Source organism: Haliotis rubra, unplaced genomic scaffold, assembly GCF_003918875.1.
Source record: "Haliotis rubra isolate DU_JTF1 unplaced genomic scaffold, ASM391887v1 Scf58, whole genome shotgun sequence".
In the NCBI taxonomy this organism is placed as follows: Eukaryota; Metazoa; Mollusca; class Gastropoda; order Lepetellida; family Haliotidae; genus Haliotis; species Haliotis rubra.
Window position 1 is genome coordinate 1666091 of NW_025767279.1, and position 144179 is coordinate 1810269.

At 40.5% G+C, this 144179-nt stretch overlaps 2 protein-coding genes and 2 long non-coding RNA genes across 9 annotated transcripts; 1 reads left to right on the forward strand and 3 right to left on the reverse strand.

The window, feature by feature from the left end:
* Window positions 1-22500: 22500 nt before the first annotated feature.
* LOC124254714 (serine/threonine-protein kinase TBK1-like) lies at window positions 22501-96272 on the forward strand. Of its 4 annotated transcripts, XM_046688564.1 has the most exons (19): window positions 22501-22640; window positions 44565-44738; window positions 50601-50726; window positions 53660-53789; window positions 54224-54314; window positions 65631-65721; window positions 66156-66313; window positions 71320-71430; window positions 73359-73538; window positions 74757-74968; window positions 75275-75425; window positions 76428-76629; window positions 83565-83677; window positions 85318-85437; window positions 85881-85982; window positions 86191-86287; window positions 87176-87432; window positions 93423-93494; window positions 95443-96272. In XM_046688564.1, exons 2-19 carry the CDS (start codon window positions 44616-44618, stop codon window positions 95513-95515), a joined length of 2409 nt encoding a protein of 802 aa, XP_046544520.1. In that variant the 5' UTR covers window positions 22501-22640; window positions 44565-44615; the 3' UTR covers window positions 95516-96272. The 4 variants fall into 4 exon arrangements, with proteins under 4 accessions (XP_046544520.1, XP_046544518.1, XP_046544519.1 ...); XM_046688562.1 differs by lacking the exons at window positions 22501-22640; window positions 44565-44738; window positions 50601-50726; window positions 53660-53789; window positions 54224-54314 and adding an exon at window positions 62589-62624; XM_046688563.1 differs by lacking the exons at window positions 22501-22640; window positions 44565-44738; window positions 50601-50726; window positions 53660-53789; window positions 54224-54314 and adding an exon at window positions 63102-63159.
* On the reverse strand, window positions 32570-50572 carry LOC124254719. Of its 3 annotated transcripts, XR_006892529.1 has the most exons (4): window positions 49441-50572; window positions 48900-48943; window positions 39669-39708; window positions 32570-32957 (listed from the first exon to the last, which is right to left on the reverse strand). It is a non-coding gene; the product is annotated as an uncharacterized LOC124254719 (long non-coding RNA). The 3 variants fall into 3 exon arrangements; XR_006892530.1 differs by lacking the exon at window positions 39669-39708 and having other exon boundaries at window positions 49441-50559; XR_006892528.1 differs by lacking the exons at window positions 32570-32957; window positions 39669-39708 and adding an exon at window positions 47862-48713 and having other exon boundaries at window positions 49441-50558.
* Window positions 96273-116256: 19984 nt separating the features above from the next.
* LOC124254715 lies at window positions 116257-132298 on the reverse strand. The gene is made up of 10 exons (XM_046688565.1): window positions 132218-132298; window positions 124330-124427; window positions 123724-123881; window positions 122964-123099; window positions 122244-122451; window positions 121390-121475; window positions 120690-120758; window positions 119164-119259; window positions 117419-117515; window positions 116257-116377 (listed from the first exon to the last, which is right to left on the reverse strand). The coding sequence occupies exons 1-10, from the start codon at window positions 132296-132298 to the stop codon at window positions 116312-116314; spliced, it is 1095 nt and encodes a 364-aa protein (XP_046544521.1). The 3' UTR covers window positions 116257-116311.
* Window positions 132299-135057: 2759 nt separating this feature from the next.
* On the reverse strand, window positions 135058-135341 carry LOC124254716. The gene is made up of 2 exons (XR_006892526.1): window positions 135269-135341; window positions 135058-135130 (listed from the first exon to the last, which is right to left on the reverse strand). It is a non-coding gene; the product is annotated as an uncharacterized LOC124254716 (long non-coding RNA).
* Window positions 135342-144179: the final 8838 nt, after the last annotated feature.

Genomic DNA, 144179 nt, shown 5'->3' on the forward strand with positions numbered 1-144179 from the left:
TATTTCAGTCTCTGCTCACATAAAATACATATATAAATATATTTATAAAATATAGCATATAAGTGAGCCACCCTTTAAGGGTTATGAGAGACTAATGTATTAATACATACATGTTATATGTGCACACTTCCTCGTTCGGGTCACGATCCGTGCTGCAGTGTTTTGGACCCGTTGGAGTTTCGCAAACTGTTCCTGGGTTAGATTTCCCAACAAGCTATTTGCATAATCAAGTCTTGTCAATACAAGTGTTCTTGCTAGCATATGTGCCATATCAGTAGAGAGAAGATCTCTTATGGAACCAATATTCCTATATGTAACCAATATGTATCGAAACGTCTCATGCACTCATGAAATAAAGAAGCTGTTATCCATCAAGTTTGTCTATCATGTTATAGCTGTTGATGACACTGTTATCTTCTCTAAATATAACGTCACTATAGAAGTCAATGGGAAAATATTTGGTTTGTGTAACCAAAGGTCGTTATTATTTAATCCTGAGTCTGTTGTTTGCGAGTACCCGCTAATGGGAGATGACTTAAATTACTTCTATACACGTGCATTTATAATGAAAAAGAGTGGTCTCAATAATTTAGTTAACCATCAACGTCACTTTTGAGAGGTCATGTATATGATATAGCATCGACAGTACCTCTCTTCTGTAATTGATGGATGATGAACCACGTTATTCCATTTATCAGTGTTCCAACCATATAAAACCCCAACTAAATGACCGATGTTTGACTTTGCAAGCAAGAATGCCCGCTGTCGGGTGTGATGACTCGCCAGTACTGACAATCTGATTCAATACGATGTCTCTTACAATCAGCATAGGTTGCTTGGGGTCATCAAGTTCCTCTTATCACCAGCCCCCCTTCCCCCAATAACGCAATAAAGTAATAACGTTTGTAACGCGTAGTGGGGCGGTGAGGTAGCCTAGTGGTTAAAGCTTCTCTCGTCCCGCCGAAGACCCGGGTTCGATTCCCCACATGGGTACAATGTGTGAAACCAGTTCCAGGTGTCCCAGGTGTCCCCCCAACGTGATATTACTGGCATATTGCTAAAAGTGGCACCCTCCCTCTCACTCACTCACTCACTGTAACGAGTAGTAAATTATGTTCATTGGGCTTAGGCTTTCAAAGTTGTTCATGGAGTATGTAGAAATTGCTATAGGCGTTATCTCGGTTATAGCGATAACTGTTACTGTGTCAGAAGAACATATAACCCTTCTTTGGAAAGCCGAAAACAGACACAATATTGGGTACATATAGACAGCGAACACCTTTTATTTTCTCATTACAAAACAGATTCGTAAGTTTTGATTGTTTGGCTAGTGTATGTACATAAAAGAATACAATTATTTACTGAATACTGTTTCTTGATCTTCCAAACGCGCGATCGTGTAGTTGTCAAACAATCTATTATAATCGATGTGTCCAGGTTCATTGTTTTCATGTGTATTAAGTAACAGTGATTATGATGCATATCAGCTGTACAGTAAACTACGGTTATACCGAACTCAAAGGGGCCACTATTTTTTAGTTCGTTATAACAGTAGTTCGTTGTAAGCATTTTGACTTTAATGTACAGCAAGTGATCAGGATAAATAAAATAGTTCGTTATACCCAACAGTTCTTTATATCCGTCAGTTCGTTATATCCGTCAGTTCGTTATACCCGTCATGGCTAACACTGCTTTCGTGAGGCCAGTTCAGCAAAGAAAGGATAGGGTGTATCGTGGACTGGACTTCGATACTGGAAATTATTCTGACGAAGAGTTACATACGAAACTGTAACTATGCACTTCATAGGAACTAAAATACATGTTGTACAAGAACATGATGCCTACGTTTCATCTTTTACACTTGTGTAAAGGTTTATATATGTTTTACTACACTAAATGTGTGAATTTCTTCTGTAAATATTATTCAAACAAACACTTTCAAAGAATCAAACACCTACACCCTTTACCCTCGTATGATATGATATTGAACAAGACTAAATGTAGATAATTAAATTAGTTTCATGAAAAAAAATCCGAATGATTACATTATGATACTGAAAGGGTAATGGCGGGATATGGTGATTGTGGATGTAGAGAATACTACACTCGGTCTCATTACATACGAATTATACGAAACGAGTGTCCTTCCTATGGTATCTGACCGAGCGAATACCATCCACTATTATTTTCAGACAAAGCTCAAGTGCTGAAAATGACCTTTCAAAATAGGCTTCATCGAAAATGTCGCCATTTTTGACACAGTACGAAATCGCGATTCACAGCGTTATTTGCTGTAAGTTTTGAAATGTGAAAATCGGATAATTACTGGGAGTATTGAATTTCAAAAGTAACATATTCATGATCACCGATATCAGTTTTACATGAAATTGCTAATTATAATTCTGAAACGTTGCCGATGAATCTAGAATCGGTTGGGATGTTTTCGAAAATGCACTTACACGAACGCCGTAGAGCGCTTTCCGCCATATTGGATAGTGTTTACAAAATCACGTTTCGCGAAGGCCGGTATTGAGACGCCTATTACATCACGTATATTTCATATTCAGCTTCGAAAAATGCATCACTGAATTCCCCATACATTTTAGAATCAAATTGCAACTGGTCTGTGTCACCAATACCAACTGTCTAGATAAAATGAGACGAAACATATTGGGTGTGAAAACGAACGCTGTGCTGGAAAGACTGTGCTTGTCAGAAATGTAAACAAACACAAATTCCGATTTTACACTGCGTAGCATTTTCTGAAATTGTTCAACATTCATCCGTCTATTCATTGCTTGCAATGGCTCAATACCTTTGGAATATGTATTGAAAGAGTATCGTAGCAAGCAATAGGAAATTATAAATAGATACAATGCAATGATTTGATAATTCATAAGAAATTGTCAAAGTTTCCGTGCAGCGTGACGCCATGATAACGACAACGGTAATTATGTGCATTTCTGGCTTTTTCTCTTACTTATAGTGAAAACGATAAAAACATATAACAATACACAGATAGTCAGAATCATTCTGATTACTTACATCTCATATTTATGTACAAACGATCCCTGAATCAATGGAAGGGTCCTCGCAAAATCCTGTGTAACCTTGTCAGCAAAGCTGCCATTTTGTAAGAAGTCGGTCAGCGGCAGTGATGTCATACGTCAACATTGTTCTACATATTAGGCAATTTCTTTGAAGTGAAGGTCGGTTGAACAAGAGTAAACACAATCGCCCAATCCTTCCGATTACACTGTCAGTAGTATGGTGTATATTTTGCGTATAGTTCAGATACTTTGTCATGAAACTGACTTCAGTATCTACATTTAGCCTTGTTCAATATCATATCATACGTGCATATAGGGTTTACGGTGTTTTATTCTTTGAAAGTTTTTGATTGTTTGAATCATATTTACATAAGAAATTGACATATTTAGTGCAATACACCATATTCTAAACCTTTACACAAGTGTCAGAAGATCAAACGTAGCCATAACTGCAACTACTTTAGTTCCTATGATGTACAATATTCAATTTATTTGGACTAATATTGCAATTTCATATGAACAGGATAATGAACGGTGATTTAATTCAACCTTATATGTAAAACTGATAATATTAATGAAAATGATTTATATATGGTATGAAATGTATATGCACACATATTTAAAGGAATTGTCTTGTTCATTGCATAATGTTGTGTCCTTTTATAGACAAAAGAATGATGCATATTGATCAGCCAGGTGCGCGTTTGTTGGAAACGTTTTATGATTCTCTATCATTGTTTTCAATAATATAATCAATTCATATTCGATTAAATAATATTGTGATGACAGGATATCAAACTCTAACTACATTTATAGGAAAATTGTTGAAAAATATATATACCATCTCATGTGTTAATTCGGACAAATCTTACATCCATATTCTAATATATAGTTCCATATATAAAAAACTATCTTACATAGCTACATAATCATAAACAAACAAAATTCTTATCCCAAACAAAATAGTCGGGTGTTCTGAAATATTATTTTTATTTACGTTAAATTGGTGCCAAACAGGTGCGCGTGTTGTTCACAATAAGAAACGCTGTCAAACCGTCTAAATGTTGATATATTCAGGACACTATTTAAATGGAAAAATCAGTCATTTTATGTTTTGTCTAAAGAGTGTTAAATTCTGACGTAGAAGCCGAGATCTTTTATACAATTAATGGAAATTAGGTGAGATATATACTAATCAGCATACCAATGTCGTCTTTTTCCGACGTCGCAAAATGCATAAAACAAGCAATGACGTCAACTAAAATGTTGTATTATTTTCAGCAATTTCATTACATTTGAAGATATGGCTAGTATTCTGGTAATAACGATGCAAAATTAGTCAAATTACATCTACACAAACAGGAGAATATGGGAATCTAAGGAGTAACTTATGTATCGGATAGGGCCATCCAAATCGCTATTACGTGCTTTCACATGTAATACGTTGTCATTTTTCTTGTAAATTGTGAAACTACCAAACTGCATCCGCTCACATTGGGGAACTTTGAATTGGAATAGTTTGGTTCACCATGAACATAAAATAACGAAAATATAGCGTCCGTATCCACAACAAATTCTCTCCAAGTCATCTGAGTAACATTGACCAGTGTTACGCATAACGGAGTTATGCCCCCTTATCATTATACGTGTATGACCTATCTGTCGTCGTTTGACGTCATAGAAGAAAATCCATTTTTGACATTTATTGCGAGTCATTTTTAATGTTGAGCGTATAACGTTATGCAAAAGTACATAAACCCAATTCATATACACTTATGTCGTTCAGATATCAGGCTGAATTTTTTTCGCTCACACATTCCGTAAAGATGCCAAAATAAAAAATTCGTAGCACAGTGCTTTTATCGGTGCGCGATAAATAGCGGAAAAATTTACTGTTTTTTAACGCATAACAAACTTTGGACAACATTTAGCAGTGTCTATTTCTCAAACCGCCAAGGTAGTTGCACTTATGTTTATACCAACGGATAGGAAATTTAATATTCTACATTTCTGTGTAATTTCCGTACGTAGATCCAGGACCACGCGAGCGCAATTCTCGCACAACGTTCACTTTTCAAACCGTATGAAAATGTGCGCCTGAAAAAAAAGTCGGCATCAAGGGGGTTAAGAAAGAGAAGAAGCGGCCAGAAATGCCGATTATTACCGTTGTCGTTCTGCGTGATTTTGCGTCAGTCATGGCGTCACGCTGCACAGAAACTTGACAGTTTCGTATAAACACATCACATTCCTGTATTGCATCTGTTTTTAATTTCCTATTTCTTGCTACTATGCTCTTTCCATGCAAATGGGTGTCTGAAAATTTGAGAAAATGCTACACAGTATACAGTCTGAAATTTTCTTTGTTTACATTTCAAACAGGTGTTGTCTTTCGAGCACAGCATTTGTTTCCACCTCCAATATCTTTCGTTACAGTTTATCTAGACACTTGGTATTGGTGACAAAGACCAGTTGTAATTAGATTCTAAAATGTATGAGGAATTCAGTAGGGCTGGGACGAGTAGGAAAAAAGGAGATCGAGTACCCGCATGTACTTACCCGAATCGGAATCGAGTACCCGGAAATGTACGAAATACATTCGGGTCAACCTCTGAATATTCAATCACGATTTGACAGAGACTATTATAGAAAGCTTGAAAAAGTGGTAATAAGACATTAAAACTGACCTCAAGCTATTTAATTTACGTCTGTTTAACCAATATAAGAGTAAAACCATTACTTACACTCCTCGTTATAACAACGAACGTTTCGTTCCTGCTGCTAATGTAACTTAACTACTCACTGCTCATGCACAGATAAATTACAGTCATTAAAACTATGTTCTATTAATCGGACAATACCAATGATGTAAAACCCCGTGAATTTCTGGGTTAGAATATCGATCTCAGTAACCCATGCTTGTCGTAAGAGGCGACTAACGGGATCGGGTGGTCAGACTCGCTGACTTGGTTGACACATGTCATCGGTTCCCAATTGCACACATCGATGCTCATGTTGTTGATCACTGGATTGTCTCGTTCAGATTCGATTATTTACAGACCGCCGCCATATAGCTGGAATATTGCTAAGTGCGGCGTAAAACTAAACTCACTCACTCACTCAATGATGTAAATGTGTGTTACGTCAAAAAACGAAAAAGACAAGCTATTGTCTGCCCTTGTCATTACAGAGCTCTCTCCCCTTTCCGGGTACCCGATTCCTAGAAATAGGACTCGATTGCAGCTGTACCCGACCCGGATTCCAGTACCGTAGTACCCGTCCCAGCCTTAGAATTCAGTGATGCATTTGTCGCCGCTGAATATGAAATATATGTGATGTAATTGGCGTCTCAATACCGGCCTTCGCGAAGCGTTGTGAGTTATGAGTGATATGCAGGCCTACTTCGTAGTCACTTTGATTAAATTTTATATTTGAATATCGAAACCCTTTTTGTCACAGCGAACACAACACTATCTCTTGTCATTTTACACGATAATGTTTGGAATTTTTAACTTAGTTTATAACAATATCTGAATGCTTATGTTATACACTGATGTATTTTATATAAGGAATACAATGGCACAATAGTATTTCTCTGCCGAATCGTTGCAGCGTTCTATAATACACTTATGAAATATAATACATGTTTTCCGTTCTTGAAGAAATTGAAAAGAACTATCTATGCATTTTCTATAGTCACTTGTGAATTGAACTAAATGGAGGTTCATCTGATCAATGAGTATCGAGGAAATTATGTTCATCTACTACAGCGTTCTATAATACACTTATGAAATATGATACATGTTTTCCGACCTTGAAGTCATTAAAAAGAATTATGCATTTTCTGCAGTCACTTGTGAATTGAACTAAATGAAGGTTCATCTGATTAATGAGTATCGAGGAAATTATGTTCATCTATAACTTAGACGCAGCTTCATGTTTTTCAAGACATCTTTCCGGAATATGCGTCTGTGAAGGCGTTCAGATAATGACGATATTGCACAGTTTTATTCATGAGATTCCTGTCAACAGTAAGGTCGAATAATAGATCGATTAAATTCAGCAGTGTTGGCCCTGGGGTCTATAGTACAATTACAGTTTGATTACTTGCACGTGGTGCTAGTAACATATTAAGTTTCTATTGGCATTGAATGCATATTTCAGATAAAAGCTATTGGTATTATTGTCACAACATCTATATTGTTTGATGTTAAAAGATTTGGCAATGTGTGTTCATACATTACAATTTTTGAAAGAGTTGGCAAATAATTAATATATGATATTGATAGCATCTTAAAGACTTGGCCATACAGTCATGACAATATAAGGAGTGAAAAGTGAGCGATAGGTCTTGTGGGAATTCAAAGATTCATTAAGACTGTAGCCGTCTAAGCGTAACTCCTGTGTGTAATATTTGTAAATATTCTATCCACTGAAAACATGCTTCTACTATTAATATTACATGTATTTTCATGGATTCATCATATTTTATCTATAGCTGTGCTATAGCTTCTCATTAAAATGTCTTTTCTCTTGTCGGAATTGAAGTAAGTCCCACACAGAGCTGGGATCATATGTCTTTGAAATATATATGCAAACGTCTGGAACCTTGTGTTCCAATACAAGCGTTCGTAGCGCTACGACATTCGCATGTCTATGATAAACTATAGAGTTGGTCTCAACCACTGACTGGAGTACATTCTCATGGTCAGCAGAGAAATTTCGACTTCTCTTTTTCCTTGGGGTGCAAGCGACATTTCGCGATTCCATTTTTTAATAATCCGGAAGTAAACAGAAAACGGAATTGTGGGATATATGGAAGCTAACCAGTGACGTTAACCACACTATTAAACTTTGACGGCGACGTTAGCTAACGGCATAACTAACCATGTTTTGAACAACGCATATTTAACGTTCGGTTACATAACGGCCGGTTAAGGATTTAACCGGCGGTTAAGATAACCGAGTATTGAACAACCGGGCCCTGAGCGTTTTAAATGGCAGCCTATACCGGCTCCTAGCTTTGTCGAACGTTAGCGCGCGCAAAGGGAGCCGGGAACCAGCTTAGTCTGCCCCCATTTGTAACTACTCGCCTCTTTCCGTGACCTACAAGAAGACTCGTACCTCTACCGTACGCCATAATTGCCAAAAATCGTGGCAAACCAATCAAATCGCACGTAGTAAAACGCATTCCGAAGCATGAAAATGGCGGCACATTTGAACTTTGAAACTTCGCTAAACTATGCAAAGCACAATTTAAACATTGAGCCAAAGGGTCAGAAACTTTAAACCCTGAAACATATTTACAAAGGGAATGACTGTATTGCTGTTTTGCCCACGGGATGTAGCATATTCTATGAGCCATGTTTGGAAATTTGTAATAGTAGACTATTTTCATCTCCATGCCCGTTTGCGCTTTGACAGAGCCCAGTCGTAAACATGGCCACGAGAGGGTTACGAGACGCCATCCGGCTTGCCGGAATGACACGAGTAGTTACGAATGCGTCTGCCCCCTTGATAACCGACGTCACGATGCATGTCAGTTGTCATCGCCTCGTACAGCCTCCTACGTTATACTACTCCGTAGCACCCCTTTCTTGGTTTGCAGTTGCTTCACCTTTCTAACATCACTGGTGGAAACTTTGCGTATATGTTTTTCGATGCATATAATGTCTCAGTTCGACTCACAATTAAACAGCGATACGGCAACGTTCGCAATGTTTACATTCCCACAATGCATATAAGTTGTAGAATGAATGAATTCACGTGATTGTTATGAATGAAACAGTAGTTCCGTCACAACGTGACCTAATTGAGAGGTCATCGGTTATCCAATCAAATGGTTAGAATCTCAGGTCAAGACGTTACGACACAGGTCAAAGCGATTCGACACTCGTGCGACGTACGAGATTAGTATGCAACTATCCATACGTTGACCACGTTGGTAATAAATTAACTTAACGAAACAGAACAGAACGAAATCTGAAATATTAATTCTTGAAACATGAAGTATACCCCAGCGCAGCACTATGGAGACTCTTACGAATTTCCTAATTATTTTTAGCAGACACGGATCTGTTCTTTTATAAAAAAAAGCCCACTGTTTTAAAGCCATAACATTACAGTTTTATTTTCGAGTTCCAAACTATGCTACATTATATATATTTGACCTTTATGCTAGAAACCGGGGTCAAAGTCTACCCGGACATGCATGTCACTCACAATGGTCGCTTAACAGTAAGTCGGTGTTAGCCGTCAACGTTCACGATACACATGTATTCGCTTCCAATCGCCATCATTTCCACTGACAACCAAATGGCTTTGAATTAACTAAAACCAACACAGCTGACATGCCTGAAGAACATGAATGGTCATACCAATGTGTTGTGTAGATCATTGCTTGTTTTTGACCTTTGGGATACTGACCCCGTTCCACAAAGCGTTTGTAAGTCGATGTTAATAAGTGTGGGAGTTTCAATCACCTTAGCAATGCCGTTGAGTGAGTGAGTTTAGTTTTACGCCGCACTCAGCAATATTCCAGCTATATGGCGGCGGTCTGTAACTAATCGAGTCTGGACCAGACAATCCACTGATCAACAACATGAGCATCGATCTACGCAACTGGGAACCGATGACATGTGTCAATCAAGTCAGCGAGCCTGACCACCCGATCCCGTTAGTCGCCTCTTACGACAAGCATGATGGGTTACTGAAGGCCAATTCTAACCCGGACCTTCACGGAGCTGTAGGGTAGCATAGTAGTTGAACGTTCGCTCGTCAGGCCGAAGAACCAGGTTCGTGAAGTGTGAAGCCCATTTCTGATGTCCCCTGCTGTGATATTGCTGGAATGTTGCCACAAGCGGCGTAAAACTAAACTCGCTCACTCACGTTACGATCGCTTTCTCTGAAGAGGCCATTGTCAGACTAGTAAGTGTATTCAGTTTTACGCCGCTTTTAGAAATATTCCAGCAATATCACGGCGGGGGACACCAGAAATGGGTTTCACACATTGTACCCATGTGGGGAATCGAACCCGTGGGGAATGGAACAAGCGAACGCTTTAACCATTAGGCTACCCCACCGCCCCCATGTCACACTAAGATCCGATTTCATTAGTGCATTTTAGTTATACTCGGTATGGTCCCGTGCTTTGGTCGTTATCAAATGGATGTGTACATGACCTGACGCGTGATGTAAGTTACTATTTTCTGTTGAGTCTTGTATGTATGTGCACTGAAGTTATGGACATGCTTAATTACTTTCATGTCCCTTAGTTTAATGTGTTGGTAAAATAGATACTTGACTGATAAGTGTGTATATATTCATGTCTATGCACAATGTACGTTGTTCTATCTAAGAGATAATCATTATAACAGATAATAACAGTAATTAGAAAATATGAACTATATTCCTGAATCAATACAATACATACAGGCAATGTTTTGGTATCCAATCGTGAGTATGTTCAACATGGGATTGTTGACGGCTGAGGGGATACGCCCCCCGACCTGGGCGCTTTGTTTTCAGACCGCTTTGTCCCATATACCGTAGTGCCTCCAAAACGGGCCTCTGTAATAGGGACATTTGTTCATGATAAAATTTAGTTTTTATCGTAGATTGACAAACCATAATCAAGTGAATGTTATCGCAGTCAATAATATTCAAGTTTTATCATGGCTTGTTGTCGATACCACTAGTGATGAATACCAGAGCCTGAAGACCAGTGCAACAAGCCCAAGGATATATTTACTATATCATCTATACCTTGTAACAAACGATCCCTCTTTCAAAGATACCATCGGAAACCTAACTACTACTACTACTACTACTACTACTATTACTACTACTACTACTACTACTACTACTACTACCTTCTTATCACTTGTGGTGTTTTTCTGTCAACGTTTCCGCGATGTTGCCACTGAGTGATGAGAATAGTGTTGGTTTATGGAGCTAAAAGCATCTAGCACGCTGACAATCAAGCATAAAATCATAATGAAATTAAACATTGTACGAAAAGAACTATACGTAAGCGTCTACACAGAATCTCTAAATTAAAATGGCAGGATAAATAAATAAATACATTAACGAACGAACGAACGAACAATTAAAAAATAAATACATAAGGAATAAATAAATAAATAAAACAAATGAATAAATAAATATATAAATGAACAATACAAATGATGCCACAAAGCACCAAAGTGCAACTGGACTATAAGTAGTACTATACGATATTTTGCTATTATCCTCATGGAAATACGCAACCTATCGAAAAGCGCACGTACAATCTCCAAGTCATCATTTCTCCATTCCTGACAATGCATTGTCTAAGTATTGTGTGGTATAATACCAATTTATACAATACAAAATGCGTTGTTATCAGTATGCGACACATCTATATTATCACCTCTGAATAATCGGCCCGTTGATCAGTGATGACTGATAGCCACGGATTCATGACTGCGTTGATCGCTTCGGCCATGTTGATGTCCTTTCTAAAGTCGAGGTACATGTAAATTTGTTACTACGTGCTGTCACTGTGGCTGTCTCAACAGTCCTTAACAATCTCTCATCTGATAACGGCATGTTTATGTTGATTTTGCATGCGTAGTACCAAAGTTCTTTCTGCATGTTACAAACTGCGTTTTACGCTAAGCAGAAATATGATTCAAGTATGCACTGATATATACATTGGAATCAGGAAAACTATATATTGTAAAGTGAAGCTAATTCATAAATACATGACGTCTTATGTTAATACAGTTGTCCGTCCATGTTAACTAACAACAGAGAAAAGTCAGCTATACGTGTTTGTTATTGGTTACGTTCAAATAGTAAGGGGTGCAATCAGGCTATCTCCAACCCAGGTGGCTGTGTATATGTCAACTAAAATGTGACTGTGGTGACTTCCACATTTGTGAAACAGGCAGATCAGAAGCTACATGTGTGAAAGAACACAAAACTTCAGTCGACATATCAGATCTGAAATATGCACTGATAGATTGTCGGATGCTGGTTGTAGGGCCAGACATGCTTACTTTGAACACCTGGTGTCATATGCTATTTTGCCTTTACTGCTTCTTGGATGATCGAGCTTATTCTTTGGTCCTGATATACGCTTACAGTTTTTATCCTAAAACTTGTCCTAATTCCCTTAGGGGCAGTGGGGTAGCCTAGTGGTTTAAAGCGTTCGCTCGTCACGCCGAAGACCCGGGTTCGATTCCCCACATGGGTACAATGTGTGAAGCCCATTTCTGGTGTCCCCCGCCGTGATATAGCTGGAATATTGTTAAAAGCGGCGTAAAACTGAACTCACTCACTCACTAATTCCCTTAGCCTGGAGAACAACAGAACATGCACGTCGTGTCTTAATGCGCAAACACAAAGAATGCATTTTCTGATCCACTTTAATGATTACGTAAATTCAAACCCATGCACAGACACGTACCTCCAGGTGGATCTGAGACGACACATATCTGGGTACTAACGATCGTGATAGGTTAAATGTGGACTAGTTCTACTCTCAATGATCGGGCTTGTAGGTGAAGGGTCAGAATGGGGTGTCATGTCTGCGCACGCACAAACGTTCGCTTTAATCCGGAGTCTTCCAGCTGTAAGCTACATATGTCAGTTTGACCTTTCCAAATAGCTTTGTTAAGCAACAAACAAGTATTAAGAAATTTGCTTCATTTAGAACTTTAGCATTGCAGAAAGGGATGGTCGGAAGAGAAAATAATGCTGCATGCTGTTCGTTAAGATAACCGTTAAAGATAGACGCTGTGATATTTTCCTACATGAAATGAGACTGAACAAAGATATGACCTACATTACAGTTCAAGGACAAGCGTCTCCGGTCGGTTTGTAAACATTAAAGGAGAACGCTACAAAAATGCTTTCAGCACAGGTTCGGGGACAATAACAATGTCGTCGAGGGACTCCCGCTCACGAGCACTTCTAATAAAACGTACATTTTCCCCAAGCCAGAAGACCTGTCAGGTGAAATAGTACACTAAAGAATGATTGGTTGGTTGGCTGGTTTGTTGTTTAACCTCGCACTCAGTATCCCAGTTAAATGGTGGGGTATGTAGTTAATTGAGTCTCGAACAGACAATCCAGTGATCAACAGCATGAGCTTCGATCTACGCATTTGGGATACGATGACATGTGTCAACCAAGTCGGTCAGCCTGACCACCCGATCCCGTTAGTCGCCTCTTACGACAAGCATGGGTTACTGAAGATCAATTCTGATCCGGATCTTCACGGATACTCAATGAATGAAAGACTGGATGAACAGAAGTATCCGTCCATCTTGGAAACACTGGGCAATTCGACTTTCGGGTTTTCTGATATGTTTGTCCTGAAAGCGGTTCTTCTGCTCGACCAGGATCATTTTTATGTCCTTCCAGTTCTTATGTCAAACAGAGACTCGCTCTACTATTCGGTGCGGGTCTGTAGCCTGAGATTTGTTTACTTCCGGGCATATGTCCTGACTTCGTGCGCGAATGGACGGCAAAAATATTGAAAGCTTTAAATGGGAATGAAATCACCAGGTTAGTGATAGGCAGGTACTTTACAGAGGTCAACTGAGTATAAATTGTGCAGTTTATTCAATGGTCAAAGCTATGGAAGCGTTTTTCAGACCGAAACCGAGCCGAGCCGGGCCGCCATTTTGTTTCGATTTACTGACACACCTTTCTTATATCTTATATATATATAAGTCATACTTATAAATATATCAGAGCCGGGCGCCTATGCAATATTAATGTCATCTCACATCAACAACGGGGTTGATCAGAGTTACCTCCCTTTTTACCTGTATCCTCGTCTAGCTTCTGCTTCTGTCTTCCTAATGATATTACATGTAGCCTACTCCATTATTCACTCCTTGAATGGGATTTGCTTTCATCTCACATTTCTACAAATAGCACGTCCAATGTATCGCGCAGAAAAAGTCTACATACTCTATCCACCACTGCCCCCGTGTTTACCATGAACTGCGATGCCACTGCGCATGTGTGAAGAGCAGCTTCCGGCATAGGCACCCGGCTCTGATATATCTATAAGTATGACTTATAAGGGATTGACTCGTGCCCAATACACAGAGTTATATGTTGCGCTTCTCATAAAGCCAATAAGTTAAATCATATATACATATATATATATATATGTACTACTGTACGCTCGGTATTCTCATCACTTTCTTTATATATATATATATATATATATATATATATATATATACACATGCAGGATTGCTTGACCAATAGGCTCCGTGCTTTATTATACCGATGGAAATTTGGTTTGATCCTTACATTCTCAGCTTAGTTGAAAATTCTACCTGGGTCAAAAAACTGAAATAACAAAAACGATATTGTAACATAATATCAGGTACGCTACTTTTTGTTGTATCTGCTGTTTGCATAATAATCCTAGCAATCTGTATTGTATCTTTTAAGATTTTACAAGTCATGGTGAGATTATCTAAGCTCAACCAATGCTCTGCCGCCTTGTATCTTGATGTCATAAGTATGAATTATATTAATTTTACAGGTGCTGGTTGTTCCTTTTTGTAGAGTATCCAACAGAAAAGAGTACATGAATTCCAGGCGGTGAAACGAGAAAAAAAAATCATCTAAGACTTTTCAGGCAAGGAATTTCGAACCATTCAGTAACATTGACAATATCCCGAACTGTTTGATACCGTTATGAGCACGGAAATCATGTAGTCTCACTCACAGTCCCTGAACAAACCGAAAACACATTAACCTATTCAGACAATGACCTACTTTTAAGCCGATACGAATTTTCTCGTGTGAAAGTGAAAAGACACACTACAAACAACTATGGTTACACTGAATTCCAATTCCTTGTTTCAGAAGAACATGGTATTTACAAATGAGTTTTAATTTTAAACTTTAATAACATCGTATTTCTATATTTTATGGCGCGGTGTAGGCAGCATGACCTTAACTAAGACGTCACAGACTGCCCCTGATTTATGAGGTCGTAAAATGATTCACAATTCATCTGGCTCACTGGTTACACCTGTTATGTGTTTTTTTGCGCTTGTATTTTTGTAACGCACAATGTCATTGATATAATATCAAGTCCGTACCAGACCGCCAAACTTTTCTAGCGGCCGAGCCTCGTTTTGAGATTTCCACGATTTCCAGATTTCAGTATGTCAGAGGAGGCTGTACGACAGAGCACGCTGTACGACGTGTTTGCAAGGATTAGAAGGAGCGTAGTGTTGCAATATACAAGTGGTTAGATGTATCAAATAATACTGATTAATATTTATGTATCCAGTTGAGTGAATTGGTCTCAATATTCTGGACTGGTTATTGTACTAAGTTGCGCAATAGGACGGAACCCAGTCAGCAGGAAACGAGACTGTTGTGTAATCAATGTTTTGACTTGTCATTCCAAGAGGGAATTCTACCCCTTTGCTCCTCGTCATTAGTTTCATGAGTCTGTACATACTAGGGTTGTAGACTCATCATTCTGGGGCACTGAACATTGATATCGGAATACATCAGGAGGTTTTCTAGACATCCCCTCGTCGTGTAATGGAGATATGTTTTCTGACAATGGGGTTACGAAACCAAAACAAACAGTTGCAATGTATTGTTCACATTTTAAGGTATAATCTCAAATATAGAGGGTGGTCTGGGTTGTGTTCGTGTAGGGGTAGTCCGCTGTGGGATTTCTGGGGCAAAACTGGCCCCAGAATACCACCATTGTCGTACCAGACACAGGATGTGGTCTTGGTGATTGTCAACGAACCTGGCAAGGTCGATCGTGGCACATAATCGTCCCATTGGGCTATTACTGATTTGGACTATTTTAGTTATAAATGTATGGAGTAGAGTTGTAAGTCGTTAGCAGTATGGCAGCCTATTGAATGTGCATTACAATCGGTATACAGATCTTAGAAGGAAGTATTACTTTACACAGTCTGTATTCCCGGGAAATATCAGGAGAATGGGTATTACTGAATGGCTGCCCTGCTGAAAACCAGTGATACACCACGTGTTCGGGAAAGGGGTAAGCATCCAAAGTCCAGGCCACAACAAATCTTTGTTAAGTAACTCTGTATTATGAAAGGAAGTGTTCGCGAAACGGATGCGCATGATTATCGTGTACTTCCGCTTTAGCCCGGTAGGAGTGACAGTAGGGGTCGCTAAATATCTGAACATATAGTCTCAGTATATCTTTCACTGGATAGTATGTGATTAGATCAGAAACACAAACAAGCGTGTTCCTTGTCGCATACCTTTGGCGCGTTTTGGGTTCACACATGTTTGGAGTCGTGATTAACAGAGGGTTTAAATTTGGGGAAATCCGTAGCACCTATGCACTCTAGAAATATTTCCAAAGATAAACGTATGTCCTGGGAAACACGCGTAGCCTGAATATGAAACTGAAAGTAACGAATACTTCCTCGAAATCTCCATTACGAACAACTTATCATGTGGTGTAATGAACATTTACAAGAACATGTACAGACAGTCACAGATTTGAACAGGAAAGTGAGTCTGTGTTTAATTACAATTTCTCATAGTTAATTTCAGTGTCGCCAATCAGGATTAACATTAACGTCAATCACTCTGTTCTTTTTTAAAATATGAGGCTTTCTTCACATAATCTATTTTTCTGAATAATCTGTGCAATTCTCTAAGGTCACTGTATTAACAATATGTGTCTTGATTGCACATATGTATTTTACAGCAACTTAGAATTTAAATATTACTTATTCAGCTATTCAATCAATTTCTAAATTTTCCTCATGTGCCAAATACTCAAGTAAACCTATGGGTTATATATGTTGCCTCCAACCAACAGGACAATTTGGATGCAACCAACAGGACAATTTCCGTGAAATATATGTTTCTCATTCTGCGTTTCTTTTGCTGATAGCTTATGTTTTCTCGCTAGTCTGTAGGGTGAAATCGCAAACACGATAGGCAAAACACAATGCTAGGGCTCGTAACTACTGTACTGTGAACAGCGTAACCCATGAATTATCGCTCCTGTTAATTTCTGTCACTACTGGTGGAAATGTATTATTCAATGTTAAACAAACAAGTGTATCATGAACAGTCACTGAATGTATTTGTGGTGATGCTTGATGTGTCTGTGTGTGTCATGACTGATTGAGTCATTCCATGGAATTTTACCAGAGCTGTGATGAGCGAGGAGATACACAAAACGCAAGGTATGTGTTAAACATCATGTTGACTAATGACTTGGAAAGCATTTAATCAACAAAAGGTTCATGACACATATTTGTCTCATTGAAACGGTTTCATGGTCAAGTTTAGATAATTATGAAACTACCCGTCTTAGTTTAGAATATTGATCTTCATGCTTGCCGTAAGAGGCGACTAACTGGTCAGGCTCGCTGACTTGGTTGACACATGTCATCGGTTCCGAATTGCAATGATCGATGCTCATGCTGTTGATCACTGGAATGTCTGATCCAGTCTCGATTATTTACAGACCGCCGCCATAAAGCTGGAATATTGCTGAGTGCGGCGTAAAACTAAACTCACTCACTTATTATGAAACAATGCATACACTTCCATTCCATTTCATTAAATTGATTACGAATGTATCCCTCTTCGATATTGTAATTGATACAGTCCGTGTTTTAAACGTTTGGCCCAACAGCAACAAGTTAATGCTAATATCACATAAGATCTGTACTGATTGATTGACATGTGAACAGTCCAATGGAGCATTAGTTGATTTCAGTACGATTAAGGAGCTCCGACGATTTTAGATATTCTTCGGTACAAAACAAGGTTATTGCTGAGTCATAGTATCTATGATATTGCATTATGACCCATAAGTTGCGTCAGTTTGACTTGACAAAATGGACGTCCACAATGACAAGAGAAATCATGCCTCGATGTGAATTAACACTGTTTCCATGTCATCCGTTCACGTTATCGATTTGATGGAGATGGAGTTTCTGTCCTTTAATACAATGATGAAGGAAGCGCCTGGTGCGCATGCATATGATGATTCAAGTTCAATGTACCGTGGAGCGGTTTTTATACAGAATGTGAACTGAATCGAGGCAATTGTGGAGAATAAGGGAAGGGAAATTTAAATCCCTATGACAGAGGAAGGGAATGATATCGGGTTGTATACCGGTTCAGTTGAGGGAGAATATGTGTATAACTATGCTGATGTTTGATGTTCATTGAGATGAATCGTTTTTGTCTGGACCAGATTTCGAATCGCTGCGTGACGTTCATGCGTAGTTTATGCAATTTCAGACTCTATATAAATATAGAAATGGAAATAGAGAACAATATATTATCAAATACAGAAACTAGGAACAGGTTTTAAATGATTGCCTTACCCAAATATTTAAACGCTTCGCGCACAAATACAAAACAAACCTGATGACAAAGCGAGTTATTTTGTTTAGGACCACCTGACATAAATGGAATTTTTTTCTGTGGCACTCTAATTTCACTGACTGCATCAGCAGAAGTGATAATCAAAGTACCATCTCGTCACCAACGACTGTGCTGCGGTCGTTCACGGGATGGATTGTACTGACAACAGGTTGGCCTTCTTTATTGCCTCCATACGTTTGTTGTTCATAACGTCGTCATATGAGCGAAATATTCTCAAGCACGACGTTAACCCCAATTTCACCTCACCTTGTTGTTCATGCTGCAGTATTCCAGTTACACGACAACCTTCTGTAAAGAACCAAATCTGGACCAGACAATCCAGTGACTGACATTCACATCGATCTAGTCAACTTGCTTGTGATAACATTAATCTATCAAGTAAAGTTTCAGGAGCTTTTTCAAGACAATGGCTTTCTGCAGATACTAGCGCCTTACGTAAACCTTGAAGGCCTATCAATGTGTCCTAGGAATTTCTGACATTACTTCTACATCATTGCCGTTCATGAGATTTGTAATATGTAGAGGGTAATGTCCGAGTAAGTCTCCATTCCTTAAAAATAATGATGATAAGTAATGGCCATTATTTTTAAGGAATGGAGAGTTACGAGGATATTACCCTACTTAAATTACATTCAAAGTATTGGGAATATTTCTGTTATCAAAATTAAATGTCAAAATGACAAAATGAAGGCTTTAATTTGAAACTGGTACACATCGCTCCATTCCTGAAAAGTAATGGAGCGAGCAGACAATGGAATGACGTAACAAATGTAATTTAACTGGAGATATTCACTAGACAAGAACGGAATGTCCATGCAGTCAACACAGATTTTTTGCCTGGGTTGTTTTATGGAACGAGGAAGAAAATTACAAGGATGAAGGAAGGTTTTGTGGGTAGAATTAAGTGTAAAGACATTTGCTCTACGTTTCCTCCAACCGAAGACTTTTTTGTGTGTTTTAGGCGACTGTCGTTATGCTAGATAATTCACCTTTCACGTGGGGATTTCCTGAGGCTGATTTTCACTCTTACAGACTTGTTATTTGTGTGGAACAATTATCGATACTGAATCACAATTTTAGCCTGAAGTAGCGGACGCGTGTATGTGTGCATGCGTGTGTGTGTGATTCAAAGCTAATTGTGTACAAGAGAGATCATGTCACTTACATTTAACTTTCACTGAAAAGGGATATATTTTCGTAACCATGTCCTGATTTCTAAATGAAATTTGGTCACATTGACACCGCCCTGTCTATGGATATATTACTTCCGCTTTCTCTGTACATAACACACTCGATAGTCACTCAAAGTTACTCATAATAAACCACGTTTATAAAGTACATGACTATAACGAACTTATTGATATCACGATCTTCGTTTTGCTCCCAGCCACTTGTATAATTATATATTTTAGTCTCAAGGTGTACAAAGAACTCCAGTTATATATAGAATTAAAATTGATGATAAGTAATGGCCATTTGCTTGAAAAGCATAGCAACTGGCAAGGAGGTATCGAGTTTATGGTATACTGAGAGAAAGAAATAACGGATCACAGGAAAACTCAAGCGTTCCTTTATTATTTTCCAGTTTCCATCACCACAGCGCTATTCAAAGCTGGAAAATATTAAAAGAGCGCTTGAATTTTCCTGTGAACCTATTTATTTCTCTCAATATATTTCGGTGAATTGGCATTATAGAATCGACATTTATCCAGGGCTAGTAAAAGCAGCAACGATATAGAAATGCAGTAGACCTGAACAAGTCAGAACACAAGACCTCAACTTGAAGAAGGAAGTACATGAAGTACACATAAATCTATCTCCTGCCAAGTTCAAAAATACATTACTTCCTTGTGTTGTGCGCACAGCACAAGTGTGCTTCTAGTTTGGACATGCAAGGAAATGTTGTACACGAACATTTGTTTCTGCCATTAATGCATTTCTTTTTAATGAGCATCAACGTAAACATATAACGCACTGACTGTTTAATTATTTGTTGTTCAACACCGCACTCAGCAATGTTTAGCCAAATGACGGAGATCTGTAAATAATCGAGTCTGAACCAGACAATCCAGTGAATAATATCATGAGCATCGATTAAACGAAGTGTACAAAGTTCGGTACAAACATGATATTTATGAATATAGATAATGTTTAATAAATATAATATATTACAGTAATTATATTACTGTAGAAATATCATAAACGTTAGGGTTATATAGCGCAGGGCAATCACCTATTTCGAGTAAAGCACACAGATAAGCACGTGGTTCAGTCGTGACACAGGTGAGATAGGTCGAAGCCAGGTAAATAGGACACGAGTCTTTGTCAACGAATGTCATTTATTTATGATGTCATTTTACGATGCGTTTCCGATAGGATAACTCAATGTCTTTTTTAAAGTTGTCAAGTGTAAAATTGTAACGAATGTTGTAATGACATATTTATTTACCTTCTCAGTAACTGAGTTGAGTTTATTTTTACGTCGCATCGGGATTATTTCAGCCATGTAGCGACGAGACCATGTTTGTATTTATACACGTTTTACGTATTAAGTATAGATGGGTTTCTAAAAAACATAATTCATTCGTTACATTATTATTTACAAACAGAAAAGGTAATAGCGCCAGATTTAAGAACATTCAATCCATCGTTCACATAACACAGGGTCACAACAGGGATCGCAGATTAGCATGTTCCCAGGTAACATGGGTGTGATCAGCTGAACTGTCAACAGACTCTATCGGCGTGGATCGTTGTTGATCATATCTGTCGCTTGTCTGGGTAATCCAGGATCGAATACTAATTCATTACAGGCTGTCTTTTCGGAATGACTATGAGCGTGGTTTTAACAATAAAAAATACTGAACGTACGGTACATAATAATTATTTTCGTCGAGTCTGAGGGGTTTGTAGATTTTCCAAGGCGTTTCTTACCGTCTACTTTCAAATCCTTCATGTATATCCACAGCTCTTCTGCAAATGTTTCAATTTATGAATATGCCGATATACAACAGATATATCTGGGAATAGACCACCAATCAGGAAACAGCACTTCTCACGATTATGTTTCTAGCTTTGTAACTACCACCCACGCGCACGTGGGTTTCACGTATGTCATCGGCGCATGCTTCTCTTAAAAGGTACTCTTGGCTTTCGTTCAGTCTTGAAATTGCTGGAATACTGTTCATAGCGGCGGTAAAGCTTACACATCCAGACTATTCGAACTGGGTTTTTTTATGCATGTATGCCAAACAATATTGTTACGGTGGTTTTAAAACGAGGTTGAATTGGTCCAAGTCGCTTATATATTTGTGGTACAATTCAACAAGAAATTATCTAGTGGCCAGGCTGTATGTGCATCGCCAGTCGCTACTTTTGCTTTGAAGGCAATGGTTTACCTGGTCCTAGCTTGATTTACTTACAGACATCCTGATGGTCAGCTTTAATATGGCCGAATATTTACACTCACGTTACTACAAATGACAATTTGCATAACATGGACCAGGGGATGACAGAGTGAGTGAGTGTGGTTTTACGCCGCTTTAAGCAATATCACGGCGGGGGACACCAGACAATTAATGTGCTTCACACAGTGTACCCATGTGGGGAATTGAACCAGGGTCCTCGACTTGACGGGCGAACGTTGTAACCACTAGGCTATCCCACCGACCTTGGATGATAGCTGGAAAGCACATAGGTAAATCCGGCAACTCTCAGAGCTCATGAAAATCTCATGCAGACTGGGCCGGTGGGGTAGCCTAATGGTTAAAGCGTTGGCTCGTCACGCTGAAGACCCGGGTTCGAATCCCCATATGGGCACAATGTGTGAAGCCCATTTCTGGTGTCCCCCGCAGTGATGTTGCTGGAATATTGCTAAAAGCGGCGTAAAACTAAACTCAGTCAGTCAGTCTCATGCAAACTTGAATTCAGGGCATTCAGATCAGCCTAGGGAGATACGATTGCTTTGCACAGGGCGGTAAACACAAGCGGAAATTGTCTGGGTCGTATTTATAAAGCTTGCTGGGGAAAGCCAGGCTTCTGCACGAACACCCAACTATCGACATACAAAATTGATATTTTCTGTGAAACAATGGCTGCCACGAGCCAGTATATTATGGATACTTTACTGGCATGCTACGGGACCGTTACCTAATGGTAGGTATTTGTGTATTAATACACAGTTTATCAATCTTATTACGCAGGCTTGTGTCTCTCTCCTCCCTCTTTTCTAGGTAAGGCCGTATATCTATTTATAGACCTTTTTCGAGGAAAACCAGCAGAAGCTCAGAAACGCAGGCTTTGTGTGTGATGTTGTGATGGCATACAAAATGTGAACTCATATTTAGCTATTGTGTCACTCTCATTGCAAACAGGCAGTCAACATACAGCCGTTTTACATCGATCGTTGAGTGAGTGTGTCTGTCGCGAATCACCTGGAGCTCGCCATTAAAGTATATAGGTTACTAGTATTATGTAGGTCGTCTCTCCCGGAGCAACACTGACTCATGTATGCAGGTTATCTGATATTCAACTGAGGCGTAGTAGGCTGTTACTGGGGATTCCCGGTTCAGTTGCGAGGGTATTCGGAATTCGGCTGTGTCGGGCACATATGTTATCTTCTTTGATGGGTATTTTAGAAGTAGAGTTGATGAAGAATAATGACAAATATTATGGATATACAACTTCTTTTATCCTAGTTTCGACATAGGTTCTAATGTCGTTGTCAAGCAAGTGACATATATATATTATCGTACTTTTTATACAGATTACACATTTTAAAATGGGATGGTGTAATTAATGTACGTAAAATCTGGGTGGAGCAATTAGACGTACTGGGGTGTGAACAATTGAATGGGAATCAGGGGTGTTGTCAGTCTGAGGGTGCAAACCTATATCTGATGCAGGACCGCATAGTGAGGCAGAGGGTGACAATTAGATTGGATTCAGGACTGCATAGTGAAGCAGAGGGTGACAATTAGATTGGATTCAGGACTGCATAGTGAGGCAGAGGGTGACAATGAGATTGGATTCAGGACTACATAGTGAGGCAGAGGGTGACAATTAGATTGGATTCGGGACTGCATAGTGAGGCAGAGGGTGACAATTAGATTGGATTCAGGACTGCATAGTGAGGCAGAGGGTGACAATTAGATTGGATTCAGGACTGCATAGTGAGGCAGAGGGTGACAATTAGATTGGATTCAGGACTACATAGTGAGGCAGAGGGTGGCAATTAGATTGGATTCAGGACTGCATAGTGAAGCAGAGGGTGACAATTAGATTGGATTCAGGACTGCATAGTGAGGCAGAGGGTGACAATTAGATTGGATTCGGGACTGCATAGTGAGGCAGAGGGTGACAATTAGATTGGATTCAGGACTGCATAGTGAGGCAGAGGGTGACAATTAGAATGGATTCAGGACTACATAGTGAGGCAGAGGGTGGCAATTAGATTGGATTCAGGACTACATAGTGAGGCAGAGGGTGACAATTAGATTGGATTCAGGACTACATAGTGAGGCAGAGCGTGACAATTAGATTGGATGCACGACTGCATAGTGAGGCAGAGGGTGACAATTAGATTGGATGCAGGACTGCATAGTGAGGCAGAGGGTGACAATTAGATTGGATTCAGGACTGCATAGTGAGGCAGAGGGTGACAATTAGATTGGATTCAGGACTACATAGTGAGGCAGAGGGTGACAATTAGATTGGATTCGGGACTGCATAGTGAGGCAGAGGGTGGCAATTAGATTCGATTCAGGACTACATAGTGAGGCAGAGGGTGACAATTAGAATGGATTCAGGACTGCATAGTGAGGCAGAGGGTGGCAATTAGATTGGATTCAGGACTGCATAGTGAGGCAGAGGGTGGCAATTAGATTGGATTCAGGACTGCATAGTGAGGCAGAGGGTGGCTATTAGATTGGATTCAGGACTACATAGTGAGGCAGAGGGTGACAATTAGAATGGATTCAGGACTGCATAGTGAGGCAGAGGGTGGCAATTAGATTGGATTCAGGACTACATAGTGAGGGAGAGGGTGACAATTAGAATGGATTCAGGACTGCATAGTGAGGCAGAGGGTGACAATTAGATTAGATTCAGGACTACATAGTGAGGCAGAGGGTGACAATTAGAATGGATTCAGGACTACATAGTGAGGCAGAGGGTGGCAATTAGATTGGATTCAGGACTACATAGTGAGGCAGAGGGTGACAATTAGATTTGATTCAGGACTACATAGTGAGGCAGAGGGTGGCAATTATAATGGATTCAGGACTACATAGTGAGGCAGAGGGTGACAATTAGAATGGATTCAGGACTGCATAGTGAGGCAGAGGGTGACAATTAGATTAGATTCAGGACTACATAGTGAGGCAGAGGGTGACAATTAGAATGGATTCAGGACTACATAGTGAGGCAGAGGGTGACAATTAGAATGGATTCAGGACTGCATAGTGAGGCAGAGGGTGGCAATTAGAATGGATTCAGGACTACACAGTGAGGCAGAGGGTGACAATTAGATTGGATTCAGGACTACATAGTGAGGCAGAGGGTGACAATTAGATTGGATTCAGGACTGCCCAGTGAGACAGGGGGAAGAAAGACACCTTTTTTCTAAAGAGCCGAAATTTGCAATACTGACCGAGGACATTTTCTTTCATTACCTAATAAAACCTGTGTCCTGACAAGCATAGATCAGATGTGTTGCTTGGGGTGACGGTTATCTCTGGTGAAATCATATTAAAAAGGCTGATCAATCGGCCGCGCGTACTATCATGTTCTTTAACATAAGCTGTGGCCATTGCTTGACTTAACTTGAAGTCAGTGGTTGCTTGATCTTTTCAGAAAGAATGAAATTGAAATTGTATCCTACACCCACATGCCACATTTGAACTAGTCAGATGTTCCTCTGAGATAACTGGGTTCGATTCCCCAATTGGGTACAATTGTTGCTGGAATATTTCTTAAAGCGGCGTGAAACTGAACTCACTCACTCCTCTGAGATAATCCTTGTAGTCAGTAGCTATGCCGATTGTTAGAATTCAGGCATAAGTTTGCAATTACAGAGTGAGTTCACTTAAAATTACGCGGCTTCAGCAACATTCCACCAATATCACGGCGGGGGATACCAGAAAAGGGCTCTGTGCATTGTACCCATGTAGGGAATGCTTTATCCACTAGGCTACCCCACCGTCCCACATGGTAGGTCAGTAAGCTGTCAACTTGCGTCGTCAGATATCCGCCGTTGTATAACAGTACAGATAACGTTTCTGTTGGTAAGATTTTTAGTCCACTTCATGATCACTTACATGAGAGACACGTTATGTACAGGGTCCTTTATAATTGTACCCAGGGGCTTCCTTGGGGATTTATCACTTACCTGTTGATGGATCCTCAAAGTGGTGTCTTTTGGAAGATGAACTCCATGTGCATTTGAATCTAAAATATAGCACCTTCCATCGTGACGTTAACCTTGTTATTCACCATATTCGACGAAGCAGCCGTATAATACCCACATATGTTGCGTCACAAGTATTAGCTTTTGGTTGTTTTACGCCGCACTCAGCAATACTCAAGCTATATGGCGGGGTCTGTTGATAATCGAGTCTGGAGCTCGACAATCCAGTGATCAACAGCATGAGCATCAATCTACGCAATTGGGATACAATGGCATCTGTCAACCAAGACCACCCGATAGCGTTGGTCGCGCCTTAAGACAATCATGGATTCCTGAAGACCAATTCTTACCTAGATTTTCATTACTCACAAGTATGGGTGTTGAATATACTGTACACATCCACGCACTTTGATACAAGAAATCAATCAGTTGGGTATAACGCCGTTCTCACGTGGTCGAGTTATATTAATTCATTTATATAGAGCATTGTATCCATCTGACAAGTTGTTCACTGGGCGCTGTAATCACAATCTGATTATTATTACCCCTGATAGCCCAAGCTGCCTGTGAGGCGCTAGAAGGTTATAGTCGGCGTAGTCTCCAAATGCCTACAGTGACAAATGCCTACAGTGTAGAATAAACAAAGTAATGCACCAGTGATTTCAAGCAGCAGTATCTTCTCCCCATTACATAAATGGAACATTCCAACAGACAAGGTGGACAAATGCCTACACAATGAAAAAATGCTCGGGGTTTTCATATATTTGTGAAATGGAACAATAATTGAATTCATATCGAAATTTCAGACATGCTTCTCGATGGTGATATTGACGCACTATTTCTCACTGAGACGTGGTTACGTCAGCAAGGTGATGACGCTGTGATAGCCGACATGACTCCAGGAGGTTTCACATTGAAACATGTCTCTCGATCAGGCAGAGGTGGGGGCGTGGCTATCATCTATAGGTCATCTCTCGTTGTCGACATAGTACACCCTAAGGATTCCTATGTATCATTCGAGCATATAGACGTAACCATAGCAGCTTTCAACAAGACAGTTAGGATAGTATGTCTCTATCGACCACCGCCATCATCTAAAAACAAACTCTCACATTTTGACTTTCATGAAGACCTTTCTCGGCTTTTTGCAGCATATCCACGGAGGCACACCTTGTTTATTGGTGACTTCAACATTCATGTTGACAATGTAACTAGGTCTGACGTAAGGAAAGTACTTTCTCTGCTGAAGGCTCATTCTTTGAAACAACATGTTACGACCCCTACTCACAAATCAGGCCATATTCTTGACTAGGTGGTGACGTCAGAGGATGAAGATGCATTGATCAATAGTGTCAGCGTTGAAGATAAACTGGTGTCAGATCACTCAATGATCAAGATGTCACTCAATGTGCAGAGACCTGGGAATAATAAGATCACGAAGACCTGTCGCGTTCTCTAAAAGATAGATAAGATCGAATTCTGTGGTGACCTGTTAATATCTGACCTCATAGCACACCCTGAGTCAAATGTTGAAAGCTTGACTCGTCAGTATAACACTGTTCTTCGGGATTTACTCGACAAACATGCTCCTATTAAGGAAAGAACTTTCATTCAGCGTTCCGATTGTCCTTGGTACAACGACTCATCACACCAAGTGTGTACGAAGACGTGCTGAGCGAAAATGGCGGAAATCTCGTTTAGAAGTAGATCGTCAAATTTATAAAGCTGCGAGGAATATGGTCTGTAAAGTTATTCGGGAATCCAAACGTCTTTATTGCAAACAACAGATTTTAGACTCTACCTGCAAACCAAAAACCTTGCACAAGTTCCTGGGCTCGCTAATGGGCAAAAAGGAGACTGTTGTACTTCCTCAAGGAAAGAATCCATCTGAGTTGGCTCATCTCTTTAACTCATTTTTCAAGAACAAGATTGAAGACGTCAGGAAGTTGCTTCAGAATTTTACTGAAGGGGACATTCTTTTACCATACTCCGATTTCCAGGGAACCAATCTCCTCCAGTTCCAAGCCTTTACTTAGCAGGAAGTAAGATCTTTCGTCATGTCGTCCAACAAGACCACCTGTCTCAACGATCCTATACCAACTTCTTTTCTGATTGAGCACCTAAATCTGCTTCTGCCGACATTAACGGAAATCATCAACAAGAGTCTGTCATCTGGGATCTTTCCACATATGCTAAAAGACGCTGTTATCATGCCACTAGTTAAAAATGCAAAACTTGACAAAAATGACTTTAAAAACTACCGCCCCGTTTCTAATCTGACTTTTCTCTCCAAACTTATCGAGAGAGCAGCTACCAAGAGGTTGATGGATCACTTGTCAAGCAACAGCATCTTAGACGAGTACCAATCGGCTTACCGTCCACACCACTCTACCGAAACTCTCCTTCTAAGAGTGGTAAATGACCTAAGATGCCTGGTTGATAGAGGTGACGTGGCAATTCTGACACTCTTAGATCTGAGTGCGGCATTTGACACTGTGGACCACAAGATTCTTCTCCATACTCTTGAACATCACTCTGGAATCGGCGGACAAGCACTGGCCTGGTTCTCTTCATTCCCTGTCTGCTAGACACCAGTCAGTCACAGTGTCGGGCAGCATCTCACAGAAGATTACTCTGTCATGTGGAGTTCCACAGGAAACTGTTCTAAGCCCAGTGCCCTTCCTGATTTACATCAACCAACTCTCTCTGATCAGTGACAAATTTTTAATACCTCTCTTTTCCTATGCAGATGACAACCAACTCCTGACAAAGTTCAGACCAAATAATGCCCAATCAGTGTTGAAAGAGATTGAGAATTGTACTCTGGAAATCAAGACATGGATGACGGGCAGAAAACTAAAACTGAATGACACTAAAACAGAGGTTCTCCTTGTTGGGAAACCAAAGAGCTTGGAGAAATTTAACATCGATAGTGTGAAGATTGGTTCAGCTAACATCACACCGTCAGCTTTGATAAAAGATCTTGGTGCTTATATTGATTCGGGCCTGTCTCTAGATTCGCATGTGGATAAGTTGTGTCATACCTGCAATTACCACCTCAGACTCATTGGGACGATTAGGAAGCACATCACAATGGAAAGTGCCCACGCTCTTGTGAGATGCCTTGTAACATCCAGATTGGATTACTGTAATAGCCTTCTATACGGACTCACCAACGGTCATCTCAATCAACTACAAAAAAGTCCAAAATACAGCAGCACGTATTATATCCCTTACCACTAAACGAGACCATATCACCCCTGTACTCTCATCATTACACTGGCTTCCAATCAAGTTCCGGATTGACTTCAAACTTCTTTGCATTGTGTATAAATGTTTGCATAATCAAGCTCCTTCATATCTCTCTGAACTTCTCACTGTGTACTCCCCTACCAGAACTCTCAGATCTCAAGACCAATGTCTTCTCTCCGTTCCCAAAGTTCTCCTTTCTTCTTTTGGCAAGAGGTCTTTCCAGTACGCTGGTCCTACTCTGTGGAATTCTCTCCCTCTCCACATAAAGCAGTCATGCACATTGGAAACTTTCAAAATTAAGTTGAAGACTTTCTTTTTTTCCAAAGCCTATCCCTAAAATCAATCTTTCTGTCATCAATTTCAATGTATACTTATTTTGCTATTTTATCCTCTGTATGCATTGTATGTATGCTTTTATGTAGCGCCTTGAGCATGTATCAGTGGGTGGAAAATGGCGCTAAAATATCCATTATTATTATTATTATTATTTTACATAGCGTATCACTGCTGCTCACCTAAAACAACATACGCCTGTATAGGCATTTGCCACTGTAGGCATTAAGAGACCTAACCTTATAGTCGCATGACTTATCTCACCGGGTACCCATTTTCTGCTGTGAGCTAGTAGTGGCGCAGGAGGCGTTTACCTGTTTGCTGAAACCCACTGTTACGGTGCTGACAAACTGGAAACACGGCGTACCGGGATTCGAACTCCCAATTACAGAATTCTGGCGTGCCCCGTGAAACGGATTATGGCCTTTATTTTATAGACATGATCAAAGCAATTTTCCAAGGAAACCCTAGTATTGGAGTGTGTGTATGTTTGTGGTGAGTGTACAGGGAGTGTCTGGGAGTGTGTTGAGAAGGACGTCCACATACGCTCTCTTTGTTAGCACGGAGGAAGAGTACTTCCGACATTTAAAATACCTGACATACAGTAATACTACCTGCATGTGTCAAGTTTTGGTGCAAACATATCATTGCAGAATCTGACAGTCCAGAGCTCCAGATAAGATTTAGCTCATGTGAGTACTGTACCCACTGTATGTTTTTGGAGTGGGTATTATGAATGTTGAGTGGGTATTTCTTTTTCTGTTACCCACTGCTTTCAAATATGTGCGTATTTCAGTCATTTTACTCACCTAAGTATGCCATTGAGTAAGTTTACTAAGCAGGTATGTTCTGCCTTATGTCATACCGTCTATAAGCCGAATTTTGAGGACCAAAAAAGCAGTCTGTAGAAGGGGGTCGTCTTATCCATGGGTTACGCTTTCGTCAAACTTTTTTCCAGGGGTAAGAAAACAACATCGTATCACTTCGCGTGAACAAACAACAGAAGACAACTTTGTCAGTAGAGACGTCAAATTTGCAATTAAACATCACTAGACAAGATTATTTACCTTTTAAGTTCTAAGTTGTTTTTGCTGGGCATTGTATTATTTGCAGGTATTAAGATTACCGTGTGTATCTGAGCCGGAAATAGCAATAAGCTGTGCACATGTTTCCCGGCGAACAAGTTCAAACATGCACAATAATATAACGGGACGAATTCTGACGCAGTCGTCAGTAAAATATAACACAGAATATTATTATTTAACCCAAAGAAATATATCCTAGCGTTGTGTAATTTTAATTACAGTTCTTGCTCTATGAATTAATTTAGATTACGATTACCGTGTGTATTTGAGCCGGAAATAGCAATCAGCAGCGAACAAGTTCAAACATGCACAATAATATAACGGGACGAATTCTGACGCAGTCGTCAGTAAAATATAATACAGAATACTATTATTTAACCCAAAGAAATATATCCTAGCATTGTGTAATTTTAATTACAGTTTTTGCTCTATAAATTAATTTAGATTACGATTACCGTGTGTATTTGAGCCGGAAATAGCAATCAGCAGCGAACAAGTTCAAACATGCACAATAATATAACGGGACGAATTCTGACGCAGTCATCAGTAAAATATAATACAGAATACTATTATTTAACCCAAAGAAATATAACCTAGCATTGTGTAATTTTAATTACAGTTTTTATGTAAAATATATATAATCAACACTAAAGTTATACGGACCCTCATGAACGTGGTAAGCAGAAGTTGTACGCACATGGAATGGGGTAAAATACGGAAGCCATTTAAATTCACACATTTTTACCGATGTTACTGTAAACTAGCAGTCAATGGAAAACGAGGCGGTAATCAAAACCAACTTTAATATAATGGAAATGATTTCATAAAAATCATCCTATACTGACAGTACAACATTTGTCCTATACTATCAGTACAACTTGATAGCAATCGATGTCTGTTTCATTACGCGAGCGATTTTTATAAATATATTCCGTACGCATTTGTTTTAAACTTTCTGCGTATCTATCATTTTAAATGCGTAATTGGTACGCAACAATTATTTTTCAATGCGTAATTCTATGCGTATTTTAGCCGGATACGCAGCTTATCTGGGCCTCTGACTGATACGCAGAAAGTGTATTTATCATTTTAAATGCGTAATTGATACGCAACAATTATTTTTCAATGCGTAATTCTATGCGTTTTTTACCCGGATACGCAGCTTATTTAGGCCTCTGGGGCCAGATCATTGATATAAATACCGGTTTTCACAGATCAGAAACGTCTCTGGATATGTGTCTATGAGTACATGTTTTACCTTTAGTGTGTCTGGAGTGTAAGTTACCAGAGAAACAAAAAAGGTACTTTTAAGGTTTTTACTTATCTTCAAAATAGATGGAAACAAGTATTTTACATCTGTTTTCAGTCAAATATTGTATGTGATATTTTCTATCTCTTAAGACCGTGCAATGTTAATTTCATATTGGAGATAAGAAAGATTTATGGATGTCAACTTCATTATTGTAACACGACGCTTCAGAGCGTATGCTTGCTCCGAAACGTCACCTGATGAAGGAGCAAGCATACGCTCCGAAACGTCGTGTTACTCACAATAAAGAAGTTGACATCCATAAATCTTGCTTTTCTTATGCATTCCACTTGTAAATGCTCTTCAAAGACTTGATATTAGAGATACGTTCTGAACATGTATAAAGACTATTTATTTATACAAAGACTAACGTTAATATGAATTATGTGCATGTTATAATTATTTTCAGTAAGATCAAACGTTATTTAAGGAATACAGTTTTTTACTTAAAAGTCGGTCTTTCTCACCACTGACAGTTTGTACAATTCTTTTGAACACCAGGGAAAGTTCCATGGATATACAATTTCTTTATTATTAATATGAATGACGTTTCGGTGTAGCTACAACCGAAACGTCGCTTATATAAGAAGTTACACTTGTTCTCTTTCTCTTTCTTTGTGTCACGTATTTTTTCTGTTGTGCCTTCATACATGTCTGTCGACGTATGTGGCTGATACTTTACGAGTGAATAAGTGTGAGACATTGTTATGGACACAGTTTATTGTTTACTTGCAAACGGTACATGTAGGCCATCGGCCCAAGGGACATATACATATCACTGGTCCACACAGGCGCGATATTTACTCGCGCATAGTTCAAACATTGCAACACGTTTCGTTATTTCGACATTAGCATTGGACAATAAGAGCTTAAACTTATGAATCGTAGGGTTTTCAAAATACTTGTACTTGCCGTTTTCTAAGATTATATAGTGTTATATACAAGTACATACATTCGATATTACAGCTGTTACAGAGTTTACAATCACATATATTTCCAGGAATATTATGATACCTTCCTGGGTCTGTGTACGAGGATTGAAAACGTTGTTAAGGCGTGGTGGTTACCAGAGAGATGTGGCTCGAAACCTAAAAATGAACGTTCCTATAATCATAAAAGCACCGCAATTTTCAAGAAAGAAAAGAACATGAATATTTCCTTACGTAGTATTTTGTGATTTGTTACTTTCCTTCTGATCACACGGATATTTTTGCGAATGAGCTTCACATTTTTCCTCAAACGCCGGCAATGGTCACCTGTCCTGGTTTAGGGACAAAGGAAAATATTTAAAATTCTCTTAACGGCCCAAATTCTCCGAATCTACCCCAAACGCGATCTCGGTTTACTGGGATTAAACCCAAGTTCAAAGTACAAGAAGTTATAGTAATCAGCCACCATATTTAAAATGTAATCCAAAACACAGCATGCGTTATATCGGCGACGTACATAGACTGTATTACGTTAGATGAACGGGCGTCATTTACTGGTGGAGAGCGTCGACATCGATTGGTTGGCCCTGGTTGCGGGTATATATAGCTGGGACACGCCAGTCGACTGTCTCTTCAGTAGTATCGCGCACAACGTTTCCGAGTAAGTCCAAACCGCATACATTCAGTCCGGGTCACTGTGACATTAAAGTCTTTTCATCTCATTCACATAGTGTAATGTATGAGAGCCCTACAATGTGTAACGCGTGTAACATGATTCAGCAAGCGCCACGTGTTATACGCAGATCCGGGGACACTTGAACTGCATTGGCTTGATCATGCGCAGATTATTTTATTAACCTTGAAGGGTTGGTTTAGAAGTTCACATATTTCTCTCCTAACAAGGCATATATATACATGTGACGTATATACTCAAACTCTGAATTTGTGATTCGGCGATATCGTATAGGACATAGTTCTATACACATTCCTTTATACTGAAAGGAAAGGATCCACCACATTACATCCCTCGCCATAGAACCATTACTATCAAACAGATTCTACTTGAATGTATTGCTTTTTATAATATTAGACAACGTTTTTTATGATGATGTTCCTACTTTACGTTAATTTTTTATAAATGTTTCTAACCACTTGATTTTAGCGTATTAAATAAAAGTAATCAAACTGTATGTAAAAATATAGAATTTTAAAATCAGAGATGTGTTTATTACTTTGAATGTGGTATAGGACTGGTATGTTAGTAATTTTCAACATCACTTTTATTTTGTTCAGCTTATTGTGTAAAATATAACATTTTCACGCCGCGAATAGCTGTAGAATTGCTGATGCGGTGTTAAGCTATATTCACTCACTCCTAAACTCAGACTCTCCTAACATGGTATATACCTGTGACTTTTATACTCAGGCTCTCTTAACAAGGCGTATACAGGTGAGTTAAAATCCAAATGGCCAGAATACATGTTTTAAGACTCTGGTGATATCGCTATAGTAACGAATACCTTTCTGCATTTAGATTTTAAGCATTATTTGAGAGATGATATTGATATTGATGCTATGAAACCCTGCATAATGACTACTTGTATAATTCAAACCAACGGGTTAGATTTTCAACACTGGCTAAGTGTACAATATCGTAGTTCTAATATACATCTCTTCATGACTCTGCTTAGGTACAACGTTATACTAACGAGATATAAATGGCGTTTTCTACTCAAGCATTAAATGTTCACATTTGCGGTGGTAATGTACTTCTGTTAGGAAATATCACTATTTAGTCATACGTTTAAAAAACAGAATTATTATGCCAGGTAACGAATTCAAAATCTTCAGACATTCACTCAGAGCCATTAATGGTTAACATTTATAAGTATAAATATTTGTGATTAGACGACCGTCCAAATAATACATAATATATCCAACTGGGTCATTCAGTGCATGTGTTTAGTTAATCTACAGTTTATCACATACTCAAACTGACGACAATGACAATGCAGTAATATGTGTAGTACGGTAATTCTATGCCTAGGCTTGTCTAATCAAGGGTACAGTCTAAGAGGCTCATTTCTAGGTAGATTTTGACTTCACACAACCAACACACGTCTCTGTAGTCATAATGGTTACAACTAATGACCATTGTATTATTCTCAGAGAGATTAATTTTCATTATATCATCACTTTCCGTCTAATTATTATTATTTAGAGTGAGTATGGTTTTATGCCGCTTTTAGCAATACTCTAGCAATATCACGGCTTCACATATTATTATTTAGAAGTTACGATTTGAACGATTAATCATTTGCTTGTGCAAGTCTTGGTCTGTGCTAATGTGATCAGAAAGACAGAAAATTAGCAATATCGTTTTTTCACAAAGAGATATTAATAGTCATAACCTGTTGATTACACGGAGTATATATGTATCATTCGTGATTGGACAATCGTGGTCAGAAACATATGTACACACTCAAATGGCTAAATACAAATTTCGTTCCTAATTATACTTAACAAAAAGACACTCCCGTGGTGGAACTAATGTAGCTCGTTAATATTTCTCCTAAAATAAAACAACCCCCGCCTCCTACCCCATCCCACGTCTTATCAGCACAGCTGGCATTTATATACTAAATAGTGGCAAGCATGTTGCATCATACGGATGTAGAAGGAAGACATGGAGTGCATATGCAGGTTGGTTTACACTATGTTTTCACTCAAATGATTAACCAGATTATATGATTTGTTCTTTTTGTTATATATGTGCTATACATTGTGTTAAACTCCCTATTATTGAATGTTTCAATGAAAGTATGAGTTTGGTTTGACGCCACTTTTTAGCAATATTCCAGCAACATCACGACAGGGGACACCAGAAATCTGCGTCACACGCTGTACCCATGTGGGGAATCGAACCCGGGTCTTCCTCGTAACGAGCGGACGCTTTAACCTGTAGCTAGTTTCCCCACCGCCCCGGTTTCACGGAACGAGAGCAGTATGTTTGGGAACTTTCTAATCAGTCCGCTTTATTGTGTTTTCTACTACATAACAGTCAACAAAGTGAAATGTGGGTTTTGAAGTTGAAGTAAGGAATATACTAGTATGTTATATTTTTATATTATCGTGGCTTCAGATTTCAAGACGTACCATATGTTTGGAGTAAACATGAGTATGATCCGTCCGTTGTTGCCACGTGCGTTAGACATGCGTACAAGGAAGGGGAATTCCCCATTGTCGTCGCGACACATACGGCATATGGACTGTCGTAAACAGTAAACGCACTCAAACACACTCACACACACACACACACACACACACACACCTAGTTTAGGATGAATAATATAGTGAGAAAATAGTATTTCAACCAAAAAACACATCCACGATCACAGATGATCTGTTTAATGACAGACACGCAGGCATATGCTGGAATCAACGTACAAATCTCAGCCCGTGCTAACCCAAGCGCTAACCGGTAAAGGAAGTCCTGTGTAATATGAGTTCTGACGTAAACTGGCATTACACAAATCCCTGAACTCCATATATAAACCCAATGGCAGTCTTGTTTTCCCAAACCCGCCTCCATCTGAAACGAAATACCCCTGACAAGAACTGCGGATATGTTTTGATATTAAAACTGAAACTAGTCACAATCATAAAAGACCAACTCTTTTTTCCGGAACACTTGTATACTTAATTAATACTATAAAAGACATCATGTGACGGTGATATTAAGCCGGTTTATTCAGATTCAGCTGATTTAGTCATGCATTCAAACCCTGTCACAATGTGGCTGAGATATTGCCCACGTGATTAAACCTTTTCACTGACCATGATTAACATACACGTGACTGCTTTACCTGAGATACTGATACCATGACTGTGTATTCCAGGACTTATATGTGCCTACAATATGTCATTATGAGCCGTTTTCAATTTGTATCGTTTGTTTTAGTTACATCCCAATTTTTAAACAATTAAAACCACTTGCTCCGAATTCCTTCGGCTACACATGTACAAAGACTGTTCAAGTACAGTACAACCAGAAATTATTGAGAATTTAAGATTGTGATTATTTTAATTTATTTCACTCATTAATCACGTATTAAATGTGAACATAACTCCAGATTCAAAGACAGGTGAACAGTTAGTATTTTGTCAAGTCACCATGGGCAGCAATGCAGGCTTCAACGCGGCGGGGCATACTACTGATCAAAGAAGTTAGAAAGTCGTGGTCCATGCTGTCCTAATATCGGACCTCCTCTTCTTTCATTTCAGCAATATTTGTCAGATTTCTCTTATTGACACTTTCCTTCCCAAACATTTTCTATTGGATTCAGGTCAGGGCTATAGCTTGGCCAATCAAATAATGTCATATTTATGGTCCGAAACCAGTCCCGTGAATGCTTTGAACGATGTTTTGGGTCGTTGTCCTGCTGGAAAATCAAAACATTTCCATAGAACACGTGAGCAGATGGAAGTAAATGTCCCTCGAGAATATCTGTATACCGCTCACTGTTCATATTCCCTTCAAATACACAGAGGGGCGTTGCCCCTAACACAAATATGCCACCCCACACGTTAAATTTCGGACTGTACTTTGGGCGCTGATACAAAGGTTTTTCAGTTTGTTTGGTCCAGAATTTCAGTGTATTAGGAAACAGCCACACAGAACTTTCATCTGAGAAAATCACATTATCCCAGTGAAAATTTCTATGCTGTTAGCACCAGTTCAACCTTCGCTACTTTTGTTCAGGTTTCATGATCGGTGATGGAATTCCTCGACTTTTCTGCCAACCCATTGCATGCAGCTCAGTTCTAATTGTCTCCTTACAGACAGCCACAGTTCCTCTATCAATCATATCCAGCCTTACGTTTTATCAACTCTTCGTTTGTTTTTAGAAGCCCTCTCTCTCACACAGGCCAGTCTTTAAGATTAAATGTCAGTAACTTGTAATTTCTTACAAAATACACGAAGGTTTATTAATACATGTTTCAAACATGTATCGAAGAACCAATTATCACTTTTTTTTATTAATACATTGGGACAACTGTTCCAATTAAATGACACGAGATTTATCTCCCTTTATTTATTTGGCGACCGGAAGTAAAGGCAATAACTGGTTTTAAGCTGGGCCCCGTCTAAGCTGGGCCCCGTCTCGCATATCGCAATATACGAGCCGGTACAGGCCAAAGAGACGATGGCTGAGAAGGCCTACGAAAAGCCAACATTGACAATGTTATGTCATTTTCCATTGGTTGCTATTTTTAGACGGCCGCGCTGTCCTTCATCGGAAGACGTCCAAAACACATTTTGTATCGTTTTCAAAAATCGGTCATGCAGGCGCTTGAAAGACCTTTGAAAATATAAATTGTTCATATTTTCTGGAAACTTCTTTTTCAAAATCTTACTTTCTGTTATTGTACATATTTGATATCAATATTCACGAAAAATAATAGTAAACGTAAATATTCGTTTTATTTGCGTGAAAAGACCGTCGCTTTTTTAAATGCACACCCAAAGATTTTATAATAAGCTTGTCAGAAAACTGTGAGCGAATAAAATCATCTCTGATGTATGAACGACACAAATATGCAGGTAATTTATACATGTGGACATCGGTCGAGGCACGCATACAAATTAAATCTCGTATTGCAAATATTCTAAACTTTCCTCGCGGATGACGTTAGAAAGGTATGTGTGTCTTAGAGTGGGTAGGTGTGCCAACACTGGCACAAAATCAGTAGTAAGGCGGAAAATGAATTTATAATATTTTGTGGCGGTATATAAGTATTGAATTATTCACTTAGAAAATGCTGAATGTGTCCTGAAGACACTTTAGTACAGCAACAAGAAAACTTTTGAGGCGATGCATCAACACCGCGGCGAACTCTTTGTTCATCAATTTTCACCAAATGGCAAATATTAAATCAACATGGGTAGGCTTTTTAAGCCAATATGGTCTTGTCATCAATACAAAGTGGTTATATGAAATTGAGCAATATAGATAAGGTGTGAAAACGAAGGCGCAGCAAACTCTACTTGTTTTATAATGTAAACAAATCATCACAATTCAGATCTTATACTGTGTACTTAATAGATTTATGAACGTTTGATAATTAGTTGGTTTGAACATGCTAGCTTTGCCGAACGTTAGCGCGCGCAAAGGGTGCCGGGAACCAGCTTATAACTGGTTTCAGTCTTTCACAGCGAATGTTGACACCAATGATAGTCAGGTGCACAGTACATGTACGTCATAATACGAGCCAAGCAAGCCTTGAGAAGAACCCAAGGTTTGAATATTACAGAAAAAATAATTTATAGATAATTGATTCGTATACAGAGACACCCATGGAACTGTCGAGGTGACAGCAATAATTGAAAACTCAGCAGCAACTCCTTTGAAAACAGCTGTTGAAAGAGCAGGGGTGGTCGGTCAGTCTAGATTGGAAACGAAAGTCTCCATACTATCGTTTTAATTGCCTAAAAATGTATGAGTTGTAAACACGCGTGTTACTATTTTAGGGAGGGAATCCCCTTCGAGTCACAGGTCACGTGAATCAAAATGGCGCCGCTCGTTTGTGAGCGACCGACAGATGTTTGATGGCTTGTAAATATTTATTTTTAGATATTTTGATATTGAAAATAGGGCGCACGTGTAGGTATAAGTACAAGTACAAAGAAGTCATTCATATAAGTTTTTCGTGCGCAAAAATCGTAACGAGTGCGCGAATGGAGGTGCTGCATAGCGTTCATGTCAGTGAACGCTATGTATCTTAGTTAGTAACCCCCGGGTTTTTTGATCATTCTAATTTATAAATTCTATGCCAAAGAATAGATGTTTTTTTTAATAGAAAGCCTACCCTAAACCTTGATGAGTGTGTCCCATCAGGGCCACGATTTCTGAAAAAAAGGAACAAACAATAAGATAATTAACTTAATGAATAAGTTTAATTATGACTTCTAAGATTCATGAAGGGTTGTTGGATCAGAAAGGGTATCTGAGTCAGTAACGTAAGCCCATGTCACAGTGTTATTTCTGTTTGTCACTTGCACAGTTTCAATTTGGCAGTCAGTTCCTAGTAATAGCCATTATTTATTGCAGAGACCATATAATAAACAGAGACCATATGGTTACAGTACCAATATGGTCTCTGTTTATTGCCACACACACACACACATGAACGGTCCCTTAATTAGATATTCACCTTCTTTGAGTGGCATTTTAGAAGTTGGGAAGTACAATATAGAACACACTTTATGGATAACAACTTCTTTTTATTCGTGAGTGCGACGTTTCGATACAGATTCTTGTACCGTTGTCAAGCATAATAGCTGATTTTGGGGTATGCGATCATGTTGGTTCATAGAAATGGGGACAACACTTTGTTAGATCTGCTGATTCAGCAAAAAGTCCTGTTATATATGGCCTTACATCATGTCTGTGAATACATTACTGGCAGCTTGGTCAGCATTTTAGGGTTAGATAAAAGTGTTGGCATAGATTTGTCAAGGCATATACTGGAAGGAACACGTTGACTTTGTATGTATTTAGTAACAAGAAAGGATAGACAATATATTACTGTTATCAGAATCTTTTATTATTTATAAAAAAATATATTTACAGGTTTAAATCTTTAAAGTGTTTCTTTAATCTTATTTTTATTTTAAGAACCAGTGAACTCTTCCAAGTAGAATGATTTCCCCACTTGTATAAATTTGTATGTGAGGTTAACACAACAGACGATTGTTTCATTGGGGTTTTTTATTTCACAATACTACTCTTTTTGGAAAAAAAATGACATTTATGAATTAAATCTTAGGAAACTTTGGGGGAAGTATTAACATATAAGCAGATAACAAACAATCATTAACAATTGTCTGGTTTATTGTTGATCACCCTATTACACTTGAGTGTAAGTTGCTGGGTGTGGTTGTTATGACACATTTCATGGTTAGCCAGCACTCAGCACAGTGATCGTTGTGGTAATGGTAAGGATTCTTCTGACTTTTCAGTTTGAAATAATTAATTGTTTTCTAACAATACTTACACATTATTTTACTGTTTGATGTCTTGTTTACTTTCTGTTAGTACAGCAGTACTCGGTAATGATATTGATCATACTGACTGGCCTGTTACCAATGGTAGTCATGTTATTGTTTGGATGTTTTGTGAGTTCAAATGTATTGATTCAGCCTGTACTTTGGGGTTATAATGATAGTTACTGTGATCATGTGGTTATGTTATTCATTTAAGCTGAATTCTTTTAAAGTTGTTTGGTTTCATTCTGAGACATGATCAATGAAAATTATTTTGTTGTGTGATTACACAATGCCATGTAGAAAGCGGTCAAATGTAACATATATTATATTTGGGATTACATTTCCTTAGTAAAGTGGGGCGGTGGGGTAGCCTAGTGGTTAAAGCGTTCGCTCCTCACACCGAAGACCCGGGTTCGATTTCCCACATGGGTACAATGTGTGATTGTGAAGCCCATTTCTGGTGTCCCTTCCATGATATTGCTGGAATATTGCTAAAAACGGTGTAAAACTAAAACTCACTCACTCTTAGTAAAGTACCGATTCTAGTACTTTTGGGGTTGAGTCCCATCCAGGATTCGAACCCACACCCTTAGAGTCAGGGTTAGGCAGCTGACTTTGTGTGCTGGCGATTAGCTGCCTGACTCTGAGGGTGTGGGTTCGAATCCTGAATGGACTCAACCCAAAAAGTAGTAGAATCGGTACTTTACTTAGAAAATGTAATACCAAATATAACATATGTTATGTTTGATTTTGTTATGCCATTCCCTGTACAGTAGACTGACATCTAGTCTATGAAATGAACACATTTTACAGAAAAAATGCTTAATAAATAATCAGGGATTTGGGAAATGCAGGGGCCATGGGCCATTTTGCACATTAGAATAAAAAATGGCCCACCAAATTTCGAAGTTTACTATTGATACAAGGGCATTGGCCCATTCTAAATTCAGAAAATGGCTAATAATCCTGAAAATGGCCCATTGTCAAAGTTTTCTATCCCAATCCCTGAATAATAATAAAAAAATATAATGAAAAGGATTCCCAGAGACTTTCTTCATTTTTCTGAAACTGTGGTAAGCAAGACTTGCATCATATTCTAGACTTGCATTGGTTTTCTTGGGTATATTTGTTTCAGGGACTGTAAGAGAGACTAGCTGTAGAGTAATTGTCAGTGGTTCTTCATGTTCTGTTTTATAAACAAGTCTTTTACCAGGGCTCGAAAAATTCAAAAATCTGCGCTCGCCTGGCGAGTAATATGAACTGTCCTCTCGTCCTTCTAAAATTGTACTTGCCCTATAGATCATGCATCACAATGAATATAATTTAAATTATTTAATTTCAAACTGCTTGCTTGGAATAAAACTACAATAAACATTACTTACTTTGTCTTCTGTACAAAATCTTTGACAAAATTGAATTCGTTCACCATTTAAGATAGCTGAACTTCAAGGAAAAAGAAAACTGTTACTTTTGGGTCAGAAAACGTACTTGCCCGAAACAAATTTTACTCGTCAATACGAGCGGACAAGTGGAATTTTCGAGCCCTGCTTTTAACTTTTGACATGGTTATCGATATCATTCTTCACGCATGACCCACTCACGTCATACCGGGACAAATGTCGACTCCTGCCCCTCTGGATTTCATATTGGCGTATGAATGTTCAGAATGTACTTCACACATGAAGGATAATTATTTCAGTTTAATTCTAACAGTATTTAACATGACTCAGAAATTGCTACATTTAGAAAATTTTAACCCATTTTATACAATAATGATGATGATTTGTTGAAAACACATTCTGATGTAATTAGTACAGGGCTACTGATAAGGGGCGTACGGGCATAATGTACGCCTCAAAATCCGTGCGTATCGTGCAAATGGAAATCTATTTTGGATAAATACTTGTCAAGTTTTTGCGAAACACGATTTGACACATGAGGAAACCCCGACAGTAGGAATCACTTGCATTGCCATGCAACGATATGCGTCACTATTTTTCGATTGGCTAAAAACTACACTGTTCCTATTTATATCGGATCTGACATTCGCGCATCACACGGTCGCTCAGTTATTTCTCACGCGTCTTCAAATACAAATTCATGGTTGGAAATAGTGATTGATGAATCGTCCAGACAAACCACATCACCAACTCGCTCACAAAAAAACATGTCAGTACTCCTTCAAAATTCTCAGTACACCTCCACTTGCAGTATGATGTGTAAGTACACTCGCACCCCGAAAATTTATCTGGAGCCCTGTAGTACCAGCTGTTCACCTTATATTTGTACACATGTACATTTCTAAATATGGTTTAAGAATAACAAATGGGATATTTTTCAGGGATTGGCAATTAAAATTAAAATTTATTTCAACTGTAGTGAGTCTTAAAATAGATACACAAAAAATGGCTTTAAAATATATCTCAGACTGAAATAGTTGTGGGGAATAATATCAAGGTGTAGAATACGTGGTGTCTACCAGTTGTCTGAACTTTCATGTAACCTTGCTGCCATACCCCTGGTGGAAGTTTAAAATGAATACGCTGAAAAAGACGTGAAGGTCCCCAGAAACATCGGACTAAAACCTCACCAGTGAAGTGTAATCCAAGCACAGTGTTTAAGTTTTAAAGTTGATTAGTTATACACAAATATATTCTTTTTATTCTTGTAGCTATTTACAATTTTACATTACCTAAAAATGTCAGATAGCACAAATAAAATCTCCAAAGCAAGCCTGCAAGATCGTCAGAGAAAACATGCCCTGTCCTTATTAAAAACTTCAGTTTATATAAGAGAATATGTTATCATTCTGCAAGTTCTTGATTTTACTTGTTATGGTAATGACAATCGGTTATAGGACTGCGCGGTATTACCGCTATACCGCAATACGCTTTTCAAACGATACATATTGCAATATGTTTATGAGAATCGGTATTCTGATAAAGAATTTTGACCAGTTTTGTTATGTCTCCATGTTTTATGATAAAATCTATGCAGACATTCATTTACTACTGAAGTTACACTTTTCAATTAAACTGAAAAACCAGCAAGCTGGTAAAAATTTATCAACAGGGCCAGTTTCCTGCATGACTATGGATCTGCCTGGCTCTTGTGCCGTTGACATCTTTGGTACTGAGGGGGCATAGGTACATTCAGTTTTTGCAGTCCTTATGAGCAATGTTTTAGTGTCTCTTATTCTTAAGATGACATTCAATGATTCTCTCTCAATACATCCAGAGTCTGTGCGTTCATGTAAAACAGGTCAAACATGTGTTACCCAAACCTATGATGATATGATGACCATTTTATGCTTCATAAGTCATCATTGTCGTCATCATCATCATCATCATAATCAACCTATGATGACCTATGATGGTATCATGACCATTTTATTACTATAACCTCTTACTACAGATTATATATCGGGTGCTAGGGTAACAAAGTGGTTAAAGCGTTCGCCTGTCACACCGAAGACCCGGGTTCTATTCCCCACATGGGTACCATGTGTGGAGTCCATTTCTGGTGTCTCCGCCATGCTAAAATTGGCGTAAAACTAAACTCACTCTCACTCATTTCTACAGGGTATGGGGTACTTATTATGCAACATAACCGGTATTAGTTTTGGAGTTTAAAAAGCATGATCAGCATGTTAGGTAATAGTGGAGAATAAAGAACAATATGTTTGTGTTTTTTAAGTTTACGTTTCTATGTTGCAGGTTTGGATAACAAGAACCACACCTTAATATCAATGAAGATTATAACATTCCATGTCGGTTCCAAACTTCCCAGTACAGAAGGGGCAATTACAGAGCTCTGACCGGGTCACATGGAACACGGCCGATAGCCTTGGAAGAGGGGCGACAGCAGTTGTCTACCTTGGCCGTGAAAAGGTAAAAAAAAAGTTTTGTATGGGACTATCCCTCTTTGAATGTCAATAAATGCATGTGAACACACAAGGAAGCCGCGGTGGTTAAGGGGATTAGACGGCTGACTCTGAGAGTGTGGGTTGGGATCTGTACTTTACTGAGAAAGTGGGGGGTGGTAAGGTAGCCGAGTGGTTGAATTGTTAACTCGTCAAGCCAAAGACCTGGGCTCGATTCCCCACATGGGTATGATGCATGAAGCCCATTTCTGGTGTCCCCCACCATGATATTGCTGATTAGTGTTGCTTCCAATTTTGTGAAGAGAAAAAAAAACATTGTTAGCTATGCTTTATTCATTTCTGTACACTAAGTTATAAAATGATCAACCTTAAAGTTGGTTTTGATATGATTTCCATACCACTACTATGTGTATTGGCTATTGTTGCTGTAATTCCATGAGTAATTCTCAAAAAGCCATTCACAATTCAAGTGTTGAACAATTTTCAGTTCGCATACTTGTATATGGTGCCTTGATTTGTCATTGTCCGACAAACTTGATAAATATCGAGTTAAAACATTTAGTTCTTTCAGATTTTCTTTGATCTCCATATTAACTGTCACTAGTGGTATCTTAAAGGTTTAAACCTGCTGAAATATTTATATTTAGCATTCATACAGTTTACTTGGTGCAAGTCGTGACATTCACATTGTTACTAAAGCAGGACAATTGATCCAGTTCCTAAACACCCACTATTGTAAGTCCACCCACTTTAGTCACGCAGGTCCTTGTCAGCATTGTGAAAATGTGACTCACTAATGCAGGAAATACACTCCTTATCACTAAGTATTATTAAATCCCACCCTTCTATCAATAATAATCTTCCAATGAAAGTACCCAAACAGTAAATAAGTTGATCACTTAGTATTATTAAAAACCTACCCTTCCTTCCATAATAATCTTCCAATGAAAGTACCCAAACAGTAAATAAGTTGATCACTAAGTATTATTAAAAACCTACCCTTCCTTCCATAATAATCTTCCAATGAAAGTACCCAAACAGTAAATAAGTTGATCACTAAGTATTATTAAATCCCACCCTTCCTTCCATAATAATCTTCCAATGAAAGTACCCAAACAGTAAATAAGTTGATCACTAAGTATTATTAAATCCCACCCTTCTATCCATAATAATCTTCCAATGAAAGTACCCAAACAGTAAATAAGTTGATCACTAAGTATTATTAAATCCCACCCTTCTATCCATAATAATCTTCCAATGAAAGTACCCAAACAGTAAATAAGTTGATCACTAAGTATTATTAAATCCCACCCTTTATCAATGTGCTCTTTAATGGCATTTAGAAGTGATACATCAATGTGTCTTTAATGGCATTTAGAAGTGATACACGTAAGGAAGAGAGTTTTTATAAATATCAACTTGACATCCATAAATCTCTCTTCCTTATCCATATGTTGATCAATAATCAGAAATGAGAGATTATTATGCTATCAAAGTAGAACTATATTGTTTGGCAAAGCTACCACCTATTTGTGTACTGAATAGGAAATGGATTTCATGAGTTTCCAATCAACATTTTTCAATTCTAAATAAGCTATTCAGTATCATATATCATACTTAACAACTTGCTGTGTCATATCTCCCAGGAAAAAGGAGTGAACTTACCCAGGATCTCTAGATAACCTTTTTGCATGGTGTCTGTTATAAATAGGTACTACTGATCTTCAGTGGGTACTCAAATTTTCCAATAACCACCCTTTTTTTTTATATGTGGGTATTTTCTATGTCAGTAATTTTCAAAATGTGTTAAAAGGTTAACTATTGCCAATTGTTTGTACTTTAAACATTAATATTGTCATTGTTTAAAGAGAAATATAAAAAAATGTGAAGTTTAAATGCCCTATTGAAATTGTTAAGGTGTGGGGTATTTACATCACTGTAAACCTTACATGTTTGTTGATCCATAACTATAGTTACTCAGCAATGCTCTTTGACTATCACAGCCCTTGCATGTTATGAATGACAACGAAAATCAGTGGCTATGACTACTGCATGGCAGAATAGCCGAGATAATGTGTGTTGCACAACAGTGAAATGGATTTTCCAGGGCGACATGTACTGCGTCACTGGAATGTTGTGGACTGTTATATGAACCTGATAAGTTCAAGGGTGAAACATTGATTTATGTCACCAAGATATGGTGTAAAATCTGCTTATTCGGTTACTTATTCCTTGTAATGTGGTATTTCTTAGATATAGGACTTGTTTGACAGGGAGTAAATGGATTTTATTTGGTCTTGATATCACATTGTGAGTGGGTAGTTCATGGCTCAGATTTTAAGGTGTGGTGTTTGACTCACAAAATATGCCACGTGGCAACTTCAGCTGTTATCACCGCCTACAGGAAATGTGGAGGAGTAATATTTTTGTCCATCAGCTCATGTAGTATCGCAAGCTCAGAAGAAGGCATTCACAGATTATATCAACAGGTTATATCATGCAGACATACTTAGGTTGAAAAAACTTACATGTATCGGCAAGATTATCAGACATGGTAGACTGTCGCTTAGCATGCTGGGTGTTCTTTGTCGTCATTAGTTATTTTTAACTCTGATGTTGATCTCAAAATACACTTAAGCATATGTGCCCCCTCCGAGTCCTGTTTGTTTGTATGTTGTTGTTGCTGGCTACGTGGCAGGGGCAACTTGCAAATAAATCGAGTATTGCATAGACAAATCAGTACCGTGAACAAGGATACATCGGGGTACAACAAAGTCAGCGAGCTTGACCACTTGATCCCAGTGTTCACGAATTGTGTTTCAAAGTAACAGGACATTGGGTCCTGTAAGTTTCAGATGTCTGTCTGACCCATTGAAAATTCACAGGACCCATAGAATAAAATTAAACACACATTTCAGATTTAACATTTCTTATAATTGGCATTGAAATTATAAACAAACATAAGATTTATAAACAGCAAACAAGTGACACATGTCACATATAACAACTTCAGTCAAAATTCATTGTGAAATATACAGTCAGACACTGGGGCTGGCGGGTTGTAGACTACTGTCAGACCGTTCGCAAATCTGCCAGATTTGTCAGAGGGTCAGATGCTATTCGTGAACACTGTGATCCTGTTGGTCAGATTCCCTGTCACCATAATCATGTGGCTTTGAACACAGTTAAGTGGGTAGTTAAGTTCTTGAAATACTTGAAAATGAATAAAATGCACAGATTACGAAGGGAAGTAATATTATTGATTGAAAACAATGGAAAAGGAAAAATGTCTTGATCAAGTTGATATTTTATATTTACACTTAATTATCACTCTGGATTAGAATATCAGAATAATTTGTTTGTTTACTTGTTGTTGAACTCTGCACTCAACAATATTCCACCCATATGGCAGCAGTTTGTAAATAATTGAGTCTGGACCAGACAATCCAGTGATCAACATCATGTGCACTTGGCCACCCTATCCACATTAGTCGTCTGTTATGACAAGCATGGGTTGCTGAAGACCAATTCTAACCTGGATCTTCACGGGTAGAATATCAGAATTAAGCAATCACTATGTAGATTGCTAAGGGCACACTAAATCCGATATCCATTGGGTCAAACAGACTAATTATTTTTTTTGTCCTAGAACCTTTTCTGGCAAAATTACAGGAACAAAGTTCATTTCTCTTTGACTCTTTTTTATGATCCCACTTTTTGTCAATGGATGGACCAATACAGACGATGTCTTCCAATCGCTGGAATGAAAACTCAGTTTATAATGTTCTTACGTATCTTCTATCAATTTGAAGAAATGCCAATTCTTACTTATTACAGGATTCTCCTAGTCACTAAAGTCATTTTCGGAGGATGACACTTGACCCAGGGACCATTGCAAATTTCCATAAAAATTCTCAAATTGGAATTAAGAATGTCCTTTCATGCTGATGGCTTCATTTTTTGGCTTTGCGTTCACTGAAAACTGTACCAATAGAGAGAAAACAGGCTATTAATTTCCATTATCATGACTAATATGATTGGAATAGGAACTCTCTATGTTTGTTTTTTTATACGTGAGTTACTTGCCTTTGCTGTCTCTGACATACATTGTGTAATGTTTATCAATAACTCAATGATTATGTCACCTACACAAAGATGTGAATCTTACCTTAGTATGGTGATGTAATCCAATGTGTTCACAGTCCTGTTTATCTGGAACCAAATTTACACTTGACAGGAGTTTATTTGTTTGCATTAAAAACCGTAAATATTTTTCTCTTAGAAAGTAGTATTTCTTATCCATTTGGTTAAATACATTAACAACGTTAACCATAAATAAGACAACATGCATTATCAGTTACTAAGGTAGAGCTTACTTGTAATTTCTGTGTAATTTGACTACAAGCTGAAGATATTCACCTTGTGACAAGTGTTTTTGTTTGCCTTTGCACGTTCAACTCGAAAACAAATTTCACTAAATCTTGAAAGCTTTGACCTAGACTATATGGATGAAATAGTGTTCATCTCAGTACACGTCATTCAGCTTCCTGAAGGGAAATGAATGAATGAAATACCCTTTGACATGATCGATGACCTACATTTACACAAAGCGTGGAAGTGCAGTATCAGCATATTGAGTCTAAGTTATTCAAGTACCCTTCAAGTTTTACTTAAAAGTTGCATCAGATAAAACAACAAGATACACTTACTTTTGCCATGTTGCATGCTCTGGAAAGGTGATAAACATGGCTTTGAGCGAATCACATTTCCTGTCACATGATCTGTGACCTGCTATATCCAATGTCGTCCTTTCCTACACGTTGCCGTCTTCCATCCTATCTTGCTTCTAGCATGATTCACTTAAAGTAGGTTTTTCAACTGCATGTTTGTTTTAGAAACTATGTCCCCTTCTTGCCTCTGCGGTGAATACATTGTGAACATATCAGTGTTCTTCTTGAATAGTTTGAAAATAGTCGTCAGTAGCCTGGGTCATGTGAGTGGATATTTATAGCATTGTTTGTCAGAGCCCGATTTAGACATTAGTAATGACTGTCGAATGTGGATATATAAACTGCACGAAACGATTACATGAGTTACAAAACAAGGACATAAAGGATGCATCTGTATTATCTGTGTTGTGCTATTTAACATGCATTATTTGATACAACACACAAACAAATTATTTGATAAATGATAAGAATATTTATACTGGTAGAGTCAGTTAAACATAGCCAGTGACTTAATAATCAAAATGAGCTGACATGACAAACTACAGATGATGTATTCTGGAACTGTTTCACTTTCAAAGACCCATGTTTGTTTTCCAAACCCAACAAACATACTAGAATATGTACTTTACTAAGAAAGTGTAATCCCAAATATAACATATGTTAGATTTCCAGTGCATATCAGTGCATATTGCTATACATCGTGATTACTGGAGTGTACTGGGGTCACACAAACTCTCTGCTGCATATAATTCTAATTTGTAAAAATAATAATAGCAATACAAAAAATAGTAATATTTTAGAACAAAAATTGGAATTGAATCTTTTAGTAGTTTTAGTGAACAAAGCTTTTCTGTTCAGTATGATTTAAGCTTTTGGACGTTTGCAATCACTAATACGTAATAATAGTAGTAATACAAATAATAATAATACATCAAAACAAAAACTGGATTTGAATCTTACATTATTTTATGTGAATAAAGTTGTTTTTCCTTGTTAAGTACCGTTAGGATTTTAGCTTTTGGAATTTCGCTGTCTGATCATAATGACTGGTTGAATACATGATGTGAATGTATACTCCCATCTATCATGTGACTATGTGACACTTTTTTTTCTAGTTTCAATTGATCTATTTGTTTCAGACAAATGGCAATGTTGTGGCTGTTAAGGTTTTTCATGAGCATGTTTCAATGGTTGCGGGAGAGCTTGACCTCCTCCGAAGGCTCAAGCATGAAAACATCATCCCCCTGCTCTACGTTGAACATGAGGTATGTTGAGATCAGAACAGACTTGTCATGTTTTCTTTCATATGGTTCAAATCTCTTACCTCAAACTACATCCATGCATCCGTGCGTGGTCCACGGTGCATCCGTCACATACATACATACATACATACATACATACATACATACATACATACATACATACATACATACATACATACATACATACATACATACATACATACATACATACATACATACATACATACATACATAATACATGCATACATACACACACACACACACACACACATACATAATACATACATACACTGAAATGCCATGTTAAAGAAGAATGTTTTGAGTTTAGATTTGAATGTTTGCTCGGATCTTGTGTCAAGTGGGAGACTTGTTCCAGAGAAGGGGTCTTGCATGTACAAAGGAACGGTCACCAAACATTTTTGTACGAGAGGAGGGTACAACTAGGAGAGACTTGTCACATGAGCACAGTGTCCTACGTGGGTGGTATCTGGTCAGCAGACTGCTGAAGTAATCTGGTGCTTTGTTATGGAGGGACAGGAACACCAGTACAAGTATCTTGTACTGTATCCGGTAGTGCACTGGCAGCCAGTGTAGGTCCTGCAGGACTGGCAGTTTGTGGTCGAATTTCCTCATCCTGCTGACAACTATGGCTGCGGTGTTCTGCACTTGTTGCAGTTTCTGGATCAGGTAGTTGGGAAACACGAAGAGGAGGGAGTTGCAGATGGCTGCATGCTGGTCGAGGTACCACCTTATTATTGATCAGGTTGTTGGGAAGCCCGAAGAGGAGGGAGTTGCTGATGGCTGCATGCTGGTCGAGGTACCACCTTATTATTGATCAGGTTGTTGGGAAGCCCGAAGAGGAGGGAGTTGCTGATGGCTGCATGCTGGTCGAGGTACCACCTTATTATTGATCAGGTTGTTGGGAAGCCCGAAGAGGAGGGAGTTGCTGATGGCTGCATGCTGGTCGAGGTACCACCTTATTATTGATCAGGTTGTTGGGAAGCCGAAGAGGAGGGGGAGTTGCTGATGGCTGCATGCTGGTCGAGGTACCACCTTATTATTGATCAGGTAGTTGGGAAACCGAAGAGGAGGGGGAGTTGCTGATGGCTGCATGCTGGTCGAGGTACCACCTTATTATTGATCAGGTTGTTGGGAAGCCGAAGAGGAGGAGGGAGTTGCTGATGGCTGCATGCTGGTCGAGTACCACCTTATTATTGATCAGGTTGTTGGGAAGCCGAAGAGGAGGGAGTTGCAGATGGCTGCATGCTGGTCGAGGTACCACCTTATTATTGATCAGGTTGTTGGGAAGCCGAAGAGGAGGAGTTGCTGATGGCTGCATGCTGGTCGAGGTACCACCTTATTATTGATCAGGTTGTTGGGAAGCCCGAAGAGGAGGGGAGTTGCAGATGGCTGCATGCTGGTCGAGGTACCACCTTATTATTGATCAGGTTGTTGGGAAGCCGAAGAGGAGGCTGAGTTGCTGGTGGCTGCATGCTGGTCACCGAGCTGGTAGGTACACCTTATTATTGATCAGGTAGTTGGGACACCCGAAGAGGAGGAGTTGCTGATGGCCACCTTATTATTGATCAGGTTGTTGGGAAGCCCGAAGAGGAGGGAGTTGCTGATGGCTGCATGCTGGTCGAGGTACCACCTTATTATTGATCAGGTTGTTGGGAAGCCCGAAGAGGAGGGAGTTGCTGATGGCTGCATGCTGGTCGAGGTACCGTCTTATTAGCCCAATATTTCTGATGTGGAAATAGTCTCGTCTGCAGATGGTATTAACATGAGACTCAAGACTAAGACTGCTGTCAAAGATCACGCCCAAGTTGAAAGCTTCTTTGCTGATTGGAATTTCACAGTGTGCAATGTGAAAAGATGGAAGATGGTACCGTAGATGTAGATGTTTTGGGCTGATGATCATCAGTTCAGTCTTATCATCATTTAGTTTGAGGAAATGCGATGTCATCCATGCCTTGATGTGTTCAACACAGTCTTGGATTTGTTGAAAAGCATTGATTGCTGAAATCTGTTCCATAGGCTTGAAGGTGAGATAGAGCTGTGTGTCGTCTGCGTATAGGTGGAAGCCAAGCTTGTACTGTCTCGCTATGTCACCGAGCATACATATTGTATGTTGACTTGTAGGGGACAGAACTAAACCCCCAGCAGCCCAAGTTCGTCAAAAGGGGGCTTACTTAGGAGCAGCAGTTAGGAGACCCAGCTCAGTTGCTTTTGTGACATCTTACACTGATGGGGGACCGCCTCCGTGGTATAGTGGTTAGAGCGTCCGCCCGGAGAGCTAAAGGTCGCGGGTTCGATCCCTGACCGCGTCATACCAAAAGACGTTAAAATATGGTACTTGTTGGTCCCTGCCTGGCACTCGGCATTAATGGGTGCAACAAGGACTGTGGGGCTCAGAGTCAGTATAATGTGTCTGAGTAGGGTATTCATGCTTCAATGTGGCCTGGTATCTCAGTGGGCTAGCACTATAAAACCAGCTTCAGTCTGGGCTAGTACAAGCAGCCACACATACACATACATACGCATGCACGTCGTTATATGAGCGAAATGTTCTCAAGCACGACATTAAACCCAATTTTACCTCACTCTGATGGGGCGGTGGGGTAGCCTAGTGGTTAAGGCGTTCACTCGTCACACTGAAGGCCTGGGTTCGATTCCCCACATGGGTACAATGTGTGAAGCTCATTTCTGGTGTCCCCCGCCGTGATATTGCTGGAATATTGCTAAAAGCAGCGTAAAACCCAACTCACTCACTCACTCTTACACTGATCGTTGCTGTGAGCCACTGGTTTGAGTTGTGATGAATGTTTATAAGCCACTGTAGAACTAGGACAACATGATGTTGCTGGAATATTGCTACAAGTGGTGTAAAACCATTCTCACTCATTCACTTGTTTTCCACAATGTTGTCATTCCAGCTCAGCACAAGACGGGTTGTACTTGTCATGCAGTACTGTGAAGGAGGAAGCTTGTATCACATGCTCGACCAGCCACAGTATGTCCACGGATTACCAGAAGAAGAATACCTCCTTGTTCTCAAACATGTCGGTAAGGGCAGACCCATTTAATCAGTTTATGATCAAGTTTCCAATAGGTAATCACTCATGAAGTCTATGATTGATTGTTATAATATGACAAAAGTTTATTGAATGTCTTTGAATAATGAAATTGGACAAGGTAATTGGAAAGGAAGAGTTGCATGATGTTGATAAGTGACAATGCTTCATGGCCTGTTGCATTGAATTGTTGCATCAAATTGTTGCAGTCTTTTACAGCTGTTGCAGATTTTTTTGTGACATATATTGATAAATAAATATCCAACTTAACAATATAAGAAAAGCAAGATTTATGGATGTCAACTTCTTTATTGTGAATAACAACGTTTCGGAGTGCATGCTTGCTCCTTCACACAAAAACGTTGTGCTTTTCACAATTAAGTATTCTTAGCCATAATAAGTATACATTGTAATGTTGTTTTTCAGCAAGTGGCATGGAATATCTCCGACAACGAGGCATCATACATCGCGACCTCAAACCAGGGAACATTATGCGCTATATTACTGAAGAGGGCAGGTAGGAATCTCTCAAATGAGGCACATACAGTCTTGTGTTTGAAAGTATGCACATCAAGGAGTTTTCGTCATAGCCCTAAAGTAGGGTGGTGGAGATATGGAATATCTCCGACAATGAGGCATCATACATCGCGACCTCAAACCAGGGAACATTATGCGCTATATTACTGAAGAGGGCAGGTAGGAATCTCTCATATGAGGCACATACAGTCTTGTGTTTGAAAGTATGCACATCAAGGAGTTTTCGTCATAGCCCTAAAGTAGGGTGGTGGAGATATGGAATATCTCCGACAATGAGCATCATACATGTGACCTCAAACCAGGGAACATTATGGCTATATTACTGAAGAGGGCAGGTAGGAATCTCTCATATGAGGCACATACAGTCTTGTGTTTGAAAGTATGCACATCAAGGAGTTTTAAGTCATAGCCCTAAAAGTAGGGTGGGTGGAGATATGGAATATCTCCGACAATGAGCATCATACATCGCGACCTCAAACCAGGGAACATTATGCGCTATATTACTGAAGAGGGCAGGTAGGAATCTCTCATATGAGGCACATACAGTCTTGTGTTTGAAAGTATGCACATCAAGGAGTTTTATATAGCCCTAAAAAGTAGGGTGGTGGAGATATGGAATATCTCCGACAATGAGCATCATACATCGCGACCTCAAACCAGGGAACATTATGCTATATTACTGAAGAGGGCAGGTAGGAATCTCTCATATGAGGCACATACAGTCTTGTGTTTGAAAGTATGCACATCAAGGAGTTTTCGTCATAGCCCTAAAGTAGGGTGGTGGAACAACGAGGCATCATACATCACGACCTCAAACCAGGGAACATTATGCTATATTACTGAAGAGGGCAGGTAGGAATCTCTCATATGAGGCACATACAGTCTTGTGTTTGAAAGTATGCACATCAAGGAGTTTTAGATCATAGCCCTAAAGTAGGGTGGTGGAGATATGGAATATCTCCGACAATGAGCATCATACATCGCGACCTCAAACCAGGGAACATTATGCGCTATATTACTGAAGAGGGCAGGTAGGAATCTCTCATATGAGGCACATACAGTCTTGTGTTTGAAAGTATGCACATCAAGGAGTTTTAAGTCATAGCCCTAAAGTAGGGTGGTGGAGATATGGAATATCTCCGACAATGAGCATCATACATCGCGACCTCAAACCAGGGAACATTATCGCTATATTACTGAAGAGGGCAGGTAGGAATCTCTCATATGAGTCACATACAGTCTTGTGTTTGAAAGTATGCACATCAAGGAGTTTTCGTCATAGCCCTAAAGTAGGGTGGTGGAGATATGGAATATCTCCGACAATGAGCATCATACATCGCGACCTCAAACCAGGGAACATTATGCGCTATATTACTGAAGAGGGCAGGTAGGAATCTCTCATATGAGGCACATACAGTCTTGTGTTTGAAAGTATGCACATCAAGGAGTTTTAGTCGTCATAGCCCTAAAGTAGGGTGTGGAGATATGGAATATCTCCGACAACGAGGCATCATACATCACGACCTCAAACCAGGGAACATTATGCGCTATATTACTGAAGAGGGCAGGTAGGAATCTCTCATATGAGGCACATACAGTCTTGTGTTTGAAAGTATGCACATCAAGGAGTTTTCGTCATAGCCCTAAAGTAGGGTGTGGAGATATGGAATATCTCCAACAACGAGGCATCATACATCACGACCTCAAACCAGGGAACATTATGCGCTATATTACTGAAGAGGGCAGGTAGGAATCTCTCATATGAGGCACATACAGTCTTGTGTTTGAAAGTATGCACATCAAGGAGTTTTAAGTCATAGCCCTAAAGTAGGGTGTGGAGATATGGAATATCTCCGACAACGAGCATCATACATCGCGACCTCAAACCAGGGAACATTATGCGCTATATTACTGAAGAGGGCAGGTAGGAATCTCTCATATGAGGCACATACAGTCTTGTGTTTGAAAGTATGCACATCAAGGAGTTTTCGTCATAGCCCTAAAGTAGGGTGGTGGAACAACGAGGCATCATACATCACGACCTCAAACCAGGGAACATTATGCGCTATATTACTGAAGAGGGCAGGTAGGAATCTCTCATATGAGGCACATACAGTCTTGTGTTTGAAAGTATGCACATCAAGGAGTTTTCGTCATAGCCCTAAAGTAGGGTGGTGGAGATATGGAATATCTCCGACAATGAGGCATCATACATCGCGACCTCAAACCAGGGAACATTATGCGCTATATTACTGAAGAGGGCAGGTAGGAATCTCTCATATGAGGCACATACAGTCTTGTGTTTGAAAGTATGCACATCAAGGAGTTTTAAGTCATAGCCCTAAAGTAGGGTGGTGGAGATATGGAATATCTCCGACAATGAGCATCATACATCGCGACCTCAAACCAGGGAACTAGGGTAGTGGTGGAGATATGGAATATCTCCGACAATGAGCATCATACATCACCTTACCTCAAACCAGGGAACATTATGCGCTATATTACTGAAGAGGGCAGGTAGGAATCTCATATGAGGCACATACAGTCTTGTGTTTGAAAGTATGCACATCAAGGAGTTTTCGCTCATAGCCCTAAAGTAGGGTGGTGGAGATATGGAATATCTCCAACAATGAAGCATCATACATCACGACCTCAAACCAGGGAACATTATGCGCTATATTACTGAAGAGGGCAGGTAGGAATCTCTCATATGAGGCACATACAGTCTTGTGTTTGAAAGTATGCACATCAAGGAGTTTTCGTCATAGCCCTAAAGTAGGGTGGTGGAGATATGGAATATCTCCGACAATGAGGCATCATACATCAGCGACCTCAAACCAGGGAACATTATGCGCTATATTACTGAAGAGGGCAGGTAGGAATCTCTCATATGAGAGGCACATACAGTCTTGTGTTTGAAAGTATGCACATCAAGGGAGTTTTCGTCCATAGCCCTAAAGTAGGGTGGTGGAGATATGGAATATCTCCGACAATGAGGCATCATACATCGACCTCAAACCAGGAACATTATGCTATATTACTGAAGAGGGCAGGTAGGAATCTCTCATATGAGGCACATACAGTCTTGTGTTTGAAAGTATGCACATCAAGGAGTTTTCGTCATAGCCCTAAAGTAGGGTGGTGGAGATATGGAATATCTCCGACAATGAGGCATCATACATCACGACCTCAAACCAGGGAACATTATGCTTATATTACTGAAGAGGGGGCAGGTAGGAATCTCTCATATGAGGCACATACAGTCTTGTGTTTGAAAGTATGCACATCAAGGAGTTTTAAGTCATAGCCCTAAAGTAGGGTGTGGAGATATGGAATATCTCCGACAACGAGCATCATACATCACGACCTCAAACCAGGAACATTATGCGCTATATTACTGAAGAGGGCAGGTAGGAATCTCTCATATGAGGCACATACAGTCTTGTGTTTGAAAGTATGCACATCAAGGAGTTTTAAGTCATAGCCCTAAAGTAGGGTGGTGGAGATATGGAATATCTCCGACAATGAGGCATCATACATCGCGGACCTCAAACCAGGGAACATTATGCGCTATATTACTGAAGAGGGCAGGTAGGAATCTCTCATATGAGGCACATACAGTCTTGTGTTTGAAAGTATGCACATCAAGGAGTTTTCGTCATAGCCCTAAAGTAGGGTGGTGGAGATATGGAATATCTCCGACAATGAGGCATCATACATCGCGACCTCAAACCAGGGAACATTATCGCGCTATATTACTGAAGAGGGCAGGTAGGAATCTCTCATATGAGGCACATACAGTCTTGTGTTTGAAAGTATGCACATCAAGGAGTTTTCGTCATAGCCCTAAAGTAGGGTGGTGGAGATATGGAATATCTCCGACAATGAGAGGCATCATACATCACGACCTCAAACCAGGGAACATTATGCTATATATTACTGAAGAGGGCAGGTAGGAATCTCTCATATGAGGCACATACAGTCTTGTGTTTGAAAGTATGCACATCAAGGAGTTTTCGTCATAGCCCTAAAGTAGGGTGGTGGAGATATGGAATATCTCCGACAATGAGGCATCATACATCACGACCTCAAACCAGGGAACATTATGCGCTATATTACTGAAGAGGGCAGGTAGGAATCTCTCATATGAGGCACATACAGTCTTGTGTTTGAAAGTATGCACATCAAGGAGTTTTAAGTCATAGCCCTAAAGTAGGGTGGTGGAGATATGGAATATCTCCGACAATGAGCATCATACATCATCGCGACCTCAAACCAGGGAACATTATGCGCTATATTACTGAAGAGGGCAGGTAGGAATCTCTCATATGAGGCACATACAGTCTTGTGTTTGAAAGTATGCACATCAAGGAGTTTTAAGTCATAGCCCTAAAAGTAGGGTGGTGGAGATATGGAATATCTCCGACAATGAGCATCATACATCGCGACCTCAAACCAGGGAACATTATGCGCTATATTACTGAAGAGGGCAGGTAGGAATCTCTCATATGAGGCACATACAGTCTTGTGTTTGAAAGTATGCACATCAAGGAGTTTTCGTCATAGCCCTAAAGTAGGGTGGTGGAGATATGGAATATCTCCGACAATGAGCATCATACATCAGCGACCTCAAACCAGGGAACATTATGCGCTATATTACTGAAGAGGGCAGGTAGGAATCTCTCATATGAGGCACATACAGTCTTGTGTTTGAAAGTATGCACATCAAGGAGTTTTCGTCATAGCCCTAAAGTAGGGTGGTGGAGATATGGAATATCTCCGACAATGAGGCATCATACATCGCGACCTCAAACCAGGGAACATTATGCGCTATATTACTGAAGAGGGCAGGTAGGAATCTCTCATATGAGGCACATACAGTCTTGTGTTTGAAAGTATGCACATCAAGGAGTTTTCGTCATAGCCCTAAAGTAGGGTGGTGGAGATATGGAATATCTCCGACAATGAGGCATCATACATCGCGACCTCAAACCAGGGAACATTATGCGCTATATTACTGAAGAGGGCAGGTAGGAATCTCTCATATGAGGCACATACAGTCTTGTGTTTGAAAGTATGCACATCAAGGAGTTTTCGTCATAGCCCTAAAGTAGGGTGGTGGAACAACGAGGCATCATACATCACGACCTCAAACCAGGGAACATTATGCGCTATATTACTGAAGAGGGCAGGTAGGAATCTCTCATATGAGGCACATACAGTCTTGTGTTTGAAAGTATGCACATCAAGGAGTTTTCGTCATAGCCCTAAAGTAGGGTGGTGGAGATATGGAATATCTCCGACAATGAGGCATCATACATCGCGACCTCAAACCAGGGAACATTATGCTACTATATTACTGAAGAGGGCAGGTAGGAATCTCTCATATGAGGCACATACAGTCTTGTGTTTGAAAGTATGCACATCAAGGAGTTTTAAGTCATAGCCCTAAAGTAGGGTGGTGGAGATATGGAATATCTCCGACAATGAGGCATCATACATCGCGCGACCTCAAACCAGGGAACATTATGCTATATTACTGAAGAGGGCAGGTAGGAATCTCTCATATGAGTCACATACAGTCTTGTGTTTGAAAGTATGCACATCAAGGAGTTTTCGTCATAGCCCTAAAGTAGGGTGGTGGAGATATGGAATATCTCCGACAATGAGGCATCATACATCGCGACCTCAAACCAGGGAACATTATGCGCTATATTACTGAAAGATATGGAATATCTCCGACAATGAGGCATCATACATCACTGACCTCAAACCAGGGAACATTATGCGCTATATTACTGAAGAGGGCAGGTAGGAATCTCTCATATGAGGCACATACAGTCTTGTGTTTGAAAGTATGCACATCAAGGAGTTTTCGTCATAGCCCTAAAGTAGGGTGTGGAGATATGGAATATCTCCGACAACGAGGCATCATACATCACGACCTCAAACCAGGGAACATTATGCGCTATATTACTGAAGAGGGCAGGTAGGAATCTCTCATATGAGGCACATACAGTCTTGTGTTTGAAAGTATGCACATCAAGGAGTTTTCGTCATAGCCCTAAAGTAGGGTGTGGAGATATGGAATATCTCCAACAACGAGGCATCATACATCACGACCTCAAACCAGGGAACATTATGCTATATTACTGAAGAGGGCAGGTAGGAATCTCTCATATGAGGCACATACAGTCTTGTGTTTGAAAGTATGCACATCAAGGAGTTTTCGTCCATAGCCCTAAAGTAGGGTGTGGAGATATGGAATATCTCCGACAACGAGGCATCATACATCGCGACCTCAAACCAGGGAACATTATGCTATATTACTGAAGAGGGCAGGTAGGAATCTCTCATATATGAGGCACATACAGTCTTGTGTTTGAAAGTATGCACATCAAGGAGTTTTCGTCATAGCCCTAAAGTAGGGTGGTGGAACAACGAGGCATCATACATCACGACCTCAAACCAGGGAACATTATGCGCTATATTACTGAAGAGGGCAGGTAGGAATCTCTCATATGAGGCACATACAGTCTTGTGTTTGAAAGTATGCACATCAAGGAGTTTTCGTCCATAGCCCTAAAGTAGGGTGGTGGAGATATGGAATATCTCCGACAATGAGCATCATACATCGCGACCTCAAACCAGGGAACATTATGCGCTATATTACTGAAGAGGGCAGGTAGGAATCTCTCATATGAGGCACATACAGTCTTGTGTTTGAAAGTATGCACATCAAGGAGTTTTCGTCATAGCCCTAAAGTAGGGTGGTGGAGATATGGAATATCTCCGACAATGAGGCATCATACATCGCGACCTCAAACCAGGGAACATTATGCGCTATATTACTGAAGAGGGCAGGTAGGAATCTCTCATATGAGTCACATACAGTCTTGTGTTTGAAAGTATGCACATCAAGGAGTTTTCGTCATAGCCCTAAAGTAGGGTGGTGGAGATATGGAATATCTCCGACAATGAGCATCATACATCATGACCTCAAACCAGGGAACATTATGCTATATTACTGAAGAGGGCAGGTAGGAATCTCTCATATGAGGCACATACAGTCTTGTGTTTGAAAGTATGCACATCAAGGAGTTTTCGTCATAGCCCTAAAGTAGGGTGTGGAGATATGGAATATCTCCGACAACGAGGCATCATACATCACGACCTCAAACCAGGGAACATTATGCGCTATATTACTGAAGAGGGCAGGTAGGAATCTCTCATATGAGGCACATACAGTCTTGTGTTTGAAAGTATGCACATCAAGGAGTTTTCGTCATAGCCCTAAAGTAGGGTGTGGAGATATGGAATATCTCCAACAACGAGGCATCATACATCACGACCTCAAACCAGGGAACATTATGCGCTATATTACTGAAGAGGGCAGGTAGGAATCTCTCATATGAGGCACATACAGTCTTGTGTTTGAAAGTATGCACATCAAGGAGTTTTCGTCATAGCCCTAAAGTAGGGTGTGGAGATATGGAATATCTCCGACAACGAGGCATCATACATCGCGACCTCAAACCAGGGAACATTATGCGCGATATTACTGAAGAGGGCAGGTAGGAATCTCTCATATGAGGCACATACAGTCTTGTGTTTGAAAGTATGCACATCAAGGAGTTTTCGTCATAGCCCTAAAGTAGGGTGGTGGAGATAAGGAATATCTCCGACAACGAGGCATCATACATCACGACCTCAAACCAGGGAACATTATGCGCTATATTACTGAAGAGGGCAGGTAGGAATCTCTCAAATGAGGCACATAAAGACTTGTGTTTGAAAGTATGCACATCAAGGAGTTTTCGTCATAGCCCTAAAGTAGGGTGGTGGAGATATGGAATATCTCCGACAATGAGGCATCATACATCGCGACCTCAAACCAGGGAACATTATGCGCTATATTACTGAAGAGGGCAGGTAGGAATCTCTCATATGAGGCACATACAGTCTTGTGTTTGAAAGTATGCACATCAAGGAGTTTTCGTCATAGCCCTAAAGTAGGGTGGTGGAGATATGGAATATCTCCGACAATGAGGCATCATACATCGCGACCTCAAACCAGGGAACATTATGCGCTATATTACTGAAGAGGGCAGGTAGGAATCTCTCATATGAGTCACATACAGTCTTGTGTTTGAAAGTATGCACATCAAGGAGTTTTCGTCATAGCCCTAAAGTAGGGTGGTGGAGATATGGAATATCTCCGACAATGAGGCATCATACATCGCGACCTCAAACCAGGGAACATTATGCGCTATATTACTGAAGAGGGCAGGTAGGAATCTCTCATATGAGTCACATACAGTCTTGTGTTTGAAAGTATGCACATCAAGGAGTTTTCGTCATAGCCCTAAAGTAGGGTGTGGAGATATGGAATATCTCCGACAACGAGGCATCATACATCACGACCTCAAACCAGGGAACATTATGCTATATTACTGAAGAGGGCAGGTAGGAATCTCTCATATGAGGCACATACAGTCTTGTGTTTGAAAGTATGCACATCAAGGAGTTTTCGTCATAGCCCTAAAAGTAGGGTGTGGAGATATGGAATATCTCCAACAACGAGGCATCATACATCACACGACCTCAAACCAGGGAACATTATGCGCTATATTACTGAAGAGGGCAGGTAGGAATCTCTCATATGAGGCACATACAGTCTTGTGTTTGAAAGTATGCACATCAAGGAGTTTTCGTCATAGCCCTAAAGTAGGGTGTGGAGATATGGAATATCTCCGACAACGAGGCATCATACATCGCGACCACAAACCAGGGAACATTATGCGCGATATTACTGAAGAGGGCAGGTAGGAATCTCTCATATGAGGCACATACAGTCTTGTGTTTGAAAGTATGCACATCAAGGAGTTTTCGTCATAGCCCTAAAGTAGGGTGGTGGAGATAAGGAATATCTCCGACAACGAGGCATCATACATCACGACCTCAAACCAGGGAACATTATGCGCTATATTACTGAAGAGGGCAGGTAGGAATCTCTCAAATGAGGCACATAAAGACTTGTGTTTGAAAGTATGCACATCAAGGAGTTTTCGTCATAGCCCTAAAGTAGGGTGGTGGAGATATGGAATATCTCCGACAACGAGGCATCATACATCACGACCTCAAACCAGGGAACATTATGCGCTATATTACTGAAGAGGGCAGGTAGGAATCTCTCATATGAGGCACATACAGTCTTGTGTTTGAAAGTATGCACATCAAGGAGTTTTCGTCATAGCCCTAAAGTAGGGTGTGGAGATATGGAATATCTCCGACAATGAGGCATCATACATCGCGACCTCAAACCAGGGAACATTATGCGCTATATTACTGAAGAGGGCAGGTAGGAATCTCTCATATGAGGCACATAAAGACTTGTGTTTGAAAGTATGCACATCAAGGAGTTTTCGTCATAGCCCTAAAGTAGGGTGGTGGAGATATGGAATATCTCCGACAACGAGGCATCATACATCGCGACCTCAAACCAGGGAACATTATGCGCGATATTACTGAAGAGGGCAGGTAGGAATCTCTCATATGAGGCACATACAGTCTTGTGTTTGAAAGTATGCACATCAAGGAGTTTTCGTCATAGCCCTAAAGTAGGGTGGTGGAGATATGGAAGCTTGTATCACATGCTCGACCAGCCACAGTATGTCCACGGATTACCAGAAGAAGAATACCTCCTTGTTCTCAAACATGTCGGTAAGGGCAGACCCATTTAATCAGTTTATGATCAAGTTTCCAATAGGTAATCACTCATGAAGTCTATGATTGATTGTTATAATATGACAAAAGTTTATTGAATGTCTTTGAATAATGAAATTGGACAAGGTAATTGGTGGTGGGGTAGCCTAAAGTACTGTCGGAAATGCTAGAAAAATGCGTTTTTGCCCATATATCTTTATAAAGGTGATAAATTAGCTATGTTGTCAATACATCAACTTGCCTATAGTGTACCTAATTTTTATTTTAATCGATTTAACATTCCCATGCATTTAAAGGGCAGTTTACAGGAGAGAATTTGATACCAAAACAACAACTTAAGATTTTTTCAGAGTTCAACAACAGAAATCTGAAATAATCTTTAAATTTATGCTAATAATACAGGTGGTGTAAAAATATGAATCAACGTTTTTCTTAAACAAATAAATGTTGAATGTTTGTGCTACTTTACTTAATTATCGTTTCTTTATTGGAGAAATATTAATATAAATGTTAACTCTTGATAAATAAGTTTCCCGTCAGGCATGCACATCTTTATCACAGCGTGTACTATAGCCAACTATTTGCAGTCGATTGTTGCAAAGGTTTATAAGTTTTTTTGTGCTTGAAAAAGACAGAGGTAAACCTTTCATTAGTTTAGAAAGGGTTTATTACAGAACTTGTAGAGCTGTTGGTATGTCTTACCAACAAGTTAACAATATTGTAAACAAATCAGACAAGTCAGGGACCGTCTCAAAAGCAAAACCGTTACGTACAACCATCCTTGACAACTTTGACAAGGGAGTACTTAGACGGGCGGTATACAAACTTTAGGAGAATAATAATATATATATATATATTCAAAAGAAGCTACACCAGTGTGTCGATACCGTGCATGCTGATGACGTATTTTGGTATTTTCATCAGTAAAAACACATTTTAGGGCATGTCTCAAAATTTATTCCCTCGGTCTACATTAGGTAGATGTTTCTTAAAGTGTTATTTGTTATTTAAGTAACTGTAATACCTCTGAATTTTAAATATAAGTCAAAAAGCATTTTCTAGCATTTCCAACAGTACTTTAGTGGTTAAAGCATTCACTCATCTCTCCGAAGACCTGGGTTCAATTTCACACATGGGTACAATGGTACCAGCTCATTTCTGGTGTCCTCCGCCATGAGATTGCTGGAATATTGCTAAAAGCGGCCTAAAACTAAACTCACTCACCCATAGCCCTAAAGACAACAGTTAATGATTTCATGGCTCCATGGGATTCAGTTACTGCTCACTATTATATACATTAGGAATAAATATATGTCAGTGTCCCATTCATACTGACAATTCCAACCTTGAATCGCTCTCTCTCCCGCAGTCTACTCTGCTGGTTGAGGACAGTTTGCGACCACTTGTGTATATCACGGTTGTGTGTATGTTTTTGTTGACCAACTAAATACCAATTCTTTGTATGTCTTTCTGTCAATAATATATTTGATTGTGTACTTTCAGTATTTTTGACTTGACAGTTAATTAAACCCTGATCTTGTACATAAAAAGTTTTATTTCTGATTTGTAGCTCCATCTACAAGTTGACAGATTTTGGGGCAGCTCGAGAACTCCATGAAGAAGAAAATTTCACAAGTCTCTATGGAACCGAGGAATATCTCGTAAGTTTATGCTGATTGCCATCAATTTCTATTGAGACTGTTATATGTTCCTTCTTAAAATAACATCATGATCCTATGGGGACCCTTGTTGAAATAGGTTGTGGAGGAGCTATCTTTTTACCCAGTATGCCACAGTTATTACTGAAAATACCATGATCAGATACAGGTTAGAATTGATCTTCAGTTACCCATGCTTGTCACAAGAGGCGACTAACGGGATCGGGAGGCCAGTCTTGCTGACTTGGTTGGTACATGCCATTGTCTCCCAATTGAGTAGATCGATGCTCTTGTTGTTGATCACTGGATTGTCTGGTCCAGACTCGATTATGTACAGACCACCACCTTATAGGTGGGATATCGCTGACTGCGGCGTTAAACAACAAACAAACAAACAAACAAAACAATGATAATGATGAGTGTGTGATTTTTTTCAGCATCCTGGCATGTATGAAAGGGCTGTGCTGCGACTACCAACTGGACAAAGATTTGATGCTACAGTTGACCTGTGGAGTCTTGGGGTCACATTTTACCATGTGGCCACTGGGGATCTCCCGTTTAAGCCATATGGTGGCCGCAGCAACAGAACTAAAATGTGAGCACTATCAAATCTACCCAAATTAGCTTCAAACAGGAGCAGACCCGTGAAGATCCGGGGTAGAATAGGTCTTCAGCAACCCATGCTTGCCACAAAAGGCGACTATGCTTGTTGTAAGAGGCGACTATGCTTGTTGTAAGAGGCGAATAACAGGTTCAGGTGGTCAGGCTCACTGACTTGGTTGACACATGTCATCGGTTCCCAATTGCGCAGATCGATGCTCATGCTGTTGATCACTGGATTGTCTGGTCCAGACTCGATTATTTACAGACTGCAGCCTTATAGCTGGAATATTGCTGAGTGCGGCGTAAAACTAAACTCACTCACTCACTCAAACAGGAGCTGTTTCTGTCCCCAAAGGTTCATTTGCTTCATACTTTTGGCTAAATATATGCCCTATAGAGCTTGATCACCTTACAAGCTAACTGCAAACTGATGTGGGCTGTGGGGTAGCCTAGTGGTTTAAGCGTCATGCTGAAGGCATGAGTAGCCTCCCTTTGCCTTTTGGTGCCCTTTTCTGTCACATGACTGGCCATGTTTGTCACTCTCTCATTCTTCGCCCTTGAGGACGGTTGTGAGAGCACCTGGGTCCCTATACGGCACATATCCTTTTATATTTTCGGACGTTACATCAAAATTATTGCTGTATACGTTTTTTAGGATTATATTCTATATTACGGTTTGAATTTTTTTCTAAATTTCCGTTGTTTGACATGTGTTTTCTTCATGTTAGAGACGACATATTATGCATCATCACTGCACATTGTTCGGATTCTGGTGACAACATCTTCATTACATCTTACCGGAAGATTGATGAGACAAGCTTCAAGCCATGATTCCAGAATCGATCATCGCTCCGCTTCCATGTCGGACATGGCAAGGGTCCCTAGATCCACGTACCTACAACGTAGGACATGATTGCAGTAGATGGCTAGTAATCTCCTAATCGGAGTTGGAACCAAAACACGATCTTCAATTTCTGGGAATATGGCTCATCACACCACAGAATCACACAGTCGTCCCAGAGGATCATTTGGTCAAGATACAACATATGATATCTCAAGCAATGCTCTCTCCATTGACACTACGTGCTTGGCAAAACATGCTTGGTCTACTCACCTCAGCTCAAGACATGACTCACAGAGGGAGACTACAGCTGCGCCCACTACAAATATTGGTGAACGCCCATCTCGACAGTCTGGATCCGCTGATACTATCGGACAGCCTGAAACCATACCTCCTATGGTGGACTCGGAAGTCGAATGTCTGAAGAGGAACCTTTTTATTAGAGCCGGCCTGCAGCACTCATCTCTACATGGATGCATCGCTTCAAGGATGGGGTGCTCACCTCGACAACGAAGTGGCAGCAGGGAAGTGGTCGAGTCAGGATCAGAGTCTGCACATCAACATGCTAGAGATGAAAGCAGTAATCAACGCCTTACTACACTGGTCCAGCGTACTAAGGAACGCACGGCTTATGATCCATACGGACAACTCCACAGTAGCATTCTACATCAACAAGCAAGGATCAACAAGATCAACCAATCTTCTAGATCTCAGCTTTCATCTGTTCAGCATCGTCGACGACCTGAACATCTACATAAAGGCATGCCACATTCCAGGGGCCAAGAATGTCATAGCAGATGCCTTATCTCGTCCAACACAACCATCCCCTAGGGAATGGATGTTACATCCAGAAGCATTTCGATGCATCATACAGACGATAAGATCTCCGGTGATAGACCTGTTTGCAATGAAGTACAACAAACCACTACCCACATTCGTCTCTTCGATTCCCGATCCGCAAGCATGGGCGACAGATGCTTTAAGCATCTCTTGGGAAGGACTAAACGCCTACACGTTTCCACCCCCAGCTCTACTACAACAGATGTTGCAGAAAATCAAACAGACGAAGATGCTGCAACTGATTTTGGTCGCGCCCTATTGGCCAGCGAGGGTATGGTTTCCCGTCCTCATGCAAGAATTCGGAAGTCCAACCCGAAACTACCAGAGTGGTCGAACCTGTTTGTCCATCCACACACCAAGCAAGCTCACGGGAATCCCACAGTGTTCCAGTTACACGCATGGAGCGTATCAAGGCTTGCTTGAAGAAAAGAGGGTATTCCACCAGAGCAGCGAAAGCAGTGAACACTAGCTCTACGCAGAACAACCCGCAACTTGTATGATGACAAGTGCCAGAGATTTGAGCGGTATGCATCGAGGAAATGCTTAACGGCGGTGAAAGCAACCCATCCTCATGTGGCGGAATACTTATGTCATCTACAACAGACGAGACATTTAAAAGGTTCAACACTCTCTACATACCTAGCGGCCCTCAGCACGGTTATCACCATGAAGACGACCAAGGTACCAGAGATGCTGGCACTACTACGCTCGTTCTAGTTGGAAGACGAACAAAGAAAATTCAAGGCTCCTGCTTGGGATCTCAACGTAGCCTTGCAGCATCTCACCAGTTATGCCTACGAGCCTCTAGAACGGACATCCTTCGAGTTTTTAATGCAGAAAACTCTGTTCCTGATCGCCTTGGCAACAGCAGCACGGATGTCGGAGATACATGCTCTGGACTTCAAACGAACACGATTAGAGTCAAGTCATCGTGACATCGTACATCTTGAACTGAGATGGGATTTCATAGCAAAGAACCCGCTGTCCGGTCAACCTGACAGACAGTTCCACATCCCAGCACTCTCTACAGTCCTTGGGCCACAGGTTATGCAGGATCTATCCTTATGCCCCGTCAGAGCAATAAGAGTCTACCTACAAAGGACTAAGACGAGGATACGAAAATTCAAGCGCGCCTTTACCTCCCCTTATCTACAGAGACACCTACAGAGGTCTCACGGACAACGATATCGATTTGGATGAGAGCCGTCATCTTAAGGGCCTACAAAGCAGCAGGACTTGAGCCTCCACGAGCCTCCAACCCTCACGAAGTCAGGGCTCTGGCATCAACACTCGCTCTGCATGGGAATTGCTCCATCTCTACGATAATGGAGGGCTGCTTTTGGAAGTCAGAGAAGGTGTTTACCAACCACTACCTCAGAGACATCGCCACCGAGGGCGTCTCCGGCATTCACCAATTTGGGCCTCTTGTTGTAGCACAACAATTGACGGTTCCACAAAGGCGCTGAGATGAATCTCACCCTTTTATCACGTGACTTGTGAAAGCCAACACTACGGAGAGCAAGAGCTTAAGTCCATGCGCATCCCTAGGACAGACTAGCATGAGTGATAGACCCTGTATATGTAAGGACTTACTCGTACATGAAGAAGGGTCGCTTCTCAACTTGATGCGAGCATCAAGAGATGGAGTTGCAATAAATCCACACATAATGTCAGGAGAAGTTCCGGACGAAATCTGACAAGTTGTGGTCCCCCCAGACTCATCAGAGGAAGCTGGAAGAAAAAGGATCAGCACAAGTGCCATCATAAGTTCCTATGGGGGGTATGCAGGACGTAAATCAACAACCAGTGAATCCAGAAAGTGGCCTGACCCACCACCATTTCTGACAGATTCTAACAAGCAAATAGCATGAGTCAGGATAAGGAAAAATATGTAATTTTCTGACTAAAATTGATATTGTATACTTATGTCAGCCCTTCCAACCTCCCCTCATGGCACTCTGGATTTCCCTGTAAATCCGGGTGTTGGCCTCACGTACGGAGAGAGTGACAAACATGGCCGGTCATGTGAAAGAAAAGGGCGCCAAAAGGCAAAGGGAGGCTACTGGTGGGTGAGTGAGAATTTTACGTCCGCTTTTTTGAAGGGAACATCAAAAGGGATTTAAGTGTTCCACTATCATTGGCAAGGAGAAGGCGACAAGCAAATAGCATGAGTCAGGATAAGTATAAAATATGAATTTTAGTCAGAAAATTACATATTGTTACATTCCCAGAATTGTTATCTTATCACTGTTGTTGTTTCACATGTTCATACATGGCATCTATAAATTCCCACCTTTCATATGTATCACTTCTAAATGCTGTTCAAACACTATATCACATGTTTTTGTTGATGAGTGTGAGAAATTCTGTCACTTATAAACAAATGGCAGATGTGCCAGGCTATACATCAATGCAGAATTGAGAAAATAAGACCTTGGATCATGATGATAGTTTGAATGGGCTATACCATGTATGTTGTGCTTTTGTTGCACTGAGGGCGGTGGGGTAGCCTAGTGGTTAAAGCGTTGGCTCGTCACGCCGAAGACCCGGGTTCGAATCCCCACATGGGTACAATGTGTGGAGCCCATTTCTGGTGTCCCCCTCCGTGATGTTGCTGGAATATTGCTAAAAGCGGCGTAAAACCAAACTCAGTCAGTCAGTCAGTCAGTCAGTTGTTGCACTGACTTAAATCAAGATCTTGTTGTTATTATTGATCGTCTGAATATGAGGACATGCTCTGTTACCATTATTATAGCTAAAATGGATAGAATTTTTAATACAATAAAAAACAAACAACGGTATCGGTTTTGAAGCAATTACTGCTAACAACAAACGAAAGAGGTTACTTACCCACTTTTTACAAACATGGAAACATCATAAATCAAAACAGATGACGTAACTATTGAGCGTGACGACCTTAACCCTTTCCCATACTACCAGCCGGCATTTTTTTCAGTGCTCAACAACGTTAGAGTTCCAGTCGATGCATGTTGTAATTTATGGTACAATTGTTAAGGTTGGCACTGGCAAGAATGTGCATAATTGCACCAGAACTGGAAACAGGTACATGTAAAGAATGTGCGTCAGAAATATTATCAATATTGAACCCAAGTAGGGCATGCTGAGCTCCTTATGACATCACCTTACGACGGGCTTGATAATGGCCCGTCGTCAAGCAATCCAGGGGAATTATCAAGTTACAGTGGCCCGCTCATTTCTGATAACATGCCAGCGTTTTAATGATAATTCTATCCATTTTAGCTACAATCACCAGTGTGTCATGAGCATTGTGTCACATTCATCTTCTCCAATTTCAGGTTTGAAATTGTTTCTCAAAAAGCCAGTGGAGTTATTTCTGGTGTTCAAAACTTTGATCAAGGCCCTATCAACTGGAGTTACGAGCTGCCCCCGACGAGCCCACTGTCAAGGTATATACTATTAGACAAAGCATATGACGATATAGAGGATCTCCATTCTTGTGTTTTTACTGAGTATTTAGTTTTTCCAAGATAGGAAAATAAATAAAATAACATGTATATGTATTAACAGAGGAGAAAGTAGATATTAATGTGTTTTTATCCATTTCTAATCCGTAGCAACATTGTCATGAGAGCAGCAAGATGATTATCTTTATTATGCAAATATATCATAGCAAAGAACATTGCAGGACTGCTTTCAGTCGCATATACTATAATCAGTACATGTGTTTGAAATGTAAACAATATACTTCTCATGTGATGTATAATTTCAGTTTTAGTGTCTGAAACGTGGCTGTTTTGCATGATACTGGTGGAAGGTTGAACTTTACACCCACATTGTTAAAGATCTCTCAGTACATGCCAAGGCCCTGAGGACACGGTGATCTTAACTCTCATACTTTAATATAGGGTTATGGCAGTCACAGTGCTAAGATCACTTTCAAGTTGTGCAGACAGACAATCCTTAATACGAAAATATATGAGATGTTAACACTGATTATTGTGGAATTATCGGACCTTGCTATGATCACAGATCATTGGTCCTTATGATTTAGATTGTGTTTATGGACCACAAGATGATCACAGATTATTGGTCCTTATGTCTGCTTTGTTGTGGGATCCATGTGTTTGGGATTGGTTGTTGGACTGTTGCTTCAATTCATTGCATTTTTGGGCGACAATATGATCTCAGATCTTTCATCTTGTAGCTGATATCTTCTGTTGAGGGTGAGCTATGTGTTAGACATTTGCTTGATGAGGTTTGATTTGGTATTGTGGGTAGTTCACTTTGTGATTTGATGGCATTTCATTCTGTTGATTTCTCTTGGTGAGTTGATGGGAGTTGTATTGGTGGTTTCTCCTGGTGAGTTGATGGGGGATGTGTTGGTGGTTTCTCCTGTTGAGTTGATGGGGGTTGTGTTGGTGGTTTCTCCTGGTGAGTTGATGGGGGATGTGTTGGTGGTTTCTCCTGGTGAGTTGATGGGGGATGTGTTGGTGGTTTCTCCTGGTGAGTTGATGGGGGTTGTGTTGGTGGTTTCTCTTGGTGAGTTGATGGGGGTTGTGTTGGTGGTTTCTCCTGGTGAGTTGATGGGGGTTGTATTGGTGGTTTCTCCTGGTGAGTTGATGGGGGATGTGTTGGTGGTTTCTCCTGTGAGTTGATGGGGGTTGTGTTGGTGGTTTCTCCTGGTGAGTTGATGGGGGTTGTATTGGTGGTTTCTCCTGTTGAGTTGATGGGGGTTGTGTTGATTCAGTTGGTGGTTTCTCCTGGTGAGTTGATGGGGGTTGTGTTAGTTCAGTTGGTGGTTTCTCCTGGTGAGTTGATGGGGGTTGTGTTGGTGGTTTCTCCTGGTGAGTGGAGGTTGTGTTGGTTCAGTTGGTGGTTTCTCCTGGTGAGTTGATGGGGGTTGTGTTGGTTCAGTTGGTGGTTTCTCCTGGTGAGTTGATGGGGGTTGTGTTGGTGGTTTCTCCTGGTGAGTGGAGGTTGTGTTGGTTCAGTTGGTGGTTTCTCCTGGTGAGTTGATGGGGGTTGTGTTGGTTCAGTTGGTGGTTTCTCCTGTTGAGTTGATGGGGGTTGTGTTGATTCAGTTGGTGGTTTCTCTTGAGTTGATGGGGGTTGTGTTGGTGGTTTCACCTGGTGAGTTGATTGGGGTTGTGTTGGTTCAGTTGGTGGTTTCTCTTGAGTTGATGGGGGTTGTGGTGGTTGATTCTCCTGGTGAGTTGGCATGTTGCCGTTGTCCATTCATAGTTTTATATATATGGCAAATAATATTCTTTGGTGACAGTATGCTTGTTCATTTCAAGACAACATTTGTTCGGACAGAGGTTGTCTTCAATGATTAACAAACTCACTAACCCAGTATTTTGTCAATATGTTTCAGTGGATTGAAAAAACTCGTCGTTCCCCTTCTAGCTGGTCTGATGGAAACGGATGATGCTAGAGTCATATCCTATGATGCCTTTTTCAATGCAGTTCATAGAATTAGTAACAAACTCACCTTCTCCATATTTCATACTTCATCATGTACTCACCTCAAACTATACCTGGACAAGACTGACAGGTGAGTTTCTTGACTTTAAACATAGTTCTAGTTCTTAGGCACTGCCTCAGTAGTACAAACCATTTGCACTTATGCCAGTGAGTTTCAGACATACACAATCAACTTGAGAATAAATTCACTGTTGATCAGGTAAGACAGTCATTGATGTCTGATGCAATCAGACAAGTGTCCAGTGTGTCATATATACAGCCCGGTCGGTACGCGGCGGATGGCTCCTTATAGAGCCAACAAATGAACATCAACCGAACTGACTACAGTTTGCCTACAGGCATTGTCTGGCCTCAAATAGCAATGAGGGAATATCTTACATGGGTTCAAATGAATGAGATATTTTAAAGTGAGACAATACCAATATCGACAAAGTGTGTTAGAATAAGGACACATACACAAGAATCTCACAAGTTCAATAGCTGTCGCAGTCTTTAGAATGTCACTGTTACTGCTACTGTAAATAAGCATGGAAGTTCCTTTTCTAATAAAAAAATACAATTAAAACTTAAGTAAATTCATTATTAATAAAAAATGCGCTTACATCTTCATTGTGTCAAGTTAAGCACAGAGGAAGTAAAACCTGTGGCTATTTTGCCAATTGTAAGATAATAATATCCTTGCACCTGTTTCTTTGATATTTTTGAGCGTTGTGTAATTTGAAAGTTCATACCAGCTAATTTGTAGTGATGTTCATGATTTTGTCACTGGTTTGCTGGCTCAGACAATTATTTACAGGTTGCAATATAATTGCTGCAATATTGCTGACAGCAGTATCATTTCTTTAATCAAAATATTTAATTTGGATTATTTAGCTTTAATTTATAGTAACATTGGTGCAATTGTAATATGATGAAAGGATAAACTTGGTTTATGTTGATCTTGAAGAGTAACTAAGACAAAGTTATGATGTGTTCAACAGCTGCATCAGACAAAAGACAATGATGTGAAAATGAAGTCCTTAACTCTCAAGGTGCGGTGGGGTAGCCCAGTGGTTAAAGTGTTCGCCGAAGACCCGGGTTCGAATCCCCACATGGGTACAATGAGTGAAGCCCATTTCTGGTGTCCCCTGCCATGATGTTGCTGGAATATTGCTAAAAGCGGCGTAAAACCAAACTCAGTCAGTCAGTCCAGTTCTCGTGTACCCCACCATGATATTGCTGGAAAATTGCTAAAAGCGGTGTAAAACTAAACTCTTTTCACTCACTCGCTTATTCCTCAACTTTTCAGCTATTCAACACTGAGAGAGCATATAGCTTCCCTCACAGAGATCCCTGCAACAGAGCAGCTGTTGTTACTGAATGGGAAGCTCCTGGAAGAGATCATCGACCCTACAGCCAACATGGACTCATACCCCCTCCATGTTTTACAAGCTACAATATTCCTTTACCATTGTGACATGAAATCTCAGGAAAAAGAAAAACTGCACCACCCTATCATACGTAAGAGTTCATCGTTTTTCTCACAGTGTGAAAATGTTGTTTTAGAGTAAATGATTATATAAATGATGTTGTGTTTTGTTTTTGTAGCAGAGCATGGAGTCATCCCACAGATGACATCCTTACCTTGTCAGCTTGCTGACGGGATTAACCTCTTTGGTCATGTGGACAAGGTGTCCGGCTTTGAATCCGATGGTCTCTGGTTCAAATCCCAGAACGGGGCTCAAAAATTTATGGCTGCTACATTTTGTATGTCAACAGGTGTAGACATATCATCTGTATTGTTTTGTTTTTTTCGTCTCCTTTTAGCACAGGTCGCTGATTTTGCCAATTTCATTGAAATGGAGAAAGACATGCGTCTTGCACACAGCTGCTGTGCAAGAGCCCATCTCATCAAGCGGTACACGACAGAGACTGTGCAGACACAGGAGATGCTAGTAGAAGCTGAGCTGTGCCTCAGGTAGATTACATTCGGTGTCATTACTGGTTTAATTCACTCATGAGCCATTACTGAGTCCAGAACAGTAGGGCCCAAAGGACGGACCTATGCTAGTTTCCAGTACCGGTGGGGTAAAGCGTTTGCTCATCATGCAAAAGGTCTGGGTTCGATTTCCCACATTTGTACAATGTGTGAAGCACATTTCTGGTGTCCTCTGCCCTTGTATTGCTGGAATATTGCTAAACTCAATCTCTCACTCGAGTCATTTCTGCTTTATTGAAGACTACCATCATGGAATGTTTTGTTGCCTTCAGGATGGATGGATGAAAGGATGGAGGTATGAAGGATGGATGAAAGGAAGGATGGATGGATGGATGAAGAATGCATGGAATATGGATGGGATGGATGAATGGATGGATGAAAGATGAAAGGATGGGTTGATGGAAGGATGGATGAAATATGGATGGATGAAAGGATGGATGATATATGGATGGGATGGATGGATGAAAGGAAGGATGGGATGGATGAAATATGGATGGATGGATTTAAGGATGGATGAATGAAAGGATGGATGATGAAGGAAGGATGGATGGAAGGAAGGATGGATGGATGAAAGGGTGGATGATGGATGGATGAATGAAAGGATTGAATGAAGGATGAAAGGATTGATGGATGAAGGATTGATGGATGGGTGAAAGGATTGATGGATGAAAGGATGGATGGAGAAAGGATGGATGGAGAATGGATGAAAGGATGGATGGAGAAAGGATGGATGGATGGATGAAAGGATGTATGGATGGATGAAAGGATGGAAGGTGAGCGTATATCAGTATGTGTGATTAGGTTATTCATCATTGTAATAAGGACCCACATAGGGACTGTTCATAATTTATGGCTAGGGGGGGGTAATATCTTGAGTAAACAACTGAAGGACCGAAATGCTATGAATAAGTTGGGGATGCTGGGCGTCAGTGGAATTGATCACAGTACACTGACACATAATTACTATTCTTATTCCTTCAGACTATACCTCCAGTTCAGATTAAAATGTTCTGGAGAAAGGTTCCTGACAATGTCTCAGCTTCTATCCGAGTCAAAGAAGAGGTTTGAGACTTTCTACTCCATGCTGGAAATGATCAGGATGCTTCTGAATGTGATGAAGTACCCAGGCACAGCGCTGGATGATCTCCTCAAAGACAGGACACTGCTCACAGTGCATGCCAAGGTAACTGTTCCCCAACAGGTAACAGATCTCCTAGCGTAGCTTTGTTCTTTCTTAGTTGTTGGTCATAGGATAGTCGTTATGAAATGTTTGTTGCATATAATGTTTCCTTATCCTGACTCATGCTAATTTTGCTAATTATGCTTGTCTCCTTCCTCTTGCGAATGATAGTGAAACACTTGAAATCCCTTGAAGTTCCCTTTAAAAAAGCGGACATAAAATCACTCACCCAGAGTAGCGTCCCTTTCCTTCCTTCAGCGCCCAAATGATCACATGACCGGCCATATTTGTCACTCTCTCCTTCTTCGCCCATTAGGACGGTTGTGAGAGCACCTGGGTCCCTATACAGCACATCCTTTTTAATTTTCGGACCTTACATCAAAATTATTGCTGTATACGTTTTTTAGGATTATATTCTACATTACGGATTGAAATTTGATCTAAATTTCCGTTGTTTGACATGTGTTTTCTTCATGTTAGAGACGACGTATTATGCAACATCGCTGCACATTGTTCAGATTCTGGTGACAACATCTTCATTACATCTTACCGGAAGATTGATGAGACAAGCTTCAAGCCATGATTCCAGAATCGATCATCTCTCCGCTTCCATGACGGACATGGCAAGGGCTTCATGGCAAGGGCTTCGTGTTTTCTTCATGTTTACAATTGATGAAAACTTGTATTCATTGTAGGTACCGAGTGTCTGCGGCTGACCCTCATTTATTATGTCCTAATTGCACTGTTTCATGTTCTTTCAGCTCTCGCTGTGAGTGTTGTGTACATTCAAATTCTGTTGAATTTAATAATTCCCTTTTTTTCCATCCATAGACGTGCTAAGGACTGGGTACGTAGGTATTTATTCGAGTGATTACGCTGATAACCGTGTGTTAACCACTGCTGCAGATATTCATAATGCTAGTGAATTGCTGAACATATCTCAGGAGCAGGTCGATGTAGCAGAGGTGATCACCGGAGGCCATAGGTGATCATCGTCTACTGAGCTGACCTCATCGCAGATGAAGAAGGCCAAATCTTCATCTTCGCAGAAGAAGAAGGCTGCTACCATGAAGACTTCAGCGAAGTCTAAGATCAGCTACACAGAAGATGAGGTCTTTCTCAGCCTAGATTGTTCCTCCGGAAGAAGCAGATGTTTAGGATGATCCACCCATCATCATACCTGAAGTCACCATTGTCAGTAAGAAGACGAAGTCTGCTTCTACAGCTACATCGGCATTGGTATCAGCGCAGAATTTGACAGAAGATCTACTATCAACGCAGACATAGGGTACCAGAGATAGCAGCAGCGTCAACTCGTCATGAGTGCAGCGAGCCTCAGATGACATCTCTTCAGTATCAGATGCATCATCCCTGCAGCAGTCTCTTCAGACAACGCAGAACTTCAACCCGGGACTGTTCATGTAACAGTTTACAGACCAGATGATGTCGATGATGGAACGTCGCTTCGCTCAAGAGGAGGCTGATATGAAGACCGCTACAACGTCTACTAGCCTGCGTGAAGGCTCTACAGTCTCCCCACCACATCTGGATGAAGAGGGAAGCCTGCGCGAAGGCTCTTGGACACGACGATCCTCCCCATCTGAAGTAGACGCCCCAGAGAGTGCTGCTAAGAAGTCTTCATGCAGGAAGGAATTGAGGCGTTCTCCCGAACCCTACAGACGTCGCAGATATGAGTCGTCATCTCCATCGGACTCTGACGACCATCAAGAGCCTGCGCAAAGGCACTTCTACTGAGGGGAAGTTACGTCCAGGAACCCCACCTTCGCCTAGAGTCAAGATCGCATCGGGATCGATCGCAGATCATCCCAAGAGAGATATCTCAAGACTCCAGGAGGAATACACGGTCACACCGGGACCGATTACCTGCACGCAGCGAGACTCACGTCATGGATCTTCAGATAGGGAAATGTCCAACTGCACCGTCTGAAGTTAGAGGGCTGGAGAACTCTACTAACATCAGCTCAGCATAGCAGACCCCTCCGATGACAGACGGCCTGCACGAAGGAATATTAGCTATACAAGCTCTCTCGGATGGAGGCCTGAACGAACGGTTATGTTCATGAAGATCTTTACTGTCAGAAGTATCAGCAGTTTGAAGCCTGGAGGATTCAACAAACGCCAGTTTAGCGATAGCAGTCCACGATGGAGCCTCCACGCAGTTTCAGCGTCTCAGCAGGAAGGATTCTAACACAGAAGTAGATCCAGTCGTTCTCCAGGTGCGCGCAGGCACTTACGGGGAGGATTATAATCAGAGTCAGCATGTCCCGCCGTTCAACGATAGCAGATTTCCCCTACATCATACGATGCCCTTCATGATACATCAGGGTTTGTGATTACAAGATCATCATTGCATCCCGTAATAGATCTTCAAGATGGAAGATAAGAAGATAACGCAACTGGTCACTACAACTAGATGATGGCTATGACACAACTTTACAGAACATCTGTATAAGATGACGACTGCAGTGAAGATTATAAAGTTGAAGTGAATACAGTCACAACAGACAGGAACAGTCTGCTTACATCGGTACTATGCGGTGAAGTTTCCGCGTGCTTCCACTCAGCCATCAAGACACGTGTTCACTTGTGTAACTCCGGCACAAGCCGAACAAGCAGGTTACGGACAAGGCCGAGTGTTGACAAAGAAATCAACGACTGCACAAGATTTTACGAGGATCATTTACCTGCAACACCGGTGACGTCACAGTCACGTGTCAGGAAGTCGTCTACAGTTGTAAACAACTCTTTCAACGTGGGAAAGGCTCCATTTACAGTCCAGTTAGCAGGGTACAGCGTGGTTCGACTGTCATCACGGGACAGGCATGAGATGATTTCTGCTTGCAGCAGCCGGTCGGCTATAAATAGACTTCACATCGATGGCAGTCCCAGTACATCAATGATTTTTGCTGATCTAGAGACGACATATATGCATCATCGCTGCACATTGTTCAGATTTTGGTGACAACATCTTCATTACATAGTACCGGAAGATTGATGAGACAAGCTTCAAGCCATGATTCCAGAATCGATCATCTCTCCGCTTCCATGACGGACATGGCAAGGGCTCCTAGATCCACGTACCTACAACGTAGGACATGATTGCAGTAGATGGCTAGTAATCTCCTAATCGGAGTTGGAACCAAAACAGGATCTTCAATTTCTGGGAATATGGCTCATCACATCACAGAATCACACAGTCGTCCCAGAGGATCGTTGGATCAAGATACAACATATGATATCTCAAGCAATGCTCTCTCCGTTGACACTACGTGCTTGGCAAAACATGCTTGGTCTATTCACCTCAGCTCAAGACATGACTCGCAGAGGGAGACTACAGCTGCACCCACTACAAATGTTGGTGAACGGCCATCTCGACAGTCTGGATTCGCTGATACTACCGGACAGCCTGAAATCATACCTCCTATGCGGAAGTCGAATGTTTGCGGAGGAACCTTTTTGTCAGAGCCGGTTTGCAACACTCATCTCTACGTAGATGCATCGCTACAAGGATGGGGTGCCCACCTGGACAACGAAGTGGCAGCAGGGAAGTGGTCAAATCAACATCAACTTGTTGGAGATGAAAGCAGTGATCAACGCTTTACAACACTGGTCCAGTGTACTAAAGAACGCAAGACTCAGGGTCCACACGGACAACTCCATAGTGGCATTCTACATCAACAAGGATCAACAAGATCAAAAAGTCAGCTCTCTCCTGTTCAGCATTGTCGACGACCTGAACATCAACATGAAGGCATGCCACATTCCAGGAGCAAGGAATGTCATAGCAGACGCCCTATCCCGTCCACTACAACCATCTCTGACGGAGTGGATGTTACACCCAGAAGCGTTCCGGCTCGTCAACAGACAATAGGATCTCCACTGTTAGACCTGTTTGCAACAAAGTTCAACAAGCAACTACCAACATTCGTCACTCCGATTCCGGATCCTCAGGCATGGGTAACAGACGCTTTAAGCATTTCATGTGAAGGACTAAACGCTTATGCGTTTCCACCTCCAGCACTACTACCACAAGTAATACAGAAAATCAACCAGACGACAATGCTGCAACTGATTTTGGTCACGCCCTATTTGCCAGCGAGGGTATGGTTTCCCGTCCTCATACAAGAACTCTGAAGTCCAACCCTGAAACTACCAGAGTGGTCGAACCTGCTCGTCCATCCACACACCAAGCAAGCTCACGGGAATCAGGCATTGTTCCAGCTACACACGTGGAGCGTATCAAAGCTTGCCTGAAGACTAGAGGGTACTCCGCCAGAGCAGCGAAAGCAGTAACACCAGCTCTATGCAGATCAACTCGCAACTTGTACGACGACAAGTGCCAGAGATTTGAACAGTATGAAACGAGGAAAGGCTTTACAGCAGTAAAAGCAACCCATCCTTAAGTGGCGGAATACCTGTGTCATCTGCGACAGACGAGACACTTAAAAGGTTCAACACTCTCAACGTACTTGGCTGCTCTCAGCACAGTTATCACCATGAAGACGGGTGTCAAGCTGACCAAAGTACCAGAGATTCTGGCACTACTACGCTCGTTCAAGTTGGAAGACCAACAAAGAAATCAAGACGCCTGCCTGGGATCTCAACATAGTTCTACAACATCTCACCAGTGATGTCTACGAGCCTCTAGAACGGACATCCTTTGAACTACTGACTCAGAAAACACTGTTCCTGATCATCCTAGCAACAGCTGCACGGATGTCAGAAATACATGCTCTGGACTTTGAATGAACACGATTTGAATCAAGACATCGTGACATCGTACATCTTGGACTGAGATGGGATTTTATCACCAAGAACCAGCTGCCCGGCTAGCCTGACAGACAGTTCCACATCCTAGCACTCTCTACAGTACTTGGGCCACAGGATACACAGGATCTATCCTTATGCCCAGTCAGAGCACTTAAAGTCTACCTACAGAGAACTAAAACAAGGAGATGAAAAATTGAAAAAACTTGCTCTGCATGGAAACTGCTTGATTACAACTATAATGGAGGGCTGCTTTTGGAGATCGAACACGGTGTTTACCAACCACTACCTCAGAGACATTGCCACCGAAGACGTCTCAGGCATTCACCAGTTTGGGCCACTTGTTGTAGCACAACAAATAACGGTTCCGCAAAGGCACTGAGAAAATCTCACCCTTTTTATCACGTGACTTGTGAAAACCAACGCTCTGGAGAGCAAATGGTTAAGCAAAAGTCCATGCACACATCTAGGACAGACTAGCATGAGTGATAGACCCTGTACTTGTATAGGACATACGTGTCCATGAAGAAGGGTCGCATCTCCACTTGATGCGCGCCTCAGGGTCAGGATGCGCACATCAAGAGATCGAGTTGCAATAGATAACTAATGGAATATTAGTATATCTAAAATCCACACGAAAATGTCAGGAGAAGTTTCGGAAGAAATCCGACAAGTTGTGGTCCCCCCCAGACTCATCAGAGAGAAGTTGTAAGAATCTTCAACAAGTGCCGTTATAAGTTCCCAAGGGGGGTAGAACAGGACATAAATCTACAACTAGTGAATCCAGAATTGGCTTGACCCACTACCGTTTCCGACAGAATCTGCAAGCATAATTAGCATGAGTCAGGATAAGGACAAATATTCATATTTTATACTTATCCTGACTCATAAGGTTAGCCATCCCAACCGCCCCTCTTATGGCGCTCTGGATTTCCATGTAAATCCGGGTGTCGGGCTTACATACGGAGAAAGGGACAAATATGGTCGATCATGTGACCATTTGGGCGCCAAAGGGACGCTACTCTGGGTGGTTGATTTTACGTCCACCATTTTAAAGGGAACTTCAAGGGATTTCAAGTGTTGCACTATCATTCGCAAGAGGAAGGAGACAAGCATAATTAGCAAAATTAGCATGAGTCAGGATAAGTATAAAATATCAATTTAAGTCAGAAAATTACATTATTGTGATCCTGACAATTGTTTTTTATGACTTGTGTAAGCCATGGTAATTTTCTCATATCTCACCTAGCCTCTTTACTGAAAGAAAGCAGCACTGCTAAGAAGTTCTTAGTATTTTTTATCCTATGCATGTCTTGTTGCTTTTTTCATGTAAAAATTGGAAAATATTGTGAAAGACAACTGTTCTTGGCTGTCGACAGTTTTGCTTCCTTAGGAGTATAATTCACTCAACAAATCAAGATTAAAAATCTTAGAATTTAACTTATCAAGACAAGTTTTCGTGTCAGCCAAAGCCATATTGTATTGTCAAGTAAGATATAATTAATATCATGGTTATGCTGATGATCAGCAGTTGTATATAACCATAAATCCGACAGATGTGTCAAGTGCCGTCACAACGATGGAACACTGCATCACTGATGTCCACAAATGGATGTGTGCAATTGCTTTAAATTGAATGGTGACAAGACAGACCTCATCGTTTTTGGTACTCAGAAACAGTTATCAAAACTCCCTCCTGTGAGCATTAAAGTGGATTCAGTCCTTGTCCATCTATCATCACGGGTCAAGAACTTTGGAGTAATCATGGACTGCTTGATGTCCAGTAAAGCTCAGGCACTCAAAACCGCCCAAACGGCAAATTACCATCTCAGCAAAATAGGCAAAATCTGCAAGTACATTGATACGGACACTTGCAAAACTCTCATGAATTCCTTTGTCACATCAAGATTAGATTATGGTAACTCCCTCTTGTCTGGATCAACTGTCATCTCGCACCTTCAACGAATCCAGAACAAAGCTGCACAAATAACCAACCGTTGAGCAGGCCTATCCTGGAATTTAGGCGCTATACAAATGAATTATTCTTATTAGCCTCTGGGCATCATTTAGGTCATTTGGTCATATGCTTAAATGATCCATTATATCATAATTCTCTTGATAAATATTTTTTGTCAATTTGTATCTGTTAGGCAGAAGAGCGGACTTTAGAGATAGTCAACTATCGCACAGCACTGGTAGAGAGGCTTGATCAGGATGAGGTTCGCATGAAGAAGTGGTGCGCCAGATGCAAGGATACAGACTGGTAAGAGGCGTTACGTAGATAGTCCAGGGCCGCAGACAGTGTTGTATCATGGAGTGTACGCTCATTATGCAAAACTTTCTGTTAAACCCATGACAAGTACTAAGAAAAGTAACCCATGAAGATCTGGGTTAGAATTGGTCTTCAGCAACCCATATTTATCGTAATAGGCGAATAACGGGGATTGGGATGTTAGGCTTGCTGACTTGGTTAACACATGTCATCGTATCCCAGTTGCATAGACCGATGCTCATCCTGTTGATCACTGGATTGTCTGGTCCAGACTTGATTATCTACTGACCGCTGCTATATAGCTGGAATATTCTGAGGGTGATGTTAAACAACAAAGAAAAACAAAAACAAGGAAGAACTCTGAAAAGTGGTTTCATTTTGATAACAAGTCATAACTGTTAAGAAAATATTTAAGTAGGTATTCTTCCAACCTTTTCAATGTTATACTCCAGCAAAAATCAAGTAGTCCAATGCTATGAATATACCCGGCCTAAGCTCTTCCACCCAGTAGAATCTGCCATTTTAAGTCAAATTTTCATTTCACAAAAAACAATGAGTTTAGTCATGAAATTAGGTCACCATTCATTCATATGTTTTATATAGTAGTTAGACTTCAAAATATGTCATGCAAAACAGGCATTAAGGAATTCAGTCAGGAATATATTTTAGAGCAAATTGTCCTCTTTGGACTGTTGAAAAAAGTTGATTGGTTGCAAAATTTCAGTAAGTCAAGACCAATTCAAGAATTCTTAAAACCACAGTGTCACCCATTTCTTTAGAGAAGCACAACTGAAAACCAGTATTACTTTTCCTATGGTGAAACAGAGGGACCAGATCTCTGAAATACCCCCCTGGGTTTAGTTATCTATAACTTGTTACAAATGTCAGCAACTATGGCATGAGAGATGTGTCTTCATTCTCAGCAACCAGGATTTGTCCGTATTATTGCTAAGCACAGCAGATCCCTGGTTTTAATTTAATGTTTATGAATATTTTACTTACTAACATCCATCATAGTTGCCGTTAATTTCTCTGTAACCAAGCTGGCAGTTAAGCTTGTAGCAGTATCACAGTAGTAGTCAAGCTGTGTGTCATTGTTTTTGTTACACATGGATTCACATGAAACATCTATCAACAAGCAGAAGGCTCACATACTCTGATCTGTTCTAATCAGATTTTGGATGTATAGGTTGTGAGCATTTCATTGTAAATGTATTTCAAGGAGATTTCTTTGCTCTAAACTTGTATGTTGTACTAACCATATCAGAGTTGCCTCCCCTGTGTACAAGGTATGTTGTCTCTGTAATTGCATGTTATTCTTGTCAGAGTTACCTCCCCCCTTTTTCTACTTTAACTCTGGTGCTGTTAGTCATGATAAGTTTCATTCACATCATGGGCGGATCCAGGAATTATGAGGTGTGTGTGTCGTTGGGGGGGGGGGGATGGCTCAAAGCCCCTGAACCCCACATTGGCTCTGCCAATGCAAAAAAATCTTCAATGTGGTTTTAAGTCATTTTCAAAAGGGGGGGTTCGAACCCCCTGGATCCGCCAATGCACATCACTCCTGTGTCATTCCACTAGCTGATTGTATCTTAATTGTTGTTATTTTTTATGTTTCTTTATATTTTTAGCCTATCAAAGATCAGCCACCTTGTCTCCGTGATAGCCAGTATACAGAGTCGTTTCCGCCGTGACAGGAATGTGAAGGATCAGATGACACAACACGATCAACAGATACACATATTTGAACGGTAAACCAATTCATGTTTGTATCCAACGTTTAACTAGTTTTGAATGAGGCATTCTCATTACAGTCACATTTAGGCTTTCTTCGGTGATAAGGTTGTCTTACTATCAGTTCTTTTAACTCGGTCCCCATCAATGTTTGGATTGGAATTGATTTTCAGCAATTGATTTTTCTTGAAAGAGGTGACTGATGGTGATTGAGTGGTTAGACAAGCTGACATGGTTGATGCATATCCCTGCATCTCATCCTAATTTGATCAACACGATGTTCATTATTTACAAACCATCGTATTGATGGAATATTGCAGTGATGCTTGAAACAACAAACAAGTCTTTCTTTCTGGTATATACTAGAGACAATATTTCTAACACTCTTGTATCTTCTTCTAAGTGGTTTTGAGCTGGAGAAAAAATATATTCACAAGATGTCTTCCGTTTTTACTTCCAGGCAAAAACTGCAACATCAGAGTGTTGCAATTTCGTCCATCTTGCAGGATCACTGCTACAGAAATCTGGACATCATGTACACAGATTCCATGAAGTTCTATGCGTAAGTATCTCAGTAAACAGGGGGTAAGAGGGTTGTCTAGCAGCTGACATGATCACTCGTTCTGCCACAACAAACACAAGTTCATATTTGATTCTCAAACCTGGGTCATTTGTAAAGTTTAGTGGATGAACCTTTCATATTATAACACTTAGTTTTGATGGCCAATTTTGTTATTGAGGGTAAAAAATTTATTCTTGTTTCTTTTCAGGGCCCTTTCAAAGAACCTGAACCGCATCTCAAAGATTGAGAAAAATATTGAAAGTGTAATTGATTGCCAACAACTCTTGAGCACAAAACTTGACAAAGTAGGTCCTTTGAATATTTGCCAGATCACCATTATTATGTTTCTAGGTTCGTTAGCACTCATTAGGTTTCACCAAAGTAGTAAATGTCTGAGATGTGCATTATTTCAGGCTTTTCTACCACATATGGCTGACACCCAGTGATATAAGTGGAATAATGGTCAAACTGGCTTTCAGCCAAGTTCATTCTCTCACACATTCAATAGCTTCTTACCTGTGAAGGTCTGGGTTAGAATTGATCTTCAGCAATCCATGCTTGTCGTAAGAGGCGACTAACAGGATCGGGTGGTCAGGCTCGCTGACTGGGTTGACACATGTCATCGTATCCCAGTTGCGTAGATTGATGTTGACGCTGTTGATCCCTGGAATGTCTGATCCAGACTCGATTATTACAGACCTCCGCCATAAAGCTGGAATATTGCTGCATGGGGTGTAAAACTAAACTCACTCACTCAATATCTTCTTAGTGTAAGTATGCTAATTGCTAGATTTTCATTTCATATATGCTTTCTTATGAAGGTCAATTTTGATTTTTGGTTTGTTTTTTATGTCTTTCTTAAAACATTTATGATCGTCATCTATATCAAATGCATAAAGCCTGTTTGATAACATAAGCTGTATTTAATCGACATGTCACACATGGGGGCGGTGGGGTAGCCCAGTGGTTAAAGGGTTTGCTCGTCATGCCGAAGGCTTAGGTTTGATTCCCCACATGAGTACAATGTGTGAAGCCTATTTCTGGTGTCCCCCGCCATGATATTGCTGGAATATTGCTAAAAGCAGTGTAAAACCCAACTCACTCACTCTGTAATATTGTAAAACTAAACTCACTCAAAATGTCACACAGCAATACTTTTACTGGTTTGTAAGCAAGTAGAACATGTCTTCCAGACTGAAGCCAAATGCGGAGAGATTTTTGAGAAAGTGCAGACGTGGGTGACAAATGGAGATCAGTTCACATACAGCCGGCTGCAGCCAACAGCCCCAGCTGAGTCAGTGCCTGAGTTGAATGTGACCGTCAGTGGTCAGTCCAAAAGCAGAGATGAAGGCTATGGCGGGAGTCGTAGTGCAGGAGTCGCCTACAATGCATTGCAAGGCGCAGCAGTTCAAAGTAGCCTGTTGACCAGCACGAGTGACATTTCTTCAGAGTAAGTCATACATGTGTGTGGTGGTTTGTGGTCCTGTGCGTAGAGCTCAGGTCACAAATCAGCAAAGTTTAGCAATGTTGAGCGCAGAGAGTCCTTAGATGGGTGACCGTGTTTGGCAGCATGACTCTAGGACTTCAGTCCTGCCCCACAACGAAGCACATGTAATACATGTGGTCTCACCTTAGGCAAGTGAGTTTGTTCAAAATTGCCTCTGTTCACCCAGCAGAAAATGGGTACCCGGTAGGGCTCTGACGGGTAGCAAAAATCGGACTCGAGTACCCGGGGGATAAAACCCGACCCGGACTCGAGTACCCGAAACTTTTAAGTTATAGTAAAAATTTTAGTGAGAGCTATGTGTTTGTTTTAGGTAGTTTTCAATGGAATTTCACGCAAGAATGCAGCACTTCTAAGTTATAACGTCTGTATTAAATTGAAAGGCCACATTACTCAACTGAACACTGGCGCAAACAGCCCACAACAGAAACCGGTTCATGTGAGGTATAGCGTCTCGTGTCGCAACACGTGGTTATGGATACACAAAAATCGAGGGTTTGAAAAGCTTTGAGACTGGAGTAACAATGGAGGTTCAACCCACAATGCAGAGAACAAAATTCAGAAAAAACAAGCAATTGTCAAAATCAGAACATTTATTAAAGCACGTTTCGTTTAACCAATATCAAATGTGAATTTCTTTGAAAAGATTGCACATTGTCACAAAGTGCATCATGGATGATCGTCCACGCGTCTAATGGTAAGAATGCATGATTTTAGATCCCACTCGTCTGTGATGTAATGCCCTGTGACGGTGATGTATTAAACCGTGGGTGGCACAGCTGGTCCAGATATCTGTTGTCAAAGATACGCCAGGTTACTGCTATAGAATATCTTGAAGATGAGTTTTGGTGTCGGCATATATTACTTCATAAGGTAATCATGGAGGGTCTTTGGGCATGTTACTATACTCAGCAGAAAAACAAACGTCAGTACGAATTCAAAATTAGATAGGCACTGTAATCAAATCATTACAGAATTTGACATAAGCGGATCAAAAACATGTTTGTGTACAATATCTTGACACATCAATGATTAACTCAGAAGAATTTCAAGACATTACGTGAACGTTTGCAGTCCATTCAGACCTTTGACTTCAGTATCTAGTGTGACCACCACGAGCAACAATAACTGCAGCACAGCGTCTATGCATGGAGTGCACCAATCGATTGATGAAAGCCATTGGTACTTGGAACCACACTCTGAGAAAGGCCTGGCGCAACAAATCGGCTGTGTTCGGCCTTGGTATGACATTATTCAGTCTCCTCTGAATTTCATTCCAAAGATGTTCAATTGGGTTTAAATCAGGACTAAGGGCTGACCACTGCATAATGTTGACACCGTTCTGCTGTAGGAAGTCCCATGTAGCTCTGGCAGTATGGGCCCGGGCGTTATCATGCTAAAAAATGTTGTTCCGGTGACGTGCGAAATGTGGTATAGCTTGGTTGATGTAGCTCACCGCTGTGATGCCGCCTCCTCTCCCTGAACCAAGGTTCTGGAACACCACAGGACCTCTGGTTCAGGATTATTCCACCCCATACCATGATGCTTGCGCCTCCCCATGAGTCTCTTTCACACACATTGGTCTGAGTAACGCTTGACACGTCGTCGCCATATTCTTGTTCTGCCATCTGCAGTTGATACGCAGTACAGACTCTCATCTGTGAACAGAACAGTACTCCATTGTCTGTATCGCCAGTTTTGATGTTGTAGGGCAAACTGTAGACGTTCACGCCGATGACGAGGGGTGAGGATAGCTCCAAGGTAAGGTCTACGGCAATGGAGGTTCCCGCTGTTAAGACGTCGGCGTACTGTATCAGTACTGATTGTTCTTACGTGTGTTCCCACTGTCTGGCGTGCTGTTTCGGATGCCTGTATGAAGGGATTCTGTACATGCTGTCGCACAACATGGCGGTTGTCGCCTTGTGGTCAGCCTTGGTCTGCCAGTACGGGGGCGATCATTTGTGGTGTTGGTGGCCCGGAAACGTTGCTGCAGCCTGGAGCTGGTCCGAACATTGACCTGGAAGTGATTGGCAACGGTTTGTGCAGTGTGGCCAGTTTCAAGTCTTCCTAGCGCCTGGTTCCTCTGAGCTGTTGTGAGTCGCGGCATCCTGCTGACGTTGTAATGTGAATGTTTCAACCAGATTTGGGGGGTGCATTTTATAGGGCTGGTCCTTGTTGTAACCCCCCAAATATCCCTGCGTCAGCGTGGATTGCTTTTTGACCCAATTTTGGGAAGAATCGTACACACTGATGGACTTGTGTTTTCATGTTAAGATGTTTTCTCATTGAGCTTGTTGAGCTCCCTGCATAACTCAGCATAATGCCGCAAAGGCGACACTTGGTTTTGAAGTGTCAAGATCAAAATGGGACCATACCTTCGACCTTTTCTGATCCATCACTGCACACGTTATCACGTTTAGTTTAGAGTTGTCTCCCTTTGTCGGATACTCGAGTCCTGGAATTTGGACTCGAGTCCTGCCGTACCCGACCCGTTGCCGGGTACTCGAGTACCCATCAGAGTCCTAGTACCCAGTGGGATAAAGTCTTGTGACTATAACCTTCTAGCGCCTAACAGGCAGCTTGGGTTTTCCGGGGTTATACTGTGCTGTGTTGTTGATTGTTAGCGCTTTGAGCATACCTAGTGTGGGGTTTGGCGCTATATAAATGTACACATTATTATTATTATGTTTTACAGATTAAAGATAGTGTGCAGCAGAAAGGGTTCGGGTGATCATGGCACAGTCAGGCTGGTAAGGCTCATCATCAGCTCAGGGCCCTTGCCCCCTCTACATGCAGCCCAAACAGGAAACGCTGCCTAGTCGAACCCACCAAGAACTTTCCGGAGAATATGAAGGCTCCCCAACACAGCAGCCTTCTGCCTTACCCGGAGTGTCAGAAGGCTGTACTCGCGGTGGAGAACCCGGGCACTCTCCTGATCTGCGCCAAGAGATCAGGAGGTACCAAACCAAGGGCCCCGAGAACAATGGGGAGCCTGACGACAGTGTACTTGGGATGCAAGCGAGACATTTCAAAGGCGAGATCCGCATATTTAGCATGCTGTTCCTGAATCTTGCCAATCACATTGCTGTCAAAAGGGACAGAAAATTCAATGATATAAATAAATTCATTGGCTTTATCAAAAAGCACAAGATCAAGTTTGTTGGCAGGATTCTTCTAAGGCTGTATATCGGCCTATTCCACAAAAGTTTGAAAGCATCATTTTCCATGGCACCCTGGACATGTTCAGGGGATGACCATGGATTGACCTCAGAGTCAAAGCCACAGGCATGGCGAAGACGGTAATAAAAGCAGCGAGCCATGCCATCATGTCTCTTTAGATATGCTGTTTGTTCCAAGGAAGGGCATCCACTGACAAGGTGTTGGACAGTTTCTGTAAATTCATTACACAGTCGGCATTTAATGTTAATATTTTCTTTAAGAATCACATTGAGGCGATTGCGTGTAGGAAGTGACTGGTCCTGAGCAGCAAAAAGGAAGCCCTCAGTTTCACATTTGAGACCAGCCGACTTCATCCAGGCGAAGGAGTCGGTGGGATTGCTATTCTGTTCCACACACTGCATGTACACATGATGCAATGGCTTTTCAGAAAGCTTCTCCACAAAAGACCGACTCTGGGCAGACTTGGTGAAGGACTTCACCTGGTTTACTCCCATCGCTGTACCGCCCAGCAGTACATCGCCATCAACAAAATCAACCTCAGGTTTCAGGTTCTGTCCAACAACCTTGGCACGCTTAAAATAGCTGTGGAATTCCTTGCTTTCATCATGAGTCTTCACATGCATCACCAGAGGATCATCCGATAAATAGATATGTGCAAAAGTACACAATAAAATTTTATCGTGAAGAGCTTGCACATTAATCAAACCCCGACCTCCAGAATTGATTGGCATATATAAACGATTAAGAGAGGAACGAGGGTGGTGTGCTCTGTTATCAGACACGATCCTTCTGGTCAGGCGGTCAAGACTCTGGATATCTTGTTTTGTCCAATCTACTACTCCAAAGGAATAGGAGAGGACTGGCACAGCAAAAGTATTGGTGGCTTTGACTTTCAAGCATTTAGCTGTGAGCTCCCGATTTTCTTTAGGCGAGATTTATACTTGGCCCGAAGTTTGTCTTGAATCCAGGCATTCTAGAGCTTGTCTCGAACTTGCATTCCAAGATAGGTGTAGGCCTGATCTTCAACAAGATGTTCAATAACTCCTCCCCCTTGAAACTTGACCGATCCATCATTAGTTACCTTGCCATGTTTCAAATGAAGAGTATTACATTTGTCGAGTCCAAATGTCATGCCAATATCATTAGAAAAGGACACGACAAGGAGAACCTGCTCTTTCAAATTGGAATCTCCTTTGGCAAGGAGCTCGATTTCATCCATGTAAAGGAGATGAGTAAGAGGTGTTGGGGATCTGTGCTGAGGAGGTCCGGGATGGTAACTCTCCTGTTTATTGAGCAGAAAGCTCAAAGGATTTAAAGACTAAGAAAAAAAGCAAAGGACTAAAGGAATCCCCCTGAAATATACCCCTTCTGATTGGAATAGATTCCGAAGTCTGCACCTGCCCTTGCGAGTACATCTCAAGTTGAGTCGACAGCAACTCATTAAAGACTTGAGTAAATCAAGTAGTCGCTCAGGGAGGTCAATACAATGAAGAGACTTCAGAATCCATTCGTGAGGGAGAGAGTCGTATGCTTTTTTGTAGTCAATCCAGCACATGGAGAGGTTGCGGTGATATGTTTTAGCCTCTTCCAAAATCATTTTCTGTACAAGAAGTTGATCCTTGCACCCCCAACATCCCTTTCTTGCCCCCTTCTGCTCTCTGTAAATTATATCATTGGAAGAGCAGTAAGATGACACGAGGTTTGTTAAACACCCTGTGAATATTTTGTATTGTGTATTGAAACATGTGATAGGGATCAGTCAAGTCTCCTTTTATTGGGGAGGAGTATTGTGCGACCTTTGCAGAACCATGGGGGAACATCACCTGTGTCCACGAGAGAATTGAAACAGTGAAGTAATGGTGTTTGGACACAGGAGAACAGTTTCCAGTACTGGTTTCGAATGCCATCAGGCCCTGGAACTGTATTAGATTTGGACTTTTTGATAACACTTTTCAGGCAATCTGGTGAGATATAACAGACAAACAACCGAGTTACTTTCTCATGCATTGCATGGTCATTGTCACGGACCCATGGTGCCTCAAGGTTACAGTTGCCGGGTACAGACCACAACTGTTTCCAGAACCTATCATTGGCATCCATCGGAGGCCGTTTGTCATGTTCACCATCACCCTTTGTTTTCAGTTGCCTGTAGAAGTGCTTTTCATTATTTCTAAAAAGTTTATTTTGTTTGATGAATTTATTTTTCTTTTCCCATTGATTCTTTCTTTCAGTCCAAATCTTTATTTTGGCCTTAAGGGAATCGACAATTTGGAGAAGTACCTTTTCTTTTGTTGTCTTGTATTGTAATTTTAATTTTCTCCAAATTGCCTTTTGCCATTTTGACATTGGACTCCCTGATGATCTTAACTTCAGGCACTGCTCTATCCAGGAAATGTATTTTCTAGTTTCCGTTAGTTTTACTTGTTATTATTATTATTATTATTATTATACATATCTTATCTTTGTATGCATGGGATTGAACCGGAACTTTATTCAATGAGAATGAATTGGGTTTACTTACATGTGTGAAATGTATTGCAATATTTGCTTAGTTTTCAATCAGCATCATTTAGTTGAAGCTGAAACCCACTAAAAATTTGGTTTTAGAAACATGTGTTGAGATACATCAAGTTGGGCAAAATGCAGCTGTTCCTAGAGTTTGCTCAGCTGTAAAGTTGAGCTCAACTCTTCATAGTAATTGTTGAAGCACTAACTGTCTAATCTTTCAGTTGTCAAGGTCTCTCTGTATGTTTTAGGATTCGTTCTCTGATGCAAGAAAGCAGACAGATTGCTGGTTGGGTGGAAGAAAACACAGAATTGATCAAGCAGTGAGTTTATACAACTCTATTTATCAATCGTTGCATTGATGGTGGCTTCAAAGTAACAGTAGCAGCATCCAAAATATGTAATCGAAAATCTCATCCTGACATACTTGTGTCTGAGGAAGAGAATTTTTATGGATGTCAAGATCTTCATTTGGAAGTTGACATCCATTAAAAAGTCTCATTATGTGTTTAAGTCCTAAATGCCATTCAATGACCTGATACTTGTGTCTGCATCATGTGGGTTTTGATACGTCCTTAGGATACTGTCAGGAGCATTGCAAGACTGAAGCATTTTAGTTTCAAAAATAAAAAACGTGGATTGGATGGTCAGATGAGGAGAATAACACAATCTGGGCCCCGTTCCTCAAAGCGATTGTAACACTACAATAGTTGTAAATCACTACATTCCAATTGTAACTTTAACTTACAATCACTCCACCGTTCCTCAAAGCAATTGTAAGTTACAATAGTTGTAAGTTACAATCAATTCCGTAAAATGCTTATGACCATCTGTAACTTCCTTACGATCGATTGTTGTGTATGAACAAGATGGCAGTGTTTGTTGTAATTCATAAACAAAGGAGACAGAAATTTGGCCCTGAGAGGATATTTTGAGACCGTTGTCATGTTCTTGATGTTTACAATGACGCTGAAATATTTTCAAGGTACAGAATGACGAGGTCTTCTATTCTGAAGCTGGTAAACATGCTAGAACCTGGGTTATCCTCGGACTCCCAGTGTTTACATGCACTATCCGTAGAAAGTAAGGTTTTAATTACTTTGCAATATCTTGCTAAGGGTGGATTATTTTTCGTCTGCTTGAAAGGGGAAGCAACTCGCACCTACTGGAAGTTATGTAAACGCATTATGTCTAACTTTCGTGCAGAAGATCACAATTGTAATTTATGATCGGAAGAATTACAATCGCGATACTTACAATTCCCTTACAATAGCTTTGAGGAACGACAATACATTCTTATTTACAATAAAGTAAAGTTGATCATAAACTGATTGTAGCTACGATTGCTTTGAGGAACGGGGCGCTGATTGGTCAGGACTAAACCATTACTGGGTGTGACATTAAGCAAGCATTAATTAAGGCATGATTCACCAGATCAACAAAGTCATCTTTTCTTGACATCTGATTGCTCCCGATTACTAGGTTAACAATTGTAAAAATTACTGAGCAATTCCCTCTCAAAGTTAAAATTGTTGTTGTTTTTCAAACACATATATAACCGACTTCATGCCTCTGATATATTTCTTTCATGTTATTAGATGATGTTGAAGGTTAAGGTCACACAGTTTAAACTAGTTTGTGTGCACAAAACGTATTCATGAGTGGAATTTACTTAAACTTGTCACCATGTACACAATGTTTGTAAGTTGGAAATCACTGTAAAAACACTTAGCAAAATATCGGGTTTTATTTGTTATAGATAAAAATTGGTACATAAGTTTCCTTAGTATCCACATAATTTTTAGTGGAAATTGATGAAATTTGGTATGCATGATGTTTAAGTCAGGGTTTCAATCATATCAACTTTCAATTGACCTCCATGTAAAGTCAAATTACGATGCATGGTTCAAATTTAGGAACAATATATTTAAACCCTAAGTAAGGAACGGCACATCTTCTTTCATGATTATATCAAGAGCTTCAGGATGTATTGTTAACAGGGTATAGAGACGTCATCATATTCAATATTTGTATCACCACCCAAGTATTCGTCCAGTTCTAGCATGTGATTGGATGATGTTAAATGTCAAGGTCACTTGGTGTGAAGTAAATATTTTCATATGTCCAATATATTGAACCTGATGGAACCATTGAAAGGTTCATGACATATATTTCTGCTGTACATTTTAAGGCATTCAGGCAAAGGTGAACTGCTTCTGTCTTTGTATGTAATGCAAACACGGTTATAGTTGTTATTTTATTTGTTTTCAGAATGGAAGAATGTGCACTTCATAGTTCTGGATCACTCTCAAGAAATCTCACTCCCGAAGGAATTCAGAATTGAATGTCAGACAGATTCAGAGGAATAATGTTCTAAAATATGGAAATAAATAATATTCAGTAAATAAATCTAAACTGTTACCCCTATAAAGGTTATCGATTTGGAGCAATAAGAGCCATAAGTCTACTTCATACTTTTCGAGTACCATCCAAACTAAAGGCTGAATACCAGTTGCTGCTTGGATTTACATATTAGAATATTATCTGATAGCCCCTTTCCTTGTTCAGAAGAAAAGCTGTCTAAAGAATCTATGACTTCAATTTTGAATTCTGAGTGACCTTTTCATAAGGAGTACCTTCCATGAAGGAAGTGCTGAAGACTTGAAACTGTAAGGCAGCATACACATGGCAGGATGTCAAGACATGTCAAAAGCAGCCCTTCTCTTTGAACTATTTGCCAAAGGGGTTGCACTTAACATTTCAAAACAATTACAGCCTGACTTCTGAAAGGCTGAATTCAGATAGTCGTCTTCTAAAATCTTCTCTGGATGTCATTGCTATGACTATACAAGAGAAATGACAACAGACCTCACTCTTGTTTGATATGAACACCACCAAATATTATCAAGAGATTCTTTAAGAAAGGGCAACAAAGTGACTCTGATCCAGGATCAGCTCTTAAGCTCAGCTCAGTTTTGATTTACTTGAAGAAAGGTATTTCAACCAATACTGGTACCAACTCACCAATTGAGCGTTGTCAACAAAGCTCAATATTCTGTCACCACGATTCCTGAATGAAGGGCTTTCGCCCAACAATACTGGCAGCGACTCAAGGTTGAAGCATCATCATCAAAGCTCAGTAAAAAGAACGAGCTCCAGTCTGACACAAGAAGATTCCTGAATAAAGGGCTTTCACTTAATACCGGTACAGACTCACAAGTGGAGCATCGTCAATAACGCTTTAGAAGTTTTCACCCAATACTGGTACTGACTTACAAATGGAGCATTGAAGAGGAACAACTTTATTTTTTTGACAACTCCTTTATTGCAATGGATGAGACATTTTGGTCTATTACACTTAAGAAGTTAAAATTTGTTCCTCTTGTTCATGCTAAGTTTGAAATGCCACTTTAAGAAGCCAGTGGACCATTCTCAGTGAACCAGCTTCATTTTGACACCAGATGATTCCTGGATAAAGGTCTTTCACTTAATACCGGTACACACTCATCAATTGAGTATTGTTAGCAAAGCTCAGAGAAAGTAATCAACTCTAATCTGATACCAGCAGATTTCCTTAAGAAAGGGCTTTCACCCAATATTGGAACTGACCCATCAGTGGAGTATTGTAGACAGAGTTTAGAGAGAGTAACTAACTCTGATCTAGTACAAGAAGATTTCCTGATAAAGGATCTTTACCCAATACTGGTACCAACTCACCAGTGGAGCATCGTCAGCAAAGCTCAGAGAAAGTAACCAACTCTAATCTGATACTAGCAGATTACCTGAAGAAAGGGTCTCCATCCAAAACAGGTACTGACACATCATTAGAGCATTGTCAACAAGGCTCAGTAGAAAGAACTGGCTCTATTCTGACACCAGAAGATTCCTGAATAAATGGCTTTCACCCCAAAATGGTACATATTCACCGATGGAGCATAGTCAACAAGGCTCCGTAGAAGGAACCAGACCCATTCTGCCTAAAGAAGATTTGTGAATAAGGGGCTTTCACTAATACTGATACAGGCTCACCAGAGAGCAACATCGAGAAAGCTAAGTTAAAAGAACTATCTCCATTCTGTCACCAGAAGATTCCTGAATATAGGTCTTTCACCCAATACCTGTACAGACTCATCAATGGCGTATCATCAGCAACGTTCAGTAGAACGAACTAGCTTCATTCTGACACCAGAAGATTCCTAATAATGTCTTTCACCCAATACTCAACCAACCTGTGGAGCATTGCCGGCAAAGCTCAGAAAAAGTAACAAAATCTGATTCTAGCAAGATTCCTGAAGGAAGAGCTTTCACCCAATACTGGTACTGACTCACCAGTGGAGCATAGTCAACAAGGCTCCGTAGAAGGAACCAGACCCATTCTGCCTAAAGAAGATTTGTGAATAAGGGGCTTTCACTAATACTGATACAAGCTCACCAGAGAGCAACATCGAGAAAGCTAAGTTAAAAGAACTAACTCCATTCTGTCACCAGAAGATTCCTGAATATAGGTCTTTCACCCAATACCTGTACAGACTCATCAATGGCGTATCATCAGCAACGTTCAGTAGAACGAACTAGCTTCATTCTGACACCAGAAGATTCCTAATAATGTCTTTCACCCAATACTCAACCAACCTGTGGAGCATTGTCGGCAAAGCTCAGAAAAAGTAACAAAATCTGATTCCGGTAAGATTCCTGAAGGAAGAGCTTTAATCTAATAATGGCACTGACTCACCAGTGGATCATCATCAACAAAACTCAATTGTAAGAACTAGCTTTATTCTGTCTCCCGACGATTCTCCAATGAAGGGCTTTCACCCAATACTGGTACAGATTCACCAATGGAGCTTTGTCCAAAAGGCTGAGTAGAAGAAACTAGCTCGATTCTGTCACCAGAAGATTTCTGAATAAAGAGCTTTTGCCCAATACTGGTACCAACTAACTTGTGGAGCATTGTAAACAAAGCTCAGTAGGAGAAACTAGCTCGATTCTGTCACCAGAAGATTTCTGAATAAAGAGCTTTTGCCCAATACTGGTACCAACTAACTTGTGGAGCATTGTAAGCAAAGCTCAGTAGGAGAAACTAGCTCGATTCTGACACCAGAAGATTTCTGAATAAAGAGCTTTTGCCCAATACTGGTACCAACTAACTTGTGGAGCATTGTAAGCAAAGCTCAGTAGGAGAAACCAGCTCGATTCTGACACCAGAAGATTCCTGAATAAAGAGCTTTTGCCCAATACTGGTACGAACTAACTTGTGGAGCATTGTAAGCAAAGCTCAGTAGGAGAAACTAGCTCGATTCTGACACCAGAAGATTTCTGAATAAAGAGCTTTTGCCCAATACTGGTACCAACTAACTTGTGGAGCATTGTAAGCAAAGCTCAGTAGGAGAAACTAGCTCGATTCTGACACCAGAAGATTTCTGAATAAAGAGCTTTTGCCCAATACTGGTACCAACTAACTTGTGGAGCATTGTAAGCAAAGCTCAGTAGGAGAAACTAGCTCGATTCTGACACCAGAAGATTTCTGAATAAAGAGCTTTTGCCCAATACTGGTACCAACTAACTTCTGAAGTATATGCAAAGCTCAGTAGGAGAAACTAGCTCGATTCTGTCACCAGAAGATTCCTGAATAAAGAGCTTTTGCCCAATACTGGTACCAACTAACTTGTGGAGCATTGTAAGCAAAGCTCAGTAGGAGAAACTAGCTAGATTCTGTCACCAGAAGATTCCTGAATAAAGAGCTTTTGCCCAATACTGGTACCAACTAGCTTGTGGAGCATTGTAAGCAAAGCTCAGTAGGAGAAACTAGCTCGATTCTGACACCAGAAGATTTCTGAATAAAGAGCTTTTGCCCAATACTGGTACCAACTAACTTGTGGAGCATTGTAAGCAAAGCTCAGTAGGAGAAACTAGCTCGATTCTGACACCAGAAGATTCCTGAATAAAGAGCTTTTGCCCAATACTGGTACCAACTAACTTGTGGAGCATTGTAAGCAAAGCTCAGTAGGAGAAACTAGCTCGATTCTGACACCAGAAGATTTCTGAATAAAGAGCTTTTGCCCAATACTGGTACCAACTAACTTGTGGAGCATTGTAAGCAAAGCTCAGTAGGAGAAACTAGCTCGATTCTGACACCAGAAGATTCCTGAATAAAGAGCTTTTGCCCAATACTGGTACAAACTAACTTGTGGAGCATTGTAAGCAAAGCTCAGTAGGAGAAACTAGCTCGATTCTGTCACCAGAAGATTCCTGAATAAAGAGCTTTTGCCCAATACTGGTACCAACTAACTTGTGGAGCATTGTAAGCAAAGCTCAGTAGGAGAAACTAGCTCGATTCTGTCACCAGAAGATTCCTGAATAAAGAGCTTTTGCCCAATACTGGTACCAACTAACTTGTGGAGCATTGTAAGCAAAGCTCAGTAGGAGAAACTAGCTCGATTCTGACACCAGAAGATTTCTGAATAAAGAGCTTTTGCCCAATACTGGTACCAACTAACTTGTGGAGCATTGTAAGCAAAGCTCAGTAGGAGAAACTAGCTCGATTCTGACACCAGAAGATTCCTGAATAAAGGGGTCTGTCACACAATCCTGGTACCAGCTCACCAGTGGAGCATCATCAAAGCTAAAAAGCAATAACAGATCTCTGAAGAAATGGTTTGTGTTTGACACTGATACCACCTCCATATTAGAGCAGTTTCAAAAACATCGTTACAGTTACATAGCATATGTGCAAAGACAATATCTGCACACAGAAGTGATTATGATGCACAAAGAATTTCTGAAAGATCTTTCTTGCAGAGATTGTGACAAATCCTAGTATTCCATGGATAACTAGTCATTTTGAATTGTGCAGTAAGTATAAATATTGCCTCAGTTTACAAGAAAACATAGCAAGCAAAACATCAACCCGTGTTAGTAAATGTTGTCAGGAGTAATCACATTTGGAAAGGATGATGGAAAGAATTTGTGAAATATGTGTTTCAAAGAGCTCAAGGTATTGAAATTTTAGGATATTTTGGAGAATCATTTGATATAACTTCTTGATCTTGCTATTCAACCCGAATATTGTTGGTTATGATTACAACAAATACAGATCCAAGACACAATCATATGTCAGGATGTTACTACAGTTCATACAAAATCAGTTTGGCAAGTGTGGTTGTGACAGGAAAATAGCTATCAAAGATATTTGCACAGAACAAAATTGTAAATTAACCACAGTCAAGTTGACTCATGTAACTGCATCAACCCCTACTGCATCTGTGTCACCTGTGTCACCTGTGTTTTCTATGTTACCTGTGTCACTACCATAATGGACAGATACCACTCAACTTTAACATCTATCCTTCATCAATGTTCTTATGACTGTGCAAGAAAGGAATATGCAGTGTTTGAAAAGGACACTTAAACTAAACATCAAGTGGCATGTTGCATCTGTTCCTTTCCCTGTTGTTCAGGGGAAAGTAGAACATTTTAGCACAGGATGTAATGGAGGTGAGACCAATTTGACTCACTAACATCAACAGACAATTCCAGAGAGCTGCAGTGTGTTTCGTACTTGCTGCTTCCCATGAACTGCCTTCAGTTTAAGTCTTGTCCAGCTTTACTGTATATATTCATGTAATAACTACCATATGTCATTGCTGTTTAAATACAGTTGAAATGTATTGTTAGTAACCATCACCAATTTTGTCTCCAGAAGACTTCATTGACGTGGAACCTAGTTTTGCAGATCATCCATGTAGGTACCACACTCTGTACAAAGATCACATTGATAGAATATCTTGACTGTCATGACAGGATCACTTTTTATCCCCCGTAACGCGTTTTGCGGGGGGTATTAAAATGGACTCTGTCCGTGCGTCCGTCCGTCCGTCTGTCCGTCCGTGCACATTTGTCTTTTCCGGAGCAGAACTCTAAAACCGTTCTCTATTTCATCACCAAACTTGGCAGATACATGGATCTGGTGGTGTACTGGTGCCTTTTGGTAGTTTTGGAATTCTGATTTAATTATTTTTGGCGTTTCCATGGCAACAAGTTCGACTTTGACTGAAATTGATGGTAGTGCTCTTTTCCAGAGCTGAACTCTAAAACCGTTCACTATTTCATCACCAAACTTGGCACATAGATAGATCTGGTGGTGTACTGGTGCCTTTTGGTACTTTTGGAATTCTGAATAAAATATTTTTGGCGTTTCCATGGCAACAAGTTCGACTTTGACTGAAATTGGTGGTAGTGCTCTTTTCCGGAGCTGAACTCTAAAACCGTTCACTATTTCTTCACCAAACTTGGCACATAGATAGATCTGGTGGTGTACTTGTGCCTTTTGGTAGTTTTGGAATTCTGAATAAAATATTTGTGGCATTTCCATGGCAACAAGTCTGACTAAAACTGAAATTAGTGGTAGTGCTCTTTTCCGGAGCAGAACTCTAAAACCGTTCAATGTTTCTTCACCAAACTTGGCACATAGATAGATCTGGTGGTGTACTGGTGCCTTTTGGTAGTTTTGGAATTCTGAATAAAATATTTTTGGCGATTCCATGGCAACAAGTTTGACTTAGACTGAAATTGGTGATAGTGCTCCTTTCTGGAGCAGAACTTTAAAAACCTTTCAATACCCTCCTTCCACTTTTCTATATACACACCTAAATATTTGACATAATCATAACTCGTAGACATAATCATGAAGAGTATTTTGCCATTGCGGGGGATATTGATGACTTTGTCTTCTTGTTCATCTTGTGTCACCCAATTCATTCTAGTCCGAAAGGGCTGATGTTGGTTTGAGATTGCCACAGTAACTTCAGTGAAGAAGCCATCAAACATATTACACAAGCACTGCAGGATCAGTCAAATGTTTAATAACACTATGGCATATCTGAGAAAGGATCATGTTCCAGATGTTTGTTACACCTCTGTCCCGATCTGCAAAACGTTCCTAGGGCTAAGTTATTCGTAAGCCTATGTTAAACTATAGAGTTACGACAGGTCGTAACGTTACGAATGCATTGTGGATCGGGGCCCTTGTTGAAAAATTGGCAACAGATCCTTAAGAAAACAAGTGTTATACATTCATGTATATAACTACCATGTGTTTACATGTATATCAACCCTATCATGCTTCACAGAGAGCCTATTGTTCTGGGATGGGGCTACTGCTATCATTGTTGGGGGACATGATTTATAGTGCTGAAGATATTCAATATATCGACCATCGTGCATAAGGTTTTTTTCTTCCTCATCCCACTGTATCTAGTGGATTATTCCGTCATTCATGTGATTTATATCTGCCTCTTACTGGCTATTTACTCTAGACTCAATTCTCTGAAAAGACTGATTTAGAAGAGGATTGCCTGTTCGTTGATAACATTATAGTATAGCAGGTAAGTATCAAAGTTCCTACGTAAAGCATACCTGATGGGGAAGGATTGGTCAGGATACAAAACAAACTCAACAGCATTTGTCACTGATCATAATTATTTATGAGCGTTTAGCTGAGGTACGAATCCCGCAACATAAAGAAATGGTATGTTTGTTTGAGAATGGTCTGTTTATGACCCATTATGATTCGATTCCGTACCTTAACGATAAAGTATCCACTTCAGTTTGATTGAAAATGAGAGGTTTTTCTAAACGACTTTTGCTTTTATTGAACGTATGAGTGAGTGAGTGAGTTAATATTTAACGTCACATCGGCAATATCTCAGCCATATCGTGACGAGAACATATTTGACATTGAAATAGAATATATGTATATGATAAAAACCTGTCCACTTCAGTATCCACTTCAGTTTGGTTGAAAATGCGAGTTTTTTCTAAACGACTTTTGGTTTTACATTTTACATGAGTGTTTTATTGAACGTATGAAACGTCTAAATGGTAGAAAGTGGAGATACCTAATAGTTAATACCACATGTCTTTACTGTCTTTACTTTGCAGAAAGTGTCTGAGAAAGACTGCCTTTAGTAGTCACACAACTTGTAGGATTAAACACCCCTTCTATGACCTGTCCAAGTGGCCCAGTTGGACAACAATGGTTTACGATACTAAACACAATATTTGAGGTTGCAGGATGAATTCAAGTCATGTAATTCGGTTGTGGAAAATAGCAGGCAGGTCTTATTGTACAAAGTGTACAAAGTGAAATGTCTTTTTATGCCTTACAATTTAAAAGTTAAACCTTTCAGGTCTCGGATGACATTAGTACCAATCACAACGTTACTTTTGGATTGGAAGAAACCTAACAATAGGGAGAAGTGTGTGTTAGTTTGTATCCTTAGGTCGTTAATGCTGATATTTGATAGGAAAGGGAATCGTATTTTCTTGAGTACAGTTCCTGCACCACTCTGTGCGATTCAGTATTTTTTAAGGGAAATATTTCGATTTTTATGCGCATAGAAGAAATAAAACCAAAACTACATTGTATCCCTTCAGTGAATTCATATTGACGACAGACTTGGTCAATAAAGAAAATATATGTTAAGAATGAGGAAAGAGCGCCCAATACCGAAGGCAATACGATAATCAAATAGCCATTTAACAGCTGCAATGCTTTTCATTAGATAAGTAATTTCAGTATGTCTTTAGGGTAGAATAGGAACTTTCTTACATAGTGTGAAGATTTTTTTTTTGCCGCTTTCAGAAATTGACTTCAGTTGTACTCTCATAGGGAATCGAACCCAGGTCTTCGGCATGCGAGTGAACGCTTTAACCACAAGGCTATGTCACCGCCCCTTCTTGCTTTGCAATGTATTGAGGCGTGTATAATGGGCGATCTAAAATGGACGGGCCAACCTTAAACTCTTCACTTGTCACAAGTTGTCAGTTGTGCACATCGAGTCTGGATCCAGATCATTTCAAAAGGAGAATTATCGCATGCCGATTTTACCTCACTGACTCATCCATTTCCCCCATCAACAGGTTAATCTGTATAAAGTTTAGATTGGATGCTTTGATAAATGTATTCAGATTAGAAGAGAAAACTAAAGGACATATTCCAGTGAAATGGATTCATTTATGTAACTGCAATACTGTTGAAAGCAGTCGTCAATTATTATTTATATTATTTTCTGTGGTGTGGTAACATTAACTTCTGTGGTGTGGTGTTTTTGAACTGAAATGTTTTATCTTTATCCTTTTCACAAAAACAGTATTTAGACATTTCTTAAAATTGGAGGGAAGTTGTCTTGTTTTACTTGCCTTCTGGAAATACAGTCTAGCAGGATGGGTAATCCTTCATTAAACACTGGGTCAATGCATCAATATCTTGCACATGTATTCCAGATAGGATATTGTTATGTAAAACTGTATAATTTTCTGAGGTCTTCAAACCTAGGGGTTAAATTTTAAAAACCTATTTAAATCATTAAATTTGTAGAATTTGGTTTCAGTTATCATATCTCCGAAACATTTAATTTGCGTGATTATAAATTCTCAGTTTCTATCAGCAAACAATCAAGGGGTGATACGATTTGAACCATTTCATTACAATATATTGCTAACTTTAGAAAAGATCCAATATCCTAGGTCATTATCTTATCTATATGACAGCAGGGCTACTATACCGTGCCCTAGCAGGATAAACGACTCATTTAGTTTTACCAGTCGTCATTTCAAGTAATTTAGTGGGATATTTCCGATGTGAAGAACTGTCTTCATAATGTATGCTTTCGCGAAACTTTAGATGTTCGTAAGCGTCGAGTGTTTCAATTGTCACTTTGTTTGATATTGTAGAAGTGACGTGTGCTATTATGTTTCAATAAATAGATCAAAAACATTTTATACAAAAAACGTTTAATGTTTGTGGGTTGTTGTTTTTTCAGTTTTGAGGGCAGTTATCCATGCAGTTCGCTTTGCCTGTTCTTTGTTCAGGTATCCGTGAAGATCAGTGTTAGAGTTGGTCTTCAGTAACCCATGCTTGTAGTAAGAGGCGACTAACGGGGTCGGGTGGTCAGGCTCGCTGATGTGGTTGACACATTTCGTCGTGTCCCCATTGCCCAAATCCATTCTCACGCTTTTGATCACTGGATTGTCTGGTCCAGAGTCGATTGTTTACAGACTGCCGCCATATATATAACTGGAATATTGCTGAGTGTGGCGTAAAACTTAACTCACTCACTCACTCCTAACATCACAACGTACCAAACGAAATAATTTCTTATCATCCTGATTGTCTCCCTTGTACAATTGTCACCAATACACTACAGTATACCCAAAACACAGCCACCGGTATAGTGTCCAGTGGCAGGAAGTACTACCTGCGTGACACTACCTGCCAGTCTGACAGGGAATCAGCTGTACGATCTTGTGTCAAGTCTATCGATGCTTATCTGAGGATGATCCTCGTGCCCTTAAGATTGTTCAAAGAATACAAACCAGAAAGATCACTCAGGTAGGACAACAAGCTGTTGAAAGTTCTATGTGTGAGATCCGTGAACTTTGTTGAACGGAGTGGAACAACCTCCCCTTACATCTTAGACAGTCTCCCACTTTTGATTTCTTTAAATGTCACCACAAAACCTATCTGTTTCAAACTGCTTTTCAATAATGACTTTCTATTCTAGCTACTTTGTGAGCATGGATTAAATCGCTTATTATTGACTATTATCACTATGATTAAATGGACAAAGAGTGTAATGGACATCTTCATAACTTCTTCATTATACATACTAAACGCCCCTTTATCAAGTAAATGACGCAGGTGGAACAAGACTTTCATGCAACACACACACACACACACTGTATAAGTAGTTGTTAGTAGCACAAGTAAATAGTACACAAGTTCCTTCGGTTAATTCAGCAGCGTAGAAGACTGCATTTTACATCAAGTTATTTTGCAATATGATGTAATAATCTGTCTTACAGTCCCTGAAGTACATAATTGTCGCTACTGCCTAGCCTTCCCAGCAATGCTAAATCCCAGGTACTGAATTTCCCATCTCACTGGGGCTCCTTTTCAATGTAAATGGGATTGTTTGTTTCTATCAAAATTTTATACATATATATTCAGAGACTAAGCGTTAGACTACTATGTGATGTACTTGCACGAAACAACGAACAAAACAAAACAAATAAACCCCGTCCAACCTCTAGGTACCTCCAAGATTTAGACACAGACTTAGGTAACAACCCACGATGACTGAGTACGTGGGACGTTGCAATTACGCATGTAGAACCTCACCTGTAATGCTTTCAGATGCACACGTAATGGTGTCTATTGGACCATGAAAAGAGATTTTACTCATATACAATAATAATGGTTATATTTACTTTTTGTTTGACCGGTACACCATCCACAGGGCATAGGCGGGGGCAGGGGGGGCGCATTTCTTCCCCCAAGTTCTGATAGTTTGTTAAATGACCATTGAAACTCGGGTGAAAATGAAGTGAGCACCCTCCCTTTACTCAATAGTGTGCAACCCAAACCCCCTTCTCAAAACGCTGTATCCGCCCTGCACAGGGGACATTCTGTGTGTACACAACCCATCAAGACGAGTATTCCAATTAGGGACTGAAAGTCAAATAAATGAAAAGACAGTGCATTTTTTGTAAGTGGTCAAAGGTAACATCTCTTATGTTTGAGATTACACTTTTTTTGGTAGAGTACATGTTCCAGTATATTTGGGTTGAGTCCAACCTGAGATTCAAACCCACACTCTCAATGCCAGCACACAACGTCAGCGATATAACCTACTGGGCCACAGCGGCTTCCACACAAATGGCAGGTAAACAATGAATTCTTGTCGGGAGATGCGACAAACGGGAGCAGGTCGAAGACTCCGCGACTCAGATGAGACATGACACATGCCATTGTATCACAATGGCCGATGATCATGATTTCAATCATGAGATTGTCTGGCCCAGACTCGAATATTTACTCCGTTGCTGAAAGACTGCTGACCAAGGCGTTAATCAAGAAACAAACCAACTTAACACATGCTCACCAATAACAACTCAAATATGTGAAACCTAATTGTGGACATTAACAAATGACGCAAGGTCCTGTCCTCAGTGTGTCAGTAAGTGACAGTGTTAAATGACAACAGCCACATCCATCAAGCAATAACCACAACTAAAAACTCTGCTTCATGGTTTTATTATCTTCAGGTGATCAGGGAGATCGAATTTTGTCTTTGGTCTCCGGGATTTGATCCTGAAAAAGAATGTGTCTAAATTTAATCGTCAACTTATGAACTGTATATAATCCAACTTGCACAAACTGCTATAGTTCCAATGTAATTTAGTTGCAACCGTACACAAGAATGAAGAACATATCATAGTCATACTTACAGAGAGTTGCCCATGATCTGTTACTTGGTTGGCAGTCGAACACTACCTGTGGACCCAACACTGTTGCCTGGAAACAAGATATGAAAACGTTCCATATATTTTCAACTTGTGGTGTTTGGGGTTGCCATTGCACCATTTATCAAAGTAAACCATATTTGTGCACCCCATCAATGTTATTAACGCTATGACGCCATATAACTTCACCTTGCTCTTTTGCTACGATTGTTTATTGGATCTCCTAGGTGTGTCAACATGATACCTATCGTAATGGGCTTCATCAAGGTGGTAACGTAGATCACATACGGCCTTCCTACTAAATCCAGCAGAAACGCGATGATATAACGGTAATACTGTTCCAGTGTTCCAACAGGTGTTGAACCAAACCCATTCACACTAGTTGACTCTGACAACAACCAAATGTAGTTTCTTTAAAGCAATCGAAAGGTGTACATTCTGAAGGTGAATATCATGTAAGGAAGATCGATAAATACAAGCGTTCATAAAGTACATAATATAGCACAGTATTACCTGTTTTGTCAACTGCATCAACAGCCTCATAGACATCTCTTGCGCTAACAAGGTCTTCGTTCTCTAACTGGTCATCGTCCCCATCTTCATTCTCTACGGCTGAAATGTGTCATGTTCAAAATCTAGCTTAACAAGGGGGACAACAAAGGCAGACACACATTGTAATGATTAAATGGTCAATTGTGGCCTAAATATGAGAAATGTTATCACCTCATCAATATTATTAAACCAATCACGACTCTTCCAATTGTTTCTCTTCATCTTGCTTCAGTCTTACATGGTCCTTGGCAAGAAAGATACTCCCCTTTGAGGGAGTATATCATTCCCAAGTCAATGCATCACAAGACCTTCTTTGACTAGCCAAGGGGTAATTTGATACTTGTCAATGGGTAATACTGCTGGCCTGTTGTTAGTGGAGAGTTTAGGCCTGCATGAGCTTGTTCCACTACTATAATAGGTGTAGGCTTGTGAAATTGAACAATAATATGACATCCTCTCCTAATAGTAGTTGAACCCTTTCTCTCCAAATGCAAGAAAAGTTCTTGTCTGTCTCAGAGTCCCTAAACCACATTATTTTTCTCACTGCCTTGCCCTCCATGCAATGCTAAGCCCTAAACGAAATAAGTCTAATCTGCCAACTCACTGGGGCTCCTTTTCAATTTAAATGGGTTTATTTGTTACTGTTAAAATGACATATACTGAGTCAAAAAAGAAACTTCACATTCTTTCTTCAGGGCGCTATAAAAGAACAAGAGATAGTAAGATGGTTAAATTGTTATTATTACATTGCTGAGATCTTTGTGATGTACTCGATACACTGACAGTGCCATAATCAGTTCCATTAGGCTACACCGCCGTTCCAAAACATGGGTATACAGAATGTCAAGTCACAAGAATAAAAATGCGAAATTTCTCAGTTCAATATCGTGTATGGCCGCCCCGCGCATTCACCACTGCCAAACACCGTCTCCTCATCGACTGCCTGATGCTTGTGAACACGTGGTTGGGGATTCTGCGCCATTGCTCTTGCAAGGCAGCGCCAAGTTCCTGCAAATTCTGGGGTTGGTTCCTAAGACCACGAAGCCTTCTCCCAAGTGCATCCCAAACGTGCTCTATTGGATTTAGGTCAGGGGACCTCGATGGCCAGTCCATGACGTTGATTCCAGCGTTATGAAGGAAATTTCGTGTCAACATCGCGGTATGCGGCCGAGCATTATCATGCTGGAACTGTAGACCTGGGCCATGAGCCGCCATGAAAGGAACGTGTTCAGGGGTGAGCACCTGGTCGCGGTAAGCAGCAGCTGTGAGGTTTCCACGGATGACCAGAAGTCGGGAACGGTTGTTCCCACAGAAAGCAACCCACACCATGCAACTTCCGCCCCCGAATCTGTCGACTTCCTGTACACAACATTGGGCATACCGTTCACGACGTCGTCTCAAGACTCTATGCCTGGCGTCCGCGAATCTGAGGGTAAACCTGGATTCATCGCTAAAGACGACTCGATTCCAGTCTCTCTGGGTCCATCGGAGGTGACGTTATGGACGTCGAGAATGGAGATTGGCAGCCCGCAACCAATTCCGAATGGTCTGTGAGGACAGTCGACCTCTAAACATCTCAGTCCTGGTTCGTGTAGCCGGCAGAAATCTGTCACGTAGGTGACGTAGGACGATTTGACGGTCTTCTGCTCGTGACGTCACACGTGGACGACCCGACCTTGGTCGATCACAAGTGGTGCCAGTTTGTTGTAGACGACCTCGCAAGTCATACACAGTACGAGGGCTGCATCCCATTGCTCTTGCGACGTCAATAACTGATCTTCCCGCTTGCAACATGCCAACGGCACGTTCACGTTGCACATTTGACAATCGTGGCATTTCAAGTACCGTTAGAACTGTGGTTTAAAAGTGTTTTTTCAATTCTTGAGGCCAATGCAAACACGTGCATATGAAGAAAACTTCGATGCGAAGATCACGTGATCGACTGCTCGTGCAAAACCTGATTTGGCACTAACGTCATTTGCACGAGGATGGATGGGTTTGAGTGGGTTTTGCTAACGTTTTTCTACAGTCGAAAGAAAGGGATCCCATTTCGGATACATAGATGTATCATCAGAGAAAAATTATTCATTATTTTTCAAATTACATTTTGTGAAGTTTCTTTTTTGACTCAGTATATATTCAGGGACGAAGCGTTGATCATGAAAGGTTCCTATCTTTCAAGATATCCAATCAGCAGTAGGAGAGGGGTTCAGTAATTATTGTGACGCCTCTTATCATGGAGATAATATTTTTCATATGGTTACTAAAGGCACGGTTTTCCCAACGGCTTGACCACACAGCTAACATGGCTCAATCACAGCATTACCCACAGACCATGATGATATAGGTAACAGACCAAGTGTCCAGATGGATCATATATTGATTGCGATTAAAACAATCCCAATCTTCAACTCGAATATTTTAATATAGATATATCCAATTTAAACTATGAAGCAATTTTGTAGACACGTACTGGGTGGGGGGTGTCAGCAATTTTGTATATAAAATTATGTTTAAAATTATGCTTAGATATTATGGGAAGGGGGGGGGGGGGTGTGTCATTGTTTTTGTACATGACATGCAAGTGGGGGTCACTTATTTTGTACATATTTTTGTTGTTGTTGTTGTTGTTGTTTTGGGTTTTTTGAGGGGGTGTCATTCACATTGTACATGCTTCTCCATAAAAATCATCACCACCACCCCTAGCCATAAATTATGAACAGTCCCCAACTGGCATGATTAACCATCACAGTAAATGTTTAAGGTGTGATGACTAAATTACAAACAAGCAACTAACAAGAGTCATATTACAATAGTTTATTAACCAGATCTACTTGCAGCTTTAATCATTATTCTGTACTCATTACATAAGCTTTAAAGAAATCACCTCCTCCTGATACAGTTTGTACACACTTTTACAAAAACATTCTTATGAAAATATCTCGGAGTGACTTTTCTGTATGAGGATCTAAGCCAGCTATCTACTATCTCGAGTACATTATCATAGTTGTGAATTGTTTCCAGATATATAACTGATAAAATGAAAAATGTAAAGTGTCAAGTACCCGTAATTGTTTGCTTCACTGACACTCAGCACCGTTCCCATTGAAATGTTCTCAAAATTCTGAAATTCCTGTCACATTTTACAAAGAGAAATGAACATTTGAAGAATTCCTTTAATCCTTTTTTGTCAACAGACCCTATAGTCTTACAAACCAAAATCTGGCCAAAATATGTTATGCAAGTGTGTGTAAACAATCTCATCACTGACTGAACAACGGTTTTAAGAAAAATAAACCGTAAAAAAAGACAACAAATAAAAGCAGAAAAGACTTGGGAATTTTGCATACCCCGTTAATTACATAGACTATGGTAGACTAAAATGCACTGAAGCACTGATAGAAAATAAAGAATATAATACCCGTTTGAACATATGTGTATGACAACATTAAGAACCTGGGACGGTATTCATAAAAATAAATCTGAACAAATAGATTCTGACTTAAATTCTGAGATTTGACTTAAGTCCTATTCACAGAGCAGCACAGGCTTATGTTGTTGCAATTTCTGACTTATATTTTAGTTTCTTTAAATACGTTTGAAATATGAACTTAAGAAAATGGGCCACATCACTGTAGCTCTATTGTAAAAGCATGAAACGTGAAAGAGAACAATAAGTAAAAATAGTAACGGAATTTGCATCGACATTTAATATTCTGTTAATAGGTGGGACACTTCATTTTCACCGTTCTCATGGGTCATATGATAAACTTTCAGGACAAAAGGGAGGGAGGGGGATCCGCCTCTGTAATGGACGACTATAAATGGAATTTCATTGGTATCCTCCCATTTGTCAGACGTGCCATTTGTCAGACAGATTAAAACAACAAACTATCTGGTTGAGTGCACAGCTAATCCCCTACCTGTTACCTCTTAATGAAATAGGAATGGCCCATAAAACAAATAACAGAAATAAGAAATCAGGGAAGAATTTTTTATAATAATGATAATAACAATAAAAGTAATGATCACATCCAGTAAGCAAATCAGTATGAAATCAGCCAGAACTGATTATATTAGAGTAGAGTTCAATATTGTCAGCCCAGTTTCAATAGGTTTCCAACAGCATCCAGGAATTAAACATATGTCTTCTGGTCACTTGTCAGCTTCTCTTTCAACCGGAGCAGTCTCCCCTCAGACTCTATGTACACCTTCTTCCTGGGTGGGGGAGCGGCACCGAAGTCAATCTGCGTTAGCTTAGCGCCTTCTGGTGTCCCTATGCCTTGGATCAGGTCCACAGGTACAGGTTTGGGTGCTGATGTGGGAGACTTCTGTTCACACGAGCATGAAATCCCTCCAAATTGTTGTTGGTCCTCGGTCCAACTGTGTGGTGATGAGTCCATAGGGGTAGAGGAAAACGGGCGGCGTCGTCAACCCATGTCGTCACCATGTAGTCACTGAAGTCTTGGTACCTTGCAGTCTCCAACCAGGCTTCTTGTACATCAGGAAGAGGAAGTAGGGGAAGTCCAGCCGCTCTTCGAATCCAACTCTGCACTTGGGGATCGCCCTTGTACTGGACAGCTCAGCCTAGATCTTTTCCTCCAAATAGCCTGGGTATAGTGGAAGAAACACCCCTTGATGTCTGCCGTGGGGAACTCACCCTCAACTGCTCGAATGGGCGCTATCTCGAAGTCTGTCTGCACAGTAGCTGGTGACAATTGTCGGTTGAGAATCTGCTGCACCTCTGTCTTCAGCAGCGTGAACAGCCTGGCGTATGTTGTCTGTTGATGTTTGGGCAGTAGGGCGAAGACAAGTGGGTACATCGTATATCCCCTGAGGGCATGTACAGTGTACAGCTGGTTCCAAAGGTTGGGGCAACAGGAAAAGGTACGATCCATGTATACACCTGGAACTTAAATAAGCACACACACACACACACACACACACACACACACACACTCTCTATTTTCTGGATGATGAGAAACAAAACTTGCTGTAACTCTCTCACTATTCCAAAGATAGTGGAACCTTAGCTATTGTGAAACATACGATCCATTGGCAAATGAAAAACAAGACAATGATTCCAATACGTGTTGTTTTAATAGCGTAACCAATGTGATTTGGTCACTATTGATTCTTGATGAAAATAGTCACTGAACAAGTATGGTCGTAGCATTGTCAATGGCTGACTATTACAAGAACTGATGCACAAGGAATGTCACATGTTAACATCTGATGGGTCTGGCATCAGTATCGGGTGTATCCCCCACATGCTTGGATGACAGCTTGAATCCTCCTCATCATGCTACTGGTAAACCTTCTGATACGATCAAGTGGCAATTGCCGCCATTCTTCATGCAAAGCAGCTTCCAGCTGTGCAAGATTCTGGAGAGGGGGTCCTCTCAACCTCACACGGCATCCAAGAAAGTCCCAGATGTGCTCCAAAGGATTCAAATCGGGGCTCATTGCTGGCCAAGGTAATGTCATGATAGCCTCATTCTGGAGATGTGCGGTCAAAGCACGTGAACGATGCGGCCTGGCGTTGTCGTCCATGAATATCGGGTGAGTAGCCAACGGGCGGATGTCAAAGTGAGGCACGACAACTGGATGGAGAATATCCCGGATGTACTGCTGACCATCAAGATTTCCTCGGACAGTCACCATTTGAAGTTTACAGTCGTGTGAAAGACAACCCCAGATCATAACCGATCCTCGACAATAAGGAATAGTAGGGTGGAAATTCCTGGGCACGTAAGCAGTGTTTTTATGCCTCCACACTCTCATTCGACCATCTGTAACGTGGAGGAGGAACCTGCTCTCATCTGACCAGTGGACCCTCCTCCATGTCAGGTTCCACTGGCGACGGGCCATACACCACTCCAGACGTCGTCTCTAATGGAGATCAGACAGAGCAGGACGTTGGATGATTCTTCTGGACCTCATACCAAGTGCCCTAAGGCGATTTCTGACGGTTCTGGTGGATAATTGTCTGTAGGGTAACCACAGGCGCTTCAAAACCGAAGTTGTGGCAAAGGGTTCTCGCCTTACCAGACGTGCCAGGCTGCGATCATCACGGGCCGTTGTCTTCCTGTGTTGTCCAGGCCTTGGACGATCTCTCACATCTGTCATCTGATGTTTTCAGACAAGTCGGCTGATGACCGAGTAACTGTAGCCCAGTTGTCGTCCAATAGCTTTGAAGGACATGCCTGTTGCATGCATGCCGACAATTTGCCACCTTAGTGCTTCAGAAAGTCTTCTCCTCGCCATTTCAGTATTCATTAATGGAGACAGTTACAAATTTGTCTGCTTTTATACCCATAAATTGCATGTCAGAGAAACTGAATTTTCGGAAAAGTGTGGGTTGTATGCTTCACGTGCACACGGGATGCATTGTGACGAGTGCACAGGAACTGAAACGCCTTTTTAGACTACTAGAGATGTGTTGTAATACAGAGATATCATTCATGTTTCACGATGGTTAACAGTTGCTCTACTATCATGAAATATATCAGGGGGTGCTTAATTAAGTTCCAGGTGTATAGATTGAATCTGCTTCGGAAAGACATCTCAGCTGCTCATCAGTGGAAAAGATCAGGATCTTGTCTTCTTCGCCATCTTCACTGGACAGGTGTAGCTTCTTCTCTGGCCCCTTTCTGCAAATTACTAACAAACTGGACTTGAGTCGGATCTCTAGGTGGATGGCAGTGGTCCGAGAAATCTTTCAGGAAGTCCCAAACAGTGGAACATTTCCCACGGCATGTCTTGAGGATACATCTCCAGTGTGTGGTCTGGCCTCCGGTTCTATTCTTAGAGTAGGTGAAGCCATCAAGACATACTTGTGGGGCTCTACTCTGAGACTCAGTGAATTCAACTCTGCGTATACATGTACCAGCCATTACAGCGGTATCTTACTGACTTTAGAGTTCATGTTATATAGTACATGTTGGATTATACTTATGTTTTGGAGAAGTTTAATCCATTTAAGTAATAAAATAATGCAAGACAAATTCAGTTAAAACCTATTGATTAATCTTTACTGAGCCTCACGTACTTCCTGTATTCCAAATAGTTGAACAAACTACTCAAAATTTCGTTGCTACAACACATGCAATCCCACACACTGATCACAAGCAACTTACAAACACAATCATATTCTGGTTACTCTGTGTCACTTAACGAACTTGAGAGTGGGAGAAGCCTACTCTGTTCACAGCTTGGAGCAGCTCATTAATTAGTGGGTAAGTCCAGGCAGTTACACTGGTCACACCTGACTGATTTGTCTGATAATTTGACCGTCTGACAAATGGCACGTCTGACAAATGGGAGTGAACCATTTCATCCATACAGAAATATTATTTCTTCGTGGTCAACGAAGCGGGTCGTTAGCAGTCCTGACACGACACGGGACAAACAATACAGCAGATTTAACTGCTTTGAATGGTTGAGCAGAGGGGCGCATTTAGTTGTCAGGGGACACCTCCAATCGAAACACTACAACACTAAACTAAAAGTCAACATATTTTAAAGTGTTGGATACCTTTTCTACATTAACAATTTTAAGTTTAGCAGGTCGTGAAAGAGGTAATTTATAAAATGGTTTATGCAAAATGGTTTTAACTGCACATACGAGACAAAATTATGCATATCTACAAATACGCATATGCATGTGTCTTGAAATGCCAAAAAAGTAGACATAAATAAACTAGTACATACGCATATTCGTTTGTTATATTTCCCGACCCACTCAACATTTTGGCATAAATCATATATCAAGACAGTTTGGGGAAGTAGGATATATGAGTCACCACTTGAGAGAAAGTGTTTCATCTACGACCCCATACACCATGCCGTTTTTTTCCATAATATGTAACCCAAGATTGTCGGAAGAGGCGACTAACGAAATCGGGTACCTCCAAACGTTCTTAACATTTTGACATAGCTGAAAACATGGGTTCAAATCATGCAAAAAGATCACGTTACAAACAAAAGACTTCATGAAATGCAACATTCGGTCAGTGCAATCAAGTATGCCTGTACAATTCTAGTATACATTTAAAACCAAATTCACCATATCATAATAAACAATCATGGAAGCAAATTGGCACAAATCCATCCTTTGAGCTTCAACATGACCTTGAGCTTCACCGTAAGTCAGTGGAGTATATCCTGGAAGTTTATCTTTCGCCAACAAGCAAAACAAAACAAAACTAATAAAGAAATGTTTTGATATTACGATAACGGTTAATTGTTTTGTGTATTCCAACTTGGTTTTCAATAAGGTCTCCTATTTAGATATGTCTTCAAAGCCATTAAGCCATCTTCCCTTCAGACGTTCCAGATCGGCTTGCCACTGAAATGAACATTTCATATATGCAAAATGAGGCATTATAAGTTAACTGGCAATGTAACATATGCTAAACTTGGGATAACATTTCTTTAGTAAAGTAGAAATTCTAGAACTTTTAGGGGTTGAGTCCTAATCAGATTTCGAAAACACAATATGAGGTTGGGTCAGACAATCTCCAGCACACAAAGTCAGCGATCTAACCCACTCAGCCATCGGTACTTTTTAATTCCGATTACTGGTAGTCTGGACCAAGAGTTTGGGTACCTTCTGGGTCCAACGACCGAACGCTATGAATTTGTGAAGCCTATTTCTGGTTTATTCTTCTTGATATTGCTGGAATATTGCTCAAAACGGCGTAAAACTAAACTCACTCACTCACACAGCTAGTGCGCACTTCGTATGGTGATCTAACGACAAAGTTTGAAAGCTATCCTGCACAAGAATCCCACAAAATTGGAAACGTGGCAATATGAATAACTCTAAACTCCCAAATAAAGTGAAAAAAAAATATAATAAAGTGAAGAAAAAATAAATAAAATAAAGTGAATTTTTTTTTATTAAATGAATAACTCTAGAAACACGTGAATACCAATGTTTTCAAGATCACGATAAGATAAGCTGCAAAATCTTTTCCAGATCGACCAGGAATGTTTGTCAATTGTACGATTTCGACTACATCACGAGCTTATGTCTGTTGGTCACTGTAGGATAGTGATGATGCCACGTGTTTTCGAAAAGGTGAGCGTATCCTGCCCACCGTCATCACACATGCAAAGGCTAGTCAAATGTTCCTCTGAAAAAACCCCGACGAGATATGGTGCAAGTCAATATAAGCAAATGTATCGGACATTATCCCTGTCACTGATGCGTGAAATGTGTACCAAACACCTTCACTGAGCCCTGTAATGTTATGAAGCCCATATCTGGTGTCCTCCGCCGTGACACAGGTGGGATATTGCTAAAAGCAACATACAACTAAACTCACACGCTCCCAGTAATATTGTAACCTTGATCAAGCACCCTTTGAGCAAGAAACCTGCTTACCTTAGAAACAGTTTCGGTTAGTTGCGAGTGATGTTCAGAATACGTATCAACGTTTTTCCTGATTTTCCAAATGACATTGAGCTTCTGGATTTCAAAACTGAAACATATGATACCATCTTACCCCATAGCGGATTCCGAAAAGGCACACGCACACGCACACGCACACACACGCGCACACAGAGTGCTATAGCTTATGTGGACGGAATTTGACCTCCTTTCAAGTAAAGCCACACGCATGTATTTTGATAATGTCCGGTTGGCAAATAATAGATACTAGGTGTGTGTGTGTGTGTGCGCGCGCGTGTGGGTGTCGGGGGGGGGGGGGGGATACCATCAATATATATGTATTGCATTATACCTGGGTTTTTTTATATTTGTGGTTTACGGCAGTACTCACCATTATTTAAGCTATATGGTGAAGTTTTATGAATAACTTAGTCAGGACCCGACAATCCAGTGATTGACACCTCGATGACATACAATAATCAAGTCACTGAGTGTGACAACCCGTTGGCGGCCTGTTCCGACAAGCAAGGACAAACAAGCGTTGTCTGAATGGCCTCACTTACTTCACCAACTTCTTTACTTATGGAAATTACCAAGTTTGGTTGGTTGGTTGGTTGGTTGGTTGCACTCAGCAATATTCCAGTTATATGGCGACGGTCTGGACCAGACAATCCAGTGATCAACAGCACGAGCGTCAATCTACACATTTGGGATACGATGACATGTGTCAACCAAGTCGGTGAGCCTGACCACCCGATCCCGTGAGTCGTCTCTTATCGCAAGCACATTCTAAAGTGGCTTGCTTCTAATTCAGCAACTTATCATCCGTATCATATATTTTAGCACACCTGCTGGTTACTTAAGGTGGAAACGTTATTTGATCTGTTATCTGCCTGATTGACAACACAATAACAACCTTATCGATATCTACCGCCACGAGACACGCTAGAACTGCGTTTGTATAGTAATCAATACAAGTATAGAAGTGAGTTGAGGTGAAATTGGGTTTAACGTCGTGCTTGAGAATGTTTCGCTCATATGACGACGTGCATGCGTGTGTATGTGTGTGCGGCTGCTTGTACTAGCCCAGACTGAAGCTGGTTTTATAGTGCCAGCCCACTGAGATACCATGCCGCAGTGAAGCATGAATACCCCACTCAGACACATACTGACTCCGAGCCGATCAGTCATTGTTGTACCCATTAATGCCGAGCGCCAGGCAGGGACCAACAAGTACCATATTTTGACGTCTTTTGGTATGGCGCAGTCGGGGATCGAACCCGCGACCTTCCGCTTTCCAGGCGGACGCTCTAACCACTACACCAAGGAGGCGGTAAATCGGATACATCGTTAGAAGAGATAGACCCTCAGTCCTGAGTATTGTTGGATTGTGAATAGTAACACTAGTGTGCAAATTGTCGTTCTCTAAGGTACATAGTTTCTGAGAACATATTCCAAATTTTACGTGAAGCATGGACCGTTACTGTAGAAAAGCACGACACCATTTTTGGAACTTGTTTTTTATCACAATTGTAAAATGTTAATTTCGCAACATATTTGATTTATAGAAAAAACTGATCCCTGTTGAGAAACGGATGCAAGGGCAGACAGACGGAAGGACTGTTTTAGGCTTGGTATAATAGTCACTGGGTGTTTTACGATAGGTGGTGTCCTGCACAAATCACTGTCCGAGCGTATGTAGACAGTCGTAACTGGCAGATACTCCTGATATTATTTACCTGTTTGCGTTTGACGATCGTGAGTAAATATCCTCCAGATCGTTGTATAATTTCTCCAGGGTACGAACCAGTATTTTCCAAGCCCTTTTCGTCACCCTATAGAGAGATAAGTACACAATGCTTGTTTGTACATATTACATAATAAACATACATTATCAAAAAATAATGATAAAACTATAGCTATTTGGTGAATGCAATAGATTTACAACTCTACATGCATGTAAACATTTTGGGCAATAGCATTAGAGAACAATGATGTTAGGGGTATATTATTTTGTAGTAAAGATTGAGCACATAATTCCATCCAAATATCCCCAAAATATTAACTATACTATTTCTGTGGTCGGTATATAACATTGGTAAAGTACGGATATATTCCCAGTACATCTGAAACAGCCTTTATTACATGAGTTTAAGTACATCTGACCACGCGCACACAACTGTAGTTCGGTGGACGCTGCTAACGCCTAATCACGCTGCTAACGTCTAATCACGCTGTTAAATCTCAGTGGACGTACACTATTAAGAGAGCTGAAGTTTGGTTTGTTTGTTTTTTGTTAACGCCGCACTCAGCATCATCACAGCTATATGGCGAGGAAGTCCTTGAAAGGCATTTAGAAGTTGGACGAACATGAATACATGACGCGTTTTATGGATAACAACTTCTTTTATTCTCGTTCACGACGTTCCATTGCTCCTTCATCAGGTGAATGAATTCACTTAAATACATCTCATGTATTCTGGACGGTGGCGATCTGAAATGATCAAGACTGGACTAGACAGTACAGTGATCAACATCATGAACCAGTTGAAGTTGAGGTTGACCAATCCAAGCAGCCACAGACATACGTGAGCAGAACTATATTATTGCAATAATCTTGAACGCCCTCTTAAACCCAATTACACTTCCAGTTCAAAAGTACAAATGTAGTATCACAATCAGGTAATATCACTGTGATACTCTAGTTGCTTTACTGTCCCTTGACGATAGGTTACATAACAGTATGTAGTCATGTAGTCCGTTTCAATGTCAAATCTGTTCTTGTCACAACTCACGATATGGCCGAAATATTGCTCATGTGACGAAATATATTAACTAACTCACTGACTGAAATACACGCTCAAAATGACCAATGAAGTCCCATATCAGAATCAACAGCAAGAAAAACAGCTTGACGTTATCCTTGTGATTAACAATATCAAATGTTCTCGTCACGATATGGCTGAAATATTGCCGATGTGACGTTAACTGTTAATTCACTCACTCACTCACTCTGTGATTTAATGGCATGAAATTTCCACTCATGAATAAATACACGCCAAAATTTCCATGGACATTTTAAAGCATGAAATTGTTTTGGGAGACAACGGCCATGACGACGGAGATATAATAACGTAGCTGTTGTATGTATAACTGATACCAGCCTTACAAATGATAAACTTACATCTAAAACTAATGTCTAAATATCTTAACAAAACACGGTGTAAATGTATCCATGTTGCAATTATACAGAATATGTACTTACATGGCAGCTTTTCCTCCTGAAAGGACCATCAATCTCTCAAAACGTGCCATGTTCATTTCAGCCTCTAGCCTGAGGTGACAAAGATTAACACTGACAATGTTTTAATCATCATGAAAGCATTCAAAACTAATAAATGTTTTACGAAGAATATTATAACACCTTATGTTCCAGTTTTGACGGAGTGTTCCATATGGTAAACTGTCTTTACTACACGATACAATACTGTATTGTTAAATAGGTTTGAGCAGACAATAGTTTGGCACACCGAGAGGAAACCAACATATGACGTAAATACAAGAGCGTTGAGATTATCTCAGTATAAAGCATAATGCGTGATGCATAAGTTTGCCGTCGGCTTTTGTATTGTAGGTATCATAAATTCTTATAGGATTATTCTTTCCTGAGTGCATCGCCCCCATTTTTATACAGCGTCAAACAGCCATGTATTGTTACAAATACACTCTCACATCGTGAAAACCGTAACTAAACCTTTCTCGGAACGTTAAGCAAAGGTTTGTCTGGTACGGGGCGATTTGCGTCAATGAATTGAACCTTCCAAAAGAAGGTTCGTTTCAGAAGACCTCCTTTGCATATTTTGTGGTATGGGATAATATTGTTATCTAATGTATTGAACGATCGATGAACGTTTTATGATAACTTGTAAACAACAGTCATTCACCAGTGCCTGCTTGAAACTTACCGGTGCTTCTCGAAGAAATTAAATGCTTCTTTACAGTTTAAATCCTCCTTTGGATGTCCCCTGCATTTGGTAAGTTCCACATCATGCTGAAGTGAAATCATGCGATATGGACATTTTGAAAGAACAAATACCACAAAATCTGGTGGGATAAATACAGACAATAGCCAATGGGGTTTTCGTTGATATACATGTTTCGTTCTTAATGTAAGAAATTTAAGATGTATTGTAGTAAGTAGTATTTTGTTTATCATATAGTGTCTTTTTAAAATATTTGACGTTTGGTGTATTTTAATTTTATATTGTAGATTTAGAAACCGATATTTAGACAACGTTCCAGTAGACATCATAAAGTGCCGAATAAATTGCAGTTAAGTTTGTCCCAGATACGCCCACAGGTTAAAAATACCTGTCAACACATATTTAGCAAAACTCGTAGTAGTATATATGGAAGATGCTCTGCTGAATAATATCTTTGAATAATCTGTAGAGACTTGTGTTCGTTTGAGAGGAATTATACGATCAGTCTATACGAGTTTGTGTTCGTTCAAACTCACGTTTCTACATTTATAATTCAAAGAGTGAAGAATGAAAGTGAGTTGTCTTTTAAGCTGTCTTGCCCATTATTTCATATACATCACGACATGGAAGTCCGAATTGATGCAGGCCTCATGTATTTCCACTTATATAAACACAACGAGAACGAATATGGTGCTAACGAACCAAGAAAACTCCAGGACGAATCTGGTATTTGATCATGGGACCCAGGCATACTGAAGAGGTGCAATTATGCCGCGAGTGGACTGCTGTCTTCATGAGCTTATCAACACCAACACATAAGTCGACCATCATCTTACCTGTTCACACTGCTTTAAAAAGTACGAATATTTTTGCTGCACTTCCTGCAATTCACGAAGGTACCCACAGTCTTCTAGTCCCCAATTCTTCCAAGCAAATTCTAACAATGGCAGTAGACCGTCAACACCTTTCTGGCATTCGAGGAATAGTCGTTGTGTATCTTGAATTTTCGTTTTGACTATTTTACTTTCATCGTCAGCAAAACATCTACAACACAAAAAGAGTACATAGCTTAACATATATCATAAACACCTGACAGATATGATTACATTTACCACTGGACAGAAAGTTGAGCACTATTTGAGCGTGGCTCGGTTCTTCCCCTTGGTTGAGTGCTCTCAATCTCTGCTGTCTTTCTGGGGTTTTTAAAAAAAATATTTTCTAAATATGTTTAAATATTGCTTCTCGAAGGCACTCCCCTCCCCTCCAAAAATGGAAAAAGAAAGAAGAAAAACAGCAACAAACAAAACAAAAACCCAACAACATACAAACGAACACAAAATCATCAAATAATCAGTACATTCTTGTTACAAATGTAATGTACCGTGCTGATTTATTCAGGTCATAGTGTAAAACATATCACTCAGTATTTCATTTTGAAATATCACACGATGAAATCGATATTACACACTAATGAAATATTTTAAGCCTTTCCTATTGGACCTTTTAGGGTTTATAATTATGACATTCCGAGTAACCTTATAAAAGCTTCAACTTGCCTTAAAGTGCCCGTTCCTTCAACTAGATGCTTCTGCATGAACCTTGCATTTGTCAGTTCCTTTTGCATATCCATATATGCACCAAGGCCATCTGGGTTACAGGTAATGGCAGAGGTTAAAGGTGTGTCTTCTATTTCTGAAACATCGATGTGTCGTTCTTGAGCATTCACCCATTCCTCCAGTGATAGGGTTAATTGCTATACCTATACACACATGCCAAAATGGGATTCCGGAGTGGGACAGGTGCCATGTTTAATCGTTAAAACCAACAAATATATAGATCGTGCATATGTTACAGAGTGCGACCTGCTTACTTGGCGCCTGATGAATCGTTTACTTCCATGCTATGAAATATTTCCTGCCGTTCACCGCTCCTACGGTGTGTGTATACCTCCATACTTTAACTATATAATTGCCCTATTTATTGAATACAGACCAGTGCTAGTCAAATGAAAACATATGTCCACCCATACCTACTCCTATATGCTTATTGTCATGCGTCCCAGGTGGCTAAGGAACCATAAACTCGCTGTGCAGAATTGCCTCCCCTAGGCGTATCAGGATCATCTAACCTTGCGTGTTCAAATCCGGAGCCCTCAACATTATGTTCCAAGATTATCATTGTTACTGTTCACAGCGGTGATTACCCCGACACACCCACATTGTGTTACAAGGACATATTCTTTACATGCTTAACTCCGAATGTAACGATGTTGATAACTACAGACGTCTGAACGTCTATGGCATATGTTTAACTCACCTCTACGTGAGGGTTCGTTCACGGAAAACAAATACCAAGTGGCGGAGGAATACAGACGCCAATTGTTGTTTCCAAGTTTCATATTTTGAAGAAGGAGTAACTGTTGCAATGGTGGTATTCCAGTATTTTCGGAAATAATTCGCTGTAAGCTTGAAAAGCTGGGAAATAAAGAACGAATAAATATTCTCTGAAACAGGCAAAAGTTTGAATTTTAAAAACATTTTATTTTTGTTTGTTAAATCGTCTCATATCGGTCAAAGGAATTGCTTTCACGGTCCTCTTCGACATATAAAAATATAGTCACTTCGTTTGCTGATGTTTAACTCTCAGCCTGGACCAGACAATCCAGTGACAGACACCAGCTAAGTCGGCGATCCCGACAACCCGGCTCCCCTTTGTCGCCTCTTATTAGTCAAGCATAGGTTGCCGAGATCCATTTTTCGAATCTTCACCAGTTACATACCAGGTAAAAACATGTTACTTAACTATCTATTATCTGGGTCATTCATTTTTCCCAGCGTCACGTTCAGTCAAGGGCCATGTTATCTATGTATTCACACAGACATCCTTTAACTCTTGAAGAGACATATCAGGTGTAAGTCTTACCTGTCACATGCGAAACTCCGCAGACTTGCATTCCTAACATCCCAGATCTTTACACTTTCCTTGTCCATTTCAACAGTTCGATCCATATCACGTACGTTCTATAAGCAAATCAAAACATTGTATAATTGAGTGATTGGGTGCTGGTAACGTCGCACTAATCAATATTACAACTATTCCAGTTAAATAATCAAGTCGATCAGCCTAACCACCTGATCCCGTTAGTTACCTTTTACTAAAAGCATGGGTTGCTACCGACTAATTCTAACGGAGACAGTATTCCTAGATACTTGTCCCATTTGTGTCTGCGCATGTGTGTGTGCGTGCGTGAAGAGCGTGAAGACTTCTCGATCGTCTTTCCTGTTCGACATGGGCGAGTGGCAGATTTTGCCGAGCCTGCACCGAAACGGTCCACCCACCAACTTTCGGCCTTCTATTCCGCCGGCGTCTCGAATCGTTTCTCGTATCCTGTAGCCATAGACCGGAATCGTTTCTCCAGTCGGCGAATCGAGTAGCAGCAAATAGTCGGTTCTTCCCTTCGTATTTCGCTACGGCGAACTATTTGCACGTGTACATTCCTACCGGCTTTTCGGTGTTTGTTGCAAGGAGGGGCTGCCACTGGGTAGTATGTCGTCCCTGTCCTCGTGGCGGCGGCTCTGTATGTCTGCATATTTGTTTCTATATCCATACACTTCTCATAGCTCTATAATTCGAGTGCACTTGCATCGACATACTGGGGTTGTTTTTTCCGTATACCTGTCTTGGGGTTGGATGGACTACTGGGATCGCAAAGAAAAACAACAACAGTGCAAACAAAGAGTGTCCCTATATACTCAACGACCGCCTCTTTATACTCCTTATAGAGTCTCCCTGTTTATAACTACTAGATGACGCAACGCATCTGGGTATAGTGCGATTGTATTACTGCCCCTTTCACCACCTCCTCCCCCACCACCACCAACCCCACGCACACACTTCGTAAACGTATAACGTCCGCAAAATAAATATTACGACGATAGTAGCAACTATAAACCGAGGTTCTAAATTTCCGCAATGTTTCTAAATCGACAATAGGGAGATGAAACGTATTACTAAATTTCTCAAAAGTCCTTACTTAATTACACAGAAGACCCATAATGTTTTACAAAAACTTATACAAGCTATATAAGACCACGACATCATGTCCAGCATGGAATGCATGTAGAAGAGCATGTGATATGTAAGGTCACGGTGACCTGACACACAACACGGCGGTCTCTAAACAGACTGATATGTTAAGTTGTTCAGATCTGCGCCATGGTGACGTAGTATGTAAGCACTATCCTGAATCTATGCGTGTAATGATCAAAACTTATGAGATTAAACTATGTTCTTTTGTAGAAATTCATAAAAACAGAAGTACGTGTAACCTTCACCTTGGGGATTATCAACAACACATGTCAGAGTTGAATGAATGTTTATAACTATAATTTGGGCATTTATACATACACCAGAATGTCCAGCTTATCCAACCAGTAATATAGTATAACACTACAGCCGTACGTAATACATATAGAAACTAAATATAGCCCGATGTAAATTAGGTCATGCGATGAATTCCTCGCTTAGTTCCAAATAAATCCAAATAAAATAAACAGTCTGTATTAAACTGTGCAATCTTACCGTACCTGTCGTGCAGTGGACAGAGTGGATCTACCTCGTGTGGGTACGCGACACAGCGAAATTAGAACCCAGATGAGAGGCCTATTGTATAATTGTCAACAGAGCAATACTTCCTGTATACGATATAAATAAAGTCACGGCAGTGTGAAATGTTAATCGATACGTTAAAGAGTTCAGTGGACGGTTTGTGGTGGGGTTTAGATTGAGAGCGTGGAGTGACGCTCTCCGTCTGTTGACTATCCCGCTGAATAAGGAGTAGAAGAAATACTGGATTTGAAGTTTTGTGCTTTAAATGTTCATATTATAACTTTCATACCTATGAATTACAGTTGTGGTATGACAGTACGGTACTGGCAGGTTATGGACAGCCCTGTTACTGATCTCATCGGCCTTCAGGGACAACGGCCTATAGGCTACACCTGTAACCTGAGGGGGCTCGGAATCGGAACTCTCCTTTGTTAACACTTAACTCAAACCCATCACTCAAAATTATGACGATCATGTTACAAATTGTAATTATTCAGCGAGTGAATATTGTTTAACCTTACTATTGCCAACATAATTAAAGTTATAACGACGGCGTAATAGACGTATCCTCAATATACATAGGCGGATCCAGAGGTGGGGGTGTGGGGGTTTCTTTATCCTGAAAGCTTATCAAATTACTATTGAAACTCTCGTGTTAATGGAGAGTGCACCCCCCAACCCACTTTCTCCAAAAGCTGTATCCGCCACTGATATACGGCTCTAGAGTGACTTAGTGAGTCGGTATTTCAGCCATATCGTGACTATGAGAGCTGCATATCCATAAAAACAAACGTACACAATAAAAATACCTGTCGACAAAGGACAGTAGAGTAACTAGGTTATAACAGATAAATATATATTTTGCACTATCAAACAACAAAAAACCCCGATATTTCTCTAGCTATACAATGCTATACAAATGAGCTGTAGATCGGCAACAACTCAAGGTACATCCCCATATAGAGATCATGGGGACTTACAGAACCTTTGCTAACTGCATGAACCCTAGCTGTATTTACACCATCCTTTCAGATGTTAGCAATTTGGAACAATTTAGCCACGAAATAAATAACACACATTCTACGATTAAAACCGCGCAAGTCAAAACATTGAGTACACATCAGTCTCGTTTCCTGTTGACTGGGTTCCGTCCTATTGCGCAACTTAGTACAATAACCAGTCCAGAATTTTTAGACCAATTCATTTAACTGGATGCATAAATATTAATCAGTATTATTTGATACATCTAAGCACTTGTATGTTGCAACACTACGCTCCTTATAACCCTTGCAAACATGTCGTGCAGCGTGCTCTGTCGTACAGCGAGCACTGACAAACAGAAGCCTGGAATTCGTGGAAATATCAAAACGAGGCTCTGCCGCTAGAAACGTTTGGCGGTCAGGTACGGACTTGATATGATATCAATCACACTGTGCGTTACAGAACTACACTGAATAAGCGCAAATAACCCATAACAGGTGTAACCAGTTAGCCGGATGAATTGTGAATCATTTTGCGACCTCATCAAACTGGGGCAGTCTGTGACGTCTTGGTTAATGTATGCTGCCAACACCTCGCCATACAATATAGAAATACGATGTTATTAAAGTTTAAAGTTGAAATTCATTTGTAAATACCATTTTCTTATGAAACAAGAAATTGGAAATCAGTGTAACCATAGTTGTTTGTTATGTCTATTTTCACGTTCACACGAGAAAATTCGGATCGGCTGAAAAGTAGATCATCGTCTGAATAGGTTAATGAGACTCGTGTTTCGGTTTGTAGGACTAAATATACTTTGAATGACGTGGTCTTACAAACCCTCTGAGGGGGAACCCTCAAGCCCCTCCAAGTAATGAGTATCCTACTATTCATAAAATATATTTTATTCTGTACAAAATATATTGTTATTTTTTTATAAAGCGGCTAAATTTTATATAACCCAGTTATGTGTATTCTACAATTCATAAAATATATGGATCAAAGCAACTAAATTGTCTTTGAAAACCCTGACAATATATGAGAACATATACCAATAAGGCACACGAGAGTACGCTTGGGCTTATATAACAATACTGTAACCACATCAAGGCGGGTGTACAAAATGGCTTCACACACTTTATACTATATGCGTTCATATATTTAGAACTTGTGTAGGTCACGATATGGCTGAAATATTGCCGATGTGACTTAAAATCTGAAGTCACTCACCCTTGTGGGAACAACCACCGCTGGCAGATGTGAAGCTATTACGACTGCTTAACATGAACAATCGAGTTTGGGTCAAGCAATCCTGGGTCACGGTGACAGGGAGGTCACCTATAGGTACTGTGAACATCCCCAGTCGTCTTCTTTGAGTGACTGAGTTTAGTTTTACGCAGCAATAGCAATGTTCAAGCTATATCAGGCGCGTACACAGATGGGTTTCACACACGGTGCCCATTTGGAGAATCTAACCCGGACTTTTGCCGTGACGCGGTAGGTTCTGAGGTACTGAGGGACTATTCAGCAAAGTGATTGGACAATAGAAGTTGCATTGGCAGATTATACTTTGCAGGACACTCGAAGTAGCTGATAAAATGTCTTATGTCCCTGACAAAAGAGTATATGCTGTTACCGTTAATAATTTCGAGGCCACTGTTACATGTTTGATCATTTAACCGAAAATGTTGGCGCCGACCCTCAATTACTAACATGTCTTTTGCAACAAAATGCATTGATTCAGTGCACACAAAAAAAACTTGACCTCCAGTTTGGGTGAGTGAGTACTAACATGTCTTTTGCAACAAAATGCATTGATTCAGTGCACACACAAAAAACTTGACCTCCAGTTTGGGTGAGTGAGTGAGTTTAGTTTTACGCCGTACTCAGCAATATTCCAGCTATATGAGGGCGGGCTGTAAATAATCGAGTCTGGACCAGACAATCCAGTGATCAACAGCATGCGCATTGATCTGCGCAATTGGGAACCGATGACATATGTCAACAAAGTCAGCGAGCGTGACCACCCGATCCCGTTGTGGAAATTCAACAGTAGGGCTCGAGGGCGTGTCCTGATTGAAAGGTCACAGTGACCTGCGACTGATGAAAAATGATCAACACGTCGACTAGTATTCATATGTTTAGCCGTTACATGCATTCGAAACACAAATAGGGGACTAGAAAATGGCATATTTGTGAAGATTTCACACATACATCTGAACAGAGGTCACTAATTAGCAATGGACATTTTCTACGTGTTACCTTTAGGATGAACCATGATAACTCACTGCTTAATAGAGTGAAAATATCCCTTAAAAATGACTTTGATAACCTTTTATAAATCGGAAAACGAAGTTTCTCGTGTAACAGTCTTTGATTATTTTGGTAAATGGTAGTAGATTCCGTCACTATAGCTACCAGTTTGATTACAATGCAAAGTGATAAAAATTAAGTAGCTACGGTGCACACAGTTAAGTTAAATACGTTCTGATGCAAGCTGTATCACTAAACAAGTACACAATGGGTATCGTACAGATTTGGCCCAAAGGAATTCTCCTAACTCTCACCTCCAGCCTCTTTGTTAGCCTCTCTTGTCAGCCAATGCAACATCCGTGGGGAATAACCGATCTATTTATAGCGCCACGTCACAGCAGCCTTGCACATGGCAGTATATCGACAATTTCCGCTTTGCTGACTGAAGGTTTCATTCCATTCGTTACCGACTCGTGTTATTCCGGGACAAGCCGAATAGCGACTTGTGCCCCTATGGAAGGAGTGAGTGAGTGAGTGAGTGAGTTTAGTTTTACGCCGCACTCAGCAATATTCCAGCTATATGGCGGCGGTCTGTAAATAATCGAGTCTGGACCAGACAATCCAGTGATCAACAGCATGAGCATCGATCTGCGCAATTGGGAACCGATGACATTTGTCAACCAAGTCAGCGAAACTGACCACCCGATCCCGTTAGTCGCCTCTTACGACAAGATAGTCGCCTTTTTATGGCAAGCACATGGGTTGCTGAAGACCTATTCTACCCCGGATCTTCACGGGTCTCCCTATGGAAGGATTTCACATTGGCGCATGAACACCGGAACTACTTCAAACAGGAACGATGACACTATTCATGTTTCATTCCAGTGGTACTTAATATCACCGATGCACATGTATATTGAATTGCCGTTTTTGTTTTTGCTTATTTATTTCAAAGAATTAAACCTCCTTGGTACAACGAAAAGAAGGAGAAAAACATATTTGTTGAAGACATATTCTGACGTAATGATTACCAGATGTTCACCTTAAATTTCCAATTATATTTCTGAAAAGGGTTTAATAATCACAAATGGGATTTGTTTTCTTCAATATGAAATACAATTTATAAATATACCCAGCTGCATTAAATCCCATTGCAGAAACTCAAAAATGACTTTGAAATATTTCTTATACTGAACATACGTGTAGCCTTGTGTACGTGTAAGTGGAATTTTAAATGAATTCGCTGAAAAATATATGAATGACCAACAAAGGTGAGACTAAAATATTCCAAGAGATGTGAAATATATGCCCAATGTTAAAGATTAAAGTTGATTAGTTACGTACAGATGTAATATTATTGTTTTGAAGTTCGTAGCGATTTACATTTACATTGATTACATTTCCGTTATGTCAGCAAACGCACGTTCATGTATGATTATGATTATGATTATAATGTTCATGTAGCGGACATATTTGAATCTCTCACCGTCAATCGCATGATTCCTGTGAAAAACTTCACATTAAACAGCACAATTCTGTTTGCTACGTTCTTAGTACTTTCAATAAGACGATAATTTTTTTCATGATTTTTTAAACAATAACGTAATGCCATAAACGATTTAAGCAGTCGGGATTATTTTTATCAAAGCACGCAACCATTACGCGCGTTCTGATTGGTTCCTGATTGGTTCCACTGAGTTAGTTTGTGAGTGTGTTTGGTTTTATGCCGCTTTTAACAATATTCCAGCAATATCACAGTGGGGGACACACGAAATAGGCTTCACACATTGTACCCATGTGGGGAATCGAACCCGGGCCTTCAGCGTGACGACCGAGCGCTTTAACCAGTAGGCTAACCCCTAGGCTAAATTGTTCCATTGTTGTAACTGGCGTGATGTCAAACTGAATGTATATACGACAGCCCCCTTTTCTAATACAAAGGAATTGTTTTAGATAACACGCAGCAGAACGGGCTTTAGAGTATCATGTGAACAAGAAGCGTGTACAAAGTTCGGGTTGTCAACTTGACGCCGTGTCGCGGAATGATTGACAGTCGACCAACTGACATTTTCTTCAAACATACAGCGCTAATATTACTGTAAAATATGTAAGTGTTTGGATGTTTTTAACTCTCATTGGCTGATTGACTCAGTGTTTGGATGTAGTTATGACAAGGGGTATTATGGATATAAACTCACCATGTAGATGGCTTGGAACAAGACACACACGCACGCGCAAACACACACGCAGAGACACACACACAATGAAGCCAGTTATAACTATACATCCACATATTCTCAATGGTTAGTACGCTTTAAGCACGCTTTCCTCTTTTACTCGCTCTTATTCAAACGACTGGGTGTCTTTAAAACATTCAGTAATTCTGCTAACAGTGCTGTCTCTTGTTCTTGAGGATACAGCGTCTGCCTAGAGACCGGAAAGTCATGGTTACATCCCCAACACGTCATACCAACGGCGTATGTGCAGACACACACACTCGCTGACACGAGCAAGCACGTCGTTACATAACCGCATATGCTTGTCTCAAATTGTCTCAACTATAGAAAATCAGTTCTACATTCAACATAACACGTTCAACTGAAAAAAAATCAAAATTAAATATCCTTTTGTCAGTAACAACATTCCCTACCAAACTGCGCAATAAGCCACGTCAGCTGAACGGAGCCTTGAACAGTGTCACGGTGACTTTCACTGAATCAATCGCGACATTTAATTTCAAACTAAGGAGGCAATACGCCCGATATATGATATGAAACAAAATAAACCCCGTCCTACCTCAAGGTACCTCCGAGATTTAAAATATTTGCAGTTGCTGAATTCCGACAGCTAACGAGTTCATGCACATTAATCGGTTTCCCCACTGATGCCTCAAATCAATACACAATCAAGTAACAACCCTCGATGACTGAATAAGTGGGACGTTGCAATTACGCATATAGAACCTCACCTGTAATGTTTTGAGATGCATACATTTGAAAGGGTGGGTGTACCGTTGCTCTTTCCCCAATAAACCTAATACATCAGCCATTGATCGTTACTCTGCTCTCATGGGTCCAACTGAGTGTATTTCTGATGATCTTGCGGGCTTGTTATGGAGATTGTACGTGCGCTTCGACCAATTTTAGGAAATGTAATTATAATCGCTGCGAGTTTCAAAACAACAATATCGTATTTGTATGTAACTAATCAACCTTAAGCTTTAACATTGGGCTTATATTTCATAGCTCTGGGGATATTTTAGTCTGACTGTTTTTTGGTCATTCATATTTTTTTTTTAGCGAATTCATTTAAAATTCCACCAAGGTTGTGACAGCAAGGTTACACGAATGTTCAGTTTGAGAAATATTTTAAAGTCATTTTTGAGTATCTGCTTCGGGATTTAATGTAGCTGAAAAAATATTATTTTATTTGTATATTCAATAAGACAATTCCCATTTGTGATGATTAAACCCTATTAAGAAAACTAACATAATTGGCAATATAAGGTGAACAGCTGGTAATAATTACATTAGAATATGTCTATAACAAATATGTTTTTCTCCTTCTTTTAGTTGTATCAAAGAGGTTTAATTCTTTAAAATAAATAAGTAAAAAAAACCCCCAAAACAACAACCTAGCAATGTACATGTGCTTCGGTGATATTAAGAAACATCGGAATCCAACAGGGATAGAGTTATCGTTCTTGTTTAAAGTAGTTCTGATGTTCATGCGCCAATATGAAATCCTTCCAGAGGGGCACGAGTCGCTATTCGGCTTGTCCCAGAATAACACGAGTGGGTCACGAATGGGACTTTTAAGTAAACTCTACTAGTGGAAAATTTCCATGAAAGGTGAGGGGCGGTGGGGTAGCCTAGTGGTTAAAGCGTTCGTGTGTCACGCCGAAGACCCTGGTTCGATTCTCAACATCAGTACAATGTGGGAAGTCCATTTCTGGTATCCTCCGCCATGATATTGCCGAAATATTGCTAAATCCATACTCACTCACTCATGAAAGGTAAGCACACGTAATGGTGTCTGTGTGAGTGAGTTTAGTTTTACGCCGCACTCAGCAATATTCCAGCTATGTGGCGGCGGTCTGTAAATAGTCGAGTCTGGACCAGACAATCCAGTGATCAACAGCTTGAACATCGACCCGTGCAATTGGGAACCGATGTCATGTGTCAACCAAGTCAGCGAGCCTGACCACCCGATCCAGTTAGTCGCCTCTTACGACAAGCATGGGTTACTTTAGGTTCATTCTAACCCGGACCTTCTATTGGAACATCAAAAGGGTCTTAACTCAAATGCAATAATGGCCATATTTATTGTTGTCTTACCGGTACACCTTCCACAGTGGGATAGTTTGTGTGTACACATCCCATCAAGTCTACTGCTTGTTAGCTGCTGTGATAAAATAACATGGAAAATTAGCATGTCCGATTAGGGACAAAAAGTCAAATATACTGAACAGTAAAAGAAACGCAAGTCTGTCTTTTTGTCAAGTTTTTTTAATAGAAGACAACCCAAATTATGTCTAATCATTTATTCTATAGACAACACTGTCAATGTAACAGCTAACAGTTGCTGTTGACATTGAATTGCAATAAGTTCAAACTAATCACAGTCCGTCAAATGGAGATACCCCTGAACGCGAATGACAATCTCTTTAGTAGCGCATATAGCCACCTTGACCTTGCACACAGGCCGTGCAACGTGGCCTCATTGAGTTCACTAGAGTCTGGAAGAATGCCTGAGGCAACTGCTTCCGCTCAAACACCAATATCTATTCCAACTGTGCAAGTGTGAGTGGCTGTCTACCTGCAGCAATCCTCCGTCCAATTTCGTCCCAGAATGTTCAATGGGAGCCATATCCGGGGAAAGAGACATTAATGTTGTTCTGATCCAGATAATCCATCGACACCCTTGCTGTGTGAGGGCTGCAAACGTCGCTGGCGTTGTTGACGTGCCAAAATTAGCCCCACATATGGCCTTCGGCAGTGGATTCCAGCAGCCCGAAGACAATTCCTTGCTGCTTGAGTTCGGTTCCTTAGATGAGTGACCCGGATGAACTGATCTTGCGCATGAGTTGTCACTCGTTGCCGTCCGGTACGAGGACGTTCAGCAGCACCTGCTTTGCTGATGACGTTGAGAAAGTCGTGTAATGGTGGTAAGATGACAGCCCAATTGTCTAGCTACAGCGGTTGCAGTGCAACCTCCGTGTAACTTTCCAATGGCCATTCCCCTCTGCTCAGTCGTTAGTCTAAGCATCGTCTGTGGCGTGTACACCTAGCGTCAATACTGAACTGTTTTTTTACACAAACCTTTATAAAGGATACCTCAGAGTGAAATGCATGCTTTTCATTCATCACGTCGATGCACGTGCTAAGATTATGGTTTTGCTGCACTGTTGGTGTGTTTGTGCGAATGTTTCGTATGGACGTTAAATTGCATGACATCATCTCATCTGGGATCATTACGTCACTTTACCATGAACGTTCCATAAACATGAACGCTTACCTTCATGAGATTTCATTTTTTCGAAACTTGCGTTCCTTTTACTGTTCAGTATAAATGAAAACACAGTGCCTTTTTTGTAAGTGGTCAAGTGTAACTTCTGTTTGAGATTACACTCTCTTGGTAAAGTACATATTTCAGTATATTTTGGGAGTCCAACCTGAGATTCGAACCCACACTCTCAATGCCAGCAATGCCACCACACAACGTCTGCCAGTTAGTGTGTCAGTAAGTGACAGTGTTAAATGTACCGACAACAGCCACATGCATCAAGCAATACCCGCAACTAAAAACTCTGTTTCATGGTTTTATTATCGTAAGGTGATCAGGGAGACCGAATTTTGTCTTTCGTCTCCGGGATTTGATCCTGAAAAAGAATACCTCTATATTTAATCTTCAACTTAATACACTGTATATATTCCAACTTGCACAAACTGCTATAGTTCCCATGTAATTTAGTTGCAACCGTACACAAGAAAGAAGAACATATCATAGTCATACTTACAGAGAGTTGCCCATGATCTGTTACTTGGTTGGCAGTCGAACACTACCTGTGGACCCAACACTGTTGCTTGGAAACAAGATATGAAAACGTTCCATATATTTTCAAGTTGTGGTGTTTGGGGTTGCCATTGCACCATTTATCAAAGCAAACCATATGTGTGCACCCTATCAATGTTATTAACGCTATGACGCCATATAACGTCACCTTGCTCTTTTGCTACGATTGTTTATTGGATCTCCTAGGTGTGTCAACATGATACCTATCGTAATGGGCTTCATCAAGGTGGTAACGTAGATCACATACGGCTTTCCTACTACATCCAGCAGAAACGCGATGATATAACGGTAATACTGTTCCAAAGTTCCAACAGGTGTTGAACCAAACCCATTCACACTAGTTGTCTCTGAGAACAACCAATGTAGTTTCTTTAAAACCATGGAAAGGTGTACATTGGTCAAGGTCAATATCATGTAAGGAAGATCGATAAATATCAGCGTTCATAATGTACATAATATAGCACAGTATTACCTGTTTTGTCAACTGCATCAACAGCCTCATAGACATCTCTTGCGCTAACAAGGTCTTCGTTCTCAAACTGGTCATCGTCCCCATCTTCATTCTCTACGGCTGAAATGTGTCATGTTCAAAATCTAGCTTAACAAGGGGGATAACAATGGCAGACACACATTGTAATGATTAAATGGTCAATTGTGGCCTAAATATGAGAAATGCTATCACCTCATCAATATTATTAAACCAATCGCCACTCTTCCAATTGTTTATCTTCATCATGCCTTCAGTCTTTCTTGCAGAAATATGATTGTGGATTCGAATTCCCGGTCGCCCCGAGCTTGGTTCTATGTTTATCAGCAGCATGTCTGTGCTCGGCTGCGATTAATGGGGATGTTGTGTTAAGGTAATGTTTAGGCCGTGACACATAAGATCATGTCAAGTAATTTACATGATGCCTAATTATTTGTAAATGTATTCGTAAATGACTGGATTTTATACTCGCCGAGTTTTGAAAACCTATTGTTTCCCAGTGACTTCTAGTATTGTTCTCTTTCAATAAGCTGACAATGACAGTATATATTTTTTCCACGATAGATCCCGACCACCAGTTCTGTTTTTTTTGCAACACTTCAAATTTCAAGATTTTCTCCTTACATGGATTATTTTATCACAAAGTGACACAAGTAGGCTTTCATACTATTGAACCACAAATCAGAATATATATTATCCGCCCCACACCATAACCGTTGAAATTTGTGTTGTCATGTTTTTTGTCTTTTTGATATCTTTTAATACAGGTAGTGGGACATGTGTAGAACACACGTCCAAAGCGTCTTAACTGGTTGTTGACCATTGCTGTTCTGATCATTCCAGAATCATCGAATCCAAGAACTGCTCAGAATATTGTTCTGGATTTGTCAGCACCATAGGTGTGCTGTCTGGTTTTGCCAAGGTAGTGAACGTCAAAGACAGGCATCACTTCAGATTTTCCTCCAAACTAAGGTGGCACACCCTCATATACCTGCTGTAGTTATACTGTCTGAATCATTGTCAAACCAAACCTATTCTTTTGGACGTATTGACAGTGCCATTTAGAATACGTAGTCGCTGTATTTCATAGTCAGATATTTTCTGTCAAGGGTGTAGTTACACGTTGTCATTATAACATAAAGCTATCTACCCATGTAGACAAGAGCTGTCTTACTCCTAACTAATACATATTAGCAGATTACCTCTCTTTCTTCCAGCATTCCAGCGGTGGTGAAAGTGAAAGTTCGTTAGCACTCCGGGACATTTAGACAAGTTGCTCACTGCACTCTTGATTCAAACTGTCGTACTTCTCCATATCATCCAGTAGAACGGGCTGGAGCGGGTGTGGAGCTCATCTGCGTTTATCGCCAGAAGGCAGACCAGCAAAGCCGAAATCAGTATCAGCTTCATTACGTCTCAAAACAGGATCGATTGGCGAAACGATTTATGCAACTATGTATCTGTGATAGGGTGCAGCTGCAGTGAAAGTATGTACTAGGAACACTCCAATGATCCCACTTTGGTTGCCTAAATCTATTTTTCGACACCATTGTCTCTATTATTGTGGCTATTTGTGAGACATTTCCTCTTTTTTGTCACTACTTTAATTATATGGTCGTAATTTCAATTATCTTCTCATTATTTCATTTCAAGTTTTCTGTAAACTCATCATTTCGAATTGGGTTTCAAACTCAATGAGGAAATATACTTCTAATCAAAAGTTTAGACTCACTAGTGTAAATATAGCCACTTACTTCAGGCAACTGTTTTAAACTACAGGTACTGTTTACACATGGGTGAGTGAGTTTAGTTTTACGCCGCATTCAGCAATATTCCAGCTATATGGTGGTGGTCTGGACCAAACAATCCAGAGATCAACAGCATGAGCATCGATTTAGGCAATTGGGAACCGATGACATGTGTCAACCAAGCCAGCGAGCCTGACCACCCGATCCCGTTAGACGCCTCTTACGACAAGCATGGGTTACTGAAGGTCCATTCTAACCCGGACCTTTACGGGTCGTTTACCCATGAACTGATCTGTTGTAAAACAAATTTGTAACCTTGAAAAGATTATTCTCATGAGTTCAGTAAATGATGAAAATCAGTGAAAATTGACGAATTTTTAACAAAACTTTACACCACATTTTACACATGCTTTTCAGCAATTCTATGCATGATTCTCGTGCACTTCATCTGCATAAAGTTTGCAGTTGGTACCCCCATGTTACTGGAGAAATCAATCTTCGATGTAACCATATATTTATACATAACATATAGTGAGTGTTTTAATTAAGTCTAAATTTTTGAGAAGTATACATTGTTGAACGATAAAAATATAATTACTCGTACTTGAAGAAAAATGTCTTAGAAAGGAAACCATATGTTGACTTCGCACATTCTTAAAGCACTTTTAATGCGATGCAGATTTGGATCTATAAAGAAAACTTTCTTTCAGGCACACATATAACGCAGGACAATATAACTCTGTGTTACTATATGCATGGTTATTTTATCTTCTACATAGATGTAAGTATGCTTTACGTAGATGATATTTGCTACACAATGGCACTGATAGACTTCCACAGCAACCACAATGGGACTTTCTGTAGCGCAGTTAGTAATCAGTTGAAACAGTCTATAGCCTTCTATGCCGTCAATTCTGCCAAATATAACTACTCGAGAACACTTGGATTTATCGACAATTTACTTTACACCTTCAGAGCCACAGGAAGGGTTTCCGACACATGAACGTCCACATTAAATGAAATCTATTTCTTGTACAGTATAAATACCCCGAGAATAAAAGACTACGTTCTGAGGTGTTTTTTTTAGTCTGATAGTTACTGATATAAGACGTTGAAAACATACTGCCACCTATCTTCAAAATGCGCATCTATTAGACTTGGGATATACCCACTCAAGTGGATATAGGGGATAGTTTTGTCCGTCAAATCTTCAAAACAATATATATGTATATTGACAAGACCTATATCGGAATCATTTCATGAGAGTTGGAAAACATTTTCTGTTGACATGAATACTGTGGGTGAGACCGTAACATGTCAGAAATGGTTTACGATAGATAGTTTTGGTAGGGCCTTTCATTGTGCGAACGCGAACAACCAACGACTGTGGCCACCTGATCCATTTAGTCCCCTCTTATGACAAGGGTAGATATCTTGGCAACTCTCTTAATACCACAAGGAGCCACTACACCAATGAAGGGAGGCAGATATCATCATTGGGATTCAGATCAAATTAGCATTTTATAAAAACGATCAAGCAGAAACAGTACTCACGTGACAGTTGTATCTTCTTGCGAGGATGATTAACGAAGATCAAGGTAGCCTTATATACACAAACAGTGTTATCAAAAACAACTGAATCATTAACACTCTATTTTTCAAAAAAGGCCACTAATAGCTTTTCATACAACACACCTGGTAGATAATCTGTTGGAGTACCTGAGGATTTTTATTCTTTCAAAGGTACAGCTGTTCCAGGAACACCTGATCGCTCCTTATCAGCGACTGCATCGATGCGACGCCTCCATCTTCACTGTATTCAATTTATTTAAAAGTGCCAAAATCCATTTGTAGTTGAAGACCATTCGCAGGCCAGCAAATGGTGTTATCTAGTTTTACAAAAAATGATGAGTTAGCATATTGTTTGAACAGGATGTGTCTGTTTTCAGCTGAGGTACATGGAAGGCTCACTGTGAAATAATATTGCTTCATAACATAGAGCTGTTTAATATGCTCATCATATTCCTACAAAGTATTTACCAAGGAGGACATGTTTGTTTGTTGTTAACTCCGCATTCAACAATATTCATATATATGGCGGATATCTGTAAATAGTCGAGTCTGGTCCAGACAATCCAGTGATGAAAGGTGATGTACCAGGTCACCTTCCTAAAAACTGTTTCCTAACAGGGAGATACAACTCATCACCTTCCAACAAACTATTTCCAAAGGTGGATATAGAGCCTTATCTTTCTACAAGGTAAGTTGAGAGGACACTGTACATATTCCAATGCAACGTACACAGGTGTATATCACATAGGATGTTAGGTAACTGGCCACAGGGTAACATTAAACGTTAATACAACTCAATATAGAACACACTTTATGGATAACAACTTTTTATTCGTGAGTGCGACGTTTCGATACAGATTCTTGTACCGTTGTCAAGCATAATGGAACAAGAAGAAGGGGGAAGTATATATATGCTGGATGTAACAATGTAACAAAGAAAACAACATAATTAACATAATTGGCTAGGCAGAAAGCTGATGAAGCCAGAGAGTAGACAAAGGACAGGCGTGGAAGCCAATGATGTACAAATGATAATGAGATGTTTATACAGCAGAGTTTATACAGTAGATTGGGCTTGGTGGATGAGTGCATCATAAGCGGATGGAATGAAGTATCCTTGGTCGATAAGCGGATGGAATGAAGTATCTTCCTCATCCGCCAGAAATGTCCTTGACCTTGCAACAGAACTTGAGAGAATCTGGCGTGACATCCCACAAGCCTTCCTTGCACGTTTGATAGGCTCTATGCGTCGTCGATGCACTGCTGTTCTCAATGCAGATGGTGGACATACCCGTTATTGAGCTTGTGACATGTTCGTTTGACCCCTGTCCCGCTTGTGGACTCTTGACGTCATTGTGATTGACTTTTCAATTGTAATTCCCCCGACTTGTTATGGTCTCATGATCCCTCCATTAAAGTTTATATGTGAGTGAGTGAGTGAGTTAAAATTTAAAGTCACATCGGCAATATTTCAGCCATATCGTGACTAAAACTAGTTCTAAATTCATAATACATACATATACAGTCAAGAAAGAAACTTCACATTCCTTTTTCAGGGCACTATAAAAGAACAAGAGATGGTAAGATGGTTAAATTGTTATTATTTCATTGCTGAGATCTGTGTGATGTACTCGATACACTGACAGTGCCATAATCAGTTCCATTAGGCTACACCGCCGTTCCAGAACATGGGTATACAGAATGTCAAGTCACAAGAATAAAAATGCGAAACTTCTCAGTTCAATATCGTGTATGGCTGCCCCGCGCATTCACCACTGCCAAACACCGTCTCCTCATCGACTGCCTGATGCTTGTGAACACGTGGTTGGGGATTCTGCGCCATTGCTCTTGCAAGGCAGCGCCAAGTTCCTGCAAATTCTGAGGTTGGTTCCTAAGACCACGAAGCCTTCTCCCAAGTGCATCCCAAACGTGCTCTATTGGGGACCTCGATGGCCAGTCCATGACGTTGATTCCAGCGTTTGGAAGGAAATTTCGTGTCAACATCGCGGTATGCGGCCAAGCATTATCATGCTGGAACTGTAGACCTGGGCCATGAGCCGCCATGAAAGGAACGAGTTCAGGGGTGAGGACCTGGTCGCGGTAAGCAGCAGCTGTGAGGTTTCCACGGATGACCAGAAGTTGCGAACAGTTGTTCCCACAGAAAGCTGTCGACTTCCTGTACCCATCATTGGGCATACCGTTCACGACGTCGTCTCCAGACTCTATGCCTGCCGTCTGCAAATCTGAGGCTAAACCTGGATTCATCGCTAAAGACGACTCGATTCCAGTCTCTCTGGGTCCATCGGAGGTGACGTTGGGCCCACAGCAGACGTTATTACTACGCCAAAGCGGGTTATGGCCATTTAAATCTCCCATGATAACACAGGGCTTTGGTAGCTGGTCATATAATGCTTGAAGATCAAACCTGTCGGAGACAAAACGAAGGTGGAATATATCAAGAACACAGGGTAAAAACGATATTTAGGGTTACTGGTACAGCAACAGCCTGGAGAGGGGTATTTAGAGGAACAGGACTGTGAATGACGCCCTGCCTCACCATAACAGAAGATCCTCCAGAAGCTTTATCACCTGGAGGAGAGAAGTGATGGTATGGGTTATAATATCTCTAGTCAAAATTATCTGTAACTTTAAGGAAAGTTTCCTGTAAGCAAAAGGCTGATGGTTTTAGATCTTGTATTAATAGCTGAAGATCATTCAAGTTATTACGAAGTCCTCTACAATTCCATTGAATTAAATTAGTGGAGGAAGTCATGGTGGTTCAATGGGAGATCGAGCACGGGGAGAAGGTCCTCTTCGCTGATCTGGCAGCGATGGAGTGACCTCCATGTCCAGAGGTTCAAAGGTGTTGTGAACCTCTATAGGGACGGATAAAGGAGGAGCCACTTCTAAGTGTTTAGGTGCCCTAATTTCTTTCTTTTTGAGTTGTTTCCGTTCTTTGTTCGTGAGACGTTTAGGTTTGGTTAACGGTGCTGTCTGGGTTTCAGGGTCTGAAAGAACTGGAGGTGCTGGCAAATTCTTGGAGTCTGATGGAGTGTCAGACAATGCTGGAAGCGGATGGTCTGCTTCAATATCAGTATCTGTCTGAGTGGCAGCACCATTTCTGGTACCAGAAACACTGTACAAAACAGTTTGGTCGTCCGAGACCCAGGTGATTGCAGTTTGATAGCCCTGATCAACCTTTGGGCAAGGAGTAGAAACAGCTGCTGCGTACGTTTTTATAGAAGACATGCGACTATTAACTGGTAATAATGTCTTTGCTTCATTGAAGGATATATTGTTGGTGTGGTTCAATTTCAAAATTTGTGTTTGCCTTTCATATGCTGGACATAATTTGGAAAATGACATATGGTCACCGTTGCAGTTTGCACATTTGATTTCATTTGTGCAGTTGACGTTTTCATGTGTCCCACCACAACGGGAACAAACTGGGGAGCTGCGACATGACTTAGCTCCGTGTCCAAACTCTTGACATTTGAAACATCGAAGCGGATTTGGGATATACACTTCCACATCGATGTTAAAATATCCAGCTTTTATTGATTTTGGTAGTGACGTGAGACATAAGGTAAACAGGTAGGTATAGGTCTTAATGATATCACCGTTTTTCCTAGTGAATCTCTTCTACAGAGGTGACACCTTGGGCCTACAGTTCAGAAGCAATTTCTTCCTCTGACATGTCAGCGAGACATTTAGCTCAATCACGGATTTTGCCTCTGCAGGAATTAAGTGTTTTATGTGTTGAGACAGTAATCCCAGTATTCGCAAACTGACGAGCTTCGAGCAAATTGACAGATTGCTGTCTCTTTGCACATTCAACTAACAGAGAACCTGTCCTGAGACGTGTGACATTTTTCACTTCACCACATATTCCAGCAATGGCTTTTGATATGGCAAAGGGGTTAAGCTTCAAAGGTTGTCCATCAATTCCCTCCACCTCCAGAAAGCGTGGCCAGGAATCAATACTGACTGAGGTAGGATCATCATCAGATGATGATAAAGCATCTGTTTCAACATCTTGCCTTTTAGTTTTTGATCGAGAGCCAGTTAGAATTTGGGTAGCCATAATGAAAAACGGATATTCGACAAACCCTGCTCCCCACCCACCATGGAGTGTCAACAAGAACGGTGTCGAAGTGGAAACCAACTCCGAAAAAACAGGGCTACAGGGTTGTTATACTCGAGCAATACAGTCCCAGGTAGCTAAAATTGTCAAACAGAATAAAGGTCAGGCTGGTTCCGCCCATTCCTACTATCTGAAGACACTTAGAACCCGGAGGTCAGTAATGCCAGATTGGCCCATGAGCCACCGCCTTCTGGCATAGGACTCTAGGCAGAGTAACAATTTTCCAACGTGAGAGTATCACAACATTTTTTCGAGGAAAAGATACAGAGATATACATAATGTGAAGTTGACCATGCACAGCCGATTGGTAGAACCGGGCCCATTCTACCACCCGTCTAGGTGAAGTAAGGGTCGAAGTGGTGTGTTCGGCAAAAGGAACACTGTTCCCGGCTCCCGTGCCCTCAACAACCAGAATCCCGTCCTCCACCGACACGGCCGCAACCCACGACAAACAGGTTGCCCAATTTGGTCCTAGGACCAGCAATGGGGTGCTGTGGACCAAATATACCCCCGGGTCCACAACGGGGGGCCAAAGAGCGCTTAGCATTACCCAGCACCCAGCATGAGGAGGTGGCTCTTCACTGGTGCCAAAGTTTATATGTACCTTTGACATTGTTATCGTACTTATCAACTGGGATAATATTTTGACAATGCACACTTTCTTTATGTGGCTAGTATATTTTCGGAAAAGGAATGTCTTAAATGAGATCTGAAGTTATCTAGGGTTGGTGACAGTCTGATATCATAGGGAATAGAGTCCCAGAGAGAAGAAGCATCATAGCTGAAAGAGCGGTAGCCAAATGACTTCAGCGTTTTGGTATCTCCAGAAGATGAAGATTACCTGATCTTAATGTTCTCACAGGACTGTGCTTGGAGAGTAGGTCAGTTAGATAACTTGGCGCAG

What these genes read in the sequence shown, in the direction of transcription:
- LOC124254714 (XM_046688564.1), top strand. Translation starts at nt 44,616, where the DNA reads ATGTCGGTTCCAAACTTCCCAGTACAGAAGGGGCAATTACAGAGCTCT. An exon ending in TCTACCTTGGCCGTGAAAAG is followed by an intron (nt 44,739 to 50,600) that starts GTAAAAAAAAAG and finishes TATTTGTTTCAG; the next exon opens with ACAAATGGCAATGTTGTGGC. An exon ending in AGATGCAAGGATACAGACTG is followed by an intron (nt 83,678 to 85,317) that starts GTAAGAGGCGTT and finishes TTATATTTTTAG; the next exon opens with CCTATCAAAGATCAGCCACC.
- LOC124254715 (XM_046688565.1), bottom strand. Translation starts at nt 132,298, where the DNA reads ATGGCTGATGTATTAGGTTTATTGGGGAAAGAGCAACGGTACACCCAC. An exon ending in CGGAGTTTCGCATGTGACAG is followed by an intron (nt 123,882 to 124,329) that starts GTAAGACTTACA and finishes TTTATTTCCCAG; the next exon opens with CTTTTCAAGCTTACAGCGAA. An exon ending in GAACGAACCCTCACGTAGAG is followed by an intron (nt 123,100 to 123,723) that starts GTGAGTTAAACA and finishes TCGATGTTTCAG; the next exon opens with AAATAGAAGACACACCTTTA.